Source organism: Carettochelys insculpta, chromosome 3 (genome assembly GCF_033958435.1).
Source record: "Carettochelys insculpta isolate YL-2023 chromosome 3, ASM3395843v1, whole genome shotgun sequence".
NCBI classification, from domain to species: Eukaryota; Metazoa; Chordata; order Testudines; family Carettochelyidae; genus Carettochelys; species Carettochelys insculpta.
Window position 1 is genome coordinate 132,874,458 of NC_134139.1, and position 144,179 is coordinate 133,018,636.

A 144,179-nucleotide genomic window follows, 5' to 3' on the forward strand; every position below is an offset into this window, starting at 1 on the left:
TGGCAGTGTGGGACCAGAAGTCAGAGCCCTAATCTGACCTGCAGCAGCTGGGGAGGAGCAGGAGCCCCCCACCTGTCATGTGGGGCTGGGGACAAAGCAGGAGTTCCCTGGCTGCCCTGCAGCAGCCGAGGGGCAGGGGCTGGAGACCTGTGGCAGCCCCAGGGATATTAGATTGGAGCCAGAGTCCTGGGTGAGGGAAGCTGAAGGCTGGGGCACAGACACGCCAGGAGCGCAGGGCTGTCTTGAGGCAGAAGTCCTGGACCTCCCCTTGTCTGGCAAATTCACTTGTTCAGGACCTGCCATGTCCCAACTATGCCAAGGGAGGTGCAATCTGCAATATCAAAAATTACAGCAGTGTGTGCTGACATGACCTTGTGTTCTGAGAAGTGGATACAGGCAGCATGAGACAGTAAAGAAAGTTTTCTAAGGCTCCTCTGCTCCTGGGACCACTGCCCCATGCTGCTCATCTATGTGGCCACTAATGATGCTGCCAGCCATGACCCTGAGAAGATCAGCAGTAACTTACAGGACTCTAGAAGCATGGGTGAAGGAATCAGGGGCACAGACAATCCTCATCCACCTTCAGCTGAGGGTAAAAGCCTAGACAGAGACATTCACATCCTGGAGGTGAATGCATGGCTGTGCTGATGGTGTCCCCTGGAGGGTTTTGGCTTTCTTGACCGCAGGGAGTTTGTTTTGGGAAGAAAGACTGCTGGCATCCACCTAACCAAGAAGCAGAAATGCATCTTCACGCACACACATACACACACACGCTGACTAACCAGTCTAGTGAGGATAGCTTTAAACTAGAATCATAGGAGGCAGGTGGGAAAAAATAATTACAAGTAAGCGTTGAAAAAAAAAAAGATGACCTTAGAAGATGGCTAAATGTCGTGGGGAGGGAGCATGAAATGGAAATTACAACAGGGACACAGGATTAACAATGGGGATAGCAGAGAAATCAATACAACAACTAAGATGTCTATACACAAATGCAGGAGTACAGAGAATAAACAGCAAGAATGAGAATAAACTAAATTATTACTTAATTGGCATTAGTGATAAATTTCATAACTGCAATGTTGCTATAGAGTGGCGTAGCTTTTTCACAGAGGACAGGCAGGGGAAAAAAAAGGTTGTGTTGCATTATATACTTGTCTGAGAGCTGGAAGGTGAGAGGCAAACCAGCTGAATGTGTTTGGGTTAAGGTAAAAGTGGGGATGGGGAGGGAGCCAGGCACAATGTTAATGTAGGTGTCTACTATATTCACCAGATGAGGACGTGGATGAGGTATTTCTAAAACAAATAACAGCAATAAAACCACAAGACCAGGTAGTACTGGGGGACTTTAATGACCCAGACATCTAAATCTGTTGGAAAACTAAAACAGCAAAGACCACAAATAAACCAATAAGTTCCTGGAATGTACTGGGTACAATTTCTGTGTGAGTTGCCAAGGTAACAGCAATTTAGACTTGATTTTTACTAACAGGGAAGAATGGGATGGGAATCTGAAGACTGAAATTGGTTTGCTTGAAAGTGATCGTGAAATGACAAATTTCATGATGCTAAGGAAAGGGGGCAAGGAGAGCTGCACTATGAGGAACATGAATTTCTTAAAAAGCAGACTTTAACAAACTCAGAGAAGTAGAAAGTTGGAAGCAAATATGAGGTTAAAAGCAGCTCAGCTGATCTGGCAGTTTCTCTCAGAGAAAATATTACAGCACTGCCACCATGTCAAAACTGATCCTCACTCTGAGACTCCGAGTGCAGAAGGTGACGGCCCACAAGAGACCTTAAAAGTACTTTGCCTCTGCAGGCTTCTGCTTAACAGCTTCCCATGAGCAAAGATTCCCTGACCCTGGGAGGTAGCTGCCACCAGCTAAGTGAGAAATCCTCCCCTCTTTTAAATCCCAGGAAGACATGCTTGGAATACCTCCCTGTGGGGTAACCCCAAGTTCTTAACCCTCCCTTGGGAGAAAGCTTGCAAACAAAGAGGAAGAAATTAAGGTGCAATCTGATAACTGACTTTTCAGTTTTAGGAATGCATATACACAGACCCTTTTCTAGGACACAGGAATCAAATCATTGCCTTAAAAAGGTGATTTATTAACAAAACAAAAGATGAAGTATATCAAGAGAGTGATAAAGCATACCTGGTTCCTAGTGTTACAAAGCAAGTAAAAAAAGAGGTTACTGCACAGAGCATTACTTCTCTGGGAGTCAGTTTAAAAGTTACAGTGTACAGGGGGGAATGCCTCAGCCAGCCTAAGAAGATCATGGCTGACTAGCCATTTCTTTTTTACTTACATATCTGTGTGCCCAGGTCATGTTGTGGCCTGAATATTTACTGGATTCATTACGCCTGCTCTGGATTAAAACATCTCTGTCTTTCTGCTCTGGCCAGATAAAAGAAAGGCCTCTACCCCCAGCAGGTAACTGCTTCAATTCAAAAGATCCCTCTCTCTTTCCACTGGCTCACCTGGCTGCGTACCAATGGAGAGCCCAATGTTTCTACACATGCCACTTGTTCCGGAAGCGGCATGCTAATGAACAGCCCAGAAAATGGTAATGAGTCACAGATGTAAATTTCCAGTGGCTAATTAGCATATGGTCACGTGATTCGGAGTCTGGAAGATGCTCTTCTGGACTCCAAAATAGCCGTGTAGAAGTGCAGCCCCCAGGGACTATAACAGATAAGGGCTACGTCTACACATGAAGCCTACATCGAAGTAGCTTATTTCGATGTAGCGACATCGAAATAGGCTATTTCGATGAATAACGTCTACACGTCCTCCAGGGCTGGCAAAGTCGACGTTCAACATCGACGTTGCGCAGCACCACATCGAAATAGGCGCTGCGAGGGAACGTCTACACGCCAAAGTAGCACACATCGAAATAAGGGTGCCAGGCACAGCTGCAGACAGGGTCACAGGGTGGACTCAACAGCAAGCCGCTCCCTTAAAGGGCCCCTCCCAGACACAGTTGCACTAAACAACACAAGATCCACAGAGCCGACAACTGGTTGCAGACCCTGTGCATGCAGCATGGATCCCCAGCTGCAGCAGCAGCAGCCAGAAGCCCTGGGCTAAGGGCTGCTGCCCACGGTGACCATAGAGCCCCGCAGGGGCTGGAGAGAGAGCGTCTCTCAACCCCTCAGCTGATGGCCGCCATGGCGGACCCCGCTATTTCGATGTTGCAGGACGCGGATCGTCTACACGTGCCCTACTTCGATGTTCAACTTCGAAGTAGGGCGCTATTCCCATCCCCTCATGGGGTTAGCGGCTTCGACGTCTCGCCACCTAACATCGATGTTAACATCGAAATAGCGCCCAACACGTGTAGCCGTGACGGGCGCTATTTCGAAGTTAGTGCCACTACTTCGAAGTAGCGTGCATGTGTAGACACGGCTAAGATGTTCTATAAATATATTAGGAGCAAGAGAAAAATAAAAGAAAGCATAGATCTACTCAGAGGTGGAGAAGATATCAAGAACCCTAAGCTGGACAGTGTCTTTTGTTTCATTCTTCATTAAAAAGGTAAACTGACCTGTGCTGTTCAATTCTCTTAATGCAGAATAACAAGGAAGAAGGAATGAAAGTCAAAATAGTGAAATAACAGCAGTAAAGAATATTTAGAAAAGAGGCTCATGAAATTCACCTTAAGGTACATTAGAAAATAGCCAGGCAATTTCTGGGGAGGTGCAAGAGCTCTTTTTGTAAACGTGGATGGCAATTTTTTAAATATAAAGGAGTTCAAAACAGTCTTGCAATGTGTGGGTACAAGAGAATTTAATGAAAAACTTGAGTGGAAACAGTGATTGGTAACTTGATTTTGTTTTAACACACTATAGAGATAAAGATTAATAAAGGTTTTATAGAAACCACCTTCTGGGATCTTGTGGCCTTGGGTTGCCCCATCATGCCCTGCAGGCTCCTCTTTCACAGTGCACCTGGGAAGAAGGGAAATAAACCATACATGTGGGGGTGCATTCACAGCCTTCGCATGCCCCACCACACCACACCTGAAGCAATCTCAGAACTGTTAACAATTATCTTCAAGAACTCATCAAGCACAGAGAAGGTCCCACAAGACTGTAGAAGGGCAAACATAATAACTGTCTTTAAAGAGGGGAACGAAGACAACATTGGAAATTATAGCGCTAGTCAGCCTAACTTCAAGTAGTAGAAGCTGATACACTAAGCAGCAGAGAACCCAGGTTTAATCCCCAGGGTGATGCCATAAGGAAGCACAGACAGAGCCACTTCTTGGGCATAGGTCTGCAGGATCTGGCTCGGGATTTTTACAAACCTGCCTTCTGTACTTAAGATGGTGTCATTATTCCTGTTCATAAACAGACTATACTAAAGATATACCCCACCTATATCTATATATAGGGCTATAAAAGAATTTAAGAAAGAACTAGACAAATTCATGGAGGTTAGGTACATAAAAGGCTATTAGCCAAGGCCAGGAATAGTGTCCCTGACCTCTGATTGTCAGAGGCTGGAGAGGGATGGCAGGAGACAAATCTCTTGATCATTGTCTTTGGTCCACCCTCTCTGGGGCACCGGCACTGGCCACTGTTGGAAGACAGGCTACTGGGCTGGATGGACCTTTGGACCTTTGGTCTGACCCAGTATGGCCATTCTTACGCTCTTATGTTCTAACTTAGTGTTAGCACCTTCTTAACCAAACAAAATCACTTCATAAGGGATATGTCTATGCTACAGAGATCTTTTGAAAGAAGCTCTTCCAGAAGATCTCTTCCAAAAGAGCTTCTTTCAAAAGTGTGTGGCCACACACACAAAAGTGGATCAAAGAAGGATCCGATCTTTCAAAAGAGAGCATGCACACAGCCCCCACTCTTTCAAAAGAACAGGCCAGGGATTGAAAATGAAGAAGGTACCTGCAGAGTGTCTACGCCTGTTTTCTTTCAAAAGAAGCTTTCCAAAGGGGACACTCTTCCTGAAATGGGAAAGGAAGAGTGATTTCAAAAGAAGCATCACATTCTTTTGATTTACTTTTGAAAGAATGCTTTTTGTGTGTAGATGCTCCATGGGCTCTTTAGAAAGAGACCGATTCTTTCAAAAAAATCTTTCGAAAGAACTTGCTAGTGTAGATGCATCCAAGGCCTCAAATTTTGCCTTTCTGCTCATCCAAAAGGATATGCCTATCAGTTAATCAATGTTTCAGGGTATAAATAAGATATGATCTAGAGAAAAGCAACAACAACAAAATAATACCTACATAAACTTTTATTTCCCTCAAACATATGTACTCAGTAACATTGACTGTACAGCAAGATCTGTCTTTATGTATTTGAAATTTGTGCTTGAAGGAAAGATCATTGTGAGGAAATTTACTTTACATTCTCTGACTTCATTTCCAAGCAGCTAACACATGGAACTAAGAAAATGTGGATTCTAATTTCTCTTGAAAAAGTAGATGCTACTTATTGGTTAAAAATCTGATTATAGGAATTTTAAAAATGAGAAGGGAGATGTTGAAGTCCATATCCATTAGATGGGGTTAAAGCAGAAGGAGCTTATTACATTGAGTTCATGCATATTATGTTTTAGTTTTAAGAAATCTCATCTGTTACACTTCTAGGGTGCGTCTACACTTGCATTCCTCTTTTGAGAGCAGTATGCAAATGAGGGAAAATAAAATGCAAATGAGGTGTATATTTGCATATTTACACTTCATTTGCATATTCTTATTTTGAAAGCGCTTCTTTCAAAAGAGGAAAACCAGTGTAGAATCTGCTGTTTTGAAAGTAAACCCCATCTTCAAAAGAATCTTTCTTCCCATTAAATAAAGAGAAGAAGGATTCTTTTGAACATGGGGTTTACTTTCAAAAGAGCAGCATCTGCACTGGTTTTCTTCTTTCGAAAGAAGCTCTTTCAAAACAAGAATATGAAAATAAGGTGCCAAATATGCAAATATGCACCTCATTTGCATTTTCAATTTCCCTCATTTGCATACCTCTTTCGAAAGGGGAATGCAAGTGTAGACGCACCCCTAGTGTATGTCCCAATAGTATACATACAGGCATTACCTGAAATTATATATTTTGCAGGCATAAAAACCTCGAGAAGTAAACAATACAATATTTTATATGACACAAAACCACACAATTCTGTAATGTACATACTTACTGTAATAGTAGTAGTAGCTAAAGGAAATGAGCAAGACCACATTGTCAAAAAATCCCTCAAACCCCAGTCCGGCCAGAACCCTCAAACCCACCAGTGCATGCCTCTCCTAGAAGTGGCAGCAGGTATTTCTGCCCCCTTGAAGAATGTTTTGGTTCATTTCCTCCAGCCTCCCTCTCAAACCTCATCCACCTGCAAACCAATTGGTGGGGAACAGGTATTCCATTATAGAATATGTTATTGTCCCTTCTGAAACTAGTCAACCCATCCTGATACCAGCAATTCCCTGCTGCTAAATGTAAGCTAATATCTTCAGCCTTGCTCTGGAAATCTCTGAATGAATCAAGCCTTTACACAGGCAAAATCCCAGTGGATGTGTAACAACTGAGTAAAAAGGGAGTTAAGTGTAACAGCTCCCAGCTCTTCGGCAAGAAGTGAACCCAGGTTCTTCAGCACTAAAAGCCTGGCTCCCTAGCAGCAGAATATACCTTATTGAATATTTTCCAATATTGCTATGTACTCAACAACACAATCCCACCCCTGCAAAAAAAAAAATAAAAAATTACCTGGACCCGAAAAACAAAAAACCTGGCCCTGTGCCTGGATCAGTCCAGATACAGACTCACAATGAGGAATATCTCAGTTTTCACAGTTACAAAATTAAGTTGCTTTTGAATATCCTTTATCCTAATAGGTAGAAGCTGTTGCCCACAGTGCTTTTTCTCCTCAGTGCCCAATGAGAAAAATACAAAGTCTTCTTTCAGGTGTGGACTTTACCACAGTTCTACTTGCCTTTGTCAGTTTGATAACTTGGAATGCTGTAATGTACTGTACATGAGTCTATACTGACAGATGATCCAGAAGTTAAAGAATGGTGACTGTCCACTTATTAAAAGGAACTTTACACAGAAAAGACATTAGACTGGTGTTTGGTGGTCATTAGTCGCAAATTATTAGCTTTTGCATGGAGTATGTATCAGAGAGGTAGCTGTGTTATTCTGTGTCTTCAAAAACAACAAGAAGTCTTGTGGCGCCTTATAGAGTAACATATATTTTGGAGCATAAGCTTTCAGGAGAACATAAGAATGGCCATACTGGGTCAGACCAAAGGTCCATCCAGCCCAGCATCCTGTCTGCCGACAGTGGCCAGTGCCAGGTGCCCCAGAGGAGGTGAACCGAAGACAATGATCAAGCAATTTGTCTCCTGCCATCTGTCTCCAGCCTTTGACTAAAGGCTAGGTGCACCATACTTTACCCTTGGCTAATAGCCATTTATGGACCTAACCTCCAAAAATTTATCAAGCTCTTTTTTAAACTCTGTTAGAGTCCTGGCCTTCACAGCTTCCTCTGGCAAGGAGTTCCACAGGTTGACTGTGCGCTGTGTGAAGAAAAATTTTCTTTTATTAGTTTTGAACCTACTACCCATAACTTTCAATTGGTGTCCTCTAGTTCTTATATTATGGGAACAAGTAAATAACTTTCCAATATTCACTTTCTCCACACCATTCATGATTATGTATACCTCTATCATATCGCCCCTCAATCTCCTCTTTTCTAGACTGAAAAGTCCCAGTCTCTCTAGCCTCTCTTCATATGGGACCCTTTCCAAACCCTTAATTATTTTAGTTGCCCTTTTCTGAACTTTTTCTAATGCCAGTATATCTTTTCTGAGGTGAGGAGACCACATCTGCAGGCAGTACTCAAGATGTGGGCATACCATAGTTTTATATAGGGGAAGTATGATATTCTTCATCTTATTCTCTATCCCTTTTTTAATAATTCCTAACATCTTATTTGCTTTACTGACTGCTGCTGCACTCTGTGTGGATGTTTTCAGAGAACTATCCACTATAATTCCAAGATCCCTTTCCTGATCTCTTGTATCTAAATTTGCCCCCATCACATTGTATGTATAATTGGGGTTATTTTTTCTAATGTGCATTACCTTACACTTACCCACATTAAATTCATTTGCCATTTTGCTGCTCAGTCATTCAGTTTGCTGAGATCTTTTTGAAGTTCTTCACAATCTACTTTGGTTTTGACTATCCTGAACAGCTTGGTATCATTTGCAAACTTTGCCACCTCACTGCTTACCCCTTTATCTAGATCATTGATGAACAAGTTGAACAGGATTGGTCCCAGGACTGACCCTTGGGGAACACCACTAGTTACCCTCCTCCATGGTGAAAATTTACCATTTATTCCAACCCTTTGTTTCCTGTCTTTTAACCAGTTTCCAATCCATGAAAGGATCTTTCCTCCTATCCCATGACAACCTAATTTACATAAGAGCCTTTGGTGAGGGACCTTGTCAAAGGCTTTCTGGAAATCTAAGTATATTATGTCCACTGGATCCCCCCGTCTGCATGTTTGTTAACCTCTTCAAAGAACTCTAATAGATTAGTAAGACACGACTTCTCTCTACAGAAACCATGCTGACTTTTGTCCAACAAATCATGTTCTTCTACGTGTCTAACAATTTTATTCTTTACTATTGTTTCTACTAATTTGCCCAGTACTGATGTTAGACTTATCAGTCTGTAATTGTCAGGGTCTCCTCTAGAGCCCTTTTTAAATATTGGTGTTACATTAGCTGTCTTCCAGTCACTGGGCACCAAAGCTGATTTAGAGGATAGGTTACAAACCACCATTAATAGCTCTGCAATTTCACATTTGAGTTCTTTCAGAACCCTTGGGTGAATGCCATCTGGTCCTGCAGACTTGTTACTGTTTAGCTTATCAATTAGTTCCAAAATCTCTTCTACTGACACTTCAATCTGGGACAGTTCCTCAGATTTGTCACCTACAAAGGATGGCTCAGATTTGGGAACCTCTGTAATATCCTCAGCCGTGAAGACTGAAGCAAAGAAATCATTTAGTTTCTCTGAAATGGCATTATCTTCCTTGATTGCTCCTTTATATCTCTATCATCCAGGGGTCCCACTGCTTTTTTAGTGGGCTTCCTGCTTCTAATGTACTTAAAAAACATTTTACTATTGTTTTTTGAATTTATGACTAACCGTTCCTCAAAATCTTTTTTGGCTTTTCTTATTACATTTTTATACTTAATTTGGGAGTGTTTATGTTCCTTTCTATTTTCCTCACTAGGATTTGACTTCTACTTTTTAAAGGATGCCTTTTTATCTCTCACTGCCTCTTCTACATGGCTGTTAAGCCACGCTGGCTCTTTTTTAGGTCTCTTACTGTGTTTTTTAATTTAGGATGTACATTTAAGTTGGGCTTCTAATATGGTGTCCTTGAAAAGTTTCCATGCAGCCTGTAGGGATTTTACTTTGGTTACTTTACCTTTTCATTTCTGTTTAACTAACTTCCTCATTTTTGTATAATTCCCCTTTTTGAAATTAAATGCCAGAGTGTTGGACTGCTGAAGTGTTCTTCCCAACACAGGAATATTAAATGTTATTATATTATGGTGACTATTTCCAAGCGGTCCTGTAATAGTTACTTCTTGGATCAGATCCTTTAGTGGGCAAAGACCTGGTTACTCTGACAAGGCAGGTCTTTGCCCATGAAAGCTCATGCTCCAAAATATCTGTTAGTCTATAAGGTGCCACAGGACTTCCTGTTGTTTTCCTCTGTGGTTTGAGAGCTGGCTTCAAGGGACCATCTTTTTCTTTGTGGGGTATGCACACATCAGCCCGTGCAGACCAGTTCATTTTGAAAGCTGCCTTCCCCTTTGTCTTCTAAATTTGCAGTTTAGTTTGCATGTGATTCTTGACCCAAGGTGTCCTAGATGTTTTTTTATCTCTGAGCAGGATGTTTCAGCTTCTGTCCTCCAAAGTACCCTTGGTCTGACTGCTAAATGACTCTGTTCCTGAAAGACTATAAAGAGAACAGAGGATATTCATTTTTGTAAGCAGCTTTATTCGCATCACTTTTGACAATAACATAAAATTACACTGCCAGCTTGAAACTGGGTCAACTTCAAAATAGGAGATAAAAGCATGCACAGGTATTACACCTGCCTTTTAGCTGCCTTGTCAGTTATTGGGAGTGTAGAGTAATTATTTTTTCCATTTTCAGATGTTTTTTATTTCCAACTTCTGCGTGAAAAACTCAAACACCAAGGAATATTGAAACTGTCTAGTCACAAAATTCTGTCAAATTAACTAAATAAAGCCTGACTTTTTTCTCCTCGTCCCTTTTAGAAATAACAATTTTAGATGTTACTTATAACAACAGTGCCAAAGAGCAAAATATTTTCAGAAGAGAAGATGCCTTTGGAGGTGATAAAATACTGTTCCAGGTGCTGGTTTTAAGACCTAGTCTACATATACACCAGCTCCAGAAGGCTCGATCTTCTGGGACATCATTTTGTGATGCACAAAATGGCACATTCCAGGGCCAATGTCAACCTCAGAACTCCTCGCAAGCTGCGAGGATTAAGGAAGGTCGATGGGAGGAGCATTCCTGTCAACCTTCTGCCAAGAAGACAGCCGTGGAAGTTGATGGCTGCAAAGTTGATTTTTGGTAAGCAATCGGTGTACCAAAAATACCGTAGCATCCATTGACCTTCCAGGTAAGCGTAGATATAGCCTTACAGTCTAAATGGTTTGAGACCTGGGTGCAGGAGACCAAATTTTTTTGCGTTATTGCACAAATATTATTATTGTTACTGTGTGCTTTAAAAGTATTTTTCAAGCATTTAAAAATATAATGATATACAATTTTATATATTGAAAATAAATACTAAATGATTACTTCAAGGCACTTGTAAAGAAAATTGAAGCGTCAATTCTATAAAACTGATTTCTGGCTTTGAAAGGAGTGGTATATATGAAAAGTGCTTCTGAAAGGTAATTTAAATTTTAAAACAACTGTAGAGTGAATTGTATTCTTGATTTCAGTGGGGTAACCCCAGGGCTAAATTTATTTTTGCCAGCTATATTATTAGAGAAGCAGAAAGAATAATGAGAAAAGGCTCATTATGTGCTTAAATGCTCTGGGAATTGACCTCTCAGGCTAGAAGGGAAGGAAAATATACTAGTTCAGATGTTGTCCTGTCTAATTAGATACCACGATGACCACAGTAGGGAGGTATGAAATATGACAGTAGGGTCTCACATAACAACCATCCCTGTAAGTAACATTATGTAGGTCTGTAATCCAAGAAATCAGCTCACAGCTGTATCTGCAGGATCAGTCCTTGTGTCAGTTTCCCTTGTGGGACTTTCACATCGGGCCACATTGATCAGAATGTCCCATTCACTTTCAGCAAGCAACATTCATTCCTCCTAGGTAATTGCTCCAGTTTCCTCACATCAGCAGCTGTATCTGTGAGTTGAAACTGAGGCAAACAGCTTTGCCCTTATCTGTGCAGGAGTTTCACATGTGCACAGCATGTTGCAAAATGGAGGAGTTCTGGCTGTTTTTGTTCAATAGGTTTCATCCCAGTCCCTGAGCTGAAGAGGTGAGGGGCAATGCATTGCACAAGCAGGCAGCTTGCTGGGGAGGAGTCAAGAAACAAGAATGAATGATCATTATCAGCTGCTGCTGCTGCTGCACCTACTGCATCTGCATCTGCATCCAAAGTAGGTGTCAGCTTGCTATTCTCTGAGGCAGTATTATAGATGCAGATCTTGCTTCTTACCAACCTAAGCAAAGCTTTGTGTTCTTTCTGGGCTGATGGTGTATGCAGTGACCTGAAACCATTCAGCCAAGAAGCAGAGAGAGGCATGAAGCAGGAGAAGCAAGTTTCATCCAGAAAATGATCAGGGTATAGGGTCTTTAACTTATTTATTTTGCAGGGGATGGAAGGCAATGAAACAAACTCAGTTGAGTTAACAGGATAATACAGAGATGGGAACATTGAAATTTCTGGTGACTGTGTTGCTTGTATTCTTTGAGCCTTCAGGATGATACTTCCTATTACTTTGTTCTGATTCCAGTTTGGTGACCTGCACCCTCTAGACCAGGGCAATTCTCGGGAGCAATTTTTATGAATAAGGTAGGTGTAATGGTGCATTTCTTTTCCATTGCTGTGCCCTTATGAGGGAGTTGATGAAAGACTTTTCTTAATTAAAACTGCATTATTTGTGTGTCTTAATTACTGGAAAATGCTGAAACTCGGGGAACTCAAGCCTAAAGTTTGTTAATTCTCTAAACTTTTGTCTCAGTTTGGTGGATTTGTGACTCCAGACTGTAAAGAGGTTTTAAAATTCCTTTTCTACTTTCTTCATTAATATCTGCTGTTAGACACCAGCATAGGTTGAAGAGGTTTTTGGATTTAAATTGGAATGGCGGATTAGAATATACAGATGTTATAGGGCACGGTGATGTGAAGTTCATTAAGGATGACTTTTTAACATGTAGATCTGGTAGTGTTTTGTTAAAAATAAGAAACAGAGAAAAATTCTTTTGGACATCAGAACTAAATGTGTAGACCACAGAACCTAAATATTTTTTAAAAGAAGACAACATAATTTTCTCTTGATCTCACCCTGTGATGAGTTAGAATGGTCTTTTCTCATTAAATCATTCATGGTGAAATTGCCTCAGTTCTTAACAAAACAAGCTAGTGCTTTGAGAATTCAGCAGAAAAATATTAAATGTAATTTTTAAAAAGCTTGTACTGTACACTTGCTAGTCTTTAAGACCATGTTTAATAATATGAGAGGAGGTTATGCTCACATTTAAAAAACTCTTCCATAATGTGTATATATATTTATTAATATCATCTCCCTTTTGGTATGAGAATAGACCATAGGAGTAATATTTCCCAGGTGATCTGCTTCAGGGTACTTTCACCACCAATACACAAATATCTGCTTTGTATTATTAAATAAAAAGCACTTTTCAGATTTACTAGGACACAGTTTTTATGATGGATATATAAGGGGTATATTTTCCCTGGATTTTTTTTAAAGTTATTACATAAAACATCAAAGAGATTAATTTATTTTACAATGTAATGAATCAGTAAAGATTATTATAGCCAGATACCGAGATCAATGTCCATTATTTTTACTTTGTCACTATATGTTATAAAATGAACCTATTCAGAGAGAGAGAGAGGTTTACATTCAATAAGCTGGCTTTGAAGCCCATAGTTCTTATTTCACAGGGAAAATCTTAGGAGCAGCATAAAAGTAATTATAGAACTGAAATTAATACCGATTATTCTCTTGTCTCAGTGCAAGTACACAAACATAGCTGGTTACCATGAAAACAGCATATTAGTGCATTAGTTAAGCTGTTTCATTTGAGGACACACCAAAGACTTCTGCAGTCTGCCCTTTTGAAGTGCAGCATACTTGTATGGTGGGTAATGGCACTCATGTTTCTGAAATGCCAGAATCACTAGCTCTGACATAGCTTTTAAATGCACGGAGGTGGATACTGCTAAACCCTTTAACTAGTCTGAAATTTTTGTCCTTATGGTCCAGTGTGTGGTTCTGTTGCATAGCAGGTGGAGGCCAAGATGCAAGGGATGTGTGGTGGACAGAGCATAGGCCAAAGGAGAGGTGAAGGTGGGGCCAGAAGATCTGTTACTCAAGATTCTTCTGTGTCCAGAAGCTACCAGCTGGTAGACTATTCAGAGGAGCTCCCATGCAGTCCTGAGCTCTTCTGAGTCCCTTGTTCTCCTTGTGTTAGGAAAAGATTTTACATCTGGCACCCACTAGTGTAAAATATTTTGTTAATACCATAAATATACACAGTAGTTTATATGTTTCCAGCCTCAATGGCCAGAAATGGATAATTCTAAAGAGTGATATGATATCTACCCTGCAAAACCAAATAATCATTCATCTACCCATCATGTTACAGCTGGTAGTTATGGATGAAAGTGAAAAAAGTTGTCATACATGGTTTACACCGGTGCTGATCAATTAGTAGCTACAACTGAGGCTTCTATTCTAGAATGCGAGTTTCTTTGAGAAGAACTTCAGTAAAGCAAAATACCTCTACTTAACTTTTCCCTCTCTTTAATCATGCATTACCCAATTTCATTAGCAGCTCAAAACACTCCTTAATGTTCAGTCATTAAAGCATGACCTGGCCAAAGTGTTAATGGGAGTAACCTCTGCCGTTTGACGTTCCTGATTGCTTCATCTGACGAGAAGGTCTAGGAAGTATGAAACAGAACTTTACTGTCATGGATAACATGGACACAGGGAAATTGACATCTTTCTCTCATATATTGTCTCACTGGTCTAGCGCAGAGGTTCTCAAACTGTCATTTGGGTCCCCAAAGTGATCTGTGACCATTGAATCAGACTTGCTGAGCCTCAGCCCGGGGCCTGGATATCTGGGTTCAGGTTATAGGCTCTACCTGGAACAGTGGGGCTTGGGCAGGTTCAGGCTTCAGGCCACCTCTTGTGATCAGGTAGTAATCTTTGTTGTCAGAAGTAGGTTTTATTGCAATGAAGTTTGCGAACCCTTAATTCTAGTGGTTTCTTTGAGATGAGGGGGCACTGATTAACCAATAACTTCTTACCTGGAAATGTGTGGAAGCCATCTTGAATAAATTAGGAAAGCCTATGTTAATGACTCTACACTCTACCAGTAGTGTTCTCTTATTGTTCATTATAGTCACGGGAATCCCAATTGTCTACCTGGGTCCTACTGAGCTAGCTGCTGTATAAACAGAGAACAAACAGATGGGCCCTGTGTCATGGCTCCTTCCCCACTCTAGCAAGATAAATGCAGAAGTGGGGGCCATCAAAAGTACGTCCAAAACCTTGTCTACCTGGTTTTGGTATAAACTTCCCCCAAAAATCCTAAAAACCTTAGATTTTGGGGATAAAATTTGCTGCCACTACCCAAGTAATAATAAGGAAACCAGGGAGAGACTACTTGGGAAATCTCGGCCCCAAAAGTAAAAACCAGGACGCAAACACTAACCAATACCAAGTTAATAAAAAGAAAGAACTTTTATTATTACAACAATATTTGTGTTGCAAGCCTCATGACTAGCTGGAAGAGTCACAAAGTAAAACACATGGGGAGTCTCCACCATGGGCCTAGAACTTAGTTACAAGGAGAGTAGAAGAACATTTCTAAAAAGTGCACAGACATCAGATCCCACTTCCCAAACCATAAAACAACAAAGCCTAACGGATCTATCTAAACTTTACCCTACTTACAGAAGATTGGAGGGCCTGTTCTTGGAGGGAGATATTTTGTCTCTCTCTCCCTCATGGCTGGAAAGAAGAAGAAAAAAGACAGATGCATCTCTAAGATGCTTGTACACTAATGCCAAAAGCCTGGGGAACAAACAGGAAGAATTAGAGGCCCTGGCACAGTCGCACAAGTATGAGGTGGTTGGAATAACGGAGACTTGGTGGGACAATTCGCATAACTGGAGCACGGTCATGGAAGGTTATAAATTGTTTAGGAAGGACAGACAGGGGAGAAAAGGAGGAGGAGTTGCGCTCTATGTGAGGGAACAGTATGATTGCTCAGAGCTCCAGTATGAGGAAGGAGAAAATCCAGTTGAGTGTCTTCTGGTTAAGCCTAGAAGTGGAAGTAACAGAGGTGATGTTGTAGTTGGTGTCTGTTATAGACCGCCAGATCAGGGAGAGGAGATAGATGAGGCTTTCTTCAGGCAGCTTAGTGAAGCTTCCAAATCACAGGCCCTGGTTCTCATGGGAGACTTTAATCATCCAGACATTTGTTGGGAGACCAATACAGCAGCACACAGACAATCCAGGAAGTTTTGGAGAATGTTGAAGATAACTTCTTGGTACAAGTGCTGAAAGAACTGACCAGGGGCCGTGCGCAACTTGACCTGCTGCTCACAAACAGGGAAGAACTAGTAGAAGAAATAGAAGTGGGAGGGAACCTGGGCTGCAGCAACCATGAGATCGTAGATTTCAGGATCTGGACGAAAGGAAGAAGGGTGAACAGTAACATACAGACCCCTGATTTCACAAGAGCAGACTTTGACTCCCTAAGAGACCGGATGAGCAGGATCCCTTGGGAAACGAAGATGAAGGGGAAAAGAGTTGAAGAGAACTGGAAGTATTTTAAAGAAGTCATACTGAAGGCACAGGAACAAACAATCCCGTTGCGTAGTAAGAAATGCAAACGTGGTAGGCAACCAGCTTGGCTTAACAGGGAAATCCTTAGTCAGCCTAAATTCAAAAAGGATGCATACAAGAAATGGCAACATGGACAGTTGACTAAGGAGGAGTATAAACATATGGCTGGAGAATACTGGGCAGGAATCAGGAAAGTGAAAGCACAATTGGAACTGCAGCTGGCAAGGGATGTGAAGAGTAACAAGAAGGGTTTCTACTCGCATGTGAACAATAAACAGGTTATCAGAGAAGGTGTGGGGCTATTACTGGATGAGGGAGGTAACCTAGTGACAGATGATGCAGGAAAAGCTGAAGTACTCAATGCTTATTTTTGCCTCAGTCTTCACAGACAAAGTCAACTTCCCCATGACAATCCTAGATGATGCAGTATGGGAAGGTGGAGGGCAGCCATCTGTGGGGAAGGAACAAGTTCTGAGCTATCTAGAAAAACTAGATGTGCACAAGTCCATGGATCTGGATTTAATGTACCCCAGGGTAATGAGGGAATTGGCAGAGGTCATTGCTGAACTTTTGGCCATTATCCTTGAAGACTCTTGGAGATCGGGGAAGATACCGGATGACTGGAAGAAGGCAAACGTAGTGCCCATCTTTAAAAAAGGAAAGAAGGACAATCCAGGGAACTATAGACCCATCAGCCTTACCTCAATCCCTGGGAAAATAATGGAGGAAATCCTCAAGGAATCTATTTTGGAGCACTTGGAAGTGGGGAAAGTGATCAAAAGTAGCCAGCATGGATTCACCAGGGGCAAGTCCTGCCTGACCAATCTGATTAGCTTCCATGATGAGGTAACAAGCTCTGTGAACATGGGGATGTCAGTGGATGTGATATAACTTGACTTCAGCAAGGCTTTTGATATGGTCTCCCACGACATTCTTGTCCATAAGTTAAGGAAATATGTATTGGATCCTTGGACTATAAGATGGATAGAAAGCTGGCTTGATGGTCAGTCCCAACGGGTAGTGGTCAATGGCTCAATATCTGGATGGCGGTCTGTTTCAAGCGGAGTGCCGCAAGGCTCGGTTCTGGGGCCAGTGTTATTCAACATCTTTATTAATGACCTGGATGAGGGACTGGTTTGTACCCTCAGCAAGTTTGCAGATGACACAAAACTAGGGGGAGAGGTAGATATGTTGGAGGGTAGAGACAGAATCCATAGGGACCTGGATAAATTGGAGGACAGGGCCAAAAGAAATCTGATGCGATTCAATAAGGAGAAGTGTAGAGTCCTGCACCTGGGGTGGAAGAATCCCAAACATTGTTACAGGCTGGGGACCGACTGGCTCAACAGCAGTATGATGAAAAGGGACCTAGGGGTTATGGTGGATGAAAGGTTGGATATGAGTAAACAGTGTACCCTTGTAGCCAAGAAAGCTAACAGCATACTGGGGTGCATTAGGAGGAGCATTTCGAGCAGATCTAGAGAAGTAGTTATTCCTCTTTATTCGGCACTGGTGAGGCCACATCTGGAATATTGTGTCCAGTTTTGGGCCCCCAGTATAAAAAGGATGTGGATTTGCTGGAGCAGGTTCAGCAAAGGGCAACAAAAATGATTAAGTGTCAGGAACACAAGACCTATTAGGATAGGCTGAGGAATTTGGGCTTGTTTAGTTTACAGAAGAGAAGACTTAGAGGTGATTTAATAGCAGCCTTCAACTTCCTGAAGGGGAGCTCTAAAAGGGAGGGTGAGAAACTGTTTTCAGTGGTGTCAGATGGCAGAACGAGGAGTAATGGTCAGAAGTAGAGGAGGGAAAGGTGTAGGTTAGATATTAGGAAAAAGTACTTCACCAGGCAGGTGGTGAAGCATTGGAATGCGTTGCCTAGAGAGGTGATGGATTCTCCATCCCTTGAGGTTTTTAAATCCCGGCTGGACAAGGCCCTGGCGGGGACGACTTAGTGGTGGTTGATCCTGCTTGAAGCAGGGGGCTGGACTATATGACCCCCTGAGGTCCCTTCCAGCCCTGTGATTCTGTGACAGAGAACAGAAGAGGGAGGAGCCAAAATTCAATTCTTACCTACATTCATATAGGCCTACCCCACCTGGCTAAGGAGGTTAACCCTTTTACTCCCAGGCTGCTGGCTAACCCTCATGATCATGACATCCTGCCTCAAAGAACTAAGTTTTAGATAAGAAACAACCGTGGATACAGTAAGGTAGAAGAATACAGGGAACCAATGAGATATATTGGTCAGAATGATGGGTCATGTTTCATTTCTTGCCTAACCGTTGTCAAGTTGTTTGCAAATATGGGGGAGGAGCTACATGTCATATAAAATCTTCTTAAAACTCTCAAGTGTATGGCGCAGAATGGTATAAAACATGAAGATGCTTGTCTAAGAATGTAACAAGTAAGCAGTGAAGACTGATATCATTAGCACACTGGAGGTAGGAGAGTATATACCAGTGGAAAAAACACTGGATGCAGGAGACGTAGGCTTTATCTCAGGTTTATGGGAAACTTATTCTGTGACCTTTAGCAAATCATATGCTAATCTCTCTCTGTCCCAGTTTCCTGCTCAATAAAATAAGGATATTTGCTAGCCCTGAAAATGTGCTAGAGATCTACTGCTGACAGGTGCTATGTATACTGCAGACATTGGCTACATCTACACATGAAGCCAACATCGAAATAGCTTATTTCGATGTAGCAACATCGAAATAGGCTATTTCGATGAATAACGTCTACACGTCCTCCAGGGCTGGCAACGTCGATGTTCAACTTCGACGTTGCGCAGCACCACATCGAAATAGGCGCTGCGAGGGAACATCTACACGCCAAAGTAGCACACACCGAAATAAGGGTTCCAGGCACAGCTGCAGACAGGGTCACAGGGCGGACTCAACAGCAAGCCGCTCCCTTAAAGGGCCCCTCGCAGACACAGTTGCACTAAACAACACAAGAGCCACAGAGCCGACAACTGGTTGCAGACCCTGTGCATGCAGCATGGATCCCCAGCTGCCGCAGCAGCAGCCAGAAGCCCTGGGCTAAGGGCTGCTGCCCACGGTGACCATAGAGCCCCGCAGGGGCTGGAGAGAGAGCATCTCTCAACCCCCCAGCTGATGGCCGCCATGGAGGACCCGCCAATTTCGACGTTGCGGGACGCGGATCGTCTACACGGTCCCTACTTCGACGTTGAACGTCGAAGTAGGGCGCTATTCCGATCCCCTCATGAGGTTAGCGACTTCGACGTCTCGCTGCCTAACGTCGAAGTTAACTTCGAAATAGCGCCCGACGCGTGTAGCCGCGACGGGCGCTATTTCGAAGTTAGTGCCGCTACTTCGAAGTAGCGTGCACGTGTAGACACAGCTATTAAGTGTTAATTATATTATCATTTAGTCCTCTGGACAGATTTCTGATCGCAGAGGATTTCTCAAATTTTCTTTATCTTGAGACAAATTACCAGAAACTGGTAGATCCCTACCTTCTATATTGCATGGACTTATGAACAAATGTCCCAAGGACAGAATGTTTTCTTTCTGCTCCTTTCCCCATGGAATCTAAAATGCAATAAAGCATAAAAGTTGCTTGCAGAATTCATTGCTTTATTGATTGGACTACACAGGTTAGGTCAGCACTGGAAAAAATAATTTTAGAAGATGGTTAGTTTCACATCTGACCAGTCCCAAAGCTTTTATGATACCCTTTGCAGACAAACATGAGTACATTCCAGAAACATCAAACAACATGCTGAATATCACTCTTTGCCTGAATATCAGGCATTCAACACATTATGGTATAATTACTGGAATACAAGAACTTCATATTTGCTGGCAACTTAAAAACTTCATGATAATTCCATACTGACAAACATGAAGTGCTACACAATGCCACCCTAAAAACTGTTATATGCGACTTCTCTGGAACTTTCCAAGTATTGGCCTTTCAAAGTCAGGCATTACAGTACAAAATAAGGTCCTGTCCTGCACATTTGTACATGTGAGTTTTACTTTAAAATGTGAACACTTGCAGGATTGAGGCATTCTCACATCAATAATTTTGGCTTGAAAATTTATAACTTGCTCTGGCATTAATAAGTATCTATCCTCATTAACATCAAAGAGAGACTAGTCTGTATCACCATTTCCTGAATGTTTGTTGGAGAGATCATGTTTAAAAGAGATGTATTCATTTTCTAAATCAGCAACATTTATTGGCGGTCCACTTATCTGTACTGGCCATATGTTTGAATGTACAAAAATTTCTGTACCAAAGGGTATCTTGAATCATGCATATTAATAGCACACATCAAATCAAGTAGCACTAGTCTGAGGAGCATATAGACTTTGAGGTCATTGGAAGTGTGGAAAAACCAAGTTATTTAATTCTCATTCTCCCTCATCAAGTGCTAAGTAGGAACCTTTGGAGATTAGAGCTGGAGGGAAATGGTTTTTCTACCCTGTTAGAATTTTTGAGATTTCTCCTTTTTTTTTTTCCTATCCAGAACTGGAACCAAAAGCTAAAATCTCAAAGCTTTTCACAAACCATTTTTGGATTGAGTAGATAATTTCAAAATGTTTTATTGTGACTGAATTTTTCTGTACTTTTTAATTTATTTTTACAACAAATTTACTTAAATTTCTAAACAAACACAGAGCCTTTACATTTTGAAAAAGTCAAAACAATATACCAACCATTTTGAAATTTTATTCAAATGTTTTTAATAGGAGAAATTCCTGCAATGCTTCCATTTCAACAGTTTATCATTTTCTTGTGAATAAACTGTTGAAAAATTCATGACTACCACTTATGTGTTTTCTCCCATTCCAGCAAAAGGAGAGCACTGGCATTTCTACTTTCTCTCCTATGTGTAGTTTGCAGACAAGAAACATCCCTGTGTAACTGGGCAGAGTACAGAACCTGCAGATTAGAATGCGAAGAATACACTACCCAATCCATCTTGCAAGTTACAACTCCCAGCATCAGGGGAAATATATCAACTCCAAAATGAAGTCTGTAAATTGTTGTGGCCTCCAAATATTCAAACCTAATTAGCTAATTAAGTCAATAGTAAAGAATACAGGTTGTACATGACTTGTTTGTCACCCTTGGGACCTGAGTGCTCCAGAATGAGGGGATTTGCCTTACCAGAGGAGGTCAGGCCTCCTGGCTGTCCTGGGGGAAGATGGCAGCCAGCATTCTGGCTGAGTTCCCCTCCTGGCCACTGCAAGCTCCCTCCCCCCAGGCTGCTTAGGGTCTCTAATCCTGCCAGGCTCCCCTTTCACCAGGCTGCTGACCAGGGCTCCCCATGGGACTCCCAGCTGCAGTGGCTGCTGGTGGGAGCCATGCCCCAGCCGGGCTTCCTAGCCAGCTCTCTGCTGTGGAGCTCCCACTGCTGTGGGGCTGCAGCAAGGTCTTGCTCCAGCAGGGCTCCCCAGACAGCTCCTTCCATGGGGCTGCAGGGCTCCCCATCCCTGGGCAGGCTCCCCGCTGCCATGGGGCTGCAAGCAGGGCTCCCTATCCCAGCTGGGCTCCCAGGCCTGTTCCTGCTGTGGGGCTCTCCTACCCCAGCCAAGCTTCCTGACCCGGGACTACTCCTGGGGCTTCTCAGAGCGGGCTGCCAGCAGTGCTTCCTGCCACCAGCAGGACTTTGCTGCAGCCACACAACTGGAGTTCTCTCATCCGGGCATTCTCTGGTCCAGCAACATCTGTAGTTGTTTCTAACCAGCAACGGTGCTGTGTGGAGGAGTGCCAGACAAGAGTTTCAACCTGTACTGTTTTATTCATTCTTTACGATGGGCTGAACAACCAGTGAAGCACCTGAAGTCATCTAACTCTGGGTGAAATCCTAATACAATTGAAGTCAACAGCAAAGCTCTCATTGACCTCACTAGAGCTAGGATTTGGTGGTGTGTCTTCATAAGCACATGTTCCTACTAGGCCTGTTAACCAATGAGTGGAAAGAGTGAATATGTGGTTTTTACATCCATTTTGTCTTCAAATAAGCTGTAGGTTTTTAAAACTTTATTTTGTGTGTATACACTGCCTTGTACACTGAAGACAAGATCTGTCTGTGATCTCTGTAATTTGAAGAATATTTTTCCTCTGTATATCTCAGATTACTTAACAAAGGCAGAGAAACATCATTGTCCCCATTCTACAGATGGGGGATCTGAGTTAGAAAGATATGAGACCTGCTCAAGTGGCCCACGCAAAAACCCTTGTAATCTACCAACCAGAATTGTAGCTCCACCCAGCAGAAGTAATGAAGTTACAGAGGAAATAAAGGGTGAACAATGAGCCCATTGGAACTCTTCTAATAGTTACAATTAGATGAGTTTTTATTTCACAACATCAACAATGCTTGTCTAGATAAATGTTAAGCTAATTTACAACAGAAAATCGAAAACTCAGTGTTCCTTTCAAAATAATAATTTGGTAATATCAATGGCAGAAGACAAATCAAGAATTTTAACTGATGTCTGATTTGGATCATAGCAATACATAAATTAGCTGCTCTGTGCATAAATCAGCCTATGTCAAGGTGACATTTAATAAGAGGGTGATATTCATTTAAGTTGCCACCAACTCTACATACAGTTTGTGTACGTTACAGGAGAAAGCAGCTCACTTCCCTGCTTTCTCTTTCTGTCATGTAACTGAAAGCAAATCAGTACTCGACCAAACTCTCCCATAAAATACTCCTTACAGATCTGAGTAATCACTTACAGAGGTAGGGAATATTTAAAAATATAACCAAGCTCTCAAATCTGTCATCTAATTAAAAACAAACAGGAAGACAATTATGGGGATATTTGTATGCAAGAAATCAGACAAACAATTAGGTAGTAAAAATAAACTCTCTTCCCTAAGAAGACCCATAAAACCTCTTTCAGGCCTTCTGCATTTAACCTAGATAAGCCACTTGTGCATTATTCTTTGACAATCTGACTTGCAGACCACAAAGAAGTCTTTAGCGCTGTGTCCTAACAAAGGACGCAACTAGGGACTCCATTTTCTCGCTTCTCAGGATCTGTTGCAAGCCTAAATCACCCCTTTCCAATCTGCTCTGAACAGAAGCCACTATGGGCATGACTATCCTGCAATTAAAATCCTCCAGATGACCATGTCAGCTGACTCGGGCTTGTGGGCCTTGTGCTAAGGGACTGTTTAATTGTGAAGTAGACATTTGGGCTTGGCCTGGAGCTCAAACTCTAGAAACCTGTAAGAATCCAAAATTCTGCACTGTAGCTTGAGCCCTGGAAGCCTGAATCAACAGGCAGGAGCTAACTCCGGGCTTCTGATTGCAGTGTAGACATAACTAGTGATGTTACAGCATGCAACCCAGACCACTGATGAGCTGTGTCACCCCTCCCTGCAAATGCGGGTTCCTCACAATGCTTGGTTGCTGTAGCTCCAACCAGGGCTGCTCACAAACAACCCTGCAGCATGGAAGTGACACCCTGAGTATCTGAGTATAGCTGCAGGCTTCCAGCCACACCAGTCATACTCAGGCTTCCAACAGTCTTGGTTTCCACTTCCAGGGTGCTCACCACATGCTCCAAGTAATGGATTTTCCCCAAAAAATGTATTCTTCACTGTTCAGCCATCTCTTACACAGTCCAGAGACTGTTGCTCTTCTGTATGGATCAATACATGATAGTTTGCTACCATAATTGGAGTTTCCAACATAATTCAATTTAAAGACAGCACCACATTAATTTTAATTAAAGAATAAAACTAGCTTATATAACTACCAGGGCCATTTCTACACCATGCTAATAAAAGGCCTGAAATATGCTCATGAGGCGCAGATGCAAATTCCCTATGCCTCATTAGCATAAGGTCACGTGATTTGGAGTCTGGAAGATGCTCTTCCACAGTCCAAAACACCGTTTAGAAGCGCAGCCCCCAGGGGGTCTTCCAGAAGGAAGTCCTTCTTCCAGAGGCCCCTTCTTCCTGAAAATTTTCAGGAAGAAGGGGCCTCTGGAAGAAGGACTTCCTTCTGGAAGACCCCCTGGGGGCTGCGCTTCTAAACGGCATTTTGGAGTCTGGAAAAGCATCTTCCAGACTCCAAATCACATGACCTTATGCTAATGAGGCATGGGGAATTTGCATCTGTGCCTCATGAGCATATTTCGGGCCATTTATTAGCATGCCACTTTCTTCGAAAGTGGCATGTGTAGAAAGGGCCCAGGAGATCAGTTTTATGTGAGTACAAATACAAGTCATTAACGTTGGAAGTGATTATAAAAGAAATAAGATAAAATGCTCCCCAGTGGTAAATCTTAACAAACTAGACTTACCTCAAAGTAGAAAATTCTTATATTTTCCCAGCAACAGGACTCACCAGTTTCATCTCAGGATTTCTCTTTGTTTCTCAATAGTAACAATAGTAATAGATAGCCATGTAAGTCTATATACTAGCAAAACAAAAAGGCCATCCAGTGGCACTTTAAAGAGTAACAAAATAATTTATTTGGTGGTCAGTTTTTATGGGACAGACCCACTTATGCTCATGAAAGCTCACCACCAAATAAATTATTTTGTTAGTCTTCAAAGTGCTAATGGACAGTGTGTGTGTGTGTGTGTGTGTGTGTGTGTGTTAGGAAGAGAGACCTTGGAGTATTTTGTGCCCTTCCCCTGCTGCAACTTTATAGTCCAGTCACCCTTTCAAATGATTTTTTCTGAGAGCTACCCCTAAATGAAGCTCATTCCTGCTGTGAGGACAGAGACAAAATATCTGTTGATGAAATAGGATCCGTGCTGTTGTTTGCTAAGATGTAGATCTGTTTGTTCCTTCCCCTATTTTTGCCAAAGAATCAGTGCTGACACTTCAGCTTTGATGACATGCAGCTGAGGCATCAGCTTGTTCTTTTTCTGTGAGAAACTGGTTTACCAGATGTGCCTGGTAAACATATTTCTGAGCTAATTTCAGCATATGTTCATAAAGGTGCTGCACGCATTTCAACATGACATATTGAGCTGGAAGATATTTATTTTCAAATTAAATCTCACAAGGCATATTTTGTACATAGATTATTTCAAGGATAGAATATACAGGGTGCATCCAGTCACAGCCACACACTACCAATGAAGTCCACAGCCCCAACTAACTATAGCTGAAACTTGCCAATCTCCAACATAGTGGCTGATATTTCATTTATGGTTTCTAGGCAATTTTATCCTATTTCTCTCATGATTGACTGAGCCAGACAGAGTCTCCCCCTTACAAGTCAGCTTGCTCGCTGCCCCCCGCCGCCCCCACCGGGAAGCACACAGGGTACGGAAATGGCTGCTGACAGCACAGTCTTTGATGCCCTCATTGAGGCCCAGATATGCTAGCTTATCGTGACCCTGAGAAGCAGAAAGTACAGCTAGAAGGCTAACAGGCCAGACTGTCAACATGAGGGGGGGGACCCTCAAGAAATCACCCCAGCTGGCATTGATCGATATGATGCGCACACACACACAATCACCCCAGAAGGGGAAGTGCCCCGCACACACAAAAGAAGGTCCTGTACTCCTAAATTGCTTATCTCTTGTCTTACAAGTGCAAACTAAGTAAGAAATGCCCTTGTAACAAACTGGCGTCACAAAGACAGACCAGTATGATCTGGCACCATAGATAAGAAAGAGAATACGTAACCCAAAAGGGGTATAAAAGGTGGGTCCAGCAGAACTCTAACTTTGAGTGCATTCCACCAACTACCTGCTGGTCGGGTCAGGTGATTGCCTCCCGAGGTCCACAACTGGGGACGCCCAACCTCGTATTCGTCTTTCTGTGGAATTGAGTGACCGATCCGGCTTGGCTACGCTGGTATCGAGAGACGCAGAGAGGGTAAGATACACCCATGCTAGGTCTCCGACTTTTTTTTTGTGCACAGCTAAAGAATTAGAGCTCTGTAACTAGATGTCTTGTGTCAAGATATCATTGTGTTAGATGGTAACAGATATCTTTGTATTGGATTGTAACGTAACTTGTTAACACCTGTACTTTGCTAGCATATAAGAAGTAAACAATAGCCTTTTGTAACCGCACGCTTATAACTGTAGCTTAATAAACTTGTAACTAGTTAAGCTCTGAGCCTAACCCTGCTGTTAACCCTTTTGTCACTGCAACACAGCCGGCACAACAAAAGAACTTTAACCGTTTGGTTACTACAGCCTGGCCGTGGGTGAGAGTGCTAGGAGCTGCCTGCTCTAACAGTAAAAAAACTGGGTTGCTTAGGACCCAGGGGAGTACCTCACCGCACATTACCTGGCCACCGGCTAACATTGACGCAGACATTGGAGACATAGTCCATCACATTAAATCATTAAAAGCTTTAAATTAAAGTAGTTATGATGGAATTACCAACCTGAAATCCTGTCTCACTAGTTTCATAATCATCAAGGTCAGAATCATGGAAAAAAATGCCATTTGGCTCTAAGCCATGCATACAAGTGCTCAAGAAATAAATGGGAACAGAGAAATGGGTTAGAAAATGTCTAAGATCTAAGGAACCAGCACAACCTAGAGGGGGAAAGAACGTATCAGAAATAATTAAAATATAAATAAAATATCCTTTTAAATAAGAAGTAACAGCAGAGGGGAAAATTCCAATATTCAGCAATGAGTAATATTACATGTGTGTTCTGCTGCAAAAGGAAAGAAGAGATTCCAGAGGACAAATGGGTTAGTTTGCTCTATGAAATCAATCTGTACTAATGAAATTGGCAATGAATGAACCAGAAAACAAAGGAATTGAAAGATTGCAGGGAGCAGCCTTGCAGCATTTTTGGCTATGTCTACACAAGAAGCTTCTGTTGACAGAAGTCTCTGTCAGAAGGGATTTCCCAGCAAAATTTCTGTTAATAGATTGCATCTACACACAAAAGCAGATCAAAAGAGCAATCCATTTTGTTGACAGAAAGCAGCCACACTGCTTGGCCCTCTCTTGACAGAACAGCTGAGCGGAAGCTCTGTGAATGGCAGCCTGGTAAACCACAAACCCAGTCTGTTAACAAAAGGGCCCTGGAGCATCTACATGGCTGTTTTCTCAACAGAACACTGTCAAGAGGGGTGTTATGCCTGAACTGGGAGAGGTATAATGCACCAGGAGGATGTGATGAATTTTGTCAACAGATGGTCAACACAGCACATTTTGCATGTAGACACTCAGCAGTTTTTCCTGACAAAAGCCTAGATTTTTGTGAAGCTCTTGCTTCCCCATACATTCATGACATATTTTCTAGCTGAGCACATTTTGTGTTGGCATCTGAAAACCACTTAGACTAGTACACGCTGGGTTTATAATCATTTTCCATAGAACTGGAGCAGTTAACACTATAGTTGCTAACTCTTCCTGATGCAGCTGTAGCCTTAGAAAAATGATAAAACATTAGCATTGGGAATTCTGTTCTGTTTAGCTCTCACTGCCTCAACACCATGATATCTAACTTCTTGCCACAAACTAAAATACCGTCTATGTACATTTCTCCTTTTTTTCAGCTTTGCAGAATCTCATGTTAGAAGATTTTTGGGATGTTGGGATTGCAGACAGGCAGCAAGAAAAGGAATGCTTTCTGAATAGTTGTACAGAAGTTGTCAGCTTGGCACTGGGAGGGAGGAGTGGAAGTTGCTGGAATACGTAAACTGGATCTAGTCTTGAGAATGTTGCACAATAAATTTAGAGGTTGTAGCAAAAATAATCTGTTCTGGTCTGTGCAGATGTGAATAGCCCATATAATTGCACAACAGGCATATGGGCGTACTGCTGTCTACTCAATAATGTTTTCTGTTACACAGCCCTTTTTTTCCTATCCATTTCCCCCTCATTTTGGAAAGCAGTAGGAACCGTGTGACCTGAACTAAGTTATAATTTACCTTCTTTAAATCAGGTAATTTTCTCTGACTGCTGTACCAACTTCCTGTGTGTGGTATGAAAGATGATAAGTACACCCATTTTGCCTTTTAACTGTGACCTCATGAGGGACCCATGCACAGCTGGGTTTTCAGGCACAAGCAAACATTACGTACATAAATTGGCCTCCCCAAAACTGCTCTTCTACATAGCAGAAATGTTTTGATTCTATTGAAAAAGGAATCCTTCTGTATCATAAAAATGAGGACAGGATTTGTCATTAAGAGAAATAAATCGGTGCCCTAATATTATCTTGGATTTTTGTGTATTTTGACTCTTGCTGCAATGCGCTTCGAATAAAAATTATTGTCTATTTTAGCAAAGTGTAGAGTATGTAGTTACATCTCTGCATTTAAATGCTGATTTATGTTATATGACACTCGACATAGAAGGTTTGACTATGTATTAGCTTCAGGTATTGTAATCTTAGGTGTTCCATGTAACTATAGCAGATCCAAAACTTTGACGAAGAAATGTGATTTTTGTGGTTTACTGTGTCCCTTTAAACATTCATAGCCCAGTCTTGCTTCACATTGGCATATAAAACTTCCTAATGACTTCCAAAGAAGTACAAGTCATTCAAAATTCCCTTTTTAGTCAAAGGGAGATGTTTAAATTGAGGGCTTTGTCCTGGATGCCTTCAACCAAGAAAAGTAGTGCAAATGAAATAAATTGGCAATTTTGTAAAAAGTAGCCTATCTATTGTAGTTTTCTAATATGTTTAGTAGTGCCTCTAATATATTTAATATGCTTTGAGGTAATGTACAGTATGGCTATGTCTACACAAGAGGCTTTCACCTGTAAAACTGGGCTTTTTGTTGGGAAAAACTGTGGAGTGTCCACACACAAAATGTGCTTTGTCAACAGTTTGTTGACAAAACCCGGCACATCTGCCAGCTGCATTCTACCTCTATCCATTCTGGTATAACTCCTCCCTTGACAGTGTTCTGTAGACAAAACAGCCATGTAGATGCCTTGGGGCCCTTTTGTTGACAGACAGGGCTTCTGGTTCACCAGGCAGTCCTGTTTGCAGAGTTTCCAGCCAGCCATTCTGTCGAGAGAGGGCCGGGCAGTCTGGCTGCTCTCTGTTGACAGAGCAGATTGCTCTTTCGATCTGCTTTTATGTGTAAACGCTATCTGTTGACAGAAATTTTATTGGAAAATCCCTTCCGACAGTCACTTCTGTCAACAGAGGTCTCTTGTGTAGATGTAGCCAATATGAGTAAAAAAAGTACTACTGAGTAGCTTGACAAAGTTTACCTTTTGGTTGGAGTAGGGTGCTGGCTATGTTTTATTCAGAACCTGGACATGTCGCTTAAACTCCTTGCACTCGCGTCACTGATCACTCCATATGTATAACATTTACTTCCCTCCTGGGTTGTTTCCTTGTGATCCCAATCTGCTGTATCCATCTGTTTTCTCCTATTTTGTACATAAATAATAATAATAATAATCTCTTTGGAGCAAACACGGGCTTTTCATTGTGTGGTTTCTGGATAGCCAGATACAGTGTGGTCCTGTAATGAGCAGGGCTCCTAGATGCCACTGTACAAATAATAAATGCTGATTGTTTGTTTGAAAAGTAGTCTAATAATTTCAAATTTAAAATCCAGTGTATAATTGCTAAATTATGTATTCACTTGAATTCTAGCAGTAGCAAGTGTAATATTCTGGGGTAAATTATATGCTGCAATAGTACGTGAAAGGAAGCTTTTTATGTGAATTAGGAATGATGCAGAAAATTGAGCAAATTTAGATGATGTGTTTTAGAAATTTCTTTGTACCTTTCAGTGTGATTAATTTGTTCGGTTGGTAGTGTATCGCTCTGGACTGTTGCAAGAAAATTACACCTCTGCATTGTCATTAGTGAGTGCCTGCCTCACATTTCATACAGTGCTGCTGGTACCCAGTTCCTGGGCTTTTGGTAGCAAAGAAGGGCAGTGGAACACTTCCCCTTGAAAACAGGTATCAGGGTGTTTTTTATTCCCCAAAATATAAAGGAATGATAAATTTCCGGTCAGGGTCATTTAGCCCTCTCTTTAGTGAGACAAAATATTTGATTATGCAAGCAGCATACACTACTGTAGTGCGGCATGAGGAATTAAGGTGTCACTACCTCCACCACTGAGAAGGTGCCATTTTAATAATGAATCCAAATGAATATAAAAAAGCAGTCAAGTAGCACTTTAAAGACTAACAAAATAATTTATTAGGTGATGACCTTTCATGGGACAGACCCACTTCTTCACATCATAGCCATACCAGAATAGACTCAACAGGCCCAAAAATTGTTATCAAGGTTGACAGATCAGAAAAGCAGAGGGGAGGCAGGAGGTGGGTGTGGGGTGGGGAAATCAAGAGTTAGATAACACAAAATATGTAAAAGAGTCCTTATAATGGGCTAGGTAATTGCTGTCCTGGTTCAAACCATGTGTTCATGTGTTGACTTTGAATATAGATGGGAGTTCTGAGCACTCTCTCTGTAAACGATCGTTAAAGTTCCTTTTTGGTATAACACAGACTTTCAGGTCATTAACTGAATGGCCCACTATATTAAAGTGCTGGCTGACAGGTTTGTGAGTTAGGAGTTTTTTGATGTCTGTTTTGTGTCCATTTATACTTTGTTGAAGAGTGTTTACAGTCTATCCTATATACATGGTGCGTGGGCATTGCTGGCACATGATGGCATATATAATGTTAGTTAAGGAACAGGCGAATGTGCCCATGATTCTGTAATTAATGTGGTTCAGTTCAGTGATGGTATCTCCAGAATAGATATGTGGACAAAGTTAGCAACGTGGCTTGTTGCAAGGAAAAGTTCCAGGATTGGTATCATTGTGGTATAGCCTGTGGTTACTGGTGAGAATCCTCATAAGGTTGGGAGGTTGTCTATAGGAGAGAACAGTCTTGTCACCTGGGGCCTTCTGGAGTGTGGCATCCTGATTAAGGATAGGTTGTAGATCTTTAATGAAGTGTTGCAGTGGTTTGAGTTGGGGTTGTAGGTAATGACCAGTGGTATTCTGTTATTGGGTTTTTTGGAACTGTCTTGGAGTAGTTGGTTTCTGGATGTTCGTCTGGCCCTGTTGATTTTGTTTTGTAACTTCTCCCAGTGGGTAATTCAGGTTTATGAATGTGTGGTAGAGATCTTGTAGTTTTTGGACTCTGTCAGTAGGATCAGAGCAGATGTGGTTGTACCTAAGGGCTTGACTGTACATGATGGATCTTGTTGTGTGTGCATGATGGAAGCTAGAAGTGTGTATGTAGTGAGTCAGTATGGCCTCCTGCAGACCCGGAGGCAGGGGAGGCTATGCAGAGGCCCTGGTGGGCGGGGCCGGAGTCAGGAGACCAGAGGCCTGCCCCTCAGAGGGCGGGGCCAAGGGCTAGAAGAGCCAAAGGTGGGACTCAGGACCCATTCGGGTCAGGGCCTCCGGGCAGGGAGGACGTGCCTGCACGAGCTCCTCGGTACCAAAGGGAGAGGGCCTGTGGCCACCCGGCCAGGCCGGAGGAGCAGGCCCCCAGAGGCTCCAAGCAACCCCGGGTCCATATGCCCCAAGGAGACTACCCGGACTTCCCAGACCTACCAGGACCTTCACGCCAGCGGAGACCCCCTGCCTTGGAAGAGGCCCGAGGAGCGGGCTGCCCCAGAGTCCCGGCGGATCCTTACAGCACTCAGACCCAGGATCGCCTTGCATCTCCTGTATTGCCGCCGCCTGACTACCCTAACGACATTGTTATGGACGACTGGCCGGAGCCCCCGAGGGTGGATGACCCAGAGGAGACCGACCTAGGGGGACCCCTCGACCAGATGGACTGGGACCTTCCACCAGCAGAGGGTGAGGTAGGAAGTGGCCCGGGGAACGACGCTCACGAACCCATGGCAGTGTGTTGTGGTCTGGATCCCCACTGCCGGGGTGGCGTGTGAGCGACCCCCAGGGCCCCGGGCCGGGTCGCAGTGGAGTGGGAGGGCCTGCGACCCCCTACCCGCCTCCCTGACAGGGCCAGCCTGTGCTGGGCCTGCACTTAAACCCCTTGTGTTTCTGCCCCGCCCCAAACTGAGGGCTGGGCTTGTGTTTAAACCCTTGGGTTGCTGGCCCGCCCCAAACTGAGGGCTGGGCCTGTGGTTACACCTTGTGTTGCTGCCCCGCCCCAAACTGAGGGCTGGGCCTGTGGTTGTACCTTGTGTTACTGCCCCGCCCAAACTGAGGGCTGGGCCCAGAACTGTGCTAGTACTTGGGGACTGCTGCCCTACCCTGAACTGAGGGCTGGGCCTAGAACGGTACTATTACCTGTGAACTGCTGCCCTGCCCTGGACTGAGGGCTGGGCCCAGAACTATACTACTCTTGTAAACTGCGGCCCCGCCCTAGGTTGAGGGCTGGGGCCTGTATGGTGTTGTAGCGGTGAGCCGCTGATCACCCAAACTGAGTACGGGCTGGTGTTCTAACCCCTTTTTTGCTGCCGCCCGCCCTAGGCCAAGGGGCTGGGAGTCTCTGGACGTGTTACAGTGTAGTTAAGTATAGCAGTCAGTGGGTTTCCAGAAGAGTGTGGTACTGATCAGGCCATCAATGATTTGTACTGTAGTGTCCAGGAAATGTGTCTCTCAAGTGAATGGTCAGGGCATAAGTTGATGGTGGGGTGCAGATTGTTAAAGTCTCTGTGGAATTCTTCTAGAGTCTCTCTTTACCATGAGTCCAAATGATAAAGATGTCATTGATGTATCATAAGTAAAGGAGGGCTAATAGGGGACAAGAGCTGAGGAATCATTGTTCCAAGACAGCCATAAATATATTAGCATATTGTGGGCCCTCACAGACTAATACAGCTATCTCTCTGTTAGTATCCATCTGAATATGAATTCTTTATAGTGAGTGGAAACATACTGTATAGTGGGGATTTTTGGGTAGTTTTTATTAATTTTATTTTATTATAATTTCTTCTAGAAATCTCAAGAGATCGTTTCTCATTGCAAACGTTTATGAAATGGTCTGAGGTAAATAGGATGCAATTTTGTGAGGATAAACGCAAACTCCACAATGAAGGAATAATTGGTTGCACGCATACAAAATGGGAAATGACAGAGTAGGAAAGAGTATGGGGAAAAGTGATCAAGGAATCATACTGCAACACAAGTGAAATATGAGTCAACAGTGTGACACTCTTTCAAAAAAAGCAAACATCATTCTGTCATGTATTAGCTCAAAAGCTGCAAGCATGACATGAAAAGTAATTCTTCCACTCTACTTTGTGCAGTTCAGGCCTCGGCTGAAATATTGTGTCCTGTTCTGGGTGCCATGCTTCAGGAAAGATGTGGACACTCTGAAAAATGCTCAAAGAAGAGCAACAAAAATATTACAGGTCTAAAGTACATAACCTGTTAGGGAAGACTGGAAAAACTGGGTTTGTTTAGTCTGGAAAAGAGAAGGCTAAGAAGGGACATGAAAATGGTTTTCAAAGTTGTTCTAAGTAGGAAAAAGGAAAAACTATTCTTCGTAACCAGAAATTAAGCATTGGAATAAATTGCCTAAGGATTTTGTGGAATCGCCATAATTAGACATGTTTAAGATCAGGCTAAACGAACAATGGAGATGGTCTAGATCCGGAGTTGGCAACCAAAATAGCAAATTTGGTAGAAACTCAATAATTCAAGAGCCACAATGCATATGAATACAAGATGGTCCTTCATAAATAAGGTCAACCCATACTTTTTGTAACCCTTATTTTAAGAACAGTGAACACACAATGATTTGTACAGTAGTGTGACACTTGTTTACTGCAGGATGTTAGGGGGCTGGAGCTCATGACATCCGAGGAGAGGCTGAGATATCTGGCCTTATTTAGTTTGCAGAAGAGAAGAGTGAGGGTTGATTTGATAGCAGCCTTCAACTTCCTGAAGGGAGGCTCAAAAGAGGATAGAAAGACTGTTTTCAGAAGTGACTGATGACTGAACAAGTAGCAATGGTCTAAAGCTACAGAGGGGGAGGTGTAGACTGAATATTAGGAAAAACTATTTCACCAGGAGAGTGGTGAAGCATGGGGGTGTGTTATCTAGAGAGAGAGTGGAATCTCCATCCCCAGGGGTTTTTAAATCCAGGCTTGACAAAGTCCTGGCTGGGTTGATTTAATTAGGGTTGATATTACTTTAGGCAGGGGGCTGGTTTCGATGACCTCCTAAGGTTCCCTCCAGCCCTAGGATTCTATGATTTACATATTCATTTCCTCACACTTTACATGTGTGTTTGAACTACTATCTTCCTGACTTTCACTCCCAAACCCATTTTAATTACGCCAATTTTACTTCACGTTTAATTTCAGTTTTCTTTCTTAAAATGTGTGTTGTCCTTCACCATAGGAATGTCACAAGCTTCCTTTTCCTTTTTAAAATCAAGACTTTATTAGCAACATGATCAAAAGACAGATACAGTATCATATCCTACAATGCAGTGCACATATTAAAGGGGTAAGTTATCCAAAGTTTCAAGATCACATATCATTGCTATTTAGACATGAGTTGTTGTGCTTTTAGACATTCATGGTTTATCAAAAATAATCAGGAGGATTTTTTCTTTACTTTGCAATTATAGTGTCGGGAGCCACAAAGAAGTTCTTAAAGAGCAGCATGGGGCTCTAGAGCTGCAGGTTGTAGACCACTTGTCTAGATGTTGCTTGGTCCTGCCATGAGTGCAGAAGATTGGGCTGCATGATCTCTTGAGGTTCCTTCTAGTCCTATGACTCCATGATTTTATGACAATAAGTACCACAGTACCATCTGTAAGCCTGGTCAGGACTGGGGCTTCATTGAGCTAGGCACCGAACATATATTTAATGACAAGATTGTTCCTGCCCTGAAAAACTCTTAATCAATATATGTGATGAGAAACACTCCATCTCTTCTATAGTTATAATGTCAGTGGCCCAGACCTTCAGACATATTTAAGATCCTAAATTCCATTGATATCACTGGAAGTTATGACCCTAAATGGCTTTGATGATCTGGGATTTTTTCTTATTATGGAGTGGACTAAGCCCCTCTGCACTGGACAAGGAAAGATGGAAGGAAATAGTAAGAGAGGCCTCAGACACTAATAGGCGCTGAGCCCATGATTGTTGATGATGATGATGATGATGATGGTAATTTGTTCTCATATTTTGAAGACCAGATTCTCTCTTGTGCCCTTCGCACTGCTCAGGCAGAGTAGAGAGGCCAGGTGCAGCCTGATCTTCCCATCTAAGATATTGCTCCCCACATATCTGTGATGGAGCTCAGAGGTGCACTGAATTGCTGTAGACAGTAGCTGTACCTGCAACACATCCCTCACTCACTCAGTTCTGGCATAGGGTTTATGTAGAGGGTGTGGCCAAAGCATGCCGCATCTCTGGTAAGCTGTGCACAGATTGTTATTAGATGACTTAAATCAGTAGTTCTCAACCTTTCCAGACTAACTATGTCCTCTCCAGGAGTTTGATTTTTCTTGTGTACAGCCAAGTTTCATCTCATTTCAAAACTACTTGCTTACAAAATAAAAAAAAAAATACAAAAGTGGCACAGCATACTATTGTTGGAAAATTACTTACTTTCTCATTTCTACAATATAATTATAAAATAAGGCAACTGGAATATAAATATTATACTTACATTTCCCTGGATCATACATAGAGCAATATAAACAAGACATTGTCCATATTGAGTTTTAGTTTGTAATGACTCAGTAAAGCTTTTCTGTAGCCTGTTGTAAAAATAGGCAAATAACTGGATGAGTTGCTGTCCCCCTAGAAGATGCTGTATATCCCCAGGAGTTCAACCAGGGCCCAGATTAGTGCAGGTAATCAGAGAGCCAAAACCAATTCCATATCAAGTTCTGACCATGCATCATCCTTCCAACTCAACTACACTAAGCAGAAACCAAACAAAACAGAAAATCTGAGGTGAAAGTGCTATTGAAAATGTCAATGATGAAATTAGAAGAGATCGAAGTGAAACTGAGCAGAGGTGATGGCTGATACACACGGACTTTGGCTGATGTAAATGAGAAAGCATGGTCTATGCAACAGTAGACTACTGTTGCATGCATATTTTGCCCCCACTATTTAACCATTTAAGCACTTCCATTTGCTTCTGCCTTGCGAACAATCTATTATATTTAGAGATGGAAGGTGGGAACAGCATGAAGGAGAAATAATTGTTACATCCTAGAAAGAGCTATGAGGTAAAGCAGAAGAAATCAGTTATGCTAAGTAAACACAGAGACAAGGGCAGACAAGGTATGGGAATGGTACTACGCTACAATGAATCCTGGAAATACTTCTTCCATTGGCACCAACATTTTTTGTAATTTCAGAATAATATATACCAAAGTTTATCATATTAATCACAAGCAACTGGACACACCTTGCTCCTTGTACTCAAATCATCACTAGACAACTTAATCTTGTCTGTCACATTACAATAAATAACTTTTCCTAGGGAGTTAATTCTATGCTTATCTGTGCAATGGTATGCTCCCTTGACAGTACACTGATAATTATGACTAAAATAGTACACATGAACAGCGCTTGAATAGCTACCCATACATTTTAAAATAAATATCCATATATTTGCAGAAGACAAGAAGATACTTAGCACCTTACAAAAATATCATCTTGGCAATAAAGATACTGGATACTCAGAAGCTGCAACAGCATTATCTCTTCTTATTGTGCATTTTGTGTAATTTTGGTTTTATTACGTTATTAGTCTCCATCTGTTTGTGCTTCTTAAAATGAAATTTCTAGGCCTGAGCTAAGACCTTATTAACTTGTTTTCATAAATTACAAGAATCTTAATGCATGAAATGCTTTAGACAACAGAAAAGGCCAAATCTGTTGATGTAATTATCTAGGAACCAGATTTTACCACTCTTTTTCACTCTGTGTGAAATGGATGTGTCTATAACTGTGCTACTGAGAACTGCTTTTCTAAATGCAAGATAAATAAATACTGTGTTTACATCTCAACATAGCTTCTAAAATCAATGACTACATTTGGCATTCATCTGCCCCGCAGTAAAGCCTCCAATTCTCCTTCTTTGCTTCCTACTGTTATTTTAAGGTAGGTGAACATATGCCATAAAGATAACAAGGTGCATGACTGCTGCACCCAGGGTAGGAAAATCTAGACATCAAATATAGCTGGCTCATGGTCACAATTTTCCAAGTGGGAATCTAAACTTAGGCTGTAAACGTCATGTTTTATGCATCTAAATAATTGCCTTGTGCTTTTATTTTAAGTGGCAGGTCAGTGAGAACAGATTTAAACGTGTAATGATCCCACATGAATTATAGTGGGTGTTTTCCCCGCAAACATTCAACGAACAGAAGGTAGATGAAAAATAATATTGTGTTATTTGTAAAAAATTCATGATTTTCAAACTAACCTAATTATCTTTCTGTCAGGGGATATCATGTGTTGTATTAATTTAGATTGAATATGTGAGCCAAAGTTGTTAACATGATCCTGACTATCCAACATTAAACAGTGTTAAACAAGGTTTGGGATTTGGCATTCAGAAACCTCAGACTGCTTAGTCCCATGGCAAACACATCATTAAAAATCCTTTTAACCTTTAATTAAAGATATATAAAGAGAAGAAAAAACACTTTAAATATTTGAAATGCAAAACATTAAACAGGCCTTTCATCTTATCAATATCCCTTGTTTCCCTTCTGTTTTGCTGGGGAGAGCTCATCAAAGGAAAAAGACCTTTGTCTGACATTCACATGAAAGGCTTTGTCTAGATTACAGTGATTTGTCTACAAAAGTTTTTGTTGGAAGACAAAAATTCTGTCGACAGATTGCAGCCAAATTACCAAGGAGATCGCAAGGGTGATCCTCTCTGTCAACAGAGAGTGGCTGGACTGCCCACCCACTCTCTCGACAAAATGGCCAACCGGAAGCACAGCAGGCAGGGTCCATTAATGCCTCGTGGGGCATGGGATATGACTGTTGACAAAAGTGCTGGATTCTGTTTTTTTACTGTTGACAGAATACCTGGGAATCTGAATGTTCCCTGGGTTTTGTCGACAAAGTGCCAGTTTGTCAACAAAACCCTATAGTGAAAACATAGCCAAATATGGCAGTGATGGTTCTTTCTGGAGAAAAGAGAAAAATTGAGACAGTCTGGAACTATCCTTGTTGCTGAGATTATTAAAGTTCGATTCCATTTCCTAATAAGATGAAACAGCACAAGGACACGAGTCAGAAGAGGAAGCAGCTGCAATGGTAGAAGATGTTTCTTCTGTGTCTGATGGTTGACTTACTTGCAACTTCACTCCAAGACCTTGCAAACTTGTACTAATATCAGGCTGTTGAGGGTACTGCTGTTTGCTGCCTCTTGCTGGTCACAAGCTCACAGCAAAACTGCAGAATACCCAGTATTGGCTGGCTAATCCAAATTTATTTTAAACAGAAGTGAAAAGGGGAGATGAACAGGAAAGAGGAGAAATAAGTTGGAGAAGAAAAAGGTCACATACGCTGCATCTACACTAGCAAGTTCTTTTAAAAGATTTTTCAAAAGATCACGCAGAGCATCTACACACAAAAAGCATGCTTTAGAAAATAAGTCAACAGAATGTGGCGCTCCTTTCAAAGGCACACTTTCACTCCCATTTGAGGAAGAACACAGTCTTCCAAAAGCTTCTTTCAAAAGAAAGCGTGTAGACGCTCTGCGGTGCCCTTCTTTCAAAAGAGGAGTCCTCAAGGCACCCAATTTTTCAATCTCTGGCCCATTCTTTCAAAAGAGATGGGGCTGCGTGGGTGCTCTCTATTGAAAGAGCAGATAGATCTTTCAATCTAATTTTTTGTGTGTGGATGTGCTTTTTTGAAAGGAGGCTTTTTGGAAGTTATCTTCCAGAAGACCTTCTTTTGAAGGATCTCTGTAGTATAGCCATAGCCATAGCCATAGTGTGTCAGGGGTGGGGGAGGGAACCAGGGGACAAAGCCTCGTATCTCAGATCGTGTCTTAGATTCAGCTGAGTCTGACTGAAATGAGGATGTCATTTGTCTTGCTTTGTCTGGCTTGGCCTGGTCAGTATGTCTTTCAGAATTAGGATGAAAGAAGGCCTGGGATCCCAAAAGATGAGAGGGGAAGCAGCCATGACAGTAAAACTCACTCCAGTAGGCATTTTTCCCCAGAGTCTCCTTTAGGACCCCAAAAGGGGGTGTTGGATGGAACAGCCCATTCCTAAATTATTTTGTCCCCCAATTAAGTCTAGTTTCCAACATCAGTTTAGGGTCACTGATTTCTAGTTCCATACTTCTCTTCTTTATCAGCAATTATTTTAATACAGTCCTTGTATTATTTCAGTAGATTTTTTGTTTGAATAAGTCTGTCATTTTTGCACCTTTTCTCATATACATGTTTGATAGTTCATTGAAGATATCTTATGAACTTTCAAATAGCTTTTATAGTTGAGCTCACAATTTGGGTAAATTTGTAGGACAAATTATTACACATGGGTAGGTATAGCTTAGTTATGGTTTTTAAATGCTACGTGACACTGGTAATGCTACATGAGGAACACTTCATAGGGGAGATACAAAACTAGAATTAATACAAAGGAAAAGTCGGAAAAAAATCAATCATAAGATAGGAATGCAGAATTGAGACTAAAAGCTCGATATTATCTGTACCTCATTAATCATCTTGAAGTCCAACTGAACAGCTGAGCAGCTCTGAAAATCAGGCCCAGATTGACTCATTCAAAATATCAAAATTAGAGCTTCCTTTTGAAAATTTTGCCCTTAGCCTACATCTACACTAGGTTAGAAAGTCAATTTCCAATATGCAATTCTAAGTATGCCATTCGCGTAGGTAGAAGTGACATATTAGAATCAACTTTCTTGCCCTGTGTAGACTGGGGCTCTTCAGGCTCGCGCTGACATCCCTTACTGCATGCAATAGCTGTAAGAACCAGGGTCAATGGCCGAGCGTCTTAACGCACATGGCAACATCGAACTCCGGCCAGTAAGTGTAGATTCACCCTATGTGACTTTTATAAGTTTCTTAAGTCTATGGCAGATAAAAGAATAGTTCCCCTTGGGATTTCCATGATCAGAATGAATTCTATGACTTAAAATGACATATTAAAAAGTTTTATATATTTTACTAAAGTTACAAAGTGTGCCCCAGATTTTTTTAAAAAAGCAGTTCAATCTAAGTCTGTTAATTCATGAATACACACTGGCACTTGGAAGATTTTATTTATGAAATTCAAGCTGTAACTAAAAATCCTGTATCTCAAGCTATTGTGCTCGATGAATGAAATACTCAAATGGCAATAGTGTATGCATAATTTATTTTCTGCTACTGTTAAAGGTTTATGGATCTAACATTTTGGAAGAATGAATGAAATCCAGCCTTCCTATTGGAATAGCACATCTGCCTTGTTCAACAAATCAAGAAGTGGAGGGCATTACTACCAAGTGATCAATGCAGCAGAAACAATTATCCTTCCTTCTCTAATTGGGATTATCTGCTCCATGGGATTAGTTGGCAATATCCTCATTGTGTTCACCATAGTAAGGTAAGGAATTCAGTATATGTGCTGCAACAGAACCTCACTGCTGTAAACAGATCATTTGAATAAATCAAGGAATGGAATTGTCCAGCAAAGACTAGAAGAATAAATAATTCTTACTCTATGTAGTCATTTAAACACAAAGTCCTGTCTAATTTGGGCCATGATTCACCAAAGTACATATGGTTAGTTCCCTCTCTACTCAAGGAAGCACATAAGCACATGCTTCACTTCAACCCCATGTTTATTGAATTCAGTGGGACTTAGGCACATGTGTAAGCTTCTTTCTGAAAAGGGATACTTTTTTAATTGACATTTTAGAAATCGATCCACTGCCCCCCCGGAGGTAAAATTTCCATTGATTTGGATAGTGTAGCACAATATGGGCTGCCTGCAGGATGCACACTGCCCATAAAGGTAATATTTTGGTGGGCTGCAAGACGGTTTGTTTATGTTACACATCCATAGGCACAGCCTCCTGCAGCTCCCATTGGCTGGGAATGATGAACAGTAGCCACTGGGAACTGCAGGGGAGATGCATGGCTGCAAATACTTAATGTGAAAAAACTGTCCCACTGCCTGCCAGAAACTGTCCCACTGCCTGCGAGAAGATAACCCTGATGGGCCACTCGGAGGCTGCAGGTTGCCAATCACTTGTGTAGAGCCTTCTGCTTTATGAAAAAAAATTGCACCTTCCCACTCTGTTAACAATGCAGTTTGTTTTTGTTGATATTTCCTCCCAATTTAGAATGATGAATTTTCTATTGTGTGACATTCAGACAAAAACTACAAATGCAAACATCTGACTCTTGCATACAGATTATTTTCTTGTTCAGACTTCCTCATTAGAAGCTAAGCAACCTATTTTGAGACTTTTTGCATAATTACATGAAAACAATAACAAATGAAACTTAATTTTCTTTGTCTTGAAAGCAGTGTTTCTATTTACAATTGTTCATTATATCAGCCTACTAAACTATCCTGTCTAGCAGTGGCCTCCTAGGACTTTCACTCTTTTCCCAGCATGGTCTCCTACTCTCAAGAATCCACACTTCTGAGCCATTTGAGGATAGTCAGAGAAAACCCTAGTTATGTCTTTCAGTTCGCTTTGCTATGCTCCAGAAGTGTAAAGCAGTCTTATTAGATTTAAGGATCCAGCCCAATTACCAATACTAGCTTTGTACAAGAAAACATCTTCTAATCTCCTGATTCTATCAAGAGTTTCTTATAGTTAGATTCTCAAATGTGTGATTGCACCACAGAATTGAAAGACATGTTTCATTAGAAGCTGTCTTGATCTATGCACACATAGGACAAATATTATAAACATGGTAGACTTGGACCGATACATGTCAGCACCACCAAATTTAATACATGAATTCTGACCATAGACACAGCAAGCCAGGGCTTTATGAAGGAGATTTCCAACAACATTTAAAGTTCAGCTCCTAATGACTTGTTGAGCCTTTGGAAATCTCCCCCTAATGCACTCAGACTCCAGGGCTACATTCACAAAGGGGCATAAGTGTGGTGGCCACTGATTATTTTGATTTTGGGCACCTAGAAAATCAATGATATTTACAAACCCTGAGTCTGGCACACAGGCTCCCTACACAATGAATGGGTAGAAATAGGTGCCTCACAATGGGATTCGCAGAAGCCAGCATATTTTGTGGAGCACCTCCTAAACTAGACAAAAGGGGATGCCAACTTGTGGGGAAGTGTCCTATGTACCTAGGCCTCCTAAAGTAAGCACCTAAGTACCTAGTCCTCCTCAGGTAAGCACCCTAATCACTGGGCTATGGGAAATTCTGATGAGGGGCTCCCTCACACTGTCTGCTCAAAGCAGTTCTGCCCCATGTGACTAATGAAAGAAGCATTGTGCCAGTGAGACAGATGTCTCTATAGGGGAGAGCTAGTCCCCCTGCTCCAATGCCTTTTCATTATAAAGTCCCTGTTGAAGAACTTTAGCAGGAGAGGTTGCGAGGGGCGGGATCCTTATTAGCTCAGAGGTTAGAGCACTGTTCTGAGAAACAGCAGAGCTCAGTACAAATTCTTTTTTCCCACTCAGGCAGAGCGAGGGTTTGAACTAGAAGCTTCCCAATCAAGTGCCTTATTGTTGTGCTAACAGCTGTGAGGCAGTCTCCTCCCCACCACTGTTTGTGCAAGTTCACCTACAGGGGCCTGTGGTTGTGTTCACAGAATACAGCAGTGCCTCCTGCTGTTTGTCCTGCAGATTAACTCTTCTCACCCATGACTCCCTCTTCTGGTGATGTCTTGCCACCACCACTTCTGCCCCATGACTAACGTCGCTCCCAGGACCATGTTGTCGTCTGTAGAGCACAACCCTCCAACTGTGCTACACTCTGTGTTCTCCTGTTCCTGGGGGATGAATCACAATCTCATGGCCCAGCAACTTCCTCAGTGGCAAGTGGGCTTAAGAAGGGGTCCCAGGCCTGCCCACTACTTCAGCTACGGACCCAGAGATCCTATAGATGGCAGCCATGTGCTATGTCCCCTCTGACCTCAAAGTCTACTTCTCTGCGCCATTTCTGTGCTGCCCCCAGCACCTTCTCCAGCCTGATCTCTGGGCCTCAGCAGGCCAGTCTTAGCAGACATACAGGGGCTTACTCTCACTCCCCTGCTTCTTCCAAGAACCACTCTGTTCAAGGTGCTAGCTTCCTTCCTCCAGAAAGGCAGCCAGTGCTCCCTCCTCTGGCTCCAGGGAGCAACTGCCTCTGCTCTGCCCTCACGCTCCTCTTTGATGGCCTACTCAATTCTAAATGTCTGCTCCTCACAGCCCCTTTCCTATCGGCTGTATTCTGTGCAACCTCCCCAAGGCTCCATTAACCTCTTACCAGTTAGTGTGGGGTGGACATGCCATTACAGGCTCCAATCCCATAAGCAGGCTCTGGGCATGCTTACCAGATTGTGTCCTACAGGTGAGTTAGACAGAGGAAAGCAGGAAAGAGGCTGCAGTGTGCATGAGTTGAGGCAGAAACTCAAGTATCCAGGGAATTTTAACTGCAAAAATTTAAATCACAAGTGAGTTTAAGTGCCTACTGCCTTAGCAATGGCTGAGCAGTTCTGAGAAGCCTGGAAAGAACCCATTCTTGGACTTAAGCACTTAAAATGGCCACTGATGGCCCGAATCTATTTGTGACTCTAGACTCAAATGTCTAATATATTGAAGAATTTGATGCCCCGTGCAACTGCCGATCTTTGTGGAGAAGACCACAGGAGTTTGCATGGGTTGGAAATAAAGTGAATATGACCATGTAAATGAATAAATGGATATAAAGGAAGAATATTTTAATTGAGTTTTAAAATTCATAATGTAGTCTCTGAAATGTTATAATAAAGGAAACCTGAAAAGAGCAAAGGAATTTTTTTTTCTCTTGAAAAGCCTTTACATGGTATGATTAACAAGATGAGTCATTAGAGAACAGAGACAGGCACTGACTTTATAAAATGATAATTTAAACTACATTTGCATGGGAAAATTTTACTTATTCTACTATACTGGCATGAATACTAAAACAAAGGAGAAGGATTTGAAAACAGTGAAGTTAAAAAACAGTATTGTAACTGAGTTGTTGAATAAGGTAGAGAAGAAAACAGAAATTGTATTAAAATTATATATAAAGTTTGACTAATCTCTGAAACAGGGCTATATAAATGCTTCTTTCATTGAAAAGATCTGCTTCCACTGTGTACTAGGTCATATCTTATTCTTTTCCTCTGCTAGTACTGAAGAGTGAACTGCTGTGAGAGAAGCTAGATTTTGTCCTTGCTATTGTATCATCAATGGGATTATTAACCAAATTCCAGTTTTAAAGTTTTATTAATACATTATTCAGGAAGAATAAATATGGGATCCCAGGATGTGATTTTTAGAAGGTCCCCAAAAATGGGCAAAATTCATCCATATGCAGGTCAGCACCCATGTCCCATCTAAGACCTAACCTTGTACTGTCCTTCTGAGCATGAGTGGATTTCATGCATAGGAGAGGAGAGAAGAGCTTCTCTGTACCCCAAGAACAAAGAGACAGTGCAGAACATGTTAGGGAAGGGAAGGGAGGAAGGAAGGGCAAAATTACACGAATAGCACCTTGGGTGTGTGAAGTATGATCCTGGACTGTTTTACTGTATATTCTCTGGTCAAATGGAAGAGAGACGTGTGAGCAATTGCTCTGCACCCTGAAAGAACTGGAAAGTGCAGTCTAGTTTACTTATCTCTAAGTTGATTTCTGAATCTGAAGCAATAATAATGTGCAAGGCTTAGGCTTCCTCAGACGTATCAATATCAGGACCATTAGGTATCTATAAATGATGTTCTCTGTTTGGACTGAGGATCAGTTGATTTTGGTCAGTAACCAGTCCTTGGAGAAATGTCTGTGTATGTGCATGCATGCGGGCGTGTGAATGCAATTGTATAGATCATCTTGTTTTTCACCTGAGTAGCCACTGAGGGGGAGCAAATTTTTCTGAGGTTCAGCACATCTGCTGAGCTTTCAAGGGGCTAGTTAATACAAGCTCTTGAGCTGTAACTGGATGAATTCTGATCTGTGATAGCACACAGTGAATTTATCAGGTATCCAACATTTTATTGAAATGATATTTACTCCATAACTTATTGCACTATCAGTTCAAAGTACTATTTAACACTCCTTTTTATGAGAGTTGCAATCTATCCTTCAAGTTTTTTCCTGATTAATGTAACCAGGAAGAAGAGAATTGGCCAGACAACTGAAGGATAGCTAGAAAATTGGCACATTTACTGTAGAATTGAAATCTTGATTATTTGAGTTATCTTTCATGTGTCACTTAGGCCGCATCTACACTACAGCCCCCTTTCGAAAGAACGGCTTTAGAAAATAACTTTGAAAGCTGTTCTTTCAAAAGGGAACGTCCACACAGACAGAGACCGAAGGTGCAATCCGCTCTTTCGAAAGTCCCAGAGTGCAATTTCGAAAATACTCGTCCACACCATGCAGGGCACTCTTTCGAAAGTACAGGAGCAGGAGGTCCTGTGGGCAGGGTCACACGGCGGATGAGCCCTTCCGGGACCGAGGCCCACCATCCCCTTAAAGGGCCCACCCCCACCATCCCATACATCAGCCTGCACACATTGCGGGCCAGCCACCTGTCCCTAGGCTCGCACACCAAGGAAATCAGAGGAGGCACGCCAAGCCCCCATGGAACCCGAGCAGCCCCCCATCCCCATTGAGGCCATGGCCAGCGCACTGGCCATGGTCCTTGCTGCCATGCAGCAGCGGCCGTGGGCAGACAGCCTACTAGCTACCCTCCTGGAAGTCATCCTGAGAGCGTGACGTCCCCAGCCAGTCCCCGAGGGCATCTGCCACCTGTGGAGCTTCCCCACAAGCAGTGACTGGTGGGAATGGCTGGTGCTGGAGGACTGGGGCAATGACTGGTGGCTACAGAACTTCCAGATGACCAAGGGGACATTCCTAGAGCTGTACCACTGGTTTGCCTCAGCCCTCCAGCACCAGGACACCCGCATGGGAAAAGGGTGGCCATCGCCCTCTGGAAACTGGCCACTCTGGAAAGTCACCAATCTGTCTGCTGGGCCACCTTTGGGGCCATCCTCAATGAGGTAAGCCGTGCGCATGCGGGGGCCAGGGATGGGGGGACTCTGGCATGGGGCACCATCAAGGACCACAGGGCAATCCTCACCATGGATGGGACACTGAGGAGCTCAAACAAGGCACACCGCATCCCCCAGGGAGGCCTGCCCTGCAGGGGACAGGGAGGATCGGACACACTACACCCCACCACATGCTCATGAGTGCATCCTCCTCCCACTCCCTGTAGGTCATCCGGGCCATCAACAGGGTTCTCCTGAGGTAGCTGGTCCGTGTCAGGGACCTGGACGATGCCATCTGGGGCTTCAAGGAGTTGAGCTTCCCAAACAGCTTCGGGGCCCTGGACGCCACACACATCGCCATCCAGGCCCCAGAGCACAGCGGCGGGGCTTTCATAAACCATAAGGGCTACCACTCCATGGTCCTGCAGGCACTCATCAATGTCAACAGTGGTTCCAGGACATCTGTGTGGGCTGGTCCAGCCATGCCCATGATGCCAGGGTGTTCCAGAACTCAGGGCTGGGGTGCTGCATAGCTGAGGGAACCTTCATCCCCCAGTGGGAGGTCCCCACGGGAGGCACCACAATGCCACCCTGCATCATGGCAGATGCGGCCTACACCCTGCAGGCCTGGCTCATGAGGCCATACAAGGGAGACACACAGCCCAGCCAGGACATTTTTAATGAACGGCTGAACCGGGCCCACAACACAGTGGAGCGGGCATTTGGCCACTTGAAAGGGCGCTTCAAATGCCTCCTCACAAAGCTGGAGATGGGTCTCCCCAGAGTTCCGGCAGTGGTTGGGGCCTGCTGTGCCTCATACTGTGCCATTCATGCACGGGTGGGCCGTTGAGTCAGGGCACGGGTATGAGCAGCCCCCTGCTGCCCCATGCCACCAGGCCCAGCAGGACAGGGTGTGGGTATGGGAGGCCCTGAACCAGGCCTTTGAGTGGGGACCACAGTAACCACCCCACCCCCATGCATGCACACCCCACACCCACCCCACCCCCATGCACACACACACCCCACCACCACAACACATGCACTGGGGACCCAGATGGAACCACAAAATAAACCCTTAACCACTACTACTGCTTTGCCTCCTATGTACAGGGAGGGGTATCACAGAAAAGGGGGCTGGGGGGAATTATATACAGGGGTATCACAGAAAGAGGGGCTGGGTGGAGATATATACAGGGGCGTTGCAGCCACAGGTGGTCACCCTCCGGGCCCTGGGAGGACCAAAGGTAAGGGCAGAAGGCTCTATTCATCCCCCACATCTGCCTCTCCCCCCCCCCAGGTCTGGATGGTCCATCACCGCTGGGCTGGGGCGGGTGGCATGGGGAGGTTGGGGTGGGGCCCCTGCGGGCTCCCTGGGATCGGCATGGGGGGAGTTGGGGGCAGGGGGAATGGCCTCACCCTGGCCAGCCCTGGCCATTAACATATGGGCCAGCTGCATCAGGGCATCCGGGGGCAGGTGGGTTGGGACAAGGGCAGAGAGGACGGGCTTATGTGGGGGGGGTTGCAGCAGGGGTGGGGTGGGGGGAGATTGGGGGGGCAGGGGATGTCAGGGGTAGGGAGGCTGACTGGGGGACTGGGGAGGTGGTTGAGGTCAGGGGGTGGGGAGGCTGACCAGGGAGGAGGTGGGGGCAGCTGGGCGATGGGGGAATGAGGGATGGTGGGGTGGGGGCAGGAGTGGCTTGCAAGGGGGCAGCAGCTGGGTCTAGGTGGCCCATCATGGCCCCTGTCAGAGCATTCATGTTCGCCACAACCTGGTCCCAGGGCTGCTGCTCCATGGCAAGCCACTCCCGCAGCATGCCAGTAAGGTCCCGCAGAGCTGCGGTATGGGCAGCATCCCCCACCCTGCTGGCACCAGCAGACAGCCCAGTGGTGGCCCCGCATGGTCCCTGCTCAGGATCCGGGCCGCTCCCCCTCACCCTCCATGGTGGGGCTGGTCAGGCCACTGGCTGCAGGAGCTGTGGAGACAGAAGGGAAGGGGAGAATGGGCCATTAGTCCCAGGTGCAGGTCCCTGTGTCCTGCCCCTCCCGCCTCCCAGGGTACATGTCCCTGCATGCCCGGCAGGGATACCGAGAAAGCACCCCCCCATGCTGTTCCCTGGTCCCTCCAAGTCTGGCCAGCCCCTGGTGCTGTCCCATCTATGTGGTGCTTAGTGCCGCTCGTCATCCCCCTGACAGCCCAGGGAGCATAGCTGTCCAGGGTCCACGTGCACCTGGGCTGGTGGCCATGTGGGATGCCTGTGGCCACCCAGGGTGGGACCTGACACTCCCTCCCTGGGCACTAAGGAGGCTGGTGTTCACGCCACCTACCTATGGGTCCCTCCAGGAAGGCAGGTGAGGCATGGTCAGACGGGGCCTGGTTGGATTGCCCGGATGGGAGGTCACTGATGAGGCCCCCCTTGCTTAAGCCCTCGTCATCACTGGTGGGGTCGAGTCGCCATGCTGTCCACAGTCGCCTGGAGCTGGCTGATAGTCCCAGGTGTTCCTCTCCCTCAGTCACCGTCTCTGGCTTGGTGTCACCCACAGACGTGTCAAGGAAGATGGTGGGGGTGTCCGGCCTCCTACAGCCCCAGGAGGTGGTGGAGCTCCTTGTAGTAGGGGCAGCTTATAGGGGCTGCCCCGACAGCCTGGCTGCATCCCAGGCCCTGCAGTACCCCGCCACAGTTCTTTGACCTTTGACTGGACCTGGTCCGGTGTGCGGGTAGGGTGGCCGCGGCCGAGCAGCGCCTTTGCCAGCCACTCAAAGGCGACCACGTTGCAGTGATGGACCCCCATTTTTGGAGGATTTCCTCATCCTCCCAAAGGAAGAGGAGGTACTGGATCTCAGCCTCTGTCCAGGAGGGGGCTCGATGCTTCGGGGACTGGCCCGCCTCCTGGGACAACTCCCCGCTGTCTTTGGAGGACCCCTGTGGTGGGCAGCAGTCCGGGTGGCTGGCCATGGATGTGGGTGGTGTGGGGGACTGGCTGGCCATCGTGGTGCCTGGTGAGCTGGAGAGCAGTGTGGCCTCACTGCTGGCTGCACGCTCTCAGCTTCCTGCATGAGGGTTTCTGGGAGTCTGCATCCTCTTAAGCGTGGCCAGACACTGGAAGCATAGAGCTCCATCTGTGCTGTGAGTGGCGCCGCCACCTGCCAGCTGATCGCCGCCACGGATGACTCCCTCTTTTGAATGAGCAGGCCGTGGAGCGTCTACACTTGCTCTCTTTCGATATTATCTTTCGAAGAAGGGCGTTCTTCCCATCCTGGGAGTGGAGGACCGACTTCGAAAGAACGTGGGAGTTCTTTTGAAGTTACTTTCGAAAGAATGCGGGGTGTGTGTGGATGCTCCGCAGGTTCTTTCAAAGGAGCTCAGTCTTCCAATCCTAATTTCGAATGCACTTGCTAGTGTAGATGCAGCCTTATTGAAAAGCAACTTGCCCATATGGCTTATAGTGGCTTGGGCAGAAAGCTCTGTTTTCCAGTCTAATTTCTCTGGCTTCAGCAATTGCTAAAAGAGTTTTAAACTCAACAGAGAAAAGGAAACATAATGGAAAAGAGAGAAGAAAAGGGTTTGCAATCAAAGTCAACAGCCTGCACTTTTAATGCAGGGGGAGGGTTAGCTTGGTGGTTTGAGCATTGGCCTGCTAAACCAAGAATTGTGAGCTCAGTCCTTGAGGAGGCCATTTAGGGATTGGGGCAAATAGATATCAGGGATGGTGCATGGCCTTCCCAAGGGGACTGGACTGGATGGCCTCCCAAGGTCCCTTCCAGTTCTAGGAGATGTGTATCTCCAATTATAATTTCTATAATAATGGTGTTTCATTGATATCGCAGTGCTATTATATAAATCCATACAATCCACATTTATTGAATACAACATGCAGTTCTGATAACCTCATCTCAAAAACTATATAATAGAGCTGGAAAAGATGCAGACAAAGGCAACAAAAATAATAGAAGTACAGAACAGCTTCTGTATGAGGAGAAAGTAAAAAGATTGGAACTCTTCAGCTTGGAGAAGAGAGGGCACAATGGAGGCTGATGAAATCATGGATGGTGTGGAAAAAGTGAATAGGGAATTGTTATTGATCAATTCACGTACACAAGGATTAGGGCTCAACCACTGAAATTAATATGCAGTAGGTTTAAAACAAATGAAAGGAAAATACTTCTTTGCATAATGCCCTGTCAACCTGTGGAATTCATTGCCATGTGATGTTCTGAGGGCCAAATAACTTGATTCAAACAAGAATTAGGTAGAAGTATAGACCCATAGTGTTAGAATGGACTGAATGCAGGACTTGTTCTAAGAATTGTTTCATTGATAGTAATTAACTAAGATGACCAGGAACACATTCCCATACTTGAGACATTACTAAAACTCCAACGCCAGAAACGGGGACTGTATTAGTGGAGAAAGGTCACTCAAAATTTCCCTATTCTGTTCATTCTCTCCGTAGCATCTGACATTAGGAACCATTAAAAGTACAGCTTTCTGGCTAGAGTGACCCCTGGTCTGACCCAGTATGGCTGTTCTTATGATAAGAGTAGAAATGGTGTTGTTGATAGCTTATAGACATGTCATCAATAAAATAGAGGTAAAGTGGTATTAAAATGATGTAGACAATAATGTGCACCAAATGGGTCACATGGTAACTCCACCATGAAGCCACTGAGAGCTCCATGCCAGTCCCAAGCCTGAATGAAGGAGGAGGTTTGGTCAGATGTGTGTCGATGCGCTGACTGTCAAACAACAATACAAATGAAATCTGATGCCAGCACAACTAAAGGTTAAAAGATGTTGGCTTGGACATTGCCCGGATAAACAAGGTCCGCAATACCAATTGAGCAATCAGGGTTGGGTCGATAAGTTGGCTACTGAAAGAAAATTACACCTAACACGCATGCTATCCATTGGAACATGGAACATCCAAACACTGTGGGCAACTGGAAAATTAGAGCTGTTTTGGAAGGAGATGAAGAGATAATGATGTGATGTACTTGGACTGGCAGAGATGCATTGGATGGGATCAGGAGAGATATGCGGTTGTGAAGTCATTTGGTCAGGAAACAAAATGAAGCATAAAGCGGGAGTTGGATTCCTTCTTAGCAAAACAGCAAAAAGAGCATTATTAGGACACAAACTGATGAGTACAAGAATGATGGTCACGCGATTCGAAGCAAAACCATTCAACATCTCAGTCATTCAGGTGTGTGCACTCACGTCGGACAGTACAGAGGAAGAGATTGAGGTATTCTATTAAGACTTGACAAAGACAGAGGAGGAGATACCAAAGAAAGATGTGTTGATCATCAGAGGAGATTGGAATTCACAGGTTGGAACAGATAATGAAGGTTGGGAAAGAGTTATGGGAAGGTTTGGATATGGAGAAAGAAACAAACAAGGTGAGAAACTGTTAGAGGTTCCTACAGAGCATGAGATGGTGATTTGCAATAAGAGATTCCAACAAAAGGGCTGTAGGAAGTGGACATGGTGATTGAATGACGGGAAGACCAAGAACATGATAGATATGATTTTGATAAGAAGATGGATAACATCAGTACAGCAATGCCGAACTTTCTAAGGAGTGGATATAGACTCAGACCACAGTCTAGTGATCGCAAACATCAAGATAAAATGCAAAAGAAAATGTAAGACAGTTTAAGAAAAGAAGAGATGTGGCAAGGCTATGTGAGGAAGGAACAGGGAATGCATACAGAACAGCACTTGAAGAGAAGATTAAGAATATCACCACAGAGAAAGACCTAGATAAGAGAGTCGCAGGGATAGCCATCGCTATAGAAGAGGCAATTGAGCAGATTTTTCCAGAAGAAGAAAAGCTCAATAAGAAGTGGATTACCCAGAAGACACTGAAGTTGGTTCAAGAGAAAAGAGCACTGAAGATCAGAAGAGATGTTTCTGAGATGGCAGAACAGCAATATAGGATGAAATGCAATGAGGTAAGGAAAGCAGCCAGAAAGGATAAGGAGAAATGGTTAGAGGAGCAATGTGAAGATATTGAGAGGTATTATGGCGAATGGAAGACCAGGGAGGTGTATAATACAATTAGGAATATTAATAGGAAATGGCAACCGAAGCAGATGGCGATCAAAGATGAGAACGAGGAAGTGCTCATGAACAGGGAGAAGATTGTGCAGTGATGGACAAGATATTGCACTGATCTATACAAAGCACAGTTGGACCCAAGTGTCTCAGAAAGACTGATTGATTGAAGAACTGAAAGAGATATCTCCCCCAAGCATCAAGAGCAAGACTGATATTTTGAAGGAGGAAGTAGAAACATCAGTGAAACGACTAAAGAACAACAAGAGCCCTGGAAATGATAAGATCACAGGAGAGATGATCAAATACAGCAGAGAAAGCATGATTCAGGAAATACACCAACTGTGTAATATAGTATGGAAAGAAGGGAAGGCACCTAAGGAATGGACAAAATCGGTGCCAGTGACAATACCCAAGAAAGGAAGTACATTGGAGTGCAAGAACTACCGAATGATTGCCCTAACAAGTCATCTAGGTAAGGTGCTGATGTTGATACTGACTGAGAGATTAAGATCACAAATAGAAGAACGTATAGCAGATGAGCAAGCAGGTTCAGAAAAGATAGAAGTACCATACAGCAGATATTGGCACTAAGACTGATAGCAGAGAAAGCTCGACAATAGAACAAAAACGTATACACTTGCTTCGTCAATTTTCAAAAGGCATTTGACAGTATAGATCAGAAAGTGACTTGAGCGGTGTTGGAGTCATACGGAGTGGATAGCAGACTGATATGGTTGTTGAAAGATATTGAAATGCGGAGGCAGCTGTGAGAGCATGCGGGGAGTTGGGAAGTTGGTTTAAAACAAGTACGAGATAAGGAGATCCAATATCGCCAAGTATCTTCATCGCACATCTGGAGAGAGCGATGGACAAGATCAAGGAAGAGGTAGAAGGGATATCTGTGCACAGGAAGGCTACATCTACACTAGCCCCAAACTTCGAACTTGCCACTCAAATGGCCATTTCGAAGTTTACTAATGAAGCGCTGAAATGCATATTCAGCGTTTTATTAGCATGCGGGCGGCTGCAGTGCTTCGAAATTGACATGGCTCGTCCCGACGGGGCTCCTTTTCGAAAGGACCCCGCCTACTTCAAAGTCCCCTTATTCCCATGAGCAGATGGGAATAAGGGGACTTCGAAGTAGGCTGGGTCCTTTAGAAAAGGAGCCTCGTCAGGATGAGCCGCGCTGTGGCGAGCCAAGTCAATTTCGAAGTGCTGCGGCCGCCCACATGCTAATGAAGCACTGAATATGCATTTCAGCACTTCATTAGTAAAATCGAAATGGCCATCTGCGTGGCCATTTCGAAGTTTGGGGCTAGTGTAGACATGGCCGAAAAGAATTAACAACTTGAGGTTTGCAGATGATATAGTTATCATTGAGGAAGAAGAGGAGAAGCTAGCAAACACAAAGTGGTGTTAAACGAAGAAGGCAAGTGGTCTGGGCTGATTATGAACATCGATAAAACAAAAACAATGGTATTTGGATATAAGGAAATAGGAAGGAAGATCAGCGTGGATGGTATTGAACTAGAAAATGTACAGAAGTTCACATATCTGGGGAGCGACATAAAGTATGATCTAGACTGTAAGAAGGAAATAGTGACTAGAATAGCGAAAGCAAGAGTGAGTTTGAAGGCAATGGATAAGATCGGGAAAAACAAAGCAATTAGCTTGAGAATGAAGCTGGGTGTCTTGAAAACGTGTGTATTCAGCAGCATGTTGTACAGATGTGAGACATGGGTGATAATGAAAGATTTGAAAAGAAGAATATTGGAGTTCAAAAGGAGTTGTTATAGAAAGATTCTGAGAATAGGATGGATGCAGAAGGTCACCAATGAGGAATTATATAGGAAGATACCGCCAAAAGAGAACCTGCTGCAGAAGGTTATAAAATAGAAGCTACAACTATTTGGACATATTTGCAGAATGAACGACGAATGAACAATCAGGACCCTAATATTCAGCATAATGGATGGTTCGAATAGGAGAGGCAGACCCCACAGAGAATGGGTAGATGATGTAGTAGATTGGTGTGGAGCTAGTCTACAGAAAATAAGCCACCCTGCACTGGATAGGGAAAGATGGAAGGAAATAGTGAGAGAGGCATCAGACACCAACGGGCGCTGAGCCCACGGTTATTGATGATGATGACGAAGAAATGGGTCACCGCTTCCGTAGTGCAATAGCTCTGGCAAACTACAGGAATTTGTCGTATCCAATAGAGAGCTTGAAAAATTCCACATTCAGATAAGACCATTTTCCCATGTTTTGTATCCCTCCCTCCTCTACAGTCTAATTTAATATGCATATGGCCTTGTAACTTGACATATAGCATGGAAGAGAGAATGTCATCTCCCCCACACCAATCCTTGTATTCTCAGCTTCAGAGGGACGGAGGCGGGGGCCGGGGAACATCTTGTGTGTCTTATGCTCAGTTCCAGTCATCACCCCTCTTTGACAATTTCAACTTCAATCTGTTGGGGCAGAGCCAAACAGAAACATATATTTCCAGATCAACTGGAGACAAGATATTTGCACATGAAAACAAGTATCAGAGGGGTAGCCAAGAAAGTCCATATCCATAAAAGCAAGATGCGATGAAGTGGGTCATTGCACCATCTTTAAAAGCACTTCAGTTGCTTCTGGAAGTTTGCTGTACGCTCTTTACTGACATAACATTTGACAAAGTAGGGAATCTGAGCTTCCAAATACAAGTTCAAAGATACCTTCCCATCTGACATGATCTCTCCTGTAAAATGTGCATGAAGTAGTACATAAAAGCCCAGCAATAAGGAAAAGGAGGATTTCAGCTTTCTGCTAAAAGTGTTTACATGCAACATTCAGATGATTAATTCTACCTGGAAATTCTGAATTTTTAACCAGAATAGTACCACTGGATGCCTAAAGAACAGTCAGGGTTTTCTGTAGATATTCCATGTTCTTTCAGTGTAGACAAGATTACAAGTTGTCTATAAATACAGGAGGAAAGAACAAATAAACACAAAGAAGCATTTCCCCATGTGCTCCAATCATCAGCACCATAGCTTTGTACCTCTGGTTTTTCAACATCGCAGCCTGACAAAGTAGGAACAGACTTTTTTACTTATTAGAGATGTGTGAAATAACCACATATGTCTAGCTGGTTCCACTGAGTTATAATTTGTGTCTTTGAAACTGCAGGTTGGACCTCCCTGGTCTGGCACCATAAGCACCTGACCAGTCCCAAACCAGGGAGTTTGATGAACCAAGGGAGGTCAATGTCAGCTCCTCTGCTGACAGCCTCCAAGATCTCCTCTGATCATCAGGCTCCCCAGCTGGCCACCAGATCCCCATTACTGGGTTCCCTTCCCAGTAGTCAGACCCACTTCTGGCTACTGGCCTCAGCCACTGGGCTCCACTGCCCGCTGCCAACCAGTGGCCCCACTGTGCTTCCAGCCCCAGCAGAACTCCTGGTCACCTGCCCCCTTGCTGCAGTACAGCTGCAATCTTAGCTCTGGCAGGGCTTCTTGCTGCTAGCTCCTTTGCTGCCAGGCGTCACCCACCCTCCGACCGTTCAGCCCCCACTTCCAGCCTCCGGGGCCTCTGGTTCCTGATTAAAGATGCTGAACACGTACTGATATTTGATATATGTTAGTAAATACAAATCATAAGAAACTTGGGACCCATTTATGTAGGTGTTGCTAATATTCTTTGTGAACTGTCAATAGTGTGAGCAATGTGCTGAATGCATGAGTGGGAACTGAACTGTCTTGCCTAAAGATCTCCCTTTTTACCTTTTGCATCTTTCAGTGAGACGGGTAAATAAGCCTCTCTGCTCTAATGGAAAATAGACTGAAAAGGAATTCTCTGAGCATCCACTACAATCAGAAAATCTTTTGAGCATGTCTCACATTGTCTGCTTTTTGTCGAGGAGAAGATAAATGCTCAGAATACATCCTTGATGATACAAATCACTTTAACACTTGCTTAACTCTCAGCATGTACGGAGCCTAGTGGGTCTGTTCAGTCGGTTGATCTACTCACATGTTTAAAGTGAAACATATTTGAGGGTTTTGTTGGACTAGAACCTAAGTGCCCAGATAACTAGCTAATGCTCTTCAATAACCCCCCATGAGAAGTTATTTTACTCAAAATGTGTCCTATAAATGAATGCGTTTTGAAAAGATAATTGTCTCTGCTTTTTGGTTTACTTGTTTGTGACCCTCTGTGGCCATCTACAGCCAGACAACCTGTTAGTTACATAGTAACAGAGAAGCAGCCATGTTAGTCTATATGCTATCAAAACAAAAAGCAGTCAAGCAGCACTTTAAAGACTAACAAAATAATTTATTAGGTGAGCTTTCGTGGGACAGACCCACTTCTTCAAACTCTTCTCTAAAGACAAAGATTGATTTCCTCAGGAGCTTTTATTATTTATTGTTATTATCATAACACCCAGGCTCTCACTCATATACTAAGACTCCATTGCAGCTGACACTGGACTTGTCACTGTAATATGAGTGCCTCACAAATGGTCTGAAGAAGTGGGTCTGTCCCACGAAAGCTCACCTAATAAACCATTTTGCTAGTCTTTAAAGTGCTACTTGACGGCTTTTTTGTTTTGTTAGTTGCATAGGTGACATGCTGAAGCACAGCCCATCTCCCAGCAGAGCCAACAGACTTGCCAGGCCGCTGGGCAAGATGGGTGCCGAGTCCTCTTCTGCATCCCCAGACGGGTGTGAATGCTGCTGGCCGGAGCATGCTGCCAGGTGTTCCAGCAGTGATTTAAAAGGCTGGGGGCTCCAGTCTCTTCTGCAATAGCAGTGGTGACAGTTGGGAACTCCAGGCCTTTTTGTATTGCTGAGCTCTGGGACAGTCGTCCCACCTCTATATCCTGTCATCTCCACACACTCCTCTCCCTCCCGCCTCCCTCTCTCTACCTCTGTCACAAACACTCACACACTCCAATCTCACTTCCCTCTCCACAACTGAAGGCTGTGCTGAGCTACAGGTTTCATGTGTGTAAAGGACAGGGTCCTTGCCTGGTTTAAATCACCAAAGCTGCTTTGAGGCATTCAATGATTACACCAGCTGAGGCTCTCACCCTCCGTCTGCAGATACAATTTAACACGCAAAAGCTGTGCTATAAGAACCTAATTAGATTTGCAAAGTCAAGCACTCCCAAGTTAGAAAATGACAGAATTAAAGCTGCCTGGGCAGCCATAATCCAGCCCCTTTACGCATACGAATTATGATACAGTCTTTAATTATATGATCATATGCTATTTTTTTCCACAACACACCTGCCTCCTTCAGGGACAGTGCTCCCTGGATAAGCAGCTCTTCAGTATTTTGTTTTCTCTGGACTGTTCTATGTGTGGTCTCAGGTTTTCTTCACTGCGCACTATTCAAACTCTGCTCTAAAGACACAATCATTGATTTCCTCAGGAGCTTTTATTATTTATTGTTGTTATCGTAACACCCAGACTCTCACTCATATACTAAAACTCTATTGCAGTTGACACTGGCTTGTCACTGTAATGTGAGTGCCTCACAAATGTGTATTAATTTATCTTCACAACAGCCCTGTGAGAGGAGGGGTGGTGCTATCCCCATTTTACGGGCAGGTAACTAAGGCACCAAGATTATGAACAATTTTACATGCATAATTTAAGAGACCTGATTTTGTTCAGCTTCTCACTTCACTGCTTAGCTCTTTACATATGCAAGAACGGTTCCCATTGCTTTCACTTGCAGCTTAGAGTGCTTTGCCTTTTTGCAAATCGGACCCCAGGGTATCCACCTGGAGATTCAGAAAAGAAGAATTCACAATTAGTGACCACCTGTGAAGTAGTTGGTTTAAGTAACTTGCCCAACGTCACAGAAGAGCTCTTTGGGAGAGGCCGTAGAAGAATCCAATTATTCAGGGTAGTACTCAGCTGCCTTCTCCAGGACATAACCTTTTTTCTTCTTCCTGTTTCCTTTCTGATTCATTCACTGCACAACTTTTGTAATAAATGATGTGAGATCCTGTAGACAACAGTCTCCTTCAATATACACCCCTGCCTCACTCCTTCAAGCAGCAACTCTGCAGAGAAAATAATAGGTGACCATGTAATTATCAACTATCATAATGGATTTGCATGGGGGAACAAATCGAGTTTATAGAGGTAATCTTAATTCTGGTATTTTGCAATATTTGAGTGCTGTGCTTGATTTGAAACCTTAATAATGCTCTTTTAACATAGTTTTGTATGTGTGAGATAGTGATATATAAAAAATGCTAATATATGTCACCAGCCAGAGATGCTACCAATGAACATATATGATAATCCTTCTGGGATGTAGCAGAGCCATCTTTGCCAATTGAGTCAGAAGAAGATAAAGTACATGGAAAGGCAACAAAAATCGTCAGGTGGATGGCACAGATTCCATATGAGGAGAGATCAATAAGCCTGGGACTTTTCAACTTGGAAAAGAGAAGAGAGGCCTGGGATGGGATATAATAGAGGTTTATAAAATCATGACTGGAGTGGAGAAAGTATACAAGAAAGTGTTAGTCTCTCCATTTGAAAATGGAAGAAGTAAGGGTCACCAACACCATTAATAGGCGGTAGGTTTAAAACAAAGAAAAGGAAGTATTTCTACACATAATACACAGTCAACTTCTGGAATTTCTTGCAAGGGTATTTTGGGAAGGTCAATGTTGTAACATGGTGCAAAAAAGAACTGGATAAACTCATAGATGAGAGGCCCATCAATGCCTGATAGCCAGGATGGCATGAATGTAAAACCATGCTCTGAAGTCCTTTGTTTACCAGAAGCTTAGAATGGATAACAGGAGATGGATCACTTGATGATTAGCTGTTCTACTCATTACTTCTGGAGCACCTGAGATTTTGGCCACTGTCAGAAGTCAAAATACTGGTCTGGACAGGCCAGTGCTCTGACCCAATGTGGCTAGTCTTTTATATTCTTATATAATGGGACATGGAAAAATGCATTTTATGATAAATGACCAATTGAAGTATTATGTGGGCATATGGCCAAAAAAAAATAATAAAAATGTTTTAACTGAAAGTACCAAAATTCACAACCCTCTCTCATTCTTCTCCTCCCTATTATTTTCTTTCTTTCTTTTAGGTAAGCAAACTTAACCAAACCCTGCCGTGTCCCACGGCCCCTTGGCAGCCCTGTGTGCAAGGGAGTTTCACACTTCTCTTCACCTGAAGCGATATGTTCAGCAGGTGTCACTCTGCAGTTAGCATCAAGCATGATGGCTGTCAGGAAAAACTTTTGAGAGGGCGCCTAAAAACCCTTTTCATTTGTGACCCAATCTGTGACTAATACCCAGAGCATTGGAGGTCACAGATCAGTGCATTAAAACCAGATTGGTAAAGGTACTTGACCCTCATGTGGCTCCATCAAGTGTAGTGGAAGTGTTGTGAGTGAAGAATGAGGGCCAGAGCCTTTTTAAACTTTGTACAGTTTTTCAAAGGGACATATGGGTTACGCAGACAAGCATTAAAAGCTGAAAAAGCATGAGCTCAGCAACACTGTGTCAAGTAACCTATTTTCCCCATTTATTTCAGGTCTAGAAAAAAAACAATTCCTGATATCTATATCTGCAATCTGGCTGTAGCAGATTTGGTTCATATCATTGGCATGCCCTTTCTCGTTCATCAGTGGGCACGTGGTGGAGAGTGGGTGTTTGGCAGCCCTCTGTGTACTGTCATTACATCATTAGACACATGCAACCAGTTTGCATGCAGCGCTATTATGACGGTGATGAGTTTAGACAGGTATGTGATTTAATCTGAATATGTCCTAATTCTGTACAAATGCAACATTGTTTTTATTTCACATTTAAAAAGAGATTTTTCAGAAATGCATTGTTATTAATTCAAGAATAAGAAGTGTTGTCTTCTTGCAAACAATTCATATTGTTTGCAAATAATACGAATACTCTTTTCTAGCTAATTTAGGCTACAGGTTAACAAGGTACTCAAATACATGCCTAACTTTAAGCCTGGAAGCAATCCCATTGGTATCAGCAAAGTGATCTTCATCTTAAAGTTAACAACATGCTTAAGAAGCTTACTGCACTAGGGGCATAGAGATGCAGATTATATTAATAATCAATTTCCCCGTGAAACTGTGTGTGTGTGTGTGTGTGTGTGTGTGTGTGTAAAAGAGTAAAAATGGCTTCAAGATGAACAACAGAAACTTTATTTTATAATAAAACAGGGACAAATAGTACAGTAAATTCATATCTGGCATTCCATCATCCAGAATTCTCAAATAACTGGCATTTTAACTATATTTTAGTTATGTATTCCATAAGTACAGTATAATAAAAGTAAATACAAATAAATAGAGCACATACAGAATAAATTTCCAATGTACAATGCTATTGTTGATAAATAAATTACTCTGCAACCATTTTTTGTTTGTTTCTTAATTTTTAATTTTGTTTTTCTTTAGTGTTATGCATTGCTAGGTATACCTCTCTATTATCCAGAATATCTGAATATCTGGCAACCTTCTTGTCCCAGGGCTGCTGGATGTGGAAAAGTTTACTGTATATCTGTTTACATTAGTTCTGAAGACAAATTTTCTTATAATAATTCAGAAACAGTATTGACTGTACAGCAGGAATCTCAACTTTTTTTGTAATAACAAGTTCCAGAATCAATTTGTTTGTCTACACTGGAGAGTTTTGCTGACAGAAGGGGCCTTCTGTTGACATAACTCAGGGAGCGTCTACATACATAAAGCCTTCTGTTGACAGAGCCTCAACAGAACTCTTCATTTGTCTCCACAGCATTATCCCTGGAAAATTTGAGGAATAATGCTTCTGTCGACAGAGTTACTGCCGACAGATGCTTGCAGTGTAGATGTACCCTATATGTTTATGTTTGGGAGCTTAAAGAGAGATATGATCATGGAAAGGAAGGGCAAGTATGCCTTGAACCCAGGCTGCTTGTCCAAGTGTGGGAAAGTGGGAACTGGTTGCTTAGGAAATCAACCCAAGTCACGTAAGCTCAACCTAACACCCTAGTGTAAACCAGGCCTTACATTAGGTGGAGCCTGGCTCCTTCTCTACCAGGGTACACTGAATATGAATGGCTGACAAAACTGAAATCAGCAAGAAAAGGAGCATGCATGGATGTACTACAGAAAGAAAAAATATCTGAAAGCCAAAGAAGTGAATAATTATTTTCAGGCCAGATTCATTCTTGTTGTTACAGGAAGGGGCAAGTTATACCTTCCTGCACCAGCCTGCGGTCAGGCCCTCTAGCAATAAGTTTGATTCACATGAAGGAAAGGAATTCCTGGTGCATACGCTGGGCCAAATTTAGTCACACAGGAGGATATACTCATGTCCACCAATTTAGTCATTTCCCTTATCATGCTAGATTTTGCTTTCTGAGCTGCACTGATGAGCTCAAGGAATGAGAGCCAGAAAATGTAATGAATTTACAAACACAGAGCAAGAGCATTTATTTTGCAGTTAAATTTCAATTGTTGGAAGTACCCAAACAAGTAATTAAATGACCCAGAAAGTAATGTCATCAAGAACATTTTAAAGAAATAGAAATATCTAAGAGCCAGATTGTAATATCTTTACATCAAGTAGATCATCACCACATGACTAATCATGCTGAAATCAATTAGATTACAGTTGGCATAAGGTACTACTCAGTATGAGTAAGATATCACAATGGGACCCTGAGAATTTCTATCTCATTGTGAAACTGATTTTCCTCTTTAAATATCCAGTAGGTCAACTTCAGACCTTCTGATATAGTGAATTTGGCTGATCTTTTTTTTCTATACCTCGGAAGGAAAAGTGATGGATCAATCTCAAAAGCTTTAGCATTGGCATTCCAGTCTAATAATCACCCAAAGTCTTGGCAGTGTCTCTAAATTAGAATTTACAAATTTGGGATAAGATTCATATGAGAACAGGCTTCTCCATAAGACACCTGTACTTCCAGTTTTGGTCCTGAAGATTTTTGGGGACCAAAATAAAAAGGATGGGGCTCATACTTTATCCAGACTGGTTACCCAGTTTTAAAAATACTCTGGAATAATAAGATTGATATACTTTATCCTCATGTAACACTTTTCATTCAAAGATCTCTAAGCACTATACAAAACATGGATAAATATTATTAGTCTAATTTTATCAATTGGGCATTTGAAACACAGAGGTCACGTCTACACATGCATGATCTTCCAGAAAAGGACCCTCCAGAAAACAGCTTCCAGAGGACCGTCTTCTGGAAGATTGTGTTCACACAGGAAACGCAGTCCAAAAGAGCCACCCCTTCTTCTGGAAGATCGTGTCTACACACGCATGGATGCTCTTCTGGAAGAATGGGGCAGGAAACATTGAAGACAGGATCTCATGGCTGGGGAGCTCTTCCAGGCCTGCTGGCCACATAGCATGTTAAAGGGCCCCTCCTCAACCTCCCCTCTCTGCACAATCTGCTGAGGCCTGCCTTGCTGTTCACAGCAAGGCAGAGCCTGTCCCTGGTCCTGACTTCCTGAGACATGAGTCATGGGCCCCCAACAGCTGCAGACTTGCAGAGTTGCCCTAACCTGTTTTCTGGTCATTCCCCTGGCCACCCTCCTTGGCCTCCTGTGGCAAAGGAGACCCAAGCCCGTGGCTCCCAAACAAACACCACCCCTGCTGGAGGTCTCCCGCACCCGCCCCAAAGGCCATCCCATGCATCTGGACCCATGCCACCAGTACTGACTGGTGGGACAAGGTAGTCATGGGTGAGTGGGACAACATGTGCTGGCTGCAGAATCTTCGGATGAAGAAAGAGACCTTTCTGGAGATTTGTGGATGGCTTGCCCCCACCCTCCAATGGCAGGACACGTGAATGCACCCAGCCCTCTCCATGGAAAAGCATGGATAAGGGAGCAGGGAGGAGGCTGTTGGGTAAGGGGGACCCTCGGGGGCTGGGATCTGAGGGCTTGGACTGGGGCGTGTAGGTCTAGCCCCAGAGGACCTACACAAGCCCTCTGATGGATGGGTGCCCTAGTGGGGTGGTCAAAGGACCCTTTAGGAAAGGAGGGGGGCCTGGGGAGGGAGTAGGGGCACCCCTGTGCACACCCATGAGTGTGCTCGCTCTCAGTCCCTTTCAGGCCATGACAGCCATCAATGATCGGCTAGTGCGGAGGCTAGTGTGTACTGGGGACCTGAACACAGTCATTGAGGCCTTCGCTGAGCTTGGGTTTCCCCAGTGCTTCAGGGAGATTTATGGGATGCACATCCCCATCAAGGCCCTGGACCACAGCACCAGCGGCTATGCAAACTGAAAGGGGTACCATTCAGTCATGCTCCAGGCAGTGGTGGACTCATGGGGGCAATTCACTGAAATCTGTGTGGGCTGGCTGGGCTGGCACACAACATATTTGTCCTTCACAACTCCATCCTGTACCACCGGATGGAGGCTATCACCTATGTCCCCCAGTAGGAGTGCACCTTGGGAGAGGTCACCATGCCACTCTGCCTTTTGGGCAACCCGGCCTACCCCCTGCAGCCCTGGCTTATGTGGCCATACATGGGCCACCTCACCCCTTCCCAGGAGCTGTTCAACATCAGGCTCACACAGGCCTGGTACCCTGTGGAGTGTGCCTTTGGCTGCTTGAAGGCGAGGTTTAGATGCCTCCTCACGCACCTGGATGCAGGGGTGGAGAACATCCACCAGGTTGTGGGTGCCTGCTGTGCCCTCCACAACTTCATTGTGGCACATGAAGGGCCCATCCCCAGGGCTGGATGGCTGAGACTGTCCCCAGATAAGAGCAGCCCACCACAGCCCATGACCAGCAGCTCAGTCACGACAGAGGCAATCAGGGAGGCATTTGCCCACAGGGAGTACTGAGTGTCCCCCAGGCCCTCCCCACAGGCTCCCCCTCCATCCCTCAACCCATGCAACTCCCCCGCTCGATAATCAGGGACACAGGGAGTTGGAAACTGTAAAACTGTATTTAACCAGAACTTGCAAATGATAACCAGCCGTATTTAAAAAATAAGTAGAAACAATAAACATATATGTTCCTACTGAAAACTGTACAGCTATTTACATGGGTGGGTCAGGAAACAGGGGCATACCAACTTGGATGGGGTCAGGGACAGGAATGGAGGGGGTCCTACTCAAGAGATGTGGTGGAGATCTATGAGCCCTGTCACCTGTGGGTGCCTCTTCTGCCCCGGGTGTGCAGTCCCCATCAGGGCATTCATGGGGCTGGGAGCACAGGGAAGTAGTGGCCGTCGGGCGTAGCTCAGCCTCTGTGGTGGCAGGGGAGGATTTGAGGGTAGGGGCCCTCCAGGGGGCCCACCGTGGCCATGAGCCAGGCCATAAGGCTCCTGAGGGCAGACATGGAAAGACCTGGGGGAAGTAGGGTAGCTAAGTCCTCAGGGGCATCAGCTGGAGCAGAAGCAGCAGGGGTGTGGCTGGGGCAGGAGCAGCTGGGAGCAGCTCTGCAAGGGCCTTACGCACTTTGTAGAGGATCCCTGCAATCTCCCCCCCCATGTCCCTCCACCAGTTAAGTTTGGCCTCATCCAGGAGCAGCCGCCTCTCAGCCCATGTATTCTGGTGCTGGAGGACAGCCGTATAGGCTGTGGCCTCCTCACCACAGCTCTGGCATTGGGCCCTTCAGACACATGGCCACCAGGCCACAGATGCTGAGGGTGGTCCAGGACTGTCTGCAAGACTGGCAGGACCTCTGTCCTGGACAGAGCTGGCAGGTCCTAGGCTCCTCATCTGGCTCTCTTGATCCTTGTATGGAGCTGCTGCAAGACAGGGAAGAGGGTGAGGAAGGGGGTTCAGAACCACATCCTGACCCTGGGAACCATGTCCCCAGCCCTCAGGCAGCAACCCCCAACCCAAACCCAAGGGATGGCCATGTCCTGGGGATGCACCAAGAGTGGTGTCCCATGTTCCTGGCATGCTGGTCCATGCAGAATGTTGCCTTGGTGATGGTGCTGCCTGTGGTACCCCTCTCCTGCCCCGGGAACAGGCTAACAGGATGGAGGGGGGCTTCGGACATAGGAGAGTCCCTGCCTGGAGAGCAGGTGGGCTGGGCATAGCTGTGCAGCCTGAGGGTCCCCCAGCACACTCGTGGGGCTCATGGGGTTCTCCACAGTGGAGTGTGCCAGGCGTCACCTGCAGGCATGGCTGCAGTCCTGGGGCCATCTGGGGTTGGGCTGTCACATGGGGGCCTGGGCGTGCCCCTCTCCAGGGAGGCACCGTGGCATGTGCTTACTTGAGGTGGCCTTGAAAAGGTCAGGTGATGCCTGGCTGGAAGTGGCCTGGCTGCTGGAAGTAGAGGGCAGCTCAGTTATGAGTGAGCCCTCCAAGGAGTCATCCCCAGGTGGGACCTCGACGTCGTGGATGCTGGGTGCTCTATCAGGTCTGGGCTGGTCTTCGCCTGGACCTGCCTCCCTCTCTGGTATGGCAGGGGGCTCTGGCGCAGCCATCTCAACCGTGGAGCAGGGTGGGGAGGTGTTATCCTACCCACCCACCCCCTTCCAGTAGGTCCTGCAGCTCCCTGAAATAGGGACAGCTAGCTGGAGCCTGGCTGGACCTGCGGGCGCTGTCCCAGACCCTCATGTAGCCCTGCCTCAGCTCTGTCATCTTGCACCAGGCTGGCTTGGGGGCTGGGAAGGGTGGCCTCGGACAGTCAGGCCATTTTCAAGGCGCACAAAGGTGGGGGTGTTCCTCCGGTGCCCTGTGGTGTCCCGCAGCACTTCTTCATCCCACCAGATCCCCATGAGGTCCTGGAGCTTTGGCTCTGTCCAGGATGGGGCCCTCTATTTGGAGCCCAGTTGGGGTCCTGGGTGCCCTCCCCGGGGCTGCCCTGGGGGGGTTGGGATATCTGTCTGTTGGCCTTCAGTTGGGCTTGTGGCTGAGCAGTCACTGCAGGGTGCCTGGCAACCCAGCACATGCTGCCTGTCTCCACACTCTCAGCTTCCTGCCACAGGGTCTGTGCGCCCCTGCAGCTTTAAAAGCAGCCAGAGCCATAGAGCCCCACTGTGGCTGCCTTGACCGTCTTTGCACTCCAGCTGGCTGTCGCCATGGCAGGCCGCTCTTTTGGAAGAAGGGGTCGGGAAGCATCTACTCGTGCTTTCTTCTGGAAGAGTCTTCCGGAAGAAAGCACTCTTCCTGATTTGGTAGCAGAGTATGGAATGCAGAAAATGCTTTGGCTGTTTCTACACATGTCACTTTTGGAGAATAATAATAAATAATAAACATCCTGAAATATGTTAATGAGGTACATATGTAAATTCCCGGTGCCTCATTAGCATAAGATCACATGATTTGGAGTCTGGAAGATGCTCTTCTGGACTCCAAAATGGTGTGTAGAAGCGCAGCCCCCAGGGCTGTCTTCCAGAAGGAAGTCTTCCTTCCAGAGGCCCCTTCTTCCCAAAAATTTTCGGGAAGTAGGGGCTCCCTCCCGGGGTGGGGCCACACTTCTACATGCCATTTTGGAGTCCAGAAGAGAGTCTTCAGGACTCCAAATCACGTGACCTTATGCTAATGAGGCACTGTGAATTTACATGCATGCCTCATTAGCATATTTAGGGCTGTTTATTAGCATGCCACTTTCACCATGTGTAGAAACAGCCTGTATGTTCTTCCAGACTCCTTCTGGAGGAGTGCCTTTAATGTGTAGACATTCCACGGATCTTCCAGAGGAAGCCGGCACTCTTCCAGAAGATCATGCATGTGTAAACGCGGCCAGAGAGATTGTTTGTCCAAAGGCAAACAGACTCAGGAGCAGAAATGAGATTAGACCCAGGTCTCCTTGATCCCAACCCATTCCTCAGCCAAAATTCTCACTTGCCCTAATGCTGGTCTCTCTGGTCAGGTAAACAGATATTGAAGTGTAAGTACAGCGCCTTTACGCTATCAGAATGGTGTAAAGTGTCCTTTGTGCAGATAAAAATCATCCTCTTTCCCCCCATAGATAACATTGTATTAAAATCTTTAAAGATCAGACATTCACCTTTAAACTACTTCAGAATTCTTCATCTTGGATTGGGGAAAAACTATATGATAAACAACATAAAATATAGTGTAAGCTTTTTTTAAAAAAGCCATGTTAGGGAGATGCTCACTTTTGCAAATACATATTTTTCTCCAATTTTTATTTTTCCTTCACACTTTTAAAATGAAACTCCATTCTCTATTCAAACACACAATGTAGATTCATACCATTCAAAGTCAAAATGAACTATTAGACTATCTAATCTGACCTCCTGTGTATCACAAGCCATTAAATGTCATTCATTTGTCTCATACTGGGCACAGAAACCTGTGTTTGGCTAATGCAAATCTTCCAAACAGGCATCTAGTCTTGATCTGAAGACCACAAGAGACAGAGACTCCACCACGCCTTGGGAATTTGTCCCCATCATGAATTACCCTCACTGCTTTTTCTGCAATTTAAATTTGTGTGGCTTCGCCTGCCACCTATTCATCTTGTTATGCTTTTTCTCCACTAGGTTTAAGAGTCCTTTAGGGCCCACTATTTAATCCCCATGGAAGTACGTATACACTGTAATCAAAACATCTCTCAATCTTTTTGGTAAGCCAAAAAGGTTTCTAAATATGGGATTGCTTCTCTCAAAGGTCTCAAGAATATATTTCTTTCAAAGAATAGCTGCCTTGGTTAAGTAAATTTACAGAATAATGATCTGCAAGCTTACAATAGATGCACCTGCACATTATCATCTCTAATTTTTAGCAACTTTAGAAGTAATAGATTCATTGCCATTTACAAAACAAAAACTTTCATTAGTTCACTCTGTAGAGCAATGATGCTCTACTTCTCAGAACATACTGCAGACATTCCAAAAATTTAGAATATAAGCATGCGTGGTATAAAAAGATAGATGACTGCTAAAAATACAAACATCTCAAAACTCATTTAGTATAATTATGTCATAATTATCTAGCAGTACAAAGGTACATCACACTGGTGAATAAGTAAAATGTGTAATCAAGTAAGAGTCCCTCACCCAAATAATTGAAAAGCTAAAGGTTATCATGGACAGAGCATAGGAAAATACAAAGGAAATAGAATGGAGCGTGAGTTGTGTATCTTGAATGTTTTGAAAGATAGGTGGTGGGTGATAGTCATTTTAGGAATATTAAATAGATTAATACAGTGGTTTTACAATAGTTTGTGAAAAGAGGATTGTATTCAAGTTGGTGAACAATAAATGGGATACTATCCGAAGCATGCCACTAAATGATGCTGGTGAAAGGGCCCAAGAAAACACTAAACTGCTCCTATCTTCAACAAAGCCTGCAAATAAAACAAATCTTCGTTTTAAAACAAAGTTTGTTGGTTAAACCATTTTGAAGAAATGTTGTGCCCTATACAAAGCTGTACAATTACTGTTACACAATTTTGTTAGGCTTTACAATAGCAACACACTTCAGGATTGATTCATTTTGGATACACTGTCAATAAAGTAGTGACACATTTAAAAAAAAAGGACAATTTTTAAAATGCCCATATCTTTAAAACTTCTGATTGGTTTTGTTACAAACTTCTGAGAAAAATTCTACCCTGGGTTTTTAGATGCAGCACATAAAATATCAAGGGGATCTGGATTCTTTGGGGAAAATTTGAGAAATGCAGAAGTTGAAACATCAGACATAACAGGAAATTATTTCCAACCTTGGCTATGAAGTTGGAAGCACCTCTTCAAAATATGACAGGTCTTGAATGTTTCAGCCCTATTAATGACAGTCATGTACTTTACAAACTTAAATATATGATAACAAATACAAATAAATGCAAATATGGACTATGTGATAGCACATCTCTGATCTAGACGCCACTTTGATCCTATGGCTGATGGTGATGTTGGCATATTATGCAGTACTGTACAGCTCTGTGTGAAATACTGTGAAGAGAATATATTATTCATCTTTTTGTGGTCAAACGTTCAGGGCTTGAAGTAGATTGAAACAGTGACAGGAAATTCTCGCCACTCCAGCCAAAGAGCTGCAGACGGCGAGGGAGGGCACTGTGATCTATTAATGAAGCATGCTATATAAGAGAGAGAGATGATTGGTATTACTAGTCCTGTTAGTATTCAAATCAGCAGAAGAGGGAAAGCAGCATTTTGCTCTGCTCCCCATATATTAAACTCCTGGATATATTCTAATTCTACACTTGACTTGCTTTGATTCAAAACCGTTCCAAGATTTTTCACACTGTCAATCATCCTTTTCTATGTCAGATTCTGGAAATGCCTTTGCAGCTTCTGGTGAAAAAGCTTATTACTTTGACTTACTTTTTAAGTGAAAGCAGCTTAGTATTTACACGGCTTGGAATAAAAAAGCAAATTTACATAAAATGAGTAAATCAAATACTGTATTTGCGTACAGGGAATGGATCAAATTTCTATCTGAGCTTCAGTGGTGTAAACCCAGAGTAATTCCAAGGTTATAAGCATCTTATCAATATGTAAGATAGAGTCAGTGCCCATTTGCACTAATGTAACTAATCTCAGTGATATCAGGATCTGACTCTGAGAACCAATAGATTAGTACAGATGGGCAGGTCAGTGTCAGCTGCTTTATAAATGTGAAGCATTTCAAACAGTCCTTGGTGGATAACCCCTATTTTAACATATCCAGATAAGTCATAAGGCCTGTTATTTCTGTTCCCAGTATTGCGATTGGAAGACCACGATTAATATCAATCATGGGGAAAACAACTGCCATAACTTTTTGTTACATGCCACAGTCTGTCAGATCCCAGTGAAAAAGAGCTTGGTTTGTTGCACAACTTGAAAAATGAAAGAACAGGTTTTACAGCCATAGGCAACACTGAAGGGGATATTAGTCTGCTGAAAAATGAATCTTCATTGATCTGAAGTAAAGTAAACAATATGTTATTTATGGGATGGATCGGTACTCTGAGGTGGTACAGAGAATCCATGTTCTAGGTGGCAAGCTGGCATGTTGGGCTCAAATGCTCTGGGTCAAACAGATGTCTAATTTTTCCCCAGCATCAGAGAAGAATGAACACTGAAGCTGCGTCTACACGTGCATGCTACTTCGAAGTAGCGGCACTAACTTCGAAATAGCGCCCGTCACGTCTACACGTGTTGGGTGCTATTTCGAAGTTGAAATCGACGTTAGGCGGCGAGACGTCGAAGTCGCTAACCCCATGAGGGGATGGGAATAGCGCCCTACTTCGACGTTCAACATCGAAGTAGGGACGTGTAGACGATCCGCGTCCCGCAACATCGAAATAGCGGGGTCCTCCATGGCGGCCATCAGCTGGGGGGTTGAGAGATACTCTCTCTCCAGCCCTTGCGGGGCTCTGTGGTCACCGTGGGCAGCAGCCCTTAGCCCAGGGCTTCTGGCTGCTGCTGCTGCAGCTGGGGGTCCGTGCTGCATATACAGGGTCTGCAACTAGTTGTTGGCTCTGTGTATCTTGCACTGTTTAATGAAAGTGTGTCTGGGAGGGGCCCTTTAAGGGAGCGACTTGCTGTTGAGTCCGCCCCGTGACCCTGTCTGCAGCTGTGCCTGGCTCCCTTATTTCGATGTGTGCTACTTTGGCGTGTAGACGTTCCCTCGCTGTGCCTATTTCGATGTTGGGCTGAGCAACGTCGAAGTTGAACATCGACGTTGCCAGCCCTGGAGGACGTGTAGACGTTATTCATCGAAATAGCCTATTTCGATGTCGCAACATCGAAATAAGCTATTTCGAAGTTGGGTGCACGTGTAGACGTAGCCTGAGAGTTCTTCTCCTTTCTCTGCAGCATGGCCCATGAATCTCTTTCTAGGATCATCTCAGCAACCAATTCCCTGCCACTGCAGGTGCCTCTAACACTGGTGGCACCTCAGCCTCATCTGTTATCTCTCCCAGTGGCACACAACGGTTTAAATTCCTGAGGGTTTGAAATGCTGAAGTCTTTGACCTATCTCTATCATATATGAATGTCTAGTATATCGGAAAGTAGTTACTGTGTGGTTAACCCCAGTTTCAAATGATTTATAGTTAAGTTTGGACAGGAGCATTTTAACTCATTTCACCAGCGTTAGTAAGTTTAGGTTTTATAGCATCTGCACTAATAGATTCCATGAACTCACATACTAGATTATTCCATTATCTACTTAACCTCAAGGTTTCAACATGACTGATACTTCATCTGGTAGTTGTTAAACTCAGTTTTTGCTCTCAGTCACACTGGTGAAGATATACAGTAACTCCCCTGGCTTCTGTGCAATTACTTCAGTCGTGCAGCTGACAGCAAAATTTTGTGTTCAGTTTGCAGAGATCACTGTTAAAATCATACATATATATGGCTTGATAGATTTTACAGACAAAATTTTGCCATTATATGTATTCATGTAAATCAGGTCATTATTTGCTGTTTTTGCAAGGCATGCAGAGAGCTCTGAGACTTTCTCATTGCCTTCACCCTCTTCCTTTCAAGCCAGCAGCAGAAAAGGACTACTCTACAGCAACTGGTGGGATATACAGCCTCCTTTGATGCCATCATTAGTTCTTGTAGACAAGTCACTTGGTAAAGGGCAAGGAAACCAGAGGTTCTCTTTTCCTGACCTAGAGCAAAGATGCCACCTCTGTAACATGGCTGATCTCAGCTAGAAATGAGAACTCTAGGGTCCTGTATCAAACCCAGCTCTTTTAATGGACATCATGATGGTCAGGATCCTTAGACCCATAATAGAGGTTTGTTCACCATACCCACTCTCCCACATGCAAAAGAGATAAAAGGAGGGTTGGTTGGGGTGTAATTGTGCCACACTTAGCTATGTTTGTTTGTATCCTCTTGTGTCTCTGATAAGCCAGTTCATATTATAGTACTTCTCAGGCTGCTCTAAAGAAGCACTTTGAGAAAGACGTGCAAAAAGCAGCACCAGATTTCAGGGCAGTGCATGTGGAAGCTTTACACCATGGGTGTCCAACCTTTTGTCTTGCCTGGGCCGCATTGAGTGAAGAGGAATTGTCTTGGGCCGCATATAAAATATATAATATAGTTAATGTATATAAATAACAAACTTCCTTTTTTCTATATTTTTTATTATAACATTAAACCAAAAGAGGGCAATATAAACATAAAACTAGTGGGATATTTGAACTTGTTTTTGTGAAACCAATGCATCAATGTCTGGTTCGATGGAAGTGGTTGCAATTCTTAGTGAGTTCTCAAGGTGCTCATCAGAAAATTTTGATCTAATTTTACTCTTCGTGTGCTTCATACTTGAAAAAAGTTGTTCACAAATGTACGTACTGCCAAAAAGCGATGACGTGAATAAGGCATGATTGTGAAGCAAGGGATATTTTTCTCTGGGAAGATAGGACTTAGAAAAGTCTAGTAAAGAGACATGATCAAATTTTTCTTTGAGTTGAATGTCTGATTGCAACTCTATACATTCCATTTGAAAATTTGCAGGTAATGTATTTATGTCGACTGAAAATGGAGTTGCAAACATACCAAAAAATTGATGATTTTTTCAAAAATCTTGAAACCTATTATCAAATTCCTGTATCAAAATGGAAAGCAAGGCTGCATATTTTTCACTGTTCACAGGACTGTGTTTAGCCAACATATCAAAACGCATAAAATTATTTGCCATAACTTGAGCTACCCATAATTTAAGTTTCATTTTGAACGCTGTTATGGTTTGAAACATAGCACAGATAAGTTGATTTTCACATTGAAGACTCAAGTTTAACTCATTTAAATGAGCGGTCAAATCCACCAAAAATGCTAAATCTGTGAGCCATTTTTCATCTTCAAATTCTGGCACAAATTTTCCTTTTGATTCCATAAATGACTTGATTTCATTTCGCAAATTATAAAATCTTTTCAACATTTTACCCTGACTTAGCCACCTTACTTCAGAAAAGTAAATGATGTCCCCATAATCAGCATCCATACTTTTAAGGAATCCCTGGATCTTATGAAATTCACAGCTTTGATGACAATTTGGATGACATCATCCATTTTTAAAGCTTTTGTGCATAAATTTTCTTGATGTACAATGCAGTGATATTTCATCAAACGTGAGTTGCCGGTGGCAATTGCACCGTCTTCTATTAGTTTTATAAGTCCCTCTTTTTTACCAACCATAGCTGGGGCACCATCAGTAGCTATACCAGATATGTTGGCAAAGGTTAAAGAAAATCTCTTTAATGTAATTTTTACTGCTTCATACAAATCAAGAGATTTAGTTGTGTCTTTTAATGGCACCAAAGAAGCCATTTCTTCAGTGAGATTGTATTCGTTATCAATACCCCTAATAAAAATGGCAGGTTGAGCCATATCTGTAGCATCAGTACTTTCATCTATCGCCAAAGCATAAAATTTGAAATTAGCAGCTTTACTCTCCAAATCTGTTTCGATAGATTTTCCTATTTCTTCAGTTCACCTGGCTATAGTCTGGTGAGACAAACTAATTTTTAGAAAAATCCGTTTTTTTATCAGGACAAATTATATGTGCCACACTTTCCATACATTGCTTAATAAACTCACCATCAGTAAATGGTTTTGATTTTTTTGCAATCAGATTTGCTACCACATAACTAGCTTTCACAATAGAGTCTGTTTGAGTTGTAATTTTTTTAAAAAAATATTGTTGAGATGACAGACTTTGTTTCAGTTCTGCTATTTTGTCTTTATGAAACATTCCTTGATATGCATTGAATTTGGCAGCATGTTTTTGCATATAATGTCTTTTCAAATTGTAATCTTTGAAAACTGACATGATTTCCCTACAAATTAAGCATAGTGCCTTATTATTTGTCTCGACAAAAAAGTATTCATCTGTCCATTTTTCGATGAACACTCTTCCTTCATCCACGATTTTTCTTTTTTTGGGTTCTGTTTTCTTTTGACACGACGTTGAAGCCATGCTCGGATAAAAAATTTAATAAATAAACAACCATTTATTTTTCTGGTATTAGCGACGTTGTATATGTAATTATATCAATATCATGAGCAAAAAACTATTTGATTCATTTTTGTACTTACTCCACCACAGCTGCTAAAAAACTATTTTAACTTATTTTAACTTATTAAATTATTTTACAAAGTAATACAACAAGCCCAAGTGCAATAATTAAATAAGAAAATTTACATGTCTGCTTCCCAGCAAAAAAACTTAGCGTTTGTTTGCTGGGTTAACAACAATAAACGCCTGTCTTCACAGGCACACACACGTCGTATTATCACACTCATATTATCAGTAATCATTGTGTTTTACTCGCCAAGTCACACAAGCGCATATAACGTCTGACACACGCAGGTTTCGATTCGACTGACTGTGTGTGGCGGGTGTGGAGGCGAAGTTAGCACTGCGCTGCGCCCTCCCCTACACAGCATTCCGTTGTCGCCTACGCAGTCCGCGATTGAGTACCGCGCAATCGAGTCATGAAAAATATCCCTAAAAATCACATAATAATGTTAAAAGTTTACGATCTTGTGGTGCCGCATTACTAGCTGTCCAGGGCCGCATGCAGCCTGTGGGCCGCAGGTTGGACACGCCTGCTTTACACCATCATAAGAACATAAGAACATAAGAACATAAGAATGGCCATACTGGGTCAGACCAAAGGTCCATCCAGCCCAGCATCCCATCTGCCGACGGTGGCCAATGCCAGGTGCCCCAGAGAAGGAGAACAGAAGACAATGATCAAGTGATTTATCTCCCGCCATCCATCTCCTGCCCTTGTTCTGAAGGCTAGGGCACCATACTTTATCCCTGGCTAATAGCCATTTATGGACCTAACCTACAAAAATTTATCGAGCTCTTTTTTAAACCCTAATAAAGTCCTGGCCTTCACAGCCTCCTCGGGCAAGGAGTTCCACAGGTTGACTGTGCGCTGTGTGAAGAAAAATTTCCTTTTATTAGTTTTGAACCTACTACCCATCAATTTCATTTGGTGTCCCCTAGTTCTTGTATTATGGGAAAAGGTAAATAATTTTTCTATATTCACTTTCTCCACACCATTCATGATTTTATATACCTCTATCATATCGCCCCTCAATCGCCTCTTTTCCAAACTGAAAAGTCCCAGTCTCTCTAGCCTCTCCCCATATGGGACCCGTTCCAAGCCCCTAATCATCTTAGTCGCCCTTTTCTGAACCTTTTCTAATGCCAATATATCTTTTTTGAGGTGAGGAGACCACATCTGCACGCAGTACTCAAGATGTGGGCGTACCATAGTTTTATATAGGGGAAGTATGATATCTTTTGTCTTATTATCGATCCCTTTTTTAATAATTCCTAACATCCTATTTGCTTTACTAACTGCCGCTGCACACTGCGTGGATGTCTTCAGAGAACTATCCACTATAACTCCAAGATCCCTTTCCTGATCTGTCGTAGCTAAATTTGACCACATCATGTAGTACGTGTAATTTGGGTTATTTTTTCCAATATGCATTACCTTACACTTACCCACATTAAATTTCATTTGCCATTTTGCTGCCCAATCACTCAGTTTGCTGAGATCTTTTTGTAGTTCTTCACAATCTGTTTTGGTTTTGACTGTCCTGAACAACTTGGTGTCATCTGCAAACTTTGCCACCTCACTGCTTACCTCATTTTCTAGATCATTGATGAACAAGTTGAACAGGATCGGTCCCAGGACTGACCCCTGGGGAACACCACTAGTTACCCTCCTCCATTGTGAAAATTTACCATTTATTCCCACCCTTTGTTTTCTGTCTTTTAACCAATTCCCGATCCATGAAAGGATCTTTCCTCCTATCCCATGACCACCTAATTTACATAAAAGCCTTTGGTGTGGGACCGTGTCAAAGGCTTTCTGGAAATCTAGGTATATTATGTCCACTGGGTGCCCCTTGTCCACATGTTTATTAACCCCTTCAAAGAATTCTAATAGATTAGTTAGACACGACTTCCCTCTGCAGAAACCATGCTGACTTTTGCCCAACAATTCGTGCTCTTCTACGTGCCTTGCAATTTTATTCTTTACTAGTGTTTCTACTAATTTGCCTGGTACTGATGTTAAACTTATCGGTTTATAATTGCCAGGGTCTCCTCTAGAGCCTTTTTTAAATATTGGCGTTATATTGGCCGTCTTCCAGTCATTTGGTACCAAAGTGGATTTAAAGGATAGGTTACAAACCACTGTTAATAACTCCGCAATTTCACATTTGAGTTCTTTCAGAACCCTTGGGTGAATACCGTCTGGTCCTGGAGACTTGTTACTATTCAGCTTATCAATTAACTCCAAAACCTCCTCTAATGTCACTTCAATCTGAGTGAGTTCCTCAGATTTGTCACCTAAAAAGGCTGGCTCAGATTTAGGAACCTCTGTAACATCCTCAGCCGTGAAGACTGAAGCAAAGAAATCATTTAGTCGCTCCGCAATGGCACTGTCTTCCTTGATCGCTCCTTTTATATCTTTATCGTCCAAGGGCCCCACTGCTTTTTTAGCGGGCTTCCTGCTTCTAATGTATTTAAAAAACATTTCACTATCGTTTTTTGAATTTTTGGCTAGCTGTTCCTCAAAATCTTTTTTGGCTTTTCTTACTACATTATGACACTTAATTTGGGAGTGTTTATGTTCCTTTCTATTTTCCTCACTAGGATTTGACTTCCACTTTTTAAAAGCTGCCCTTTTCTCTCTCACTGCCTTTTTAACATGGCTGTTTAGCCATGGTGGTTCTTTGTTAGGTCTCTTACTGTGTTTTTTTATTTGGGGTATACATTTAAGTTGGGCCTCTAGTATGGTGTCTTTAAACAGTTTCCATGCAGCTTCCAGGGATTTTAGTTTAATTACTCTACCTTTTAGTTTCTGTTTAACTAGCTTCCCCATTTTAGTGTAATTCCCCTTTTTGAAATTAAATGCCAGAGTGTTTGACTGCTGTGGTATTCTTCCCAACACAGGAATATTAAAAGTTATTATATTGTGGTCACTATTTCCAAGCGGTCCAGTAACAGTTACCTCTTGGACCAGATCCTGCGTTCCAGTCAAGACTAGATCAAGAATTGACTCTTCCCTTGTGGGTTCCTGTACTAGCTGCTCCAAGAAGCAGTCATTTAAGGCATCAAGAAATTTAATCTCTGAATCCCATCCTGAGGTGACATGCACCCAATCAATATGGGGATAATTGAAATCTCCTATTATTACTGTGTTTTTTATTTTGATAGCCTCTCTAATCTCCCTTAACATTTCAGCATCACTATCACTGTCCTGGTTAGGTGGTCGGTAATATATTCCTAATGCCATATTCATATTAGAGGAATGAATTGTTATCCATAATGATTCTATGGAACATTTTGATTCCTTTAGGATTTTTGCTTCATTTGATTCTATATTATCCTTCACATATAGTACCACTCCGCCACCCGCACGACCTGTTCTGTCTTTCCGATATAATTTATATCCCGGTATGATAGTGTCCCACTGATTGTCCTCATTCCACCATGTTTCTGAGATGCCTATTATGTCAACTTCCTTCTTTGATATGAGGTACTCCAGTTCACCCATCTTATTAGACAGACTCCTAGCATTTGTGTAAAAGCACGTTAAAAAACTACCACTATTTATATGTCCGCCTTTCACAGACGCGTTGGATTTTTTTATATGCGATTGTTTCACATCTGATCTTGCCCATATATTATTTTCCACGTTCCCTATCTGACTAACTTCTAGGGAATCCCTATCTATGGAGCCTCATGTAAGAGAAGTCTCCGTCCGATCCAGGTGCTCCCCCGCACCAATCGGCTTTCCCCCACCTCTTAGTTTAAAAACTGCTCTACGACCTTTTTAATATTTAATGCCAGCAGTCTGGATCCACCTTGATTTAGGTGGAGCCCATCATTCCTGTATAGGCTCCCCCTACCCCAAAAGTGTCCCCAGTTCCTAATAAATCTAAACCCCTCTTCCCTACACCATCGTCTCATCCACGCATTGAGACTCTGAAGTTCTGCCTGTCTATCTGGCCCTGCGCGTGGAACTGGAAGCATTTCAGAGAATGCCACCATAGGTGTTCTGGATTTCAGTCTCTTTCCTAGTAACCTAAATTTGGCCTCCAGAACATCTCTTCTACCCTTCCCTATGTCATTGGTACCAACATGTACCACGACGACCGGCTCCTCCCCAGCACTGCCCATAAGTCTGTCTAGATGCCTCGAGAGATCCGCAACCTTCGCACCAGGCAGGCAAGTCACCATACGGTTCTCCCGGTCATCACAAATCCAACTATCTATATTTCTAATGATCGAATCCCCCACTACTAAAACCTGCTTCTTCCTAACAGCTGGTGCTCCCTCCCCCGGAGAAGTATCCTCAGCACGAGAGGATACAATAGCACCCTCTGGAACCATCTTTGGACACCATACTCTGATTTGTGCTGTGTGCATTTTGGCCCTATCCGTGGTCTGCCCCACATCTTTTGGACTCTGCCACAGCAGCATGGAAATAGTCAGACAGAAAAGTAGAACTTAACCTTAATTGTTTTCACCAACAAAATGAAATTTCCCTGCATAGACTCTAAAATACCTGGGACCAGCCTACCAAAAGAAACTATTTACCAGACTATCCAGCTGCAATGCTAGTAATAGGGTATCACTCTCAAGATCTGACCTTAACTGGAATAGAAAAGGATGTCAGATGCAATGTACTTAAATGTCTATCTTATACTTTCCTGAGTAAACTTTTAAATGTTACATCTCTGCCATAAAATTGTTTCATTTAATCTTCTGCTTTTCAGCTCAAAGAAAGACAGCTTTAATCCATTTTGAGCTGACAGAAGAAAGTTCCCTTTACAAAATATGCAGGTCATGAAATTTCAATTGAATTTGTATTGTAGCATTTGTAAACTGTGGTCAGCTGGAGGTCTACTTGTGAGTCAGTGAACTCTTTGAACAGCTCAGAATCTATTTCTTGGGTAGTAGCGACAGTAAATCTTTTAAATTCTACGGACACAACAACAGAAGGTTTGAGGGATCCTATTACTTAAATATGCACAGTTAGCCTTTGATTATACTGAAAAATGCAAGTCTTAGGTATACTGTTATATCCCCATCCCCTTCAAGTCTTCTTTTTGTGCATGAATCCTGAAATTCACTTCTTACATAATCATCATTTATTAAAAACCAAAACAAAACAAAACAAAACAAACAAAAAATTATCACAGCAGTTAAAGGATGTGGTAACCAAAGCTTAATAATATATAACTGCAGTTATGGACTGTTTAGAGCACTGCTTGAATAAATTGTAGATTCAATGTGATTTTTCCTCCTGCTTGTAGCAAGGGGAGTCATAGCTCAGTGATTTGAGTATTAGCCTGCTAAACCCATAGTTATGAGCTCAATTCTTGAGAGGGCCATTTGGGGCAAATACTGTGCTGGTTAGGCCTCAGCTGGAGTATTGTGCCTAGTTCTGGACACTGCAGTTCAAGAAAGATGTGGAGAAATTAGAGATGGTCCAGATAAGAATGATTAAAGGTCTGGAGAATGTGACCTATGAAGAAAGGCTGAAATAATTGGGCTTGCTCAATTTGGAAAAGAGAGGGGGGGAATATGAAAGCAGTTTTCAGGTATCTAAAAAGGTGTCATAAGGAGGAGAAAACTTGCTATTTTTGGCCTCTGAGGATAGAACAAGAGGCAATGGACTTAAACTGCAGCAAGGGAGGTTTAGGTTGGACTTTAGGAAAAAGTTCACAACTGTTAGGGTGGTCAGACAGTGGAATAAATTGTGAAGGGAGGTTGTGGAATCTCCATTGCTGGAGATATTTAAGAACAAGTTATATAGATGTCTGTCAGAGATGGTTTAGACAATACTTGGCCCTGCCATTAGGGCAGGGGGCTGGACTCGATGGCCTCTCGAGGTCCCTTCCAGTCCTAGTATTTTATGATTCTATGATATGTTTTTATTTTAAAAAAATGCAGTTTTCACTCCTGGCAATGGATTTTTTATATATTACTTTAGGGACAACTATATAAACTTCTTAATGATTTTCTGTAACATTGTTCTGTTACCTGTTTTTGCAGGTACTTGGCTCTTGTTCAACCATTTCGCCTCACCAGCCTGAGAACAAGATCAAAGACTATTCGAGTTAATTTATGCCTCTGGGCAGCTTCACTTATCCTGATGTTTCCTGTGTGGGTTTATTCAAAAGTAATCAAATTCGAAGATGGCTTGGAGAGCTGTGCTTTTGATCTAACATCTCCTGATGATGTACTTTGGTAAGGTTTTAAAACTACGTAGTCCAGGCCCACAGTTGGTGGAAGTCAGAGTAGCTCCACTGTCCTCAGTTCTGATTCATATTAGCTGAAGTCTGGGACCATTTGGTTTGCAGCAATCCTGTCCCCTGACAGGAGGGAGCAGAAGAACAAACTTTGCTCTCTTTCTTGGCAGCTCAGAGTGCTATGTCTGCTCCTGTCCTAGACATTACTATTAATATTAAGGGCCTTAACACAGCTGAATTCATTGGGGGTACGCTGATGAACAGAGGCTGAAGAAACGGCATGCAATGCTTATTCTGTGGCTAGAATTAGGTACCTTCTTTTCCACTTCGATCTCCCTCAGTGCAAGAAAGCGCTGATCATTTGAGGCTATGGCCCATGGAACCATTAACCTACATGACCCAAAGTACACATATGGCCCTCATGTGTCTAGCTGGGCCCAGATTTCCATGTTATTTATAGAATTATTATTTGAGGCGGTGGGTAGAAACTTGGGATTTTCAGTTGTGCTCAGATAATAGTGCTAGGAACTAATGATATTACAATTCAATGGAAGTTTAACTTTGACTTCAATGAGAGCAGAGTTAGGTCAGCCCTGAGCACTTTTGAAAATGTTGATACTCTACAGAGTTCTTATTTGTATGTTTCACATTCTTTCAGAACAATGCCCCAGGTACATGATGTTTCCTGTCCCATAAGTAAATCATGGCCAAAATGTTCAAAAGAGTCCTCTGATCTTGTGTGCCTCAGGTGCTGCAGGCCTAGCTTAGCATTTGGGGGTTTAATCTCAGATGTGCTGAACCCTCACAGTTCCCCTTGACTTCAATTACGGTACCAAAAGTGAGGTCCCAGGACACCCAAAATCAGAGGCCACTTTCTGAAAAATGTGGTCTATACTTTTTCCATTTTTCATGTTATTTATATGCATTATGTAAACATATTGCCTGTTCTCTCTGTATTTTGTTTTCCAGGTACACGCTATATCTGACTATAACAACTTTCTTTTTTCCATTACCGCTGATATTCATTTGCTATATATTGATTTTATGTTACACATGGGAGATGTATCAGCAAAACAAGAAAGCAGGATGGTAAAGTATTAATCCCAGTATTTTTTAATTTAGATATGCTACTGGGGTGGGAAGAACTTGTTTCCAATGAGACAAGTCCTGAAACGCACTGCATACCCTGCACTGTCAGGACGTCCATGGGAACCAAGGTATTCGGCACCTCAGAACAGACACACAGCATCTTGTTGTCTCAGGTCCATACTTAGATTTAGTTTGGTGGACAAAAGCCTTCTCAGATATGAACACTGTTTCACTAAGCAATGTGATAGAATTGTTAATAGAAAAGGTCTTGGAAATATAATGAGTTAAAGATCGCACAGTGAAAGAGTTTATTCATAAAAGCAGTAGGTCATTTTGTCTAATCTCCTTTATGTCAGGCACCATTATATTTCACCCAGTTATAGCTATATTGAGTTTTGTCATGAGCAGCGAACAGGGGGCAGCAGCTAACAGGGAAGTGAGTTTACCTCTGGGAGTTCGCCGAGGGAGGAGCCCCGTGTTTGTTGTCGTTTTCAGGTATGGTGTTCCACCTGTGCCCTGCAAGGCAGCTCTACCAGGAAAAGGAGTCTCTGAAGAGAAGAGCCTGAAGAGCGATGGGGGAAGGTGGACCTGGGGGCGCTGAGAGCAGCTGAGGGGAGAGGGGCCAGTGCAGTGAAGAGGGCGGACATGGGAGCAGATGGGGGTAGTGGGTTGGGGAGGGTCCTATGGTGATGGTAGCTGGGGGGAGGGGCGGTGAAAGGTGGGGAGGAGGGTCCTGGGGATATGAGGTCATTGCTCTGCAGGGAGCTATGGTGACTCATGGTGACAGAAAGGTATGAAGTAGTGGGATCCTTAACCACATTCTCCACACCCCACTGCCTTGTGGGTTATCCTGGGAAGGAGAAAGGCTAAGGGAGTAAACCCTGACAGAAAATCCGGAGTGGAGTCTGAAGGCGGTTCGGTGTCAACTTCTGGCACTGTCCCGGCAACTCCTGCAACTGAGCTGGTACCAGACGTGGAGGTTATCCTCTCCTTTGGACTATATCAGTAAAGCCGAGAGGGGGACACTGGTGTCTGGGCAGCCCAGAGTCTCCATAATAAGTGCCCAGGCTCATGCCCGGAGAGGTACTTCAGCATCGCTGAACAGCGTTGCATCAACATGGGAGGCAACAGATACCGGTTATAAGCTCTTGCTCGATTGGCGTAGAGAACGAGCGCCAGGGGTTGCCTTCAACGGTGGGAGAGATCCTTGCATCTCACTGGACAGTCACCGCCCGCCTCAAGCTGGGCAGCCCCCAGCCAATAGGGTACTCTCCTGCCACAGTTCACCTGCCTCGCTGGGTGCATGAGGCTTAAGGTTCCTGAACCTGACAAGTGACTGAAATTTGGGCACCAGGCAAACCAATAAGAAAATCAACAAGAAATGAGAAACATCAACAATTTAAGCTTGCTTGCTGGAATGTGCGGACCATGCTGACTGGCTTGACTGAAGATCTTCAGGCCATCAGTGACACCTGCAAGACCGCTGTCATCAACGAGGAACTGAAGAGGCTCCGAGTTGATATCGCTGCACTGCAAGAGACACGACTCACAGATTCAGGATCTCTAAAGGAAAAGAACTGTACCTTTTTCTGGCAGGGTAAAGCCCAAGAAGAACCCAGAGAGCATGGTGTTGGCTTTGCTGTCAGAAACACCCTTCTACAAATGGTTGATTTAGTCATGGGTGGATCAGAAAGACTTCTTTGGATCACACTTCAAACTTACACCGGTCCTGTCCACCTGATCAGCGCTTATGCTCCAATCCTGTACGCCACTCCAGAAGTAAAAGACAAGTTCTATGACATGCTTAGTGCTGCTGTAGCGCAAATACCTGCTCGTGAGCAACTGTACATCTTGGCCGCGTCTACACGTGCACACTACTTCAAAGTAGCGGCGCCAACTTCGAAATAGCGCCCATCACGGCTACACGTGTTGGGTGCTATTTTGAAGTTGAAATCGACGTTAGGCGGCGAGACGTCGAAGTCGCTAACCCCATGAGGGGATGGGAATAGCGCCCTACTTCGAAGTTGAACGTCGAAGTAGGGCACGTGTAGACAATCCGCGTCCCGCAACATCGAAATAGCAGGGTCCACCATGACAGCCATCAGCTGAGGGGTTGAGAGACGCTCTCTCTCCAGCCCCTGCGGGGCTCTATGGTCACCGTGTGCAGCAGCCCTTAGCCCAGGGCTTCTGGCTGCTGCTGCGGCAGCTGGGTATCCATGCTGCATGCACAGCTTCTGCAACCAGTTGTCGGCTCTGTGGATCTTGTGTTGTTTAGTGTAACTGTGTCTGGGAAGGGCCCTTTAAGGGAGCGGCTTGCTGTTGAGTCCGCCCTGTGACCCTGTCTGCAGCTGTTCCTGGCACCCTTATTTCGATGTGTGCTACTTTGGCGTGTAGACGTTCCCTCGCAGCGCAGAGCCTATTTTGATGTGGTGCTGCCCAACGTCGAAGTTGAACGTCGATGTTGCCAGCCCTGGAGGACGTGTAGACGTTATTCATCGAAATAGACTATTTCGATGTAGTGTGCACGTGTAGACGTAGCCATAGGGTGACTTCAATGCAAGAGTTGGAGCTGATTGGGCCTCATGGCCTTCCTGCTTAGGACACTTCGGTGTGGGAAAAATGAATGACAATGGACAGCGTCTCCTTGAACTGTGCACGTACCACAATCTGTGCATCACAAACACATTCTTCCGAACGAAGCCACAGCACAGAGTGTTGTGGAGACACCCACGCTCGAAGCACTGGCATCAACTAGATGTGGTCATCACTAGGCGTAATAACCTCAAAAACGTCCTTCTGACACGCAGCTATCATAGTGCTGACTGTGATACAGATCACTCGCTAGTTTGCTCCAAACTCAAGCTGAGACCCAAGAAGCTGTACCGCTCTAAACCTGCTGGAAGGCCCCGCATTGACGCCAGAAAGATGGCAAACTCGGAGAAAGCTGAAAAGTTCAGAGAGACACTCCAGGAAAATCTGCGCAGCGGCCCTGGGGGCGCCGATGCGACATCCAAATGGCAACATCTGAGGGATACAGTTTACAACACGGCCTTGTCAGTGTTTGGAAGAAGAGCTAGAAACACGAATGACTGGTTCGAAGCTAACTCCGATGAGATGATTCCAGTCATTGAAAAGAAGCGCGCTGCACTCCTGGAGTACAAACGCTCACCGAGCCGGAGTACCCAGCAAGCGCTTAGAGAGGCCAGAAGAACAGTACAGCAGACAGCCAGGTGCTGTGCCAACAACCACTGGCTCCAGCTATGCAGCAGCATCCAGACATGTGCTGACTTTGGTAATCTCAGAGGAATGTACGAGGGTATAAGGAAGGCATTAGGACCCACCCAGAACATGATGGCACCTCTGAAATCCAAATCTGGTGAAGTCATTGCTGACAAAGCCAAACAGATGGAGCGCTGGGTTGAGCACTATTCCGAGCTGTACTCACGCGAGAACGTTGTGGTTGATACAGCCCTTGATGCCGTCGAGCTCCTACCAGTAATGGACAAACTGGATCAAGAACCGACTGTGGATGAACTGAAGAGAGCCATCAACAGCATTGCAGCAGGAAAGGCCCCTGGTCAGGATGGTATACCACCAGAGGTAATCAAATGTGCCGTGGACACACTCCTAGAACCCCTGCACGAGCTACTGTGCCTGTGCTGGAAAGAGGGTGAGGTTCCACAGGATATGCGTGATACTAACATTGTAACGTTGTATAAGAACAAAGGAGACAGAAGCGACTGCAACAACTACCGTGGAATCTCCCTCCTAAGCATCACTGGTAAACTGTTTGCTCGTGTCATCCTTGGCAGACGCCAGAAGATTGCTGAGAGGGTGTACCCCGAATCGCAGTGCGGATTCCGCGCAGAGAGGTCTACCGTTGACGTGGTCTTTTCTCTAAAGCAGCTGCAGGAGAAGTTCAGGGAGCAGAGAAAGCCACTCTACATAGCCTTCATCGACCTGACCAAGGCCTTTGACTTGGTCAGCAGGGATGGTCTGTTCAAACTGCTCCAAAAGATAGGCTGTCCTCCACGGTTACTCAAAATGATCCAGTCATTCCACGAAGACATGAGAGGAACCATCCAATATGACGGCACTTTATCGGATGCTTTCAGAATCAGGAGTGGCGTCAAACAAGGATGCGTGCTTGCTCCGACATTGTTCAGGATCTTCTTCGCACTCCTCCTGAAGCATGCCTTTGGATCTTCAACAGGGTGTATCTTGCTGCACACAAGATCTGATGGGAAACTGTTTAACCTTGCAAGGCTGAAAGCTAAGTCTAAGGTGCGAGAAGTCCTCATCAGAGACATGCTGTTCGCAGGCGATGCTGCTGTAGTGTCTCACACAGAAGACCAGCTTCAAAAACTGCTGGATCAGTTCTCCAAAGCGTGCAAGGACTTTGGGCTTACCATCAACCTAAAGAAGACAAACGTACTCGGTCAGGATGTTGCTGAATCCCCATCAATCATCATTGACAACTATACGTTAGAGGTCATCCACGAGTTCGTTTATCTCGGGTCCACCATCACTGACACCCTGTCATTGGACACTGAGCTAAATAGGAGAATCGGAAAAGCAGCCACAAATCTGTCCAGACTCAGCAAGAGAGTGAATAACAACAAGCTGTACACTCACACCAAAATGCAAGTCTACAGAGCCTGCATCCTCAGCACCCTCCTTTATGGCAGCGAGACTTGGACCCTGTATGCCCGCCAGGAAAAGAGGCTGAACGTCTTCCACTTACGCTGCCTCAGGAGCATCCTTGGAATATCATGGAAGGACAGAGTGACCAACACCGCTGTCCTCGAGCAAGCTGGAATCCCAACCATGCACACCCTCTTCAGGCAGCGTCAACTCCGCTGGCTTGGCCACGTCCACAGGATGAATGATGGAAGGATTCCAAAAGACATCCTGTATGGTGAGCTAGCCTCTGGCAAAAGACCTCCCAGATGCCCCCAGTTGCGCTACAAAGATGTCTGCAAGAGGGACCTCAGAGAGGTAGACATCAAGCTGGACAACTGGGAAGAACTAGCAGACGACCGCAGCAGATGGAGGCAGGGGTTACACAAGGGCCTTCAGAAGGGCGAGATGAAGATCAGACAGCTAGCAGAGGAGAAGCGAGTGCACAGAAAGCACAATAAGGACTTGCCAGACACCTACTACATCTGCAAGAGATGCAGCAAGGACTGTCACTCTTGTGTGGGTCTTCATAGTCACAATAGATGCTGTAAATGAAGTCCTCAATTGAAACTTTAAAGGGCGCGATCCATAGTCTATGCAGACTGAAGGATGCCTACTACCTGAGTTTTGTCACCCTGCTACTCCTGTACTGAGCTGTGTCAATCTTTCCATTGCAAACCTCTATTTCAAGGGCCTATAACAACCCAAAAGCAATATGTTCCCAGCTGCAATTTTGCGTGCAGATTTTGTATAAAGAAATAATTATTTCTCCAAAATGTGATGGGAAATGTCTGTGGTTTTGTTTTTTGCTTGAAGCATTTTTTTTAATTGTCATACTTTCAGGTGCTGACTGAATTAGAACTCCAGATACAGAGGACCCAATTCTTGATTAGAAATGGTTGAAAATTTGACGGTGGGGAATAGGTTTAGAAAATTTCAGTAAAAATGAGCAAATCTAAAACTTTCCATGGAAATTTTCAATTTTTGGCAGAAATTCAAATATCAAAAAAGTTGGCCAAAAACTGAAATATTTTGGCCAAAACATTGGCAAATATCAAAGGCAAGGAAATTGCCCTTGTAAAGTGTTAACATTATGCCTAAATTAATGGTGTTTATTTTGTAAATGAATTCCGGTTTAGATGTCTCCCTCTGTAATGAAAATGCTTTTGGAGAAGAATGGCTGCTTGTAAAGTCATTATTGAATGTCCAGCTCCCCAGGAGTTGCGTCAGCTTCTGTCAAGACTCAATTTCATCCAAAATACATTCTTCACTGATTTGCATTTTCCTTTACATTTTCTTAATCTTACAGTTTCCAATCTTCACATTTGTGTTTCAGTTACAAAACCAGTATTCCAAGACGAAGGGTCATGAGACTGACTAAGATGGTGCTGGTGCTGGTCGGTGTGTTTGTTGTAAGTGCTGCCCCCTACCATGTGATACAGCTCATAAATCTTCAGGTTTCGCAGCCATCACTGACCTTCTACGTGAGCTATTACTTCTCCATCTGCCTCAGTTATGCCAGCAGCGGCATTAACCCTTTCCTTTACATACTACTTAGTGGGAACTTTCGGAAACGTCTGACTCAGTGCACCAAGGTCAAGCTCAAGATGACGGAACGTGAAGTGAACAACATTGAAAACACATTGAGATCAAGCTTTTAAAAGGAAAGCTTATTTACTGAGAGAGAGAGAGAGAGAGAGAGAGATTATATATATGTCTATTTTTATGGTTAAACCTACTAGGCCTCATTCCCTTCTCACTTGTACTACTAAAACTCAGGAGTGACTGCTTCAAGGTCAATGAATTTACAACAGTGTAAAGTCAGTGGGTGAGAAGAATAGGACCCAGTATTTGCATATTAGCATATGTGGTGGAAGGATGTTGTGCAAAAAGTATTCTCTGTTGTTGTGCAATTGCCTTCTGATGATGAATTCTATAAGCATAAAGACCAATGTGAGCTTATAAAATGTGCAGTTCACCCACAGATAAAGGCTAGGAGTGCCTAAGGCTGGTATGCTCAGCCATGGTCAGGATCTGATGTTACTACTAACCCATTGTGTCCATGACGTTGTGTGTGATGTCATGAACATGAGGGGTTGGTTACTAGTAACAAGCTAAAAATTACTAACTTTCAACCCACATGGAAAGCAGCATTAGCAGCTGTTGATTTTCACTGGTCATATAGTGGTCTCCCTTTGGGTTGCAGTCTGCTGCAGCTATTAACAGGCAGAGTGAAAACAAAGAGGAAAAAGAGCTTGTATGGGAGAGAAGGAATTTTTTTCCAATTCAGCTTTGTACATGTGCTTTACAAACTATGAACTGAATGCATTTATATTTATATTAAATGTACATCTGAAAATATTAAACATATGTTTTGACAAAGCGATGTGTCTTACCGGGATCTTGCTTTGTTTTCAAAATCATCACTTTCCAAGGTAGCCTTACGAGGAGTATCCTCTCCCTCAGGAATTCAAATCTGCTCCTGCTAGAGTCAATGGCAAGTCATACATTGACTTCAGTAGGGAGAGAACTGGGCCTGACAGTGAGTGCTGCCAGATTCCCATTAAGATCACCACAATATAGTAAAACAATACTGTTGGGCCTGATTATAATAGCAAATCTTGCACTAATTGAAATCAATGAGTGTTTTCTCTGAATAAGCAGTGCATTGGGACCATTACTACACATCTTGGCTAAAAGGGAAATACTTCTTTTTTTTTTTAATTTGGTAATACTAAAAATAAAATCATGCTATGAGATTTATTCTAGTAAATTATTAATATAGTTTAAAACTCAACATTTTTCCTATTTTGTCTGGCTCCCAGTGGTTTCATTTTCAACAGGTCAAAAGTCAAACTATATATATATATATATATATATATATATATATATATATAAAATATATTTGAATGGAGTAAACAATAATTCCTTTATGCATGCAGTGGACAGACCTACACTAATAAAATTTTTAAAAATTTATTTTTTTTATTTTTGTTATCCACCCAGACTTTATTTAAAGTATTCCTCCCCATTAAAACAAGTAGTGAAAATAGCTTAATGATATGGAAAAAATGATATGCTTAACTAATAGCTTAATTATCTGTGGAAAAAAAAAACCTCTATAACCCTATTTAATTTTAAACTGCTCTGAAAATGAAGTTTTAGGTCCAGTAGAAGATTTGGTATTGCTTCCCACTGAAATGACTTTGAAGAGAGAATATATGGACCTGAAAGAAGAATCTGTCCATAACTACAAGAGTAAATAGTAACTGGCTATGTAATGACTCTTGTTACAGTACTCAAACTGAAACATCCTGTGAGGTCAGAGGTGTGTGTGAGATAGCCACCCTCTTGGCCAACAAATTGAACCAGGTAACTCCAGAACTATAAAGCATATGTTGCTACTGCTTGAGCTGAAGTGGCAAATCACGTTAGCAGGAAGCAGTAACAACTCATATTATCTGGGAACTGGTGCAGAACGGAAACTGTAATGTGCACTTACCAGTGGTTTGTTGTGTATTTCCCGTCCGTGATAAAAAATTCCGGTGTACTTTCTCCAAGGAAACATTATGATTTCAGAATTCTTCCTTAAGGAAGACATTTATTTACAATTTCATTAGCAACCATGCAGATATTGATTATAACTCTGCCTTCAATTAATTTGCTTTCTAAATGTGTACCAACCACTGTAATAAACACACAGCCCCTTCTGATAGAATCTACTAATGCAGCAGATGCTCTATAGCTCTGTACCCCAAGTACTTTGTTTTATTCAAAGTTATGGTAATAGGTTTAGAGAAAAACTCTGATGGTTAAATTAGAATGTTCTGCTTGAAAGATTCCAAAAATGCTTAGTGGACAAAAGCAAAAATTAATCTCTTATTAGACTTGCTATGCAGTATGCACTCAGAGGTGTCATGGGCCTGATCCTTTTCCCATTGGGGAAAATAGCAACACTGACTCTTTATAGCACAACGATGTATATGATGTTATATTCCTAATGATGCCAAAAGTGATGTCACTGTCCAAAAAAATTATTGCCAAGCAGTAGGTGATAGACATGAGTGCTTTTAAACAGAGAACTGGAGAGCTCAGGAGCTGGTAATGGGATGAGATGTGGAGCAGGTCCCTACCATAGCCCCATTCAGCAAAAGCTCTTATGTACACACTGAATTGCAAATGTGCAGATAGTCCCACAGGGACATCAAATTGAGAATGTAGTTAAGGGCTCTGCTGCATCAGGACCTCAAGTCTTCCATCCAAATTCAGCCTAGCTCCATGGAGTCTGCAAAGCTCCGTCATATTAGTGCCCTGAGGACAAGTATTCACAAAACAATCATAAACATAACTGGCATCCTTGGTGGCAGTTTCATCAGGTTATGCCAGGCTGAATGGTTACAGAGAGTAAAATGTTCCCACTATTAGAAGTAATTCTCTGCAGAACAGGGCTGTCACCCTAATGAACTAATAAAAGGTAAGCATGCACTATAACTGCCTACATTGTATTGGGCCAGGCTCTATAGAGCAGTAGTGGCTTTGTTTTCCTGTGCTATTGATCAGCATCTACCAAGACTCATTAAAAGAAAGAACATCGCCATGGGCTCAGGAGGCTTTGCAGAGCAAAACAACTCAGCAAACACCGCTAGCAATTTAAATAGCACACTCCCAATGATTTCCCATCAGAACTGAGAGAAGTTTCCTAAAAAAGAATACAAAGGAGTAAATGTGAATATTTCCAGAGGGGTTCTGCGCACAACCAGAATCTGTATGACGTATTCCCGAAACAGCTTTTTTTTTCCTTTCTGAATCTTGGTGTAGTGGATCTTGGACAATGTATTTGAGATTTTCTTTATGTATTGCACAAAGGCACACTAGCTGCTGAAACATAAATCAGTATAAAGGTTTGAGACAATTTTTATATTTTGTACATGGAACATGACATAAAGAACTTCTGATTTTTCTGTGGCACTTCACCATCATTCTTCTGAGTCCACCACTAGGTGACTAACTCCCTTTCCCCTTCCTAAGTCAAAAACACAGATTCCAGTAAGTCAGAACCTATTGTGTATTGTTGGACAGGGCAACAAAAGGAGATTCCCACGGACTTTAACTATACCATTCCATCACTTTTGGATACTTGCAGCACAGGCACCTGGGAGGTGCTCCTCCCTGTCTGATAATTTCACCCCCTGCAGTGAAATGATGCTGTAGTTGCTGTAGTTACAATTTTCTATGCATAGGCACATGCATCTGTTCACAACAATAACAAGCCTAGAAACAGAAACAATTGCTCGCTTACCTACTTATCTTGCTACAAGGCAGGATAAGTAATGCAAGCTTCAGATATGTTCAGGGTGCAAAAACCTGAGACTCATCCTACATTCATTGCAGAGCTTTACAGAGATGCATATGTCCCCATCATGACTCCATAGCTACGTCTGCACGTGAAGCCTACATCGAGGTAGCTTATTTTGATGTAGCGACATCAAAATAAGCTATTTTGATGAATAACATCTACACGTCCTCCAGGGCTGGCAACGTCGACGTTCAACATCGACGTTGCACAACACCACATCGAAATAGGCACTGCGAGGGAACGTCTACACGCCAAAGTAGCACACATGGAAATAAGGGTGCCAGGCACAGCTGCAGACAGGGTCACAGGGTGGACTCAACAGCAAGCCACTCCCTTAAAGGGCCCCTCACAGACACAGTTGCACTAAACAACACAAGATCCACAGAGCCGACAACTGGTTGCAGACCCTGTGCATGCAGCATGGATCCCCAGCTGCAGCAGCAGCAGCCAGAAGCCCTGGGCTTAGGGCTGCTGCACATGGTGACCATAGAGCCCCGCAAGGGCTGGAGAGAGAGTGTCTCTCAACCCCTCAGCTGATGGCCACCTTGGCGGACCCTGCTATTTCAGTGTTGTGGGACATGGATCGTCTACACATGCCCTACTTCGATGTTCAACTTCTAAGTAGGGAGCTATTCCTATCCCCTCATGGGGTTAGCAACTTCGACGTCTCGCCGCCTAACGTTGATGTTAACATGGAAATAGCGCCCAACACGTGTAGCCGTGACGGGCGCTATTTCGAAGTTAGTGCCGCTACTTCGAAGTAGCGTGCACGTGTAGACACGGCTCAGGTGACTTGAATTAGGCTCTTTAGCCAACGACAGATACAGCCTCCTCTGCTAAATTACTCTTGATCTACACCCCAAAATTAAGCTGCCTTGCAGTGACCAGTGTCCACCCATCTATATCAGTGCACACACTACAGCATTGCTCATGCATAGGGAAGAACCTGCTACACTGACAAAATAATTCCATCTACAGAGGTATTAGCCTTAGATCAGTGTAGTTAGGGTGACTCAGTGTCTAGGTAGACACTGTGTTACTTAGGGTCACCTGTTGACTAAAAGTCTTGTCACGTTCCATCAGCTGCTTGTACCCATGTCATCCATGTCCTCATTTTTGATGGAAAAGGAGACTTTATGTCTTGAAGGTATTACTAAATCCTGCAATAAATAGCTTTAGCATTCCTTAAAGTAGTGATTCCCACATTTATCAGCATCACACCCCCCTATCGATTTTTGAGAAACCCTCACGACCCCCAACCTCTTCTTTACCATTATCGAGCTCCCATTTTAACAAAAAATTCAACTTGTAATTTAAAATAAACACAAAAGCTTGATATAAAGATGTTATTTCAAATTAAAAATAAGCACCAATAGTTTTTCTTGGCCCCTTGTGAGTGCCTGGTGCAGCCCCAGCTGGCCTGAGCCTTGTGCCAACTGCCAGAGCTGCCTGTGCCAGCCACCCGCCGACCTGAGATCCTAGGTGCAGGCTAGCCACCCAAGCAGTCTTCCAAAGCCCCACGTTGCCCAGGCCAGCCTACTGCCAGCCAACCCAAGCTGCCCCCAAACCCCATGCTGCCAAGGCAAGCCACCCACCCACCAGCCCAAGCCACCTGAGCCCTGCGATGCCGTGGCCAGCCACCCAAGCCCCAAGAGTCCTGCAATCTGACCAGCCACCCAAGCCCTGCAAGTCTCGTGAGCCACCTGCCTGAGCCCCTCCTCTCCCGCAAAGCCAGGCATCACCAGCCCCCATTTCTTACCCCATACCCATCCCACTTACCCAAGCCAGGCACCTCAGCCCCCATCTAACCCCATCCTCCTCCTCCTCCCTCCCGCAACCCACACTCACTCACCTTTGCACGTGGGTCTTCACCAGCTGCCTGCTTTTTGTAGCAGCTGCACCAGGTCACCGATGTAAAATGGGAGGGGCTGAGAGCCAGAAGCAAAGGCCGGCTCGTTCTTTGGGTGGGGGAGGTGAGGGAGGGCTGGGTAGCCTCAGGCCCACCCTGGAATTTCAGCATGCCCCGCGCCCCCCAGGGTGGTAAACCATGCCTTAAGGGCTGCACAGTAATCAATTGTAATACGTACCGCTAAAACATGCTTCCATACATTTAACTCAACAAATATTTTAGTTAGACTGTACTTGACTGCTCAATAGCTACTTAAGATTAAAGCTGTTCTTGCAGATGCATAATAGCACTGTCTTAAAAATGAAGGAAAACTCCCACTTGTGTTCTGGAGCAACAATGAGACCTATGGCACCTTATAAACTAACAGATGTTTTGGAGCATAAGCTTTCATGGGCAAAGACCTGCTTCATCTCAGTGTATCGTACAGTTAAATATGTGGAAAGTAGTTGACACAAGAATTAAAATGATATGGGGATTATGCAATCAAATATTGGTCCAGATGTACAAATTAAGATATTTACCCATGAATGTTGGCCTCCCATCAGCACAGCATTCAGGGTTTCTGAAAGCAGCCATGGTCACAAAGCAAATGATTTCAACCACAGCGGAAAACTAACCCAGTTCACAGAATGGTGCCCTGAACCCTCCGACCTAGTGACAAAAGAAAGGGTCACTTTGAGCCACAGAGTTCAATTGTGCAAATCTGGAGCTCTGTTTTTAGAAATATTTGATTAAGGAACCCTGAAAAGTCAGGGTCTAGTCCAGACTTCTTTTCCTACTTCCTCTTCCTTCCATAGTTAGATTCAGACACACCCTGCTTCTCCCTGCCTCACACTATACTTCCCTGCTTTGTCTATATCACCACCCAATTAGTTGTCAAGTATTGATATATCTGATGTTATTAGACAGACAGACGGAATTTCCAGGCACCTGGGCAATATGCAGTGGGAGTCTGGCTCTGTGCTCCCAGAAAGGATAGTGCCACCGGTGGAAGGGGTGAGACCTGGAGCATCCAGCCATCCAAAGCACCCAGAGTGGACCACGCCACAGCTCCCTTACCACCACCATCAGACCTCAGCACTGCCTGGAGCATACCACCCAGGGCCCCAGCAACAATTTAAAGGACCTGGGGATTCTTGCTGCTGCCACCACTACAATAGGAGTGGTGGCAGCTGGAGCCCTGGGCCCTTTTGGATGACTGAGCCCCAGGGCAGCTGCCCCCTTTGCCAACCCCCATCAGTGGATGTTATGGTTTAATACTGAAATTGTCACAATATGCAAAATAACTATTTTAACAGAGTCCAGACTTTCCAAGGGGACAACAGGGTTTGAACTTAAAGATAAGCAATTGAATCAACTCGTGTGTGTGTGTGTGTACATGAACACACAAACATCATATTTATGATGTATTACAATACGTCAGGTAAGGTCTTCTATGAAAGTTTGTTATACTCTGAACATGATGAATGTTCAGAGGAATATGCACAGGTTATGGTTATAAATGTATGTATGTGTATAGGGATAGAAAATTGTAATTGAAACTGTGGTGTACCTACAGCATCACTTCACTGCTTGTAATCAAGTTATCAGTCAGGGAAGGGCACCTTCCAGGCTTGTAACTTACATGCAGCCAACTTCAAATACCCAGCCATTGTCAGCCAGCCAGACCCAAAGGTGGACCTTTAAAGTTAGAGGAAAGATGATGAAAAGAAAAGTCCCAGAATTGGAAAAATGAGAAAGGGGAGATTTTTCTCCACTCTAAATAACTGATCGTACCTGAGAGGGAACCAGTGAGCAAGAGAGGCTTTTCCAAACAGGTCTGTACTCTGTGGCTGGAACACTAGAGCCCCTACATGACAGAGGGCATGCTGGGAGGCAGTAGTAACTTGTATTAGAGAAGGGAAATTAACTAATATAGAAGTTCAAACCCAAACCTTGATTTTTGTTTTCTCTGTAACAGGTATACGTTTGCTTTGACTCCTGTTTCATCTTTGAAACTAAGATTTTTCTAGCAAATGAACTTTTTTTTTCTTTACCCCACACAGGGCTTTGGTGTGCAAACTGTATGGAATGTGTATGCTAAGGTGAACAGATAATTGGGATCATGTTTCATGCCTTAAATGGAGTGATGAACCAAAGAGGAAAAGTCTGTGTGTATGATAGTTAAGGACTTGGGAGGCAGGCTGTGGATTTGGAGATATTCAGGACAAGAAGTGCTGTTGGGGTCACCCTGCAAGGAATAGCTAAGCAGGTAGAAGCCTGAGTCAAACCTGATGCTAATAAGCTGGCTACAGTGTCAGAGTTCTATAGCGTTAAAATACCCAAAGACAGGCAGATAGTGACAAAGCCCCTTATGGCTATCCCCATAATGGCATACATACGTATTTGAACACCATACTGCATGCCACAGTTTATAATTTTATAATTTTCATTTTTTTGTATTTTGGTGTTTATGTAGGTATTTCAATTTAATAAAAACATTAATTAAATGTTATTCAGTTTTAAAAGTCAATAAATATTTCTAGAGAGACAGTGTTGATGAGGCAATCTATTTTATTGGACCATTTCTGCTGGTGGAAGGGATAAACTTTTAAACTACAGAGAGCGCTTCCTCAGGTCCGGAGAAGATAACTAGAGTGTCTGAGTGAAATACAAGATCAGATAGACTGTTAAGCATAAGGGGTCAGATATAGTATACGAGGCTAATTAGAAAGTTATGGATAGTTAAGGATTAGCAGGCACTAAGGTGCACAGGTACCAACTCTGCAGGTGCTTGGGTGCTTGAGCAGCCACAGAAAAAAATTAGTAGTCGTTTAGCATCCCACTGGCAGCCAGCTCCCTCCTTCCCTCCATCACTTCTCCTTTGATGGCAGCTCCACCACTCAGCTCCTCCCAGCTACTCCCACCCACTTTGATCAGCTGTTTTACATCATGCAGGAGGCTCTGCGAGGGAAGGAATGGGGATGTGTCATGCTTAGGCTGGGGTCTTAAGAGAAGTGATTGGGTAAGGGCAGGACCTAGGGCAGAGCAGAGGATGAGCACCCCCCAGGCCTGAAGAAAGCTGGCACCTACGGTTGGGTGTGTTAGAAATTGTCACAATATATCATAAACCCAAGGTATCTGTTAAGTCTATGTTTGTTAGCATGCAGCAGTTAGGTATTATAGATGTACAGATTCTGAAGGGACCATTCCACATGTTTCCTTTGAGGACAAAGATTGAGGTGTTAGATGTGGACTCACTGGAGAGGGTTCAGCAAAGGTCAATGAAAGGAGCATATGACGTATATGAGGAGAGGCTGAGAGATTTGGGCTTATTTAGTTTGCAGAAGAGAAGAGTGAGGGGCGATTTGATAGCAGCCTTCAACTTCCAGAAAGGGGGCTCTAAAGAGGATGGAGAGAGACTGTTCTCAGTGGTGACAGGTGGCAGAACAAGGAGCAACGGTCTGAAGTTACAGAGGAAGATGTGTAGGTTGTATATTAGGAAAAACTATCACACCAGGACGGTGCTGAAGCACTGTAATGCATTAATGAGGGAGTTGATGGAATCTCCATCCCTAGATGTTTTTAAGTCCCGGCTTGACATAGTCCTCGCTGGGATGATTTAGTTGGGGTTGATCCTGCTTTAGGCAGTGGGCTGGACTAGATGACCTCCTGAGGTCCCTTTCAGCGCTAGAATTCTATGATTCTATGTGGAGTGACTGCCTTGTGAAAAGCATTCACCCATAGGTGATATAGTGATTCGCTCAGTTTTCTCTACCTGTTAAGCTAACACACAGCAGCCGTGTCTACACGTGCACGCTACTTCAAAGTAGCGGCACTAACTTCGAAATAGCGCCCGTCACAGCTACACGCGCCGGGCGCTATTTCGAAGTTAACTTCGACGTTAGGCGGCGAGACGTCGAAGTTGCTAACCCCATGAGGGGATAGGAATAGCGCCCTACTTCGACGTTCAACGTCGAAGTAGGGACAGTGTAGTCGTTGCGCGTCCCGCAACTTCGAAATAGCGGGGTCCTCCATGGCGGCCATCAGCTGAGGGGTTGAGAGATGCTCTCTCTCCAGCCCCTGCGGGGCTCTATGGTCACCGTGGGCAGCAGCCCTTAGCCCAGGGCTTCTGGCTGCTGCTGCGGAGGCTGGGGATCCATGCTGCAGGCACAGGGTCTGCAACCAGTTGTCGGCTCTGTGGATCTTGTGTTGTTTAGTGCAACTGTGTCTGGGAGGGGCCCTTTAAGGGAGCGGCTTGCTGTTGAGTCCGCGCTGTGACTTTGTCTGCAGCTGTGCCTGGCACCCTTATTTCGATGTGTGCTACTTTGGAGTGTAGATGTTCCCTCGCAGCGCCTATTTCGATGTGGTGCCGCGCAACGTCGAAGTTGAACATCGATGTTGCCAGCCCTGGAGGACGTGTAGACGTTACTCATTGAAATAGCCTATTTCGATGTTGGCTTCACGTGTAGACGTAGCCAGCATGCACCTTCAATCTTAATGTAAAAGTATTACAGAGAAAACAAGTCTAAACATCAAAAGAACCTACATGCAGTTTCACAAGCTTACCAGAGCTCTACCCCAACCCCAGTTTGGTGATTCATCCTTCAATCCCTACCCAAGGTTTTTTCCTGTGGTCATAAGTTCCTCACAACTTCAGCTCAGAACAAGCATAGTCTAGGTAAAGTCTGAATTAATATATGTGAGCCTCTCCAGATAATGGCACTTCTACTGAGGTGTTATAATATCAAAGAGCAACAAAAATGATTAGAGATACAGAACAGCTTCCATATAAGGAGAGATAAAAAGACTGGGACTGTTGTGCTTGTAAAAGAGCTAAATAAGTGAGGACATAATAGAGGTCCATAAAATCATAAATGGTATGGTGAAAGTGACAAGGGAAGCTGAGACTCAAAGACAGGGGAAGAATCATTCAAAATTGTCCTGTTCTGTTCATTTGCTCTAAAACACGTGGCATCAGCCCTATCAGAAATGGCTGTTCTTATGTTCTTCTGAGTGAATGTGCCTGAACTCCAGCTAACATTCTTCATGGAAAAAAATCCTGACTCACAGGGATGGATCAATTGTTTGTTTAATATAATGGACTCTGAAGATATTAAACTTAATTTCACCAGTTTTGTCTAAACCAAGGCAAGCAACAGCCATACCAGTCATACTATTCAATATCAGTAAAACTGGAAACTCATGTTCTCAGTGTTTACCACTGTGTATTGTGTCAGAGTGCACAACAAGATGTTTTTGGAATCCAGCTACTTCTAGTTACTTCATACTTCTTCAGCGTACAGTTTATAATTTAAGACCACATTATAATTATAATTTAAGGCCACAACTAAAACACATAGTCAGATGGGTTTTATTAAATACCTATTACTAATCAAGAAAAGGGGTGTCTGTTCCTGAGGAATGGACAAATTAGATGTGACAGATGTTGATTATGTGGCTTACAACATTCCTGAAAAGCACTCAGGCACTACTATGTTGTTGGTGTTATAAGAACTTGAATAGAGTCTAGAGAAAGGAAGACACTGAGTTGCTTGGAAATTTAGATTTGAGTCTTGAAGACTGCAGAAAAATCAAGTTTTTGATTAAACTTCTAATACAATAGATCTTCTTGTGATTCACTTTCTAACACACAAACAGTGCAACCAACAGCTTTGACGGGCTTCCCCAGTAAATGCAGATCCAAATATACTTTGGTGCTGTCCAATCTGTGAGATGGTCAGCTGAGAAAATGGATTTGAAACATTATAGTAGCAAAGCAATTGAATAAAAAGTCATTCTTTTGAATGTTAGTGGGCAGCTGGAACCATCTAAGGACATGATACAAGCTGGTGGACTAGAGTCATATGCCAACATTTCCCAACTTGAATTCCTAGAATTAGGGTCCCAAACCTGTAATTTAATACTTGAATAAAAGCACCCTGTTTTTTAAGAGTCAGTTACATAGATTTTCTGAATCCTCAGCACCTTGGAAAGTCATGCTGCTTTTATTAATGGCTAAACTACAGAATTTTGTTGACAAAACTGGGGTTTTGTCAACAAAACTCATGGAGTGTCCACACTACAAATGCGCTCTGTCGAGAAACTGTCAAGAGAAGGCAGCAGTTTTCTCGTGAGAGTTAAATCACTCCCGTATGAGGCATAATGCCTCTGTCAACAGATTCTGTTCACAAAAAATTGCGCCAGGGGGCCCTCTGTTGACAGAGAGGGCTTCCAGTTCACTGGGCACTTCATTAGCATAGTGGCTGCTGCACATGTTTCAAAAATGTCACTTTCGACATACTTGCTGCCCATGTAGATAGGGGCCTTTTGAAAGGACCGCTGAACTTCAAAAGCCCTTTCTTCCCAAATTCAAATGGGAAGAAAGGGCTTTCAAAGTCCAGGGGTCCTTTCAAAAGGCCCCTGTCTACACAGGCAGTGTGCGTGTTGAATGCGGCATTTTTGAAATGCATGTGGCCACCATTATGCTAAAAAGGCACTGCATATTCATGGAAGCACCTCATTGGCATCTGCCGAAGTGGCTTATTAGCATACCCTTTCCGAAAGCTGGGGGCTAGTGTAGCCACAGCCATAGTAATTGTCAATCAGAAAACATTTTAGCTATAGATGAATGAATTTCTGCAGTCCAGTGAGTTACTAGTATTAAATGGTGTTTTCTCAGAGTGTACCCTAAGGATTATAAAAAGTGACATTTTAACTGTTAGTTGCAGCTGTGGTTTTCAAAGGAGCCTAAAAAACTTAGACACACAAATCCATTGTATTTGAATAGGATTTGAGTATTCCTCCCCTTGAAAATCCCATTCTATAGAAATTTACACAATATTTAGGGAAAGTCTCTCCTGGTATAAACCAGCACAGCTCCACTGACTTCCATTTACATCAGAAAACTTGTGCCCTAGTGTTTAAACAGTTTTACAAAAGTTACTTCTTACCATCATCATGTCATTCAACTGATTAAATGGTCCTAGGGCACATCAGGACAGGATAAGACTCACACTAAAGAGTAGTCACTCAGAGAAGAGTTGTACCAGTTCTATTTAAGAAATTCATGAAGTGTTCTACAACTGTCAAGAGATAAGTCACTAGCCAAAGTAGTTTTTCAGACACTCTCTCTTCTCGCTTATTTGACCTCAATTTTCAGAACTCCTGGAGGATAATCAAAGAAATCAGAGCAATCACAGAAAAAAATTATTAAACTCAAACAACATATGAACACAAAGTCACTGGTAGTAAGTGCTACTGTAAGAGCAAGAAGATTGTTTTGGTCTTGAGAATAAATCACAATAGCTTGATGAGATAAGTAACCTTTTATAAATGATAATCAGAAGGGACATTACAATTGAATCAGGACCACAAAAAGGGTGTTTAGTCATGGAAATGAAAAAATACATCCTACAATCACAAATACAGTCACTAGTATGAAAAAATACATCCTCATGAGCTTGACTCAGCATTTTATTTTAGACTAAGATATTTTGGAGCATAAACTTTCATGGGCAAAGACCCTCTTCGTCAGATGCATGAGTAGGGGGGAGGTTTCAGAGGAGAACCCACTCTTTAAATACTCCTCTGAAACCACCCCCCCACACACATTCATGCATCTGATGAAATGGGTCTTTGCCCACAAAACCTTATGCTCCAAAATATCTGTTCATCTGTAACGTGCCACAGGACTTCTTGCTGTTCTTAATGATACAAACTAACATGGCTACCTCTGTCATACATTTTAATTTATGACCCTGTATTTGTCATTAGGCTGTAGTTATGTTATCTGTAAACTTAAAATGTTAACCAGCTAACATGTCACTTAAACAACAACATCATATTTAGAAGAAGATACACAGTTTTAATCCATGGGTAAACACTCCCTGGGTACAGTACCTATACACCAAAATGATAGTTAAAGGAAGCTGGAGTATAATGCTGGTTTGTGGCAATTTTGGAGGTTTTGACTGTTTTTTTGTTCTGTGCTGGAATGGAAACAAATCCTTTCAAATATTTTTGAAAAAAAGGAATATGACAAAATATTCACCTCAGTTTCTTTGTTGTTAAGTCTCTCCAATAAAGGAGAAGGAAATTGGGATTTCAGGTGGTTTTTATTTCTAGATAATCTGTCTTTAAATAAAACCTCTCGGCATAAGAGTGGACAATGAATACCATGAGGGCGGCATAACAAGAGTATAACTATAAAGACCCCAACTGCTGTTAGTTCTTGCATGTTGTTACACCAAGAAGAGTTTGTCCTGCAGAATATGATCCCCAGAGTCCAGGAAGAGGAGCGATCCTAGTGCATAGCAATGTGTGCAGTCAAAGACACTTGGTTCCTCCCAGGTGTGTCAGCTTTTTGCTCCCTCCTCCACTGAAAACATCCACCATCTAACTACTTTCACAGGTCAAAAAATACATCTCAGATTAACAAGAGGTGAACACCTAACTGAGTGTCTTCTCATAGCTTTAATCTTCAGTGTCTTTATATAGAGCACACACAAAGTACTGAAGACCTTGTAACAAATTGGGGAAAATGTGCATTATGTCTCATTAATTTTATGTCTGACCCTGTTTCCATTTTCAGTATTTTCTATCTGCCTGAATCATACATTCAGATAAAAGAGGCTGTAAAAAGGAGGTTATTAGCTAACCTAGGAAGTGTAAGAAAATGGCACAGATAAGACAGCCGCTCCAGTACCCGGTTCAAAGGAATAAGGCAAAGATATCTGAGCCATCAACTGTGGGAGGAAAATACTGGGCTGACACCATCAATATTAAGATATTTTCTCTTCCCCAGGCTAGAGCTGAGAGGAAAAGACTCTGAAGGGTTTAAAAGGGCTTCTAGCAGCAAAGGAAGAGGAGTACTTAGGCCTGCTGCAAGCTGATGGAGACACTGAGTATGCAGTAAGGCTGACACACACAAATACACTGGTCTTGAGGATTTGCTGCAAGTGAACTGTAAATTGTTGCTGCCTATAGGGAAGAGGGGGCATTGAGCTACAGTCACAACTATGCATGGGTTTTAAGTGCAATGCCAAACACATGTAAGAAAGTTTGCACATAGGTGCCTGTAATTTTTAAATGTGCTTTTTTCTAATATTGTTTGGGCAAAATAAATCATACTTCATTTGAGAAAACTGTTTCTGTGTCACTGAACAATGTTACTGACCACAGGCTCTTCAAGGAGAGTTCTGGTAGGGTCCAAGCCCAGCTGGACCTGTTAAGTCACCTGAAGACCCAGCCAGAGAATAGTTGGATTGTGGGATCTGATGCCAAAGAGAAGTAAAGGCAAGAATCTGATACATAGGAGCTGGGAAAGAGCCTCAGAAAAGGCAGCCTAACGTGAGACCATGGCAGGCATCAGAGCCAGTATTGTCACTCAGAAAAGTTCTTTTTGCTTCATGATATTGCTATCCCATAGTCACCTAAGTAGTTAACCACTAATCAGAGTCTTGAGAGGTGTTTCCCTTAGGAAGAGAAATAAACTGATGAGAGAGTCAGCTATGTCTTTGACACAAGCCTCCTGGATGTACAAAATCCTAATTTTTCAGAACACTGTAGGTATCAACAGGAGGCTGCTTCTTTTGCTCACAGTTCTCAACATCTTTCCAGCCAGCACTCCAACTAAAATGCTGTGTTCATGCTTTCTCTGAGGACCACTTTCTAGTTCTCTTTTTGTGTGCTTTTTTTAAATTGTGTTTTGCTTTAGCTACTTCTCTCTGCCTCCTTCTGCTCTCTGACATACAAAGCCATCACATCCATAGGATGGTTCCAGCCCCACACTTTGGAGGATACTGTAGGGCCCAGTGCAGCCTGGGGGACTTGCGGGGCTCCTGGCACCAGTAGCAGAGGTCAGGCTTTCCCCTGCACTCACTGGCAACAGCAAGAAGCAGAACAACCCAGCACCAGCCCATTCCATTCCCCCAACTCCCAGCTGCCTTGCTGAGTAGAGGGGCTTCAGATGAGAGATTGGAACTGCCACCATATTCACCAGTGGCAGTGGGAAGTGAACCGATGCATCTCTGTGTTGCAGGAGCAGAATGGGCTGGGGCTGGGTTGCTCCACTACCTACCACCTCTAGTAAGTGTGGGGGCAGAGCCTGACCCCTGCTGCCAGTGCCAGTTCCCCCAGTTATCTCTTGGGTTTATTGCTTGGGGGATGGGACTTAGGGGAAGTGTTGAATGGGGTAAGTAGGGGTCAGTGCAGCAATAGAAAGAGGTAGGGTGGGGCAGAGTAGAGGCAGGTTTGTGTGAAAAGGATGGAGTGGGAATGGGAAGAGTTGGGATGGGACCTAGGGCACCTCTCCACCCCTGCCAAGAAAGAGCCCCACAGACCTACACATACACTGAACAATATGCAGTGAAAACCCTCTGCCCTCATAGCTCTATTTCTAACTGGCCTTGAATGTGGCCTATGTGTGGGGGAGTCCCTTCTATCTTACTCCCAAAAGAAGCATAACTGTTTCGTACATGTATCATGAATGAATAGCACCTGTCATAGCCACTACCCTCAAAGAAGTTTCATCACTGCTGGCACATGATAGCATATATCACATTAGTAGATGTGTAGGTGAATATGACTTTGTTCAGTACTCACCAGGCACTGAAAGTGAGCTGGCTATCAAAAGAACTTAGTTCAATACCCATTATAATGGTGTCTGAAGTGACTCACAGCAGAGAACAGATTGTCATAAAATATGGTAGATGCCCCCAAACTGGTGGTGTATTCTATTATTAGATTTCATCAAACCACGCATAAAGATGTACTCCTAGACAGCTATACTAAGGCCAGGTCTACACTAGACATTAAAGTTCATCACAGATACTCAATCCCAGTTATAGCAGTTATGTAGCTGGACTTGACTTATGTACAATTGACTTACCGAGCCTCCTCACTGAGGCCGTTTCTACCCAGGCCACTTCCTTCAGAAGTGACATGCTAATACACGGAGCGAAAGATGCTAATGAGGCATGGATGCAAATTCCCCACACCTCATTAGCATAACGTCATGTCATTTGGAGTCCAGAAGACCATTCTTCCGGACTTCAAAATGCTGGGTAGAAGCGCGGCCCCAGGGGGCTTCCAGAAGGACGTGCTTCTTCCGGACACCCCTTGTTCCCGAAAATTTTTGGGAAGAAGGGGACTCCAGAAGCACTTCCTTCCAGAAGCCCCCCCAGGGGCTGCCCTTCTACATGGCGTTTTGGAGTCCAGAAGAATGGACTTCCGGACTCCAAATCACATAACGTTATGCTAATGAGGTGTGGGGAATTTGCATCCACGCCTCATTAGCATCTTTCGCTCCATGTATTATAATGCCACTTCCGAAGGAAGTGGCCTGTGTAGAAACAGCCTGAGAGAGGTCGATGGAAGAAACTCCCTTATTCTTCACAGGATTGAGGAGTAAACGGGTTAACTATCAATCCTTATAGTCTGATTTCTCACATCAACACTAGTGCAAAATCAAACCCCAAAATATCGATCCTGATCAGGCTGACCTACTGGATAGTGTAGATGTACCCTATTTTTGCCATGGAATAAAAACAAGTCCCCTCGGTATTACAGCCACATATTACCACCCAGGCAAAATGGACTTTATGATAAAAACTTACTCAAACCAAAATTCAGCACACATTAGGTTCTGCAGTCTCAAAGAACTAGTCACTTACCTAGGTCAAAATATACTCTAAATCTTCCCAAAGACACAACTCATAGCCAATTTCTTTAGCAGCTAAAATTAAAAATTATTAGGTAAGGAAAGAAATGAGAGTTACTAAAGGGTCCAACCATGTAAATGTATTACAGTTCAATCAAACTATGAGTCCAGTTGTTGGCAGAGATTTCCAGATCTGAAGAAGTGGATCTGCCCCACAGAAATTCATTACCTAATAAATTATTTTATTTGTCATTAAAATGCTAGATGACTGCTTTTTCACTTTGTGAATTCTTCGTTAAGTAAATTCACACCTGTATATGCCCTTTAATCTAATGACACCTGAGTATAGTTGTATGCATAAGATAGGAGTATTAAAGAGCCACAATACAGGAAACAAATTTAACAGCTTCAGGTTAATTTGGTTAAGCTGGTACATATCTAACAGGGCATAAGTAAAAATAATTACTATCTATTCTTCATCTTCATTAACCGAAATGAATGGGCTTGTGTCTGCTAATCTGTTTACATTACTATTTTACCCCATGCATTTGGGGTGACAGTAACTTATTTTTTAGGGGAATTGTCCCATCACAGCCAACCTACAAGAAGTGTAAATTGAAGGAGAGCATTTTTGCTTCTAGTGAGTATAAAGTAAATGTAACTAAAGCAATGCATCTGATATTCTGGTTTTAATACAAAAATAAGGAGTTATGTGGCACCTTAAAGGCTAACAAGTTTATTGGGGCATAAGCTTTCATGGGCTGCAGTTCTCTTCACCAGATGTATGAAGTGAAAGCGTCCATTGGCAGGGATTTATACATATGTACAGAGATGAAACTGTTCTATGGCCCCTTTTCATCTCAAGAGATGGTAGTTGGCAGTAGTCTTGAGGGTCTATGGGCAGTGTTTGAGTCTGCAGTTTCTCTCATGGGTTATCCATCCAATATTGGATTTGCATGGTCAATTGCAATAACCGCTTGTCAGTCGGTTTCCAAATTTTTGAGTTTGAAAATTCTCCTTCTAAGATGAAGTTGTTTTGTGTGGCTTGCACATATACTATCAATGATAGTACAGAGATGGGAGTGTTACTTCAGTGTTAATGAGGCTATTACAATCAGAGTGGAAGTGGCCCACTTCCAAAGGTTGATAAAAAGGTAAGAATTTTGCAATAAGCTCGCCATTCCCAGTCCCTATTCGGACCCATTATCAAATCCAGCCCACCAGTTTCATACTGTAGTCTGGTTTTGATTTTTCCTTGTTCTCAAGAATGGCAACTTCCAAGTCTGTAACTGTGTGACCAGCGAGGTTTTTGTATGTTACCATTTTTGATGTCTGATTTGTGTCCATTTATTCTTTTGCATGCAAACAGTCCAGTTTATCCAATATACCTGGCAGAGAAGCATTGGTGGTACATGATGGCATATATCACACAGAATCATAGAGTCATGGGGCTGGAAGGGACCTCAGGAGGTCATCTAGTCCAGCTCCCTGCTTCCAGCAGGATCAATCCCCGCTAAGTCATCCCAGCCAGGACCTTGTCAAGCCGAAACTTAAAACCTCCAGGGATGGAGAATCCACCACCTCTCTTTGCAATGCATTCCAGTGCTTCACCACCTTCCTGGTGAAGTATTTTTTCTTAATATCTAACCTACACCTCTCCCTCTTCAACTTCAGACCATTACTCCTTCTTCTGCTATCTGACACCATGGAAAACAGTTTCTCACCTTCCTCTTTAGAGCTCCCCTTCAGGAAGTTGTGTCTTCTCTTCTGTAAACTAAACAAGCCCAAATCCCTCAGCCTATCCTCATAGGTCTTGTGGTCCAGCCCCTCAATCATTTTTGTTGCCCCCTGATGAACCTGCTACAGCACATCCACATCCTTTTTATACTGGGGGGAGGGGGCAAAGCTGGATACAATATTCCAGATGTGGCCTCATCAGTGCCGAATAGAGGGGAACAACTACTTCTCTAGATCTGCTCAAAATGCTCCTCCTAATGCACCGTAGTCTGTTAGCCTTCTTGGCTACAAAGGCACCCGGTTTACTCATATCCAGCCTTTCATCCACCATAACCCCTAGGTCCCTTTCTGTCATACTGCTGCTGAGCCAGTCGATCTCCAGGTTATAGCAATGCTTGGAATTCTTCTGCCCCAGGTGCAGGACTCCACACTTCTCCTTGTTGAACCACATCGGATTCCTTTTGGCCCAGTCCTCCAATTTATCCAGGTCACTCTGGATTCTCTCTCTACCCTCCAACGTATCTACCTCTCCCCATAGTTTTGTATCATCTGCAAACTTGCTGAGGGTGCAGTCCAATCCCTCATCCAGGTCATTAATAAAGATGTTTAACAACTCCAGCCCCAGAACCACGCCTTGCAGCACTCCTCTTGAAACCAACCACCATCCAGATATTGAACCCAACCATTGACCACTAACCGTTGGGCCTAAGCATCAGGCCAGCTTTCTATCCATCTTATAGTCCAAGGATCCAATCCATATTGCCTTAACTTATGGACAAGAATGCTGTGGAAGACCGTATCAAAAGCTTTGCTGAAGTCAAGGTATAGCACATCCACAGAGCCTGTTACCTCATCATAGAAGCTAATCAGATTGGTCAGGCAGGACTTGTAGATGAGTAGGTAAATGATTGTCTGATGATGGGAGCAGGTGTCAGGGCAGGGGACTGAGAGTATGGAGAGTCTGGGGGACATGGGGTTGGCATGTGGGAGCATGGAGGCTCAGGGAAGGGGGCTTGGTGGTATAGGGGGCAGTGTGGGATGGAGCTCAGGGCTGGGACAGTCCTGGTTGCAGTTGGTGATGCTACGTCATGCTGCTTCTGTTTCTGGCCATATGGCAGCTGTGGGGATCAAGTGTGATAGAAAATTCCCTTTCTCTATATATATCTCCAGGGCTACGTCTACACGTGCACGCTACATCGAAATACATTATTTCGATGAATAACGTCTATACATCCTCCACGGCTGGCAATGTCGACGTTCAACTTCGACATTGGGCAGCACCACATCGAAATAGGCTCTGTGAGGGAACGTCTACACGCCAAAGTAGCACACATCGAAATAAGGGTGCCAGGAACAGCTGCAGACATGGTCACAGGGCGGACTCAACAGCAAGCCACTCCCTTAAAGGGCCCCTCCCAGACACAGTTGCACTAAACAACACAAGATCCACAGAGCCGACAACTGGTTGCAGACCCTGTGCATGTAGCATGGATCCCCAGCTGCAGCAGCAGCAGCCAGAAGCCCTGGACTAAGGGCTGCTGCACACGATGACCATAGAGCCCCGCAGGGGCTGGAGAGAGAGCGTCTCTCAACCTCTCAGCTGATGGCCGCCATGGCGGACCCCACTATTTCGATGGTGCGGGACGCAGATCATCTACACGTGCCCTACTTCGACGTTCATCTTCGAAGTAGGGTGCTATTCCCATCCCCTTGTGGGGTTAGCGACTTCGACATCTCGCCACCTAACGTCGATTTCAACTTTGAAATAGTGCCCAACACGTGTAGCCGTGACGGGCGCTATTTCGAAGTTGGCGCCGCTACTTCGAAGTAGTGTGCACGTGTAGACATGGCCCAGGAGAGATATTCCCAGGTTATTCTTTTAATAAAAAACTTCCTTTAAAAAGGGCATTTGTATTCAGCACCCCTGTTAGTTTATAGATCCCTCATGCCCAACCCACATTTGAACTATGTGGTCTGTTGGGATTTTACTTCTAAAATCCTCACGCTCTTTCATTGTATCTCCACTCCTGCCACAGAGAATCTTGCACCAGAGATGATATGTTTTTTTAAGCTTGCTCTGAAAAATAGAGATACTTATACTTCAAAGGAGGGGACTACAACCCCATCAGCCCTTTCTCACTGTACAGCCTTCCACCTGGCCAGATGAGGGGAAATGTCCTGGACCAAGGAAGACTCTGTATGGGAGTGCAAGCCACATGCAACATGGGCTCTGGAAAGATTCCCGGGGAGTTGTGGTCAAAGCTGTCTGCACAATAGGCTGGGTGCAAGTGGGCTTGGGATTGTTAAAAATCTGTCAATGGTAGACAACAGTCCCTAGGAGCTACATAGGAAGTATGTACGTGAAAGTCCAATTATCAGCTATCCTAGCAGGTATTGCAGAGCATCTTTCTAGCAGGTTGGTCCTCAACTCTCCAGCTGAGGCCTCTGAATTCTCATCCCTTTTTGGAGTCCCAGGCATGACCCCAAAACAGCCTGCAGGCAATAAACAGAGGAAAACAAATGAAGGAAAATATAAATTTGTCAGTGACTCCCTCTGGGATATGGGCCTCTTCTACTGCAAGGGAGGGGGTCCTAGGATACTCACTGCTTCAAAGTTCCCTTTAGAGAGGGGGACCTTGCCTGCAGCCTGACTGCTGGGAAGTTCTGTAGTCTGCCATTTATAGAAGATGCGGGGGGAAAAAATTACACAATTTACACATCTCATTCTAAATGGATCTGAGTTCTGACATGTTTCCAGGAGGAGGGAATTCCAGTATGCCAATCAATGAGAACTAGACTTTCATGAAAATTTTCCACCAAAATATATTTTCTACAGAAAACAGTTTTCAGCAAAATGATAAATTTGACAAAACATGTCCTGTTTTGTTGAAAATGTTAACATTTATATTAAAAAATTAAAAACTGATTATTTTTTCTGGTGAAAAGCATTTAAAGTTCTGTTTTGGAATTAAGTGTAGCTCATGGGCATCCAAAGGTGGAGGATTATACTGACCTTACACACTGGACTGCCATCTATGTGATCTTTTCCTCAGAAACTTCAATTTAACCGTACCTCATGGCTCAGCAGTAGTGACATTATCAAGACGACAACTTTCCACTGCTCTGAAATAATCTCCTATCACTGCATAATGATGTAGCTAACAGTAGGCTTAACTACAGCAATTTACACTGCTTTCAGCATCTTGACTGTAACAAAATTGGATGAAAGCCTTGAACAACACAGTAGCTGTATCTTGATCTGATTTTATATTTAAAGGAGCACCTTGAGTTGAATGGATTTTTCTGAGTCTTTTTCTACGAATCAGTCTGTTTTGTTCCGGGTTATTCAGGGCCAGATAGTGGCCCAGCCTGCACCAGCCGCAAGGGATGAAAGGGAAATTAAGTGCCCCTCTCCCAAACCCATGGCATGGCTTCTCCACACCTTTGCTGCACAAACAGAGTGGAGAGGGTGGAAGCAAGGACTGTGCAGCAGGGATTTCTCACACACAAAAATGAGCAGGCTGTGATGAAGACAGGCAGTCCCTGAGCCTTAACCTCAGAATGTGTTGACCAGCACAGCTGAGCACTTCAGTGGATATGGTAATCTGCTATTTGGTACCATTTCCTGGAACTGTGGCCCAATTCCTTCCCTGGGAACCATCTTGGGTTGACAGAACTACATGCTATCCCTTAATCAGGCCTAAAAGCAAAGGGACAATGCAGTCAGTCCTCAGGAAGTAAGGTAGTAATGCAGCTCTGAACTAAGGGAGACATGCTTGTTTTGTATAGGTGATGCTTTGAGTTTTAATTGTCTACTCTTTCTTTGATTGACTCTTTCCTTTTTGAAGCGATTGACACATCTGCCTGTCATTGCTGCTTTAAAATCTTAAGATTAATAATGATGCATGAAATGTGTGGGACCGACATTAATTCAAGAGATTTGTCCAAGAGATGGAACAGACTGGACTAATGAGAAGTGAATTATTTGTGTGATAGCATTAAAGACTACTTAGACACTTCTTGTAGCTGAGATTTTAAAACAGGTAAAGATCAGGGGACTGGCACAGATACTTATGATTTTCATTCAAGCAGCATAACCACTTTAAATACTGAGTAAATTGCAGATTCTCCATCTCTTCAAATTAAAAATGCATGCCTTCCTGGAAGAGATGCTTTGCTAATGTAAGTGATTGGCTTAACTGAGGTAACTGGATGAAATTTAATGTTATGTAGCAGCTCAGACTCAGTGGCATAATGGTCCCTTCTGGAAAATCTATGAATAAATCTGCTAAAGAAATTACACTGAATTATATACAACAAAATATCCAAAGTAACCAGCCACCTCCAAATAAAAGACATGGTTTGTTCCTGACTTTGATCTTTTGTTTTCTGATCAAGCAAAGGCTAGAAGCATTGCTGACTCAGCAATCTTCTTGAGGCAATAATGTGTACGATTGAGTCAGTAGTTCTTGACCTGGAGAAAGTCTGCAGTGATATGGACCTTCCAGGGAAGGCAAAAACAATTATAATGATCTTCTGCATATATACTATAATATCTTTCCTCTAGGCAGATCTCAAGACATTTCATATATTCCTGACTATGAGCAAATGGACTGAGGAAATATAAAGGAATCTGTAGAGGGTCTGTATGGACACATAGCCCTTAGAAATGTGATATCTGAGAATATACTACTAGAATATTGGGACTTGTGTAGAAATGCAGAAGTGGTGGTGGGTGGGCAAGCCCAAAGTGGTGAAGGAATTAAACAGTACATAAACAGCCCACAGACAGACTACCTGCACTGCTAACAGTGGGGGAACATAATTTGAAGGGTTGTGCCTCAGAGTTACACCTGAAAATACCAGATTCAAAACAAGCTGCTGATGCAAGTCCCCAAGGATTCATAGGGGAAACACAGGTGGGGAAAGGGGAGAAGGAAGGTTCTTTTCCCATTTCAAATATTTATTACAGGTATCCTCATTTTTCATCAATTATCAACTTTTACTCTTGTTGGGCAATGAAGCATTTAAGGTGCATGTGGCTGTAATTTAGCTGGCAGATGAACACCTCTCCATTTTTACCTTTGAAGAGACTGCACATTGGTTGTGTCCATCCATTGTGTCTCATCTTGTATGCTGTTTGGGACAAGGACCAACTCTTTGTCATATTTTCATGCAACATGTAACACAATGGGTCTGGGGCCTCCAGATGCTGCTGCAAACTAAAAACTAACAATGTCCTGAGTATTCAGAAATCTAGAGATCTGTGGTGTCACAGACACACCCCTCTCCCTCCACCATACCTGCCCGAGGAGGACAGGATTCAAAATTCAATATTCCTCAGCCACTGGAGAAGTGATATAGAATCATAGGGCTGGAAGTGACCTTAGGAGGTCATCTAGTCCAGCCCCCTGTATGAAGCAGCGTCAACTCTAACTAAATCATCCTGCCAGGACTTTGTCAAACGGGGACTTAAAAACCTTTAGTGATGGAGATGCCACCGCCTCTCTAGGTAACACATTCCAGTGCTTCACCACCCTCCTGGTGCAATAGTTTTTCCTAATATCCAACCAACATTTCCTCCTCTGTAACTTCAGACCATTTCTCCTTGTTCTGCCATCTGTCAATACTGAGAACAGCCCCTTTCCATTCCCTTCAGGAAGAAGGCATAGCTCAGTGGTTTGAGCATTGGCTTGCTAAATCTACAGTTCTGAGATCAATCCTTGAGGAGGCCATTGAGAGATTGGGGCAAATGGATGTCAGGGATGGTGTTTGGTCCTGCCAAAAGGGCAGGGGACTGGACTAGATGACCTCCTGAGGTCTCTCCCAGCTGTAGGAGATGTACGTCTCCAATACTTCCTAAAAAGAAGTTGAAGACTGCTATCAAATTGTCTCTCACTCTTCCCTTCTGCTAACTAAATAAGCCCAAGTCCCTCAGATTCTCCTCATAGGTCATGTGCCCCAGTACCCTAATCTTTTTGTTGCTCTCCGCTGAACCCACTTCAATGCATCCACATCCTTTCTATGCCAAGGGGCCCAGAACTGGATACAATAATCTAGATGAGGCCTCACCAGTTCAAATAGAGGGAAATAATAACTCCTCTAGATCTGCTGGAAATGATCTTCCTAATCAACCACAATATGCCATTAGCCTTTGTGGCTACACGGGCACACTGTTGATTCATATCCAGCTCTCATCTACTGTAATCCACAGGTCCTTTTCTGCTGCATTGTTACTTAGCCAGTTGATCCCAGTTGATCCCCTGTAATAATGCTTGGGATTCTTCCATCCCAAGTGCAGTACTCTGCACTTCTCCTTGGTGAATCTAAGCATTGCTAAAGTCAAGGTATGTAACACCCTTTGATTTCCCCATGTCCACAGAGCTAGTTACCTCATCATAGAAGCTAATCAGATTAGTCAGGCATGACTTGTCCTTGGTGAACCCATGTTGAATACTCTTGGTCACTTTCCCTTCTTCCAAGTGCTTCAAAATGGATTCCTTGAGGATCTCCTCTATGATTTTCTGTGTCATGGCTCCTTCCCCACTCTAGCAAGATAAATGCAGAAGTGGGGGCCAGCAAAAGTACCTCCAAAACCTTATTTACCAGGTTTTGGTATAAACTTTCCCCCCAAAATCCTAAAAACCTTAGATTTTGGGGATAAAATTCACTGCCACCACCCAAGTAATAAGGAAACCAGGGAGAGACCACTTGGGAAATCTCAGCCCCAAAAGTAAAAACCAGGACACAAACATTAACCAATACCAAGTTAATAAAAAGAAAAAGAAAGAACTTTTATTATTACAACAATATTTGTGTTGCAAGCCTTATGACTAGATGGAAGAGTTACAAAGTAAAACACATGGGGAGTCTCCACCATGGGCCTAGAACTTAGTTACAAGGACAGTAAAAGAACATTTTTAAAAATAAGTGCACAGACATTAGATTCCACTTCCCAAACCATAAAACAATAAAGCCTAACGGATCTATTTAAACATTACCCAACTTACAGAAGACTGGAGGGCCTATTCTTGGAGGGAGATATTTTGTGTTTCTCTCCCTCATGTCTGGAAAGAAATAAAAAAAGACAGAGAACAGAAGAGGGAGGAGCCAAAATTTAATTTTTACCTACATTCCTATAGGCCAACCCCACCTGGCTAAGGAGGTTAACGCTTCTACTCCCAGGCTGCTGGCTAACCTCATAATTATGACAGACCAAGATAAGGCTGTAGAACTCCTGACCAGAGAATATTGTGAAGACCAAGGCTGTAGCAGAGTTTAAAAAAGAACTAGATAAATTCATGGGGGATAGGTCCATCAATGGGTATTAGCCAGGATGGGCATGGACGATGTCCCTAGCCTCTGTTGCAAGCAGCTGGAAATGGGTGACAGAGAATTGATCACCTGATGATTACCTGTTCTGTTTATTCCCTCTGGGGCACCTGGCATTGGCCACTGTTGGAAGACAGGATTCTGGGCTTGATGGACCTATTGCCTGACCCAATATGGTTGTTTTTATGTTCTTAAGGATGACTGATGTATAGTTCCCTGGATTTCCCTTCTTTCCTTTTTTTAAAGATGGGCACTACATTTGCCTTTTTCCAAACATCTGGGACCTCTCCCAATCTCCATGAGTTTTCAGATATAGTAGCTGAAGGCTCTGCAATGACATCTGCCAATTCCCTCAGTACCCTTGGATGCATTAAATCTGGACCCATGAATTTGTGTGCATCTAGCTTTTCTAAAATAGCTCTTAACTTCTTCTTTCCCCACTGAGGTCTGCCCACCTCCTCCTCATACTGCATTGCCCAGTGCCATAGTCTGAGAGCTGGACTTTGTCCGTGAACACTGAGGCAAAATAAGCACCGAGTACTTCAGTCTTTCCCCCATCATGTATCACCAGGTTACCTCCCTCATCCAGTAACTGCCCCACACCCTCTCTGATAACCCTCTTATTGTTAACATGCCTGTAGAAACCTGTCTTGTTATTCTTCACATTCCTTGCTAGCTGCAATTTCCATTGTGCTTTTGCTTTCCCGATTACCCCCCAGCATTCTCCAGCCATATATTTTGTGGCAAGGCCAGGGTGAAGGAAGCCTAAACAAGCAGAAGGGCCTCTTATTGGAGTACCAGGGAGTGGGCAGGCATAGCCTGCCCACGACTAAAAGGCCCCTCACAGCAAGGGGGGACTTACTAAAAAACACCTGGTCCCAAATGAATGCGGGGGAAAAAACAGGGGCGGGAGTGAGGGTCAAAGGTTTAAAATAAGGGAGCCGGAAGGGGATACCGAGCAGAGGACCCCGGAGAGCGCCCACCGCTTCTCGAAGGTGTCCAGGGAGTTGGTGGACGCCGCCCAGAGGAACTCTGCTCGGATTCGTGAACGGAGGGAGGAACAGAATTAGTCCCCACAGTTGCAAGTCACCCTCTCTGACAGCCTCTTCTGCCTGGTGTTGTAGATGGTCATTTTGGCAGCCTTGTCGTACTCCCCGTCTGAAGCTGACCGGAGCGGTCAGGGTCCAGTTGAGCTTGACCATGCACTCCAACGCAGCGTACAGCACCCGGAGAAGCCCAACAAAGCGGGGCCCGAAGCCGAAGGCCCACAGGGTGCCCAGGAGATACCCGTGGTCCACCCTGTCGAACGCCTTCTCCTGGTCCAAGGACAGGAGGGTGAATGACAGGCCATCCCTACACCCAAGCTCTAAGAGATCCCAGACCAAGGACAAATTGTGGAGGATGGTACAGCCCGGGATGGTGTAGGTCTGGTCAGGGTGGACCATGTCCTGCAGCACGGACCCCAAGCAACGGGAGATGGCTTTAGCAATAATCTTATAGTCCGTGCTGAGCAGCGAGATGGGACGCCAGTTCCTGAGGTCACGGGGGTCCCCCTTCTTGGGCAGCAGGGTGAGGACAGCCCGCCTGCATGACAGGGGGAGGACCCCGCTTTGCAAGGCCTCAGCCCAGACAGTGAGCAGGTCTGGGCCGAGGACGTCCCAAAACACGCGGTAAAACTCCACGGTCAGCCCGTCCATGCCCGAGGATTTATTGGACCACCCCTTGCCCCAGCCCCTTAAGGGACTGGTCAGAGGACAGAGGCTGAGGAATTGGACTGATGTTGTCACAATTTATACTCCTCCTTACTCATCTGTCCAGGTTTCCACTTCTTATGCTCATACTTTTTGAGTTTGAGCTCACCAAGGATTTCCCTTGTAAGCCAAGCTGGATGCCTGCCATATTTTCTTTTCTTACTGAATATCAGGGTGGTTTGTTCCTGTGCCTTCAATAACATTCTTTTAAAATATTGCCAGTTCTTCTGCACTCCTCTTAGCTTCATTTTAGCTTCCCAGGGGACCCTGCCCATCAGTTCTCTCAGGGAGTTGAAGTCTGCTTTCCTGAATTCAAGGGTTTGTATTTACTGCTTACCTTTCTTCCTTTTGTGAGAATCCTGGAATCTACCATCTCATGATCACTGCAGCCCAAGTTTCCACCCACTTCTATTTCTTCTACTAGCTCTTCCCTGTTTGTGAGCAGCAGGTCAAGTTGTGCATGGCCCCAGTTGTTTCCTTCAGCACTTGTAACAGGAAGTTATCCACAACTTTCTTCAAAAACTTCCTGGATTGTCTGTGTGCTGCTGTATTGGTCTCCCAACAAATGTCTGGGTGATTAGTGTCTCCCATGAGAACCAGAGCCTGTGATTTGGAAGCGTCTCTTAGTGGTCTGAAGGAATCCTCACCTACGTCATCTACCGTGTCTGGTGACCTATAGCAGACACCAACCACAACATCACCTCCATTGCTTCCTCTTCTAAGTTTAACCCAATGACACTCAACTGGCTTTTTTCCCTCCATATACTGGAGCTCTGAGCAATCATATTGCTTTCACATATATCTCAATTACTCCTCCTTTTCTCCCCTGCGTGTTCTTCCTCAACGGTTTATATCCTTCCATGACAGTGCTCCAGTTATGTGAGTCATCCCACCAAGGCTCCTTTTTCCAGTCACCTCATACTTCTTTGACTGTGCCAGGGCCTCTAATTCTTCCTGTTTGTTTCCCAGGCTTCTTGCATTTGTGTACAAACATGTTAGATAATTAGCTAATTGGCCTACTTTCTCCTTTCAAATGGGGGGGTCCTCCTGTGTTGTTCCTTCTTCCTTCCCTACTTACCTCAGGACTTGTGTCACCATCCCCCTATTAACCCATTTTAGACCCCTCCTCACTAGCTTTGCAAGCCTACCTGCAAAGATGCTCTTTCCTTTCTTTGTTAGGTGGATCCCATCACTTTCCAGCAACCCTTGTTCTTGGAACAGAATCCCACGGTCGAAAAAATCCCTCTCTCTGACACCACCTGCACAATCATTCATTTACTTCCATGATTCGATGATCTCCACGTGGACTCTGTCCTTTAATAAGGAGTATGGACAAGAACACCATTTGTGCTCCATATTCCTTGATCTTCCTTCCCACAGTTACCTAATCTGCAATGATCTGCTCAAGGTTGTTCCTTGCTGTGTCATTAGTTCCCACATGGAGAAGTAGGATGGGGTAACAATCTGCAAGTTTGCTGATTTTTGGAAGTCTCTCTGTCACATCCTTGATTCTAGCTCCTAGTAAACAGAAAACTTCCCAAGATTCCAGGTCTGAATGGCAGACGGATGACTCCATGGTAAGTTGTTCACTTGTTCCAATGGTTAATTACCTTCAAAGCCAAACATTTATGCTTTGTTTTTAGTCTGGACTTGTGTAGCTAAATAGATGGAACTGCTTGAGGAACATTCACTATCAGGAATATTTTCCAACATTTTAATCATTCTTGAGGCTCTTCTCTGAACTGTCTCCAATTTGTTAACATCCTTTCTGAACTGTGGACACCAGAACCAGACAGAGTATCTCAACAGTACTCGTAGCAGTGCCAAATGCAGGGGTAAAGTAATCTTTCTATTCCTATACAAGATTCCTCTGTTTATGCATCCAAAGATCACATTATCTCTTCTGGACACCTCATCACACTGGGAACTTATGTTCAGATGATCATTTGCCACAATAGAAACCAAAATTGCATGAGTACTGCTTATATGTTTTGTTTCTAGATGCACATATTTACATTTAGATACATTAAGAAGTCCAAATCACTCTTTTGCAGAGATTCTTGCTTGTCATTATTTACTACTTCCTCTCAATCACTAGTTCGGAGCAAGTAACTTTTTTTTCTTTCCATGGGTAATTAAATATTTCCACACTAATCACCTTCTCTTTTATGGTAAAGGATGAATCACAATATTCTGAATCCGAGCTAGTAAATTTCCATGACAATTCTGTAAGCTTTTGGTTCTGCTTTTCACAGTAAAATATTTAAAAAAAAAACTAAGCAAGATTGCAGTTGAAACAATTTCAGCTAACTAAAGTGCAAAGGAATAGGTCAGAAGTACCCACATTATAAGATTGCCCCTTCACTGCCTACAGGGAAAGGACTTATTGGAAACAGCACAAGAAGACTGTTATTGGGAAGAAAGATGAACACCTTGTCATCTGACTGACTGATTGCATTGTCCTTTCAGGAGAAACATACCCTCTAGATACAACCCTTCTACCTGCAGGGACATCTGCCATAACAGAGGTTGTTAAAGTAACTGTAGTAAACAAAGAATATTCCAAGACAAATCTTATCCCCATTCAGAATTTGTTAAAAATGCAAACTGATAAATACCACAAACTAATGAAAAAGCTGATGTTACACCTCTGACTCCTGCAGAGGGTGTAAAAAGAACAGAGTATGATGATGCCTTTTCAAATAGATAAAGCTATTATGTCTTTTAAAATTAGGAAGAGTACAATTTCTTCTTAACAACTCTGGAATAAATATACATTTAAACTCTGACAGGCGCTGGAACATTTTGCAACCCATGCAATCCATTTTCTTAGCCTGTGCAGCAGTGGACACGGTGCAAGACTTGTTCATTGATAAATGTTTAGGCAATCTATGCAGGTAACTCAATACAAAACAGTTTTGCATAAATCAAGTGACTGGTGTAAAGGTCAGAGAGCAAGTCCATGTGTGTAGTAATAATGAGCTAGCATCCTTGAAGGATCACAGGAACAATAACAGGAAATTGATAAAACCCAAAGAAACTGACACAGCAGAGCAAGTGACTCAGCACAATGGGCCACTGCACACCGTGACTGATCATGAAAGGAAAAAGCAAAGACATCATGTCATGTTGATTGTTACTTTCAACACCTGTGCCTTTTTTATATCCCTAAATTAGTATTGGTGTTACTTTTCGGATTTCATTTTTATCTCTGCATGTTTTGTGATTTTATTTCCTCCATATACACTAGTTTGTGTCCATTACTCTCCCTCCTCTAATTTACGCTACTGTTACCAAAGATGTCACAGGAAGGACGAGTTATGATGCAGGGACACATCTCTTTTTTAAAAGGCTGCCTTAATGTTGCTGTAAAAGCCTATGTGTCTTGGACAAAAGATATGACTCACCCCAGCAAAATGTCAAAGTGACTCAGAGTTGTCAGGTCTGACATACAGATGAAAGAACATTTCCAAAGATTGAGTTATAGTTTCATGTCACAAAATTTGCAGAGCTTTAGTGCTACGAATACACAATAACATTTCACTCTATGAAAATAAAAGGATTTTTATTGGTGGTATTCCCAGATAAAGTTAAAATAATATATTTCTGGGAATTGCAAAAGCAATAAATGGCTCCATGGTATATGTGCATCTGCCAAGTTCATTAAAGTATCATTGTCCAGCACATGGCAGGCATGCAGTGCCTGAGGGCAAAAACAAATCCTACAGACTCTGCTACAGAGCACGGTTTGAATGTTCTGTCTTTGTACCTGAGCTACATTTGTCATAGCCTTTTGCAGCACATTCTATGAGTAAAGTGCGCCATCTGCTGGTTAAATCCGGTCCTATTCCAGATGGCTCAGGGTAAAATGTGGAGACAACCACGTATTATGGAGTGTTATCTGGATTTGTAATCCTCAATGTTTGAATCATAGAGCCATAGAATCCTAGGGCTGGAAGAGACCTCAGGAAGCTATCGAGTCCAGCCCCCAACCTAAAACAGGATCAACCCCAACTAAATCATCCCAGACAGGATTTTTTCAAGATGGGACTTAAAAACCTCTAGGGATGGAGATTTCACCACTTGTCTAGGTAACAGATTCCAATGCTTCATGACCTAAGGTGCTTACTTCCTGATAAAATGGTTTTTCCTAATATCCGACCTAAGCCTCCCACACTGTAACTTGAGACCATTGTTTCTTGTTCTTCCATCTGTCACCATGGAACAAAGTTTCTCTTCATCCTCTTTAGAACCCCCCTTCAGGAAGTCAAAATTGCCTCTCACACGTCTAGAAACTAAATAAGTCCAAATCCTTCAGCCTCTCCTCATAGGTCATGTGCTTCATCCCCCAAATCATTTAAGCTGCCTTCATCTGGATCCTCTGCAGTGCAGCTACATCCTTTCTATACTGGGGGTGGTGGTGCAGAACTGGGCACAATACTTTAGATGTAGCCTCACCAGAGCCAAATAAAGTAGGATGAGTCTCAGCCAAAAATAATAGACTGATTGGTTTTTCAGGTGTGAAGGTGATGGAGCCATGTCTGAAAGGATTAGCTTCAGCCATCCCCACCTGAAGATACTTTCTCTTAAGTTTCCATACTTATTTTAAAACATGGTGTTATTTGCAATGGTTGCAATAAGGTGCTTACTTGCAGTGTGTTGTTCAGCCACTAAATATTAGTGCTCTGTATAGCAATCCAGGCAGGGTGTGGTTACTGGTACCAAAAGAAAACAAAACTGCACCTCAAGCTGTGTGCAAGCTTTTCTGTGGCAGTAGCTAAAGACATTTTCTAAATTAATAGCCTCCTTTTTATGGTCTCTGATTCCACACATAATGCAGTGGTGATATCTTAGACACATCAGGGAAAGGCATGCATGTGCTGGATTCTTCATGTGTTTGGCAAGGTACCTGAAATGGTATGACTTTATTTTGGTTTGCCTTCCGATTTCTAAGTTTCTGAACTTGGAAATAATTTTTCAAGCATGGAACAGATTTAAGACTATGCTACACTGTGGCCAGGACTACACTAGGGGCCAAAATCAAACAAAGTTATTCAACTTCAGCTACGGGAATAGCACAGCTGGGGTCGATATAACTTAGTTCAACTTACTGTGGCACCCCCACTGTAGCAGGCAATGAGAGAAACTATCCCATTGACTTCCCTTATTCCTTGTGACCCCATGGAGCACCAGGTCAATGGGAGCACAGTCACCAATAGATTTAGCATGTCCACAATAGACTTGCTAAATCAACCCCTGGAAGATCCATCTCCAGAATGTTGATCTACTGGTAAGTGTAGACAAGCCATGCATCTCTAAGACTGTCCTGGGCCTACCCCTTACATGGAGTATTTTAGTCACACAAATATCCCTGATTAGCAAACTGAGCTTAGGCATGCACACTGCTTCTGCTGTGTGTTATTAAAAAACACTTTGCAAGAAACAGTGAGCGTTTTAAATTTACTTAAGAAAACTATTTTTGCCCTTAACATTTTGTTACAAACTAATATCATTACATCACCAGGCAAGCCTTCTGTTGAGGCTTGGCAAATACAGTTTACTTTTTGGGTAGTTTTATTAAAACTGAAAAAGGAAAATGCCAGTTAACCTGTTTTCCTCTGATTTTTAACTTGAAACATTGTCCTGCAAGTGCTTTAAGTTGTTTAGCACTGTTACTTCCCTAGTGAGGGACAGCTGTGATATCAGAGCTACTGAAATTGGGAAGAGAGGAAAAAAGAGGTTGCGTCAGCCTATGTCTAAGCTAAAGCTATAAGAATTCTGCCATTGTGTACACCATTCTTTTATTTTTATTCAATACCAGAGATGTGCTGAAATGCTCTGTCTTCGCAGATGATTTCACTAGCAAAATGAAATACAAACCTGGCCAACAAACTGTTGATGAAACATGGTCCATGCTGAGAGATGCAATATACAAATGTGCCAAATTTGCCTCTGGAACATGTAAATTCTCTAACAATGACTGGATTGATGAAAATGCTGACCTTCTTAGGCCTCTTCTTGAAGAAAAACAGAAGGCACATCTGAATAACATAAAGAACCCATCACAAAGCACAAGAGATCAACTTCAATATGCAAGATCTGTTCTTCAGACAAAATGTAAGCAGTGTGCATACATGTATTGGGATGATCTATGTTCTAATATTCAAAAGGCATCTTATGTGGGTGACCTGAAATTTATGTATGATGGATTGAAGAAAGCGCTTGGACCAAACATTACCAAAGTCACCCCACTGATGTGTTTAAATGGACAGGTAATCACAGACAAAGCTGCAGATGTACACATGTGTGGAACACTACAAAAGTCTTAATTCCCATGAGCATACAACGCAACCTGAACTTGACAACGTCATCCCAACTCTTCAAGAAATGTCAGAGCTAGATGTAGACCCTATAGAGGAGGAACTTTATCAAGCTCTTTATGCTCTCTCCAGTGGAAAAGGGGCAGGAAAGAACAGAATCCCAGCTGAAGTCCTGAAGGCAAACAAGGCTGTGCTCAGCCTGTTCCTCTACAATTTACTCATAAAATGTTGGAGAGCAGGAGATGTCCCACATGACATGAAAGATGCAAACATCATCACTCTCTATAAAAACAAAAGTGACAAGGGTGACTGCAACAACTGCAGAGGCATCTCTTTACTGAGCATCACAGGAAAAGAATTTGCCTGTGTCATTCTCAAACACCTGCAAAAACTTGAAGATTGAGTCTATCCAGAAACACAATGTGGCTTCAGTGCAAGCAGGTCAACAATGGACATGATTTTCTCTCTTTGACAACTACAGGAAAAATGCAGAGAACAAGGAAGCTGTTATTCATAGCATTTGTGGAGATAACAAAGGTGCTTGACACAGTTAGTAGATCAGGACGATATAGAGTATTAACCAAGATTGGCTGCCCACCAACCCTACACAAGCTCATAATATACTTTCATGAAAACATGAAAGCAACAGTGCAATATGATGGATCTACATCAGAACCATTTGCGATTAACAGTGGAGTCAAACAAGGGTGTGTTCTTGCCCTTACCCTCTTCGGCATATTCTTCTCAGTTCTACTAAATTACATATTTCAAAACTCACACAGCAATGTATTTCTCTACGCACAAGATTAGATGGCTCTCTCTACACCCTGGTGAGTCTCAAGACCAAAACTAAGGTCAAGAAAGTCCTCATTAGGGAACTCCTTTTCACAGCTGATGCAGCTTTCATCACTCATAAGGTCTCTGTCCAGAGCCTTCAAGTTGTTTTCCTTTGACATAGCCATGAAGAAAACTGTTGTATTCACTCAAGGTATACCTCAGCGACCCAGTGTCATTCTGGATAACAACCCATTAGATGTGGTTCAACAATTCTGTTACCTTGGATCTACTGTCATCAGAAACCTACCCATAGAGGAAGAACTGAACATCAGAATTGGGAAGGCAGCTACTATTTTTGGCAGACTTACGAAACGAGCCATGGAATGATACTAAGCTGACAGTGAAAACTAAGATAGTAGTCTACCAGGCATGTGTATTGAGCATCCTGCTGTAAGGATCTGAGACCTGGACCACCTACTCGAACCAGGAGAAAAAACTGAATGGCTTCCATCTTCACTGCCTCTGCAGAATTATGAATATCAACTGGCAAGATAAAATTTCAAACGCAGATGTCCTGTCAAGATCTGGCATACCCAGCCTCATAGCGATCCTCAACAGCAGAAGACTATGATGACTTGGTCATGTGAGAAGAATGGGTGACAAATGTCTTCTGAAAGAAATCCTCTTTGGTGAACTGTCATGTGGGGTGAGAACAAGAGGAAGACCAAAGCTAAGACTCAAGGATAGATGTAAAAATGCCTTGAAAAAATTCTGCATTGATCTAAACTCCTGGGAATCTACATCATCAGATCAAAATACCTGGCAATAATTGCTAAGATGGGGCACATTATCCTCCTATAATGTATGTGCCAGTCATGCAAAAGAACTACATCTTAGAAGGAAAAAACTCTCAGATTCAAGAATTCGGAAAGAAACTGACATGCGGTTATTGTAATCAATACTGGACGGATAAGCCATGAGAGAAGCTGCAGACTCAAACACTGCCCATAGATCCTCACCACGGTTGCTAACCACCATCTCTCAAGATGAAAAGGGTCCATACACATCCCCTCTCTCACTTTATGATTTGAATACATCAGCACAAAGCAAACCTCAAATAAACCTACTGAGTTCTGCAAGGTTTAGGATCAGGATTATTTGGAACATTATTGCTCCGGAAAGTCTTTAAATCACAGAATCGGTGAGACAGAAAGATAGGAAAAAGCACCTAATGAAACTTTTAAAAGGGAACTTGTTGGAGCTAATTGGAATGGAGCAATCTGAGAGTTTTCTTCACCTACTGTATGTTGATAGGGATTTACTTATAAAAATAAAAAGCATCATAGGTGCTTAGGGAAAGCCAAAGCTATCAGTGTGTTAGGGCAGGGAGACCCAGAGCCTCAAAGGTATGTGGGCTCTTAAATTGATTGAGACTGCTTATCTGGATTGTCCTGGAGTCCTGCTTTCCCCTTACCTTGGTCTATTTGTGATGAGTTCTAAATGAAAATAAGCTATTATATTTCTGAATGAAATGAACAGTTCACTACAGAATAGTTGTAATAGTGGGATTGTTTAACATGCTCTGACATAACTTTCACTTCAAACAATAAGGCTATGTCTCTACAGTGCTAATTGCATGGCCAGCAGGGCAGAAAGCCACCATGGGCCCCAGTACAAGGTGAGTAGTGCGCCCACCTCCACAGCCCCAGAAAAGGGATAGGCCTAGGACAGAAAGGTTGGGGCCTAGAGCAGTCAGCCCTTAGTGCTGTTCAGACCACAGCTCTAATCCCTGTCCCCTGCCTCCTGCAGAGGCATGTGGACAAGTACAGCAGCACTGTTGCTACGTTTCAAAGAGGCCTGGAGTTCTTGCTGCCACAATCAGTGGACCCATGAATGACAAAACTTTAACCCTTCCCTCCCCGAAACAAAAGTTGTAATGTGTTCCAGTGTGAACTGAGCAAACACCACTCATTGCAGATGGAAGTATTTTGTCAGCAAAAGAGCTGACAAACAATGGCTACACTGCCTGACTTTGGGCAAAGCTGTGTCAACAAGGCCCCATCACTAGAAGTTGGGTAGTGTAGACAAAGCCTATGTTAGAAACTTTCCTCTCTATGTCCCTATCCCCTTCTCATAAACTTCAGTTCTCATTCCTTGTTGTTTATTCAAAGGGCTGACCTAGAGGTCTGCAACATATCATTGTTAATGATTTATATCCATAGTGGGATTTAGATGCCTAAGCCACAGATTTAACTGTCACTGCAATGTCCAAAATCTCTGCTTAGCTGCCTTCCATATCTATAGCCCCCTAAACTGAATCAATGCCTAAATCTTTGCTGTAAAAGTCCCCTCAGCACAAATATTCCCTCTAATTTTTTCCATAAATGTACAGAATAAATTTTGTTACATACACCAATATGGAAGCTACAACACTTCCAAAGCCAGAGCCATGGGATAGGTACCACTTGGCGAGCCATAGCACTTCTGGAGAGGGGCTGTGTTTCTACCTGAGAAGGGGTTTCCCTTCCTCATCTGCAGCAGGGCTGGGCCAGGTGGGTTCCCTTAGCAGCAAAGCATCTACATTTCTCTCTTAGGCATTTGCACCTTGTCTCAGGCCAACATGACAGATAAATGTCCCGTATCTAAGTCTCAGTACAATCCTTAAATCAGATGAAGATCAGTTTTTTGCCTGCAGAGCCTGATCTGGTATGCATGCTTCAGGCACACCTATCTGCACAAAAAATGGGGATGGTAGGAAAGAAAGGGCTTTCTTCCCTTATAACTTCTAGCCTGGAGATTAGGGAACTCATCTTACATGTATAAGAGCCTAATTCTTTTCTCTCCTCTGTATGACATGGAGAAGGAATTTGAATAGGGATTCCTCATCCATGAGGCTGCATGACCTAACCACTGGGCTGGGTGATGTTCTGATGTGAAATTCTCTCCATCCCTCTTGTTAAAGATGTTCCACATTATAATTAAATCATTACCAGGGCCAAAGAAAAATATGAACAAGCTCCATAGTCTGGTGGATTGGGCAAACACCTGAGAGGTATAAGATATACCCCCATTCCCCGCCCACATTCTTTAAATCCCAGCTGTTTTGTGTGGATTCGGACACCTACACCATCCTCAGGCAGCAGACTCTAGGAGAGGCTTGTGGCTGTGGATCCCAAGAAGAGGTATAGCCCCTTAACCCACCCAAAGAATGAATTTACGGGGCTAACTTCCATTGGGGGCAGGGCTTAGCACACACCCCCTTGCCCCTTTGTGGATCTAGGTCAAAAGTCCTTGGGAAGTGTCAAGTAGGTCCTTTGATTCCCACCTAGGAGTCTGGGGGTGCCCAAGCTGGGGGATTTTTCCCCCATTTCCCGCACTCCTTGTTAGCTTGATGGGTTTGTTAACAGGATAGGTAAATACACTATCACTGTTTTTCAAAGTACTTCAGAAGAAACTCCCAAGTGGGGGAAAACACATTTCTTTGTGTGGAGCAAAGCTGTGTGCTCACCCCCAGGCATGGTAATAATTCCACAATATGTCACAGCACTTAATAAATGTCATACACACACAACCATAGTAATGATCAGTGCATTATTAGTTTCCAAATGGTACCTCACATGGCATGTTTTGTACAAAGATTATTACCTTAATGAGTAGGTTATGAGTATAGGGGTGCTTAGGGTGGCAGCTAGTTCTACACATGCTGAGCACTGGCAGTGAAGGAGAACGCTGACTGTTTTCTGGTTCCTTTGACCAAGTCCAGAGCCACACAAAGAGGCATGATCCCAGCCTTGGAGCTTTATACTACAGTTTATTTCCCTTCTGTATAAATTATCCAGTCTTGCTAATAATACTGTGACTTTGTAAATAGTCTCAGAGGGGTAGCAGTGATAGTGTGTAGCATCAGAAAAAACAAGTAGTCCTGTAGCACCTCAAAGACTAAAAATAATAATAAATAAATGTGTTAGTCTTTAAGGTGCTACAGGAGAGCTTATTTTTGTGACTATATAGGGGGTTTGGGGTCATCACAATAAAGATTTGGCCTTAAACAGATTCCGAAGTAAATAACTTTTAAAAAGGACATGGCCAGAAAACTCTTTTTAGGTAGTTGTTGCTGTTCTACAAATGTAGTATAATACCTTTGTTGGGCTTGTTAGGATTGCATCATGGCTAAATCAGATGCCAATCCCACGTCAGGGGAGTCTGATGAAAATGACTGAGAACGCCTGACCTATTCTATCATAGTACAATACCATAGATAAAGGGACATGATCACAGGTCTGCTATGGCTATGGTTCCATAGAACCTGAATTGTTTTTCCAATTGAGAAACAACTTCTTTCATTGTGCCATACTGCAATAGCTGCAATCCAGTGGATTGCTCTCCATTTAAATAGGACAGAGCAGGTAGCAACATGTTCTCCAATGCGAGTTCTCAGATCTGGAACACACTAATCCCCTGAGGCAAAATCACCTAGGTTTGTTGTCCTGGAGGGTATGCTCAAAGGCATGCCTTGCCATATGGGTGGGGCGGGGTGGACATTAGATTTAAGGCTAGTTCAAACATTTCAGTGAAATTATTTTTCATGAGAAAATTCAACTGATTGATGGCAAAACTTTTTCCAGGAAATACTTTGGTTTGGTTATATGTTTCTCGGGAAAGGGTTCTCAGGCCAGAATGGAATTGCTGGTTATAACTAGGAGAGGGAGGTTGAGAACCTGAGCCCTCTTTCAGTGTAGGTGGGAGAGCCAGGTTCAAGTTCTTGTCTGATTCAGCACAGGAACTTTAACCTGCATCTTCCACATCCCAAGTGAGGCCATAAGAACCACGGTTTTCTGGGATGGGTCTTTCTCATTCTCGCCTACTGGAGCTGCTCCACTTTGTATAACTAATTACATACTTATTAGATCAGAGAGAGAGTCTCTAAAACCCAGTGATTATGTCACTCCTGTGGGATGTGGAAGACATTGGCCAAAGTCCTTGCCCTGAATCAGGGGAACGAGGGACTTGAACCTGACCCTCTCTCTCACACACACACACATAGTACAGAATGGGGAAAAAACTGAAATCTCAAAATATTCTGTGGGACAGGAAATGTTTTTTTTCCACACAGCTCTTGTTAGACCTACCTGGAGGAGGATTGAGTTAAGGTTGGCTCTTTAAGCAGCTATTTACTTGTGTTTCTTTTATTGTTGTTGTTTTACAGCTTATGACCAGGAAAGCTACAGCTTTGGAGAGCTTCCTGTTTTATGCTTATTTTTAATTAATCCAAATGAGGAAAATAATATATGGCCAGGTTCTGAGATACTTAAAAAGTGAATTGGAATTTGCCAGAATAAGGAGTGGCTCAGGACAGCAAGATTTGGACTAAGTTATCTAAATTTCCTATGGGGCTTTAAACTATTTATTGTATTTTGAACATAATTAAGGGGTTTCTGTTCCAAATATCCAGATCATCATTATAGTTTGTGTACTTCAGCCAGAGCTGCTGGGTTCTGCAAGTCTGCACAAAATTCACTGTTAAAAGTTTGTGGAATGTTTTTGAGAAAGAAAAAGTGCAAGAAAATCACGTATTTGTTGGTGTTAATGTTGCCTGGACTGAGCTGGTGGTTCCCCAACCAGGAGGCCAAGATGACTTTTCCCTCCTCCTTGCATTCCCTTACAGTACCAGATAAGCAGTCGCTGTGTTAGGGGAAGGCAGAGGCTGCTCCCTTCCTCTCCCAACAGTGACACAAATATCTGAAAAAGGCAGAAGGGCCTCAGGGCCCTGTTCCATGCCCCACTGTCAACATGCCACCTTGGGCCCCACCTACCTGGGGCTCTGCTGTCAGCTTGCAGCCTTGGGCCCCATAAACTCTTTGGCTGGACCTACCTGAAGAGCTGGTCCATGTTTAAAGTCCAGGGATTAGGCGGCACTATTCAAAGTATAGTTCCCATTATATGCTTCTCCATCATACTAACAAAATGGGGAGTGATTGTGTACTCTCGGGATTCAGCCCTCCTGTGGCAAGGAAGCTCTGCACCCTCTGCAGGCCTGTATCTATCTGGCAGTCTAGGTCATGTACAGCCTGACCCAAAGGCTACTGAAATCCATGGAAAGTCTCCTTCCCAGTGACTTTAATAGAATTTAGAACAGTCCCTGCTGAAACTCTCCTGATCCTCCCATTCTCCATACTGTCCACAAGTTCCTAGATACACGCGCACACACATCTAACAGCAAAAACTAAGCTGTGTGATTGTGTAAGCCTAAGCTTTTCAGAAATGCAGGGGACCCTGATATTTAATATGCAGCTCCCAGTCCTAGTTCCCAACTTCTACAGCCATCTGGAGAAGAGTTCTGAAGCTTAGTGACATGCTGAAGAAGTGGACCTGATTGAGGAATGATGGTCAACAGCTGCCGAAAGGGAGGAGGTCATGGATTTTAAAGTCTTCCCTGATGACTCCCATATTCCCCACAGTGCTACTAGCAAGTAAAAAATATATCAAAAGCTTCTGATCATGCCCAAATTGCATTTTGTAGATTAAAACCTATCAGCTGTTTCTTTATATGTTATTTTGACTCTCCTTTGGGTCATAGTTTGGCCTAAGGACTACATCTGTGATGAATTCTTTATAACAGAAATTTGTTATTTGGATTACAGTTGTCAGTGAAATATTCTAGCATGTTTAGCACACAGGTTTTAAAAACATGTTATCACTCAAAAATTAGTCTAACAGAATCACTGATTTTAAAACTCCAGTCTATACTGAATTTCAGTTTCTGCATCTCTCCTACTAGAAATGGTTTCTGTATAGTTATATACAGTCCTTATACAATTTTCGGAAATAAAATCACTCACTATTCTTTATGCTATTCCATAATATTGGATAGATTTTAATTCAGGCATAAGGTTGACACTCAAATTATGCTTTAAAATGTATTTTCTTGAATATGAATTGTTTAATATTGCCAACATTAAGCATTAATATTATTTTTAAGCATCAGTATGCTAGGTGCTTCACGAGGCACAGCTACACACTTAAAATCTGAGGAACAGAGATAATGCCAAAGGCAGCCAGCTGCACAGTGTACAAAGTTAGAATATGGAGTAACAATAAGCTGATGTTTGCCTAATAAAACTCTTGCAGCTCTTCTATTTTTCAGCTTGGTTGTTGGGTGTCAGTAAATGGGAGGAACATACTGACCTCTCTCAAGATCTTATATAGCCACTGAACATCAAATGAATGCATGCCATGGTATTTCTTTACAGCAAAGAATAACTAGGCATCTAGCCAGGCCCCATGACGGGGTGGCCCAAAGGAGGCTACTGCCCTGGGCCCCTTTGAAATGCTGTGGCAGAGCTGTGCACTGCTCCATGCACAGCACTGAGGGATCATGCCTGACTGCCCTTAAGTCACATCCCTTCTGTCCTTGTCCCCACCCCTCCTTAGGACAGGGAGCTGGGCCCCCTTCCACCTTGCCCTGGGCCTGTGGTGTTGCTGGGCCCAAGTGCATCTAGCAATAGGTGTACACATATCTGACTGAATGTCATATTACAGAAACAATGTGGGTGAGGTAATAAGCTTTATTGGATGAACTTCTGTTGGTGAAAGAGGCAAGCTGTTGCTATTCGGAGCTCTGCTTGAAGTCTGAATGGCCGCGTCTACACGTGCACGCTACTTCGAAGTAGCGGCGCCAACTTCAAAATAGCGCCTGTCACGGCTACACGTGTTGGGCGCTATTTCGAAGTTGAAATCGACGCTAGGCAGCGAGATTTCGAAGTCGCTAACCCCATGAGGGGATGGGAATAGCGCCCTACTTCGAAGTTGAACGTTGAAGTAGGGCACGTGTAGCCGATCCGCATCCCACAACATCGAAATAGTGGGGTCCGCCATGGCGGCCATCAGCTGAGGGGTTGAGAGACGCTCTCTCTCCAGCCCCTGTGGGGCTCTATGGTCACCATGTGCAGCAGCCCTTAGCCCAGGGCTTCTGGCTGCTGCTGCCGCAGCTGGGGATCCATGCTGCATGCACAGGGTCTGCAACCAGTTGTCGGCTCTCTGGATCTTGTGTTGTTTAGTGCAACTGTGTCTGGGAGGGGCCCTTTAAGGGAGTGGCTTGCTGTTGAGTCTGCCCTGTGACCCTGTCTGCAGCTGTGCCTGGCACCCTTATTTCGATGTGTGCTACTTTGGCATGTAGACGTTCCCTCGCAGCACCTATTTCGATGTGGTGCTGCCCAACGTCGAAGTTGAACGTCGACGTTGCCAGCCCTGGAGGACGTGTAGACGTTATTCATCAAAATAGCTTATTTCGGTGTCGTTACATCGAAATAAGCTATTTCGATGTAGCGTGCACGTGTAGACGTAGCCAATGTCATATTAACATTAATATGGCATATTAAACTACGGGGGAAACTCTTAATTAGTATTGCAGCACCAATGATACATATGAGCAAACACAAGATGAATTTGTGTATAATGACAACCGGTTAGGAAACTGGAATAGTGCATATGTTTATCTCTTTCCCTCAGAATGGTGCATCTAACTATTGTCGTAATTTCAATTAAAATAAACTTGGTTTCTGAGGCCCTGATACTGATGTCCCTTTCTTTGCTCTAAATAAGAAGTAACCTCATGAAATTAGAAATCACCTGTGCGTGAAGGAAATTTTTTTTTCTAACACAAAGGCGGAGAGTGTTATCCAGAAGTTTGAATTCTTGTTTTGTTTTTCACTGTACTATTAGGCTGTGCGTACACTAGCAAGTTCTTTTGAAAGATCCAGCAGAGTATCTACACACAAAAAGTGGTCTTTCAAAAGTAAATCAAAAGAATGTGGTGCTCCTTTCAAAATTATTCTTCCTTTCCCATTTCAGGAAAAGTGCCCCCTTTCAAAATCTTCTTTGGAAAGGAAATGTGTGTAGACACTCCCCGGGCCCTTTTTTCTTGAAAGAGCAGTCCTCATGGGGCCTGATTGTTTGGTCCCTGATCTGTTCTTTCAAAAGAGATGGGGCAGTGTGGACACTCTCTTTCAAAAGAGCAGATTGGTTTTGTGTGTGGAGGCACTCTTTTGAAAGAACTTCTTTTGGAAGACTGAAAGGGCTTCTTTCGAAAGAGCTCTGTAATGTAGACATAGCCTTAGTGTGTTCTGTGTTTTGCAGTCCAATCTGGAAACTGTGCAGTGGACTCGTGGGGTAATTCCTGAAGAAATGTTTTCAGAGTCAGATTCTTTAGTGAGAAATTGAAAGATAAGGAATCTTTCTGAAATACTTGAAAGTGCTCTGGTGAGTAACAGCATCAAGTAGAAAGAGAAAAATGCAATTTTTCTGAGAGTTGTAGGGAAGTGTTGGGTATTTGTGGAATGCTGGCAGCCTGACTTCCAAGGACACAGTCATACATACACCCACACTATCCTCAAAGCTTTAGCAGAACTGGGAATTCTCTGAAATTTCACTTTCTGGTAGAAAATTATATGTGACTGCTGTTAATTAGAAAGTCAAGCTTCACAGAAGCCCAGGAGAGAGAAAAACATCTTGAAGTAACACATTAGCAGGCAAGCTCCTTTTCAGTGATAACAGAGACTGTATTTTTAAAGGAGACTACTGGACCCCCAAAATTCCAAAGGGTGGGGGAGTTTTCTTTCACTGGTCTGATAATTCAATTGTTTCTGTTCCCAATTCCCATTGTGACAGCTGTGGCTATTTCCTGCAATATCCTTGAAAAAAGGTTTTCAATTTAAGTTCATGTATCTTTGGAATCCTTAGTATTATATATTATTGTGGCCTGTATGATCAAAGAACTATATTGATAATGTGGTACAAAGGAGTGGTCACTGAGACACTATATATGCAGTAGATTTGCTGGGTGGCTAGGGGAAAGTGAATACACATTCCCCACGCCCAGTTATGCAGTTTGAAGCTATGCCCTGAGAAGTGCACCTTTTTCTGCAGAGCACCTTTTACATGAGGCCACAATCAAGGCCCAAGCTGTATAAAGGAAAGGCTCAGTTATCCAAAGTTGTATGGATTCCAGCTAAGATTGTTATGAACTTGAGTCCAAAGAAAGCCCTGCAATGTGGTTTGAAGGATTGATCCCTGCCAAGCCCCTAGTTGTTGTCAGGCGGTGTTGCCTGGTGAGCTTATTAATGTGGGGGCGGGGTATTGTTTTTGATGTTTTCTCTGTAATGCTTTTTAAGAATAACTGTGCTTATTTATGTAATCCATGCCAGTTCATTGTGGCATACTGTTTCCAGCTAGTGGTGGATAACTATGCCAGCTAGGGACTAATGAGCTTGCTGCAGAATTGGCTAAGAGAAATGTGCCTTTTAACTCAAGCAGTTTTGGTTCATGCACTAAACTCAAGGTCACAGGTTTGTTTCTTACAGCTGACGACGCACCAAGGAAGTATTGGTGTTACAAATGCTAGCCTAAACAGGAAATTCAACTGGGAAGTGTCTGAATCTTGGGATGTATTACCCTACTCAGAGGAAGATGTAACACATGCCTGCTTGATATGGTACTTTGTCCCTATCTATGAGTGGTTAGGCCAGCTGGAATTGATGAATCTGCTACAAGCTTGACTGGGAGTTGTCCAGCTTAGCTCAGGCAGTAGAGGCTAATGCATTAAGTTCAGGAAAGCCCAGTTTTGGTCCCCATTTCTGAAGATGTAGTCTAGGGCCATCAGAATTATGCTTGGAGTGGGCTGTTTAGCCCTTTATCATTGCTGGCAATTACAACTGATCATAGCCTTTAAGGGGAAAGCAAAGAACAGATGCTGGTCTCTTCCAATTTGCTGGGCCTGTTGCAGAGTAAGCAGAGAATTGTGCAGCTTGGGAAAATCCTGGTCAGGAGGGAGAAGTGGGTCTCTACCCATGAGGAGTGATAGCTGAGGAGGGTAGAGTGAATAACATCAAAGGACCATGCAGAAGAAATTAAAGTGTAGTTGCCCTTCAGTAATAATTTCCCTTTGTCTATTGACACTTGCGGTATTTATCAAGGGAGTCTATGGGCTTCTGTTGCAGATCTTTTTTAAATTGAATTAAAATTTGAAGTTTAGGATTTTGTTTGGAAATTAGTGCTTCCAGTGTCTGGGTCAGCCCTCTAAATATGTTTTGACTTCACCTGCTGTTACACATAGCAGCATTTCACTTACAATTAGTACAGTTACATATAAGTTTAAATTACCAGTTCTGACATTTCAATTATCTAAATATATATCCTAAGATAGAAATTTTTGAACCACAGTAATACATTATCCCAAAACGTTTCTAATCCTTCCTGTAGAATTGTAAATTTGTTTTTCTATATCAGTTGTATTTTTCCTAGAGTATATGCCAATTTTTACCCTGGATTCTCCCAGTCCCATTTCTGCCCGTTATATGAAATTCTCTTTTCATACGGAGAAAATTCCTCTGTCTCTGGAAGACTCTGAATCTGTAAATCTCCCATCTTTGGCAGCCCATTAGGCAGGAGGTAAATCTTTCCTCCTCTCAAAAGACTTGTAGGGGTAGGGAATTTGACCCCCTCAAGTAAGTTCTGGGGTAAGTAAAATTCCTCTGTCTCTAGCAAAGTCTGGGGCAATAAATCCATCCATCTTGGGAACAGAGGAGGTAGTAAATCCTTGGATTGCAAGCAGACTCTGGGGCTGTTTCAATCAGAAGTTTCTACTTGGTTAGACACTGCCTTCAATTTCTCATGGTCACAGAGATAATGTCTTCTGCATTTGCTGCATTGTCACCCCATCTTTTAGACTTAGTACTTCCAAACTGTTTTGGGATGGATGTTTCCTTTTACTGCCCTGTCGCCCAACACATAGGGAACCTACTTTACTTTGTTTTCAGCTCTTCTCTGACCAGCTGATAAAGAAAGAAACATGGGGTTCTAAAATTATGTCAAACTTCCATTATATGCAAAAGGGCTTCGTTTTTTGTGTTTTCTGTTCTTTCCACCTGTCTGACTCCATGAAAGTCAGTTATTAAATGTTGCCCTTATGTCAGATGATGGGCAAACGTAAATAAATTCTTTATTGGGGTGAATAAGCGATTTAAAAAAAATAACAATTGAATAAGTGATTAAAAAAAAAGCTGGACTGAAAATTGTGTGGGAATAAGTTTTCTTCATGGTGTTTCTGCACTTGCCTTTCCAGCCTGAAAATGGAAATGAAAATAATCGTCTTATAATTTCTTAGAAAAAATTAGTTAGATTCTAATATCAGGCAAATTACAGAGAAAACTTTATTTTCTCAAAACTGGTCATCCCACCCCTGCTTTTTCATTCCTAGACACACAAAGGATTTTCGAAAGCCAAAGTGCTCATTTCTTTCAATAGAAAATAACTGCGCTCCACAGAATACCTTTAGAAACTTTCCTGCATAGGTAACGTAACATGCTACAGATAGATATGACAGAAGAGGAGGCATTATTTAAATTGAGTCCTAATATTGACACAAGAACAAATGGACAAACATAAGTTTAGGTTTAAATTAGATAACACTTTCTAACCCTCAGAGGAGTGAAGTTCTGGAAGATCCTTTCAAAGGGAGCCCAGGAGGGGTGTGGGAGCGGGAATACCTAACTTGTTTTAAGACTAAACTATATAAATTTATGGAAGAGGCAGTAGGATGACTGTACTGACAATGATGTAATCAGTTTGCCATTGCTAGTCACAAATATCTCCAACAGCTGAACAAAAGATTGAGTCACTACAGTGCGAATGGCAGATTCTCTGTAACTTAAAGTCTTTAAACCCAGGTTCTGAGGAGTTCAGTAGGTCAGCCAGAGCTTATGGGTCCATTAAGGGAGTGGGCGGACAAGGCAATGTGCAAGAGGTCAAACTAGATCCGTGGTGCCCATATTGTTCCTATTGCACCTCCTCCTTACTTGTAATACCAGTGCACTCCCTCTATTACAACACAGCTAGCTCAGCAGAAGAGCTTGGGTAGAGACAAAAATGGAGGTTGGGGAGCAGCTGGGGTAGAGGCAGAGCTGGTCTGGGAAGGGCGAGGGAATGACAGCAGAACTGGGCCCCACCAGATGCCTCCCCAAATGTTCCTCTAGGGAGTATGTCCCACAGTTTGAGCACCAGGGGACAAGATGATCATGATGGTCCCATCTGGCCTTAATGTCTAAGAGTGTGTATATGCTGAATAACTGAAGCCTCAAACTTTAATTTTCACACTTGTGCCCTTCTAGCACAGGTTTAATGTGAAGCATGACACTTTGTGTGATTGGTTTGCATTGATGTTATATACATCACCTCAGAATGGAAAAGTGCCCCTTAAGAATTTCCTCCTTTCTGACAGATCGGGTGGGATACAGCTGAGTTGACTCTTGTGAAATAGTGACTTCCAGTGGGCAATCAAGATACCCCAAGGTATAGGACTGGAGAGTAAACCCCAAGGGGTGTACAGTATTGTACCTGCTTTTCCGACTGCAAGATGTCAGTGATCTGCTTCTGTTTGGCATGTACCTAATTTGAAACAAAGCTGAAAGTTAAACTGATATAGAAATACTAAAAATATTAAGAAATCTGTTGTGCAGTTAGTTTTTGTCCTGAGGTGTTTAATATCATTAAGATCCTTATTAGCACCTGGAGCATAGGAAATATTTTATTTTTTGTTCATAAATATGTCAAGTATTCCCTTCTGTCACTGTGTTCTTGTGCAGCTGTTAGGTTGGGGACTGTTTCAGAAAACTGCACTACAGGGTGAAATTGACTTTTTTCAGACTATATAAACCATCTGGAGTAGCAAACTGTTTTTCATGCCCTATGATCTGCAGGCTCTGATTTGTACAGTGCATACAAAATTGACATGAGAAGATGGGAAGTTTCAAACCTGTGTTGGCTCTGATCTTACTTAAAATGTGGCAATTTCTTGCTAGCAATAGACAAACATAAATATCTGACCTTTGCTTATTGTTCTTTCTCTTTTAGTCTCAGCTAGAGGGATGTCTTAAGGAGGCATCTATTGAATAGCAGACTGGAAGTAAAATGTACCCTCAAAATAAAATAACTTACATGATAGTCCTGAGTATAAAGAGAATCATAGTTTCAAAGTTGGAGTTTCTCTATAATGCACAAGAAATGAAGAAGGTAGGTTGTGGTATGTGCTAAATGAGAAAAGATCTTATTCAAAGTGAGAAAGGATGAAAATAAGGGAAATATCCCTCATGTGAAAATTAGAAATAACTTCAGCTTGCCTTTTCCACTTCAGACCATTGCCCTAGGTGCACATGTGCTGGGCTAGAACCACATGTGAATTTGCCATTGAAAATTCTGAAACTGGGGATTTGCCAGCCTTACAAGCATCTTGAAGCATAGCTGGACAGAAAAAAAGAATTCATTCTACAAAATATTTGGGGGATTGACATTTGGTTTTATTTTGCACCAGAACAGAAAGGAGCTTTTGAAACTTTTCATGATTAAGAGACATCCATCCCTGAAGAGACAGCAGTGATCAATGGTGTGTGGGAGAGTAAGGTTAAGATCTGTGCTCTGGATTAAGCAGAAAACGAATATGAACTTGGATCTTAAAAAACTTTTGATTTTGATGACTTGTCATGTTCTGACTGAAAAAAACCTTTACTTGAAAAATTAATCAGCTCTAATTGGGAACAGCAGTTTTAGAAATAGGAATGATGGGACAGATCCCTTTCCTGAAAGAAGCCCAAGAAAGGAAAATTCCATGAGGTTTGCCATGCAGCGTCCTGTTGACTGGTGTATTTTAAACTATATTCCACAGAACACTGGTGCTCTGTGAAAAACTCGCAGGTGCACCACAAGCATGTGCAAAAATACACTGATGGTATATATTTTCTGTTACTAAAACCAGATACAATGTTAGTTCTTCATTGCTATGCTACCTAATTAAATTACTTCATTTTGGTTTTGTTATGGTTTGTTTTGACAAGGTGAGAGGTAACAATACCAAGGGTTTACTCTTCTTAATTTATTTTCAAGATACAAACTTGAAGAAATATCAGAGATCTTTCTTTCTGGTTCATGGCCCCAGGGAAATACCTCTAGCTCTCTTTTGGTGTCTCTTTTCCATCTTCCTTAAGCTTCCTTCTTCATTGTTCATTTTCCTTTCCAGGCTACACAGCTACATCCTAGTCTATTCTTCTTCTATAGAGTCCTCCCAAACATCTCTTGATTTTTTCCATCTATCTTGTTTCTTTTTTCTTGCACCTCCACAGTGCTGTTCTCTTGAGCAATGGCACACTGACCATATTGTGTTCTACTGAATGATACTGCCTTACTCAGGAGATTTCTGTCATACACACACCTCATAGAGCTGGAAGGGACCTCAGGAGGTCATCGAGTCCAGTTCCCTGCCCTCTTGGCAGGACCAAGCACCATCCTGTTTTATTTTTTAAATCTATTTGCCCCAGATTCATAAATGCCCTCCTCAAGGATTGAGCTCACAACCCTGGGTTTAGCAGGCCAATGCTCAAACTGTCAGATATGCTACTTAAAATGCTCCAAGTACCACTGCTACCTGTTCACTTTTTTTACAATGCCTGAGGAAGAGAGAATTTTTGCTTATAGGAAAGCATGCCCAGACACCCTCTTAGGTAGAGAGCGTGGAAACAGAACTTAAAACTGATGCCTACAAAGGTCCTGGCAATGTCTGAATCTTTTAAATTCAAGAATGTTTGAAATCCTTCAGAATAACTAGCTATCAAGTTTGCTTGCATGTTAATTCATGTCTTCCACTTGGTGTCTTCGTTTGGATTGTCTTTTGGTGTTAACTAGTTGGTTGAAATGTTTTGTGTAATTGAACTAAGCAGATTTCTCTTGATAGTAAGACAAAGCCCTAAAGGTCCCAAATTCAGTAGCTTTGAGAAACTTGCAAACCTCCTTCTTGTCAAATGCTGCCCCTGAGTTAAGAAATCTATTTTGTGCTCCGTTAGACTCCACTGTCTTCATTTTTCTTTGTTACTTAGCACTTGCCTGAATCTCATTTCCTTAGCCTCCTTCCTTATATGCACTTCCCTAATGCTTATCATCAAAAGTTCATCAGAAAACCTTCTCAATGCAAGAATTTACATCTGTAAAAATTAAATAGTAACTTCAGCTTGGGGCAATATATTCTATGTACAGAAGAGTTTGTTTCTATATATGTGAGTCCTTGTGGCCAATTATCAAACCTGTCTCCTTGACTTAATTCTAGAAATTACTTTCTAACGTAGTGGCTGTTACAGAGACCTGTAATGTTTCTGACATTAATTTTGCTCGTGTAGTTTTGCTTTAATGTACAACTCCAGCTCTTCTGCATCATCTCAGATGATATTCTCTTATGGTAGTTCAAGGGAGACACTTCTGTTTGTATCTGAAACATGATAAAACAGCTTAGCTCAGGCAACTGTATTTTAAAATATATTTTCAATTTCAGTTGCTTTGCACTTGATTTTCTTAACACTGATGGTCCACACAGGCTACATGTATGGAACTTTTGTGTGGTCTGTGTTTATATAACCTACACACCTGGGTGTGGTTAACCGTCCCATGTAGTGGTACCTCATCTACCTCAGAGAGAAAGTGTAAGTGTCCTCTACAGCCTAAATTGAGAGCCAGCTTGCCTTTTGCTCACCCTGTAGTGGTACCTGCAGTATGCTCCAGAAGTTCCAGGTTTGAATCTGTCTCTGAGCAGTTGCTTTTACATTATTGTCCTAATATCCTGAAGTGAAACTAAAAATTGTCATGCATCCCGGATGACTGCATTTACTAAGTGCAGTCAATTTATAGTAAGACAATTTGAGATAAACAGCAATTCAAACCTCTATCAGCACTGACTAGAGCCCAGAAAAAAAGACTGTTATTCAGAGTCCTAGCAGAATTTCCTCTAGGCCTGCTTCCTCCTTTCTTCCCCCGTTCTGGTGCTTAGAGGGCTATGGAATCTGGTCTAAAGAGCTGGGAACTTCCTCTACACTAGAAATGAAATCAGCTGCACTCCCAACTACATAAACTATGTTGAAATAAGGGCGGTTATAACATCATAAATGAGATTATGTTAGTTTATATTTTCTGGTTTATAAATGTGTCATCATTTTAAGTTATGAAAGGTAGGATTTCTGTTCTATTCTGTCCATACCAATTGTGGTGCTATCTTCATGCCTAGATTTAGGGATTACCCAATGCTTTTTTGTAAAAAAAAAAAAAAAGAAAGAAAGAAAGAAAAGGCCCCGGTACTCAGCTGGTTCCCCCTACCGACCCACCCACCCAGCCAATCCTGTGGCTGTGGCTGCCATGGTGCTGGGTAGTCAGTACCAGCAAGTACTGGCACAAAAAAAATCACTGTGATAACTTATCTCTTCCTGATTAAATACCACAGGAGACCTGTCTGCCACTGGGTCCTGGGATTTTTATTGTTGATTATTTTAATGAGAATGCCTCTTAAAAACAAAACACAATCCAATTATACCTGTAAGAAGTAAAAATAATATAATCTGATGTGGTTTCCCTACATCTTGACTGGGAGGTAAGGAAGGAAGGAAGGTCTGTCTTCAGTGCCAGAGCAACTGCTGCTTCCATTCTTCCCTCAGATTGGACCAATGCTCATCAACTATTTAACCCTTCCCCAACAGATTTCCAATTAGGGTAACCATCCATTCCGTATAAGGTGGGACATTCCCGTATTTGGAACACCAAAAAGGTGTCCCTACTTATTTTTTAAAAGGGACAAATTGTCCTGTATTTGAGCCCTCCCCCACTGACCTTTTCCACCAGCAGCTGTGCAGGCATACCTGCTGGCAGGAGTCACTTCCCTGAGCCTCAGGGAAGCAGGGGAGAGCTGGCAGCTGCTGTTTCCCCAGGGCTCCCAGGTCAGGCTGGAGGCTACTGCTTCCCTGGGCTCCTGTGGCAGGCTGGTGACTACTGCTTCCCCAGTGTGGACCGGTGATTGCTGCTTCCCTGGGCTCCCAGGGAAGGCCGGTGGCTGCTGCCTCCTTCCCAGCTCCCTGGGGCTTGGAGGAGCCAGGAGGAGAAACCCCTCACACCCATATCTCCCTGTCCCTTGTTTGAGACAGGGAGATATGGTCATCTACTTACAACTAACCCTGTCTGCCATAAGCAAAGCAGCAATCTACATTAGACCAGTCTTCTCATTCCTTTGCATCACAACTGTGTTTATTCTCAGTTTTCATTAGGACCGAATAATAAAAAAATTAGAAGATAGAGCCAAGGTTAAAAAAAAACAAACAGAACTTTCCAGAATGATCAGGTAGATTTGCAGAAAAGTTGCATTACTGTGGAACAATAGTTCAGATATCAATTTGTTAAAATTAGATTAATGCAGTAGGGGTATGGTTGGTGGGAGTGGAACCAGGAAAAAAGTCATGTTTGCTTTTTTACGGATAGATTTGTACGAAGCCACAATGACTCATAAGCCCACAAGAGCTTTGATACCATATCACAATGTTCTGCAAAATGTGAGACTTGAAATACCTATCTTTTGTTGCAGATATCTCAGCACAGTCAGAAAACTATTCAGCTCAAAATTTACCAGTCGGTGGGAGGGTGAGAAGCATGTCTCCACCTCAGAGAGAGTACAGGGAAGTGGAGACCCTAGAATGAGTGCCTTTGCTAAACCATAATGGGGCGATATAGATGCACTTGCCCTGCACTGACATGCATAAATTCAAGAAAAATAACAAAAATGAGCCCCGTATTTTTCTGAGACCTAAGCTGAGTGGTGGAATTAGAACTCAATGAAAAGGTTTGTTATCCTTCTCGAGCAAATTGATGCTTTAACATATAAAGTGCCATATAGGGCAAAGTATTCTGAAAAATTAAGGACAGGGAGATTAGTTAGTTAGTCTTTAAAGTGCTACATGACTGCTTTTTTGTTCTGAAAAATTAAGTGTCTCAAAATGGCCACCTAAAAGTCTGACTTTAATCTCTGTGCCTCAGTTCCCTATCTATAAAATGGGGATAATACCTACCCATATCTCATAGGGGTTGGGTATTCATTAACAGTTGTGAGTCACGCTTATTTTAGAGTGATGAGTTCCATAGAAAGGTCCTTAAGGAAATCTATAATTCTGTCTTTGGACCAGAGTTTGAACACTGCTCAATAAATGATGCCTGGAGCTCCACTCCTGTCTGAGATTAAGTGCCTGTGGGAATAGCTTTCTGCTACACTGACAAGCACACCAAATTTTCATGCAATATGTAAGTTTTACGGTATTCAATTTTTATTTTTTTACAAGCATGGATCATAGAGTCATAGGGTTGGAAAAGACCTCAATAAGTCATCTAGTCCAACCTCCTGCTCAAAGCAGGACCAACAGCAACTAAATCATGCCAGCCAGGCTTTATCAGGTCTTGCTTAAAAAACCTCTAAGGATGGAGATTCTACAATCTCCTAGGCAACACATTCCAGTGCTTCACCACGCTCCTAGTCAAATAGTTTTTCCTTATATCAAACTTATACCTTTCTCACTGCAACTTGAGACCATTGCTTCTTGTTCGGTGATCTGCCACCAATGAGAATAGCCTAGCTCCATCCTCTTTGCAATTCCTCTTTAGGTGGTTGAAGGCTGATATCAAATGTTCTCTCATTCTTCTCTTCTGCAGACTGAATAAGTCCAATTCCCTCAGCCTCTCCTCATGTCATGCACCTCAGTTCCCTAATCACTGTATTCTCTCCAATTTGTCCACATCCTTTCTGTAGTAGGGGACCAAAAACTGGACACAATACTCCAGATATGGCCTTTCCAGTGCCAAATATAGGGGAATAATCACTTCAGTCAATCTTCTGACAAGACTTCTACTAATGCATCCCAATATGCTGTTAACCTTCTTGGCAACAAGGGAACAGTGTTGACTTATATCCATCTTTTTGTCCAATGCAATCCCCAGCTGCTTTTCTGCAGTGTTTGGGATTCTTCCACACAAAGTGTAAGACTCTGACAAAGTTACTTTGAGCTTTTTAAATTGTCATCAATTTAAATTTTCACAGTTCTGGGAAATTATGGCGAGATCAGACATAGGCAGAGTCAAACAGCAACTACTGAATGAAAAAGTTGCATCCAAAAAGATTCAAAAAGTTAAAGCTTTATAAATAGCCAAGATCAAATGCCAAAATATGCTTAGGGTATGTCTACACTACATCACAAAGTTGATTTTAAGGCAGTTAGTTTGATTTTACAATGTCACTGTCTTCACTCTGAATGCCATTAGGTCAATTTTAGAGGGTGATCAGGTCCATATTATTACACCCACAAAGCAAGATGGCACAGCATCAAGTTCAAATTTAAAAGGTTGGATTAATACTAGAGTGGAAATGGCAATTATTTACTTTATTGGCCTCTAGAGGTGGCCCATATGTATTCCATACTGCCCCACGGTTGTCCACTCTGGCACATCCTTCTCCACTTCTCTCCAGGTGTGCAGGAAGGCAGTAACACAAAGTCCACAAATTTGAATTCAGCACCAGGAAGCCTGGGAAATTGAAATGCACGTGTGCCCATTTTGAATTCATTTATCCATTATCAGTGCGGCGATTACATCTAGCCATGAAAAAATTGCCACAACACAGGGTGATAGCCTCTTCCTTACACAGGATATAGCAGGAGAGGCTGAGATTTTTTTTCAGCTCTGGTGCCAGCCCCCACCCCACCACCCCACGTGGCAGCCAGGCTGTGAGGGTCATGTGTGTATAAGAGGCTGAGAAACATATATTCTGTGGTTCACGTTTGTACAGGGGCAGTCCCGTCCCACACTTACAGGCACCGTGCAGTCGGAGTCTATCCCCCACCCAACCACAGTCCGCCCCCGACCCAATAAAAGCACGTGCTTGTAGTGCAGTGCAGACCATGCAGCCGGACAGCACCATGTCCTGGCTTGCATGAGGTGAAGGCTCCAAAGGCAGAAGAGATTTTCAGGGGCTGGCTGTCGCTTGTGGGGGAAGTTCCCCTACCCCCACAGCAAAGATTTTGAGAGCTGCCTGTCTTTGCTATGTTTCTGGTGGAGCAGCAGGCATGGGGAGGGGGAGGGGCTGGCAGAAAGCCAATGACAGGATCCTGTCAATAGGTCACTCAACTACACCCCACCACTGGACAAAGCCCCCGAAGTGACCTCTCCCCTGAAGGGATCATATCAAC

The 144,179-nt window shown here is 43.2% G+C and overlaps 1 protein-coding gene across 1 annotated transcript; it reads left to right on the plus strand.

Annotated features, from left to right (window-relative positions):
• The first annotated feature begins 11,701 nt into the window (after window positions 1-11,701).
• MCHR2 (melanin concentrating hormone receptor 2) lies at window positions 11,702-88,100 on the plus strand. Its single transcript, XM_074988839.1, has 7 exons — window positions 11,702-11,713; window positions 12,071-12,129; window positions 40,417-40,624; window positions 59,857-60,066; window positions 80,314-80,508; window positions 81,480-81,599; window positions 87,616-88,100. Exons 3-7 carry the CDS (start codon window positions 40,443-40,445, stop codon window positions 87,938-87,940), a joined length of 1,032 nt encoding a protein of 343 aa, XP_074844940.1. The 5' UTR covers window positions 11,702-11,713; window positions 12,071-12,129; window positions 40,417-40,442; the 3' UTR covers window positions 87,941-88,100.
• Window positions 88,101-144,179: the final 56,079 nt, after the last annotated feature.

Coding starts and splice junctions, on each gene's coding strand:
- MCHR2 (XM_074988839.1), top strand. CDS start 40,443: ATGAATGAAATCCAGCCTTCCTATTGGAATAGCACATCTGCCTTGTTC. Junction 40,625..59,856: donor ATTGTGTTCACCATAGTAAG/GTAAGGAATTCA, acceptor CATTTATTTCAG/GTCTAGAAAAAAAACAATTC. Junction 60,067..80,313: donor ACGGTGATGAGTTTAGACAG/GTATGTGATTTA, acceptor CTGTTTTTGCAG/GTACTTGGCTCTTGTTCAAC.